At 39.7% G+C, this 144,179-nt stretch overlaps 3 protein-coding genes across 6 annotated transcripts in view; 2 read left to right on the forward strand and 1 right to left on the reverse strand.

Annotated features, from left to right (window-relative positions):
- The first annotated feature begins 21,441 nt into the window (after nucleotides 1-21,441).
- Nucleotides 21,442-109,803, forward strand: RC3H1 (ring finger and CCCH-type domains 1). 2 transcript variants are annotated; one of them, XM_059146982.1, is made up of 20 exons: nucleotides 21,442-21,774; nucleotides 62,408-62,795; nucleotides 66,587-66,707; nucleotides 67,830-68,069; nucleotides 68,487-68,662; nucleotides 73,380-73,580; nucleotides 76,849-76,981; nucleotides 82,116-82,234; nucleotides 83,769-83,881; nucleotides 86,884-87,165; nucleotides 87,493-87,707; nucleotides 90,195-90,559; nucleotides 91,378-91,548; nucleotides 94,244-94,396; nucleotides 96,116-96,329; nucleotides 97,132-97,222; nucleotides 97,701-97,833; nucleotides 99,653-99,823; nucleotides 100,726-100,841; nucleotides 102,174-109,803. In XM_059146982.1, exons 2-20 carry the CDS (start codon nucleotides 62,565-62,567, stop codon nucleotides 102,322-102,324), a joined length of 3,396 nt encoding a protein of 1,131 aa, XP_059002965.1. In that variant the 5' UTR covers nucleotides 21,442-21,774; nucleotides 62,408-62,564; the 3' UTR covers nucleotides 102,325-109,803. The 2 variants fall into 2 exon arrangements, with proteins under 2 accessions (XP_059002965.1, XP_059002966.1); XM_059146983.1 differs by having other exon boundaries at nucleotides 99,680-99,823.
- Nucleotides 109,804-126,573: 16,770 nt separating this feature from the next.
- SERPINC1 (serpin family C member 1) lies at nucleotides 126,574-134,580 on the forward strand. The gene is made up of 7 exons (XM_059144983.1): nucleotides 126,574-126,723; nucleotides 128,611-128,980; nucleotides 129,275-129,490; nucleotides 130,287-130,424; nucleotides 132,089-132,479; nucleotides 133,526-133,590; nucleotides 134,331-134,580. The coding sequence occupies exons 1-7, from the start codon at nucleotides 126,683-126,685 to the stop codon at nucleotides 134,505-134,507; spliced, it is 1,398 nt and encodes a 465-aa protein (XP_059000966.1). The 5' UTR covers nucleotides 126,574-126,682; the 3' UTR covers nucleotides 134,508-134,580.
- A 411-nt stretch (nucleotides 134,581-134,991) lies between these two features.
- ZBTB37 (zinc finger and BTB domain containing 37) overlaps nucleotides 134,992-144,179 on the reverse strand; it is a 26,545-nt gene continuing 17,357 nt past the window's right edge. For all 3 annotated transcript variants that reach the window (XM_059144986.1, XM_059144985.1, XM_059144984.1), the window contains exon 4: nucleotides 134,992-144,179. This exon is cut by the window's right edge and continues 7,070 nt beyond it. The gene's annotated coding sequence lies outside the window, so the exon portion shown is untranslated.

The raw sequence follows: 144,179 nt of genomic DNA on the forward strand, positions 1-144,179 counted from the left end.
AGCAGGCACATGGCTGGCCTCCTTGAACACTCACACTGTAGACCAAATTCATGACACCCAAACCCTGCCACTGCCTTTGAAGGCCGGAGATCATCACCTCTCACCCTGCTGCCCCTCCCACCCCCACCAACCTAGCCTGCAGTAATCCTCTATACAGTGGCATTGTTCTCCTTGGAAGTTACTCCTCCTTCATAATTTTTATACCACAGAGATGTCTATTCCTCCCCTCTACCAATCCACATTTAACCCATTCTTAAATTTTTTGATCAATTTCCCTGACTGTGGTAGCTCTTAGTCACCTGTTTCTTTTTTGGCCTTTTTGGCGTCGGGGCACCTAGAGTTAGTATCACAGATGTTACTGTTTGTTGCTCTTACCTATACAAGTGAGGGCAAGGACACATTTAGCATGACAGAGTGAAGCACTTACAAGGAGCACCGGAAGTGTTTGTCTCCATAAGTGTTTGGCTGATCTTGACTGTGGTCTACTGTCATCTCCCATTTAAACCAGATGATGGGTCCTCCGAAGAACTCTGGCTTTGGACTCAGACTGAATGAGAATTCCCCCTTTGCCACATACATCCCACCTCTGTTGTATGAATGTGGGTAAGATTTTTATTTTCTGACATCCCCAAAGCTACCGGGACAAATATGAGATATGTGCATCCCACCCCTGACCGGTGAGGAAGGCCTCAGTTCTGGGAACAAGAGCCGTCAGGTTGTATCCTCTGACATGGGAGAAAAAAAAATCTTTCATCAGCTTTGTCCTGAGCCTAAAGAAATATTATCTCCCCTCCCCCCGCCCCAATTTTTGACTTCTCTTGCTACAACTCTACTCTTACTAATAAACCTTCTGGTTTTTCAGTTTCCCTAATACCAAGAAAAGTAGTCCTAGAAAGAAGATAAGAGTTTCCAGCCACTGGAAAGGAATGTATCACTTGACATTATGGCTGTTATGTTATTGTCATATGAATTGGTCAGTGTGAATTGTCTTTAAGACACTCGTCATCTCTGGGTAATTGAGAAAATCCAATTTATAAAAGGAGCTGAGGCACAGTCATGGGGCAGTGTTGATCCTGCCAAGGATTCTGACGAAGAGGACCTATTAAAGCAGCCAGCTCCTAAGCCATATTTCCACTTAGTCCTCTGGACTGTTATATGCTTCTGCTTGTGAAACTATCTGTCCTGATTTTTGCTACACGAGAGGATCAAGAAAGTAGACTTTAGGGGGAAAAGAAAGAAAAAAAGAAAGTGACTTTAGAGCCAGCCAGCTTCCGTTTGAATCATGACGTCTTTTTTTTTTTTTTTTTTTTTGAGATTTCATTTATTTGCTTATTTGAGAGAGAGAGAGAGAGAGCACAGTGGGTGGGGGGAGGAGGAGCAGAGAGAGAGGGAGAAGCAGAGTCCCCGCTGAGCAGGGAGCCCAACACGGGGCTTGATCCCAGGACCCCGAGATCATGACCTGAGCCAACGACTTAACCAAATGAGCCACCCAGGCACCCCTTGTGAGGACTAACTTAAAGAACTTGTTGATATTTTGTGAGTATTTGCTACTTTTCCAGTTTGGGATTGATTTCTTTTGGCCACAATTTTGTTTCCCCATAGCAACTAACAGTAATTCCTAAAAACAAAAAGGACCTCTGGTCTTTCTTTCCTGAGGTCATCAAAGATAGTTAGAGAAAGCTGAAGAGGTAGTTTCTAAGATAGCTTCATGAGGAAGAACATACATACATGGGTGGTAGCAGCTGTGAAGAAAAAAGGAATACAGGAAGAATCCCATAAAGTTGAGGGAAGGAAAGTTCCTGGAGGTGTCACTGGATCTGCAGAAATCCTTCATGATCCCCTTATGGACCAGAGCGCCTAACGTAACTAAAGGTCTACTCCTTGCTTTCTCTCAGCTCTGCAAAGAGATAGTCTTCAATCCTTCAGTAGGTAATTTGTAATATAAGTATATAAAGTATACTTATAAGTATATATAAAGTATAAAGTATATAATTATTGGTAATATAAATAAATATATATATATATATATATATATATATATATATATAAGCTCTGATAACTCAGAGCTCATATAACTCAGACAACTCAGATAATTCATACCCAAGAATGTGCAAAACATGCTTTTTTGTGGACATTCTCCGAGGAGATTGAGATACATTATATTCAGTATATTCTTTGGATGACTTAAAACACTGATGGAATTTTTAGAAAATATACTCCAACCTTCAACATTTCTGAGTCTTCAACATCTTAGAAAAAAGCTCAAAACCAAAGCCATCTTTTGGCTTGATTCCAAAATCTCCACTAAGTGTATTTGAAAATGTGTTTTCTCGTTTCCAACTATACTGGACTGTTTTTCCCTCCTCTTCTTTGGCAGAGTCCAGATTCTGGAGCCAACTCTCAGGACTCAGTTCCCAGCTCTACCACTTTTTGATAAATGATCTCAGGGCAAGCAACTTAATCTTTCTCTTTCCTCCACTTCCTCATTTATAAAGTGATGATGATGATGATGATGGTATCACCTATTTATAGGTCTGTTGTAAGAATTAAATTGTCAGTACTTTTAGGACAATGCCCAACACATAGTAAGCCTCAATATTAGTTGCAAGTGTTACTTTTATTGTTGTCATTTATGTAAATATCTAAAGCTGAGTTTTAATATGGCTTACCCAAAAGGTAAAATGTGGTGTGCATCTGATTCCAAAAGACATGATAGCATAGATTTATCTGCATAGCCTGCTTTTTCTGGTTCAACATGGTCTTGGTAGAGTTAGTAATCAAAGTCCCCATTTTCCCAGTCACAAACGTAGGTACATGCCATGGGCTGGGCCAATCCCTTCCTCTCCTGCACTTCCTCGAATGTTATGCTGAAGATGGGGTTGAGAGGGAGCCTTTCTTTTTTTTTTTTTTTGCATTAAGTACTGTAAGAATGTAGCCCTGGGACTACCAGCCACATCTTCCTTCTCCTTTGTGCTACAGAAGAGAATGATTCCATCAGTCGATGAGCGGCAGAAAGTCCAAAGAGATGCAGAGAACAAATTTCTCCCTGCCTAAACAATCTAACATAGTTACAGGAGACAATACATTAACCCTTTTAGTAAAACTATTTTGAATGGGGCTTCTACCATTCATGCACACACACACACACACACACACGCAAATACACACACACGCAAATACACACAAGCACACACACACACACACACACACACACACAGGTCCTGAATTTTCTAGCATAATTCCAATTTCAAACATTCTGTTTTATTATTTCCACAATTACTCCTGCTAATAATAACAACTACTATGTATATCTCTTTGTAAGTGCCAGGCACTGTTCTAAGCATTTTATATGTTGTAACTCAGTTAAAGCTCCCAACTGTGCTACAGAGTAGGTATCGTTATCCTTACTTTACAGATGAAGAAAGAGAGAAACAAAGAGATTAATTAATTTGTGCAATACCATGTAAATACAAGGTGCAGATAGAATTCAGATCAAGATAGTCTGAATCCAGAGTCCACTTTTTCTGTGCCTAACCTTATGTGCCAGTGGTCACTGGTCATATACATGTCAGTAAGAATTGAACTGTCCATAGTGTTCACTAAGAAGGACATAGGAAGTGGTCCACAGGATACATGTGTAGTAATTTGAAAATGGGGAAGAGGGAAGAACTAATAGGCCAATTATATTCCAGTATCTACTAAGTAGAAAGCATACCAGAAAATTACAGTCATCAAAGATTCTCCAGTTTAGGTTAGTTCCTTAGATATTCTTATCCCAAATTCCATTCATTCCCCATGCCATTGTCTGTTCTCTAACCCTCTTTCAACTTTAGGGAAGTCTGACACAATTTTTGCTCATTTCTGGGATTCCTGAAATATTTCATATCTCTACTGTTTTACCTCCCTTTTACTCTGGATCCCGTTGAATTTCAGGTTAATTGCTATCCTCTCCCCCCTTAGAAACAGCCCTGGATCAGGTTGCCAAGAACTTTCTGCTTGCCAGGTCCATTGAGCCTGCATTAGTATATTACCGTATCTGTCTATTACTTAACAAATACTTCTGGGGTTTTCTACAGTGTCCATCTATCCTTCCTTTAAGCTATTGCCCTTAGTCTTTGGGCCACCATCTCTCCTCATTCCCTTTTTCTCTCTGACTATCCTTTTTTATCTCTTTGTAGCAGCACCTTCTCCCTTCACCATTAAATACTGATATTCAAGGGGGCACCTGGATGGCTCAGTTGCTACAGCATGCGACTCTTGGTCTCAGGGTCATGAGTTTGAACCCCACTTTGGGTTCTTTTAAAAAAAAAGAAAAAAAATTTTTAAAGATTTTTATTTATTTGACAGAGAGAGACACAGCAAGAGTGGGAACACAAGCAGAGGGAGTGGGAGAGGGAGAAGCAGGCTTCTTGACGAACAGGGATCTTGATGTGGGGCTCCAGCCCAGGACCCTGAGATCATGACCTGAGCCGAAGGCAGACACTTAACAACTAAGCCATCCAGGAACCCCCCAAAATTTTTTAAATTGATATTCTAGTTCAACTTTCTAAACTCCAGTCAATTGTTACTTTTTCCAGAAAGTCTTCCCAGAAAGTCTTTCTGGAAAAGTTACTTTCCAGAAAGTCTACCCCCATAGAATTCATCAAACCTTTATCTGGTCTGGATCTGTGCTTTGCCTGTGCTTGTTGCCCTTGTGCTGTAGCATTATTTATCTCTTTCCCTTTGGGCTGAAAATACCCACAGGGATTTTTTTCTTTTTTCTTTTTTTTCCCCCATCTCTGTATTTGCAGCACTTAGCAAGTTTTCGCCACAGAGTAGGTTCCCAGCAAATGTTTCTGAAAAAATAAATGGGTTTGTCTAGTTTTCATCTGCAGAATGTTTGCCTATTATAATTCAATTTGACCTTTCTTCTGTAGAATTGGAGAGGTATTATCAGAAAGATGCCTAGAGATGTAAATCAACCAAGTAAGTCAAAAGACTCTTCGAGATATCCAGTAATGAACTTCTGATATCCAGTATGTCCGAACATCTCTTTTCCTGCTAAATAAATCATTGACTGTGTGTGTGTGTATGCTTGTGTGCTCACAGGAAATTAGGGATGAATAGTCCAGAAATCAAAATAGACCCAGAAATCAAAATGCTTGTTTCCTAGTTCTGGTTCTATCACTTATCACTTAGCCCAGTGATTGTGGGTGAGTTATTTAGCTAATCTGAAGTTTGAATTTTTTTAAGAAAGGGAAGGGGGAGGGGTAGAGAGGAGAGGGAGAGAGAGAGTCCTAGGCAGATTCCGTGTCCAGCGTGGAGACTGACGTGGGGCTCCACAACCCCACAATCCACAACCCTAAGATCACGACCTGAGCCAAAATCACAAGTTGGGTGCTTAACCCACTGTGCCACCCAGGTGCCCAGCTATTATTTAAAAAAATAAAAATAAAAACCTCTGCTCTGCTTAGCTCATAGAGCTGCAATGTAGATAAGATTAAAGAGATTGGACAGGCTTTAAAAATCATTTTAGGTGGTTAAATTGGTTGTAAACAAACAAACAAACAAAGATGAACACACTTGGATTATGTCATGGAGTGAATGGTTTATTGGAAAGATACCTAGGGAAACTTTTTAAAAATAGAATAGAAGTAGAAATCTCAGCCCCAAGTTTCAGCCAGCCAGGAAATCAGGAAGTGACACAATAGGGGCACACAGGAAGCATGGGAACCTGAGTACACCTGAACTGGACAGAGACTGTAATGTGGCTTTTTTTCTTTTTTAAAGATTTTATTTATTTATTTCACAGACAGATCACAAGTAGGCAGAGAGGCAGTCAGAAAAGAGGAAGCAGGCTCCCCGCTGAGCAGAGAGCCCAATGTGGGGCTCGAACCCAGGATCCTGGGATTGTGACTAGAGCCAAAGGCAGAGGCTTTAACCCACTGAGCCACCCAGGCGCCCCTGTAATGTGGCTTTTAAACTGGAAGTTTCTTCAGAAGCCAGCACAGATAAATCATCCTCCTCTCGATGCCAGCTGCAAGTTTGCTAACTTTTCCTGAGTGCCCTGCAATCGACAGGACATCTTTTCTCTCTGCCTTTGTTTCTCTTAGAGTGCTTTTCTGCCTTTGCTCCTACTACCAGCTAATGGACCTCCTAAATCTAGAGATCAAATACCAGACAGATTGTTGCTAAGATCCTGATCTAGGAAGCCTGCCAGCCAGCTGTGGGCTGTTCTCGAGTTAGAGCCACTCCAGATCCAGTTAGTGGTGGCCATAGTGATAGAGCAAGAAGAACAAACACACCCACTTATTTCTATACCCAAGACTCTTGCTTTAGATGAACCACAGTAGGGTGCCACTAGGCTAAAGGGACAAAGGGAAGGAGGATTGCTAAAGAAGTCCAGGGATTAGGGCTACGTAGTAAAAGCTTGTGTAGCTGCAGCTGGAATAAGGCAGGAAATGGCTGATGCCTGGGAAGTTACCCCCAGCAGGAGGAAGGGGGTTTGATGAGGAGCAATCTGGCTTCTTTTTCCTGCTGCTCTCTGAACTCCTCCTATTAGCCACACACACCAAGAAGTTGGCTTCACAAGAAGGTCAGTCCTCCCTGTGACACAGAGATCAGGGAAGGCAAGAAATGCTTCTGAGGAAAACAGGCTCAGGATGAGCTCTGTGTGTAATTCATGGAGTCGAATCTGCAGTGTGCTTGGGGATAGCCGAGAGGGTTAGCACTGCTGTGACGCAGACTGAGTACACTGGGATGAGCAGAACTGGTTTTTTTTTGTTTGTTTGTTTTTTGTTTTTTTAAGATTTTATTTATTTGTCAGAGAGAGAAAGGGAGAGCGAGCAAGCACAGGCAGACAGAATGGCAGGCAGAGGCAGAGGGAGAAGCAGGCTCCCTGCCGAGCAAGGAGCCCGATGTGGGACTCGATTCCAGGACGCTGGGATCATGACCTGAGCCGAAGGCAGCTGCTTAACCAACTGAGCCACCCAGGCGTCCCAAGCAGAACTGGTTTTGAATCTTAGCTCTGCTATTTCCTCTGCTTTATTTGGGATGAATTGCTCAACCTTTACAAAACTCAGTGCCTTGTTTTGTAAGATGACTTCTAGAATGGTAAAGATTCAACATAATGAACAGAAAACTTTCAACACAATGTCTAGACATGGGGGATGCTTTATTGTTGACAGTGATGATGGTGGGAGTGATGGCGGTGGGGATGGTGATGATGGTGGTCGTCTACCCCTAGCCCCTGTCAGTCTCTGTTTCATTTTTGCATCTCCAACAGCCTGTCTTAGCAGGTTTTTCCAAGCTACTTAAAAATATAGACATCACTGGGCCTCCGAGTAACTTTATCAATATCAGTGTTACCTGAGGTTAAAAAGTCTGAATTGATAAAATGCCATGAATGTTTCTGCATCTCATCAAAAAAATTATGAGGTGCTTTGTGCATACAATATACCTCACTTTATTCTGTTGTGTGTGTGTGTTTGCTCTTTCTTTTTTTTTAGAGAGAGCACATATGAATGGGGGGGGGGTAAGATGGGGAGGAGCAGAGGGAGAGTTAGAGAGAGAATCTCACGCAGACTCCCCACTGAGCATGGAGCCCAAGGGAGGGCTTGATCTCATGACCTAGGACCATGACCTGAACTGAAAGCAAGAGTCAGATGCTTAACCCACTGAGACACTCGGGTGCCCCTACTGTGCTTTGTCTTATTGCACTTCACAGATCTGTGTTTTTGTTTTTGCTTTTTAACAAATTGAGGGTTTATGGCAACCCCTACATTGAGCAAATCCATTGGTGGCATTTTCTCAATAGCATTTGTTCACCTCATGTCTCTGTGTCATATTTTGGAGTTTTGTTTTGTTTTTTTTTAAGATTTTATTTATTTGACAGACAGTAGGAAGAGAGGCAGGCAGAGAGAGAGGAGGAAACAGGCTCCCTGCCGAGCAGAGCTCCCAATGCGGTGCTCAATTCCAGGACCCTGGGATCATCACCTGAGCCGAAGGCAGAGGCTTCAACCCACTGAGCCACCCAGGTGCCCCATGTTTTGGAAATTCTTGCAATATTTCAAACTTTTTCATTTTTATTATATTTACTATGGTGATCTGTGATCAGTGATCTTTGATGTTACTCTTTAGTTGTTTGGGGGTGCCATGAGCTGTACCCGTCTGAGACAGTCAACTTAATCAATAAACATTGTGTGCGTTCTGACTGCTCCACCAGCCAGCCATCTCCCCATCTCTCGCCACATCCTCAGGCCTCCCTATTCCCTGAGACATAACACTATTGAGATTAGTCCAATTAATAATCCTGTGATGGCAAGCGTTCAAGTGAAAAAAAAAGGGGGGGGGATTCTATGTCTCTCACTTCAAGTCAAAAGCTAGAAATGATTAAGTTTAGTGAGGAAGACATATTGAAAGCCAAGATAGGCTAAAAGGCAGGCCTCATGAGCCAGTTAGCCAAGTTGTGAATGCAAAGGAAAAGTTCTTGAAGGAAATGAAAAGTGTTACTCTAGTGAACACAAAAAAATGATAAGAAAGCAAAACAGCTTATTGCTGATATGGAGAGTGTTAGTGGTCTGGATGGAAGATCAAGCTAGCTACAACATTCCCTTAAACCAAAGCTGAACCCAGAGGAAAGCCCTAAATTTCTTCAGTTCTATGAAGGCTGAGGGAGGTGAGAACCCTGAAAAAGAAAAGTTTGAAGCTAGGAAATGTTCCTGAGTATTGAGGAAAGAAGCCACTTACTGCAGCAAGTAAAAAAGTAAGTGTTGGTGTAGAAGCTAAGCAAGTTCTCCAGAAGATCATTCCTGAATGTGGCTATACTCAACAAGAGAATGATCCCAAGAAAATATATTTATATCCTTATATTCTAAGAAAATGCTATGTGGGAGAAATCAATGCCTGGCTTCAAACTTCAAAGAGCAGGGGTACCTGTGTGGCTCAGTGGGTTAAGCCTCTGCCTTCAGCTCAGGTCATGATCCCAGGGTCCTGGGATCAAGCCCCCGCATTGGGCTCTCTGCTCAGCAGGGAGCCTGCTTCCCTTCCTCTCTCTCTGCCTGCCTCTTTGCCTACCTGTGACCTCTATCTGTCAAATAAATAAATAAACTCTTTAAAAAAAAAAAAAAAACTTCAAAGAGCAGGCTAACTCTTGTCAGGGGCTCATGCAGCTGATAACTTGAACTTGAACTTGAAGCCAATGTTCATTTACTGTTCTGAAAATCCTTGATCCCTTAAAAATTATGTGAAATCTGCTTGACCTGTGCTCTAGAAATGGGCCAATCAAGACTGGATGCCAGCACACCTGTTTACAACATGGTTTACTGAATATTTTAAGCCTACTGTTGAGACCTACTTGTGAATATCAAGTCACTGCAGGAGATCTATCTTGTCTCTCTGCTCACCAAGGAATCTGAGATCATTGACTCTTTCCTGGGTACATCTCTCAAGGCTGAGGTTTTGAAGATTATGCCTCTCCAAAAGCACACCTGTGCTGTCCCATAGACCAGGTTCAAGATGTTTGTTGCCATTGGAGATTACAGTGGACACAACCGGCTGGGTGTTAAGTGCTCCAAGGAGGCAGCCACTGCCATCCATGGGATCACCATCCTGGTCAAGAATTCCATCATCCCCATGTGACAAGGCTACTGGGGGAACAAGATCAGCCAGTTCTCTCATGAGTTCAAGATTCTAAAAATATTTTGACCATGGATGTGAGAGCGATCTGGCCGTGACATCTGTCACCCCATTGATCACCAAAGTTGATTTGGCTGATCTGGCTGGCTAGGCAGGTGTCCCCTTCCTCCCTTCCCACTCTATGTGCATCCCTCCCAAAGCTGTATACTCAGAGGAAGAGGACCACTACCCAACAGAGGAAGACCATTCTTGAATCAAGGGTATATGAATAGATTCACTCCCCCTCTACAACCTCCAAACCAGCTCCCTAGGTCCATTGATAGGAGAACTTATTCTCCTGGTCAAGCTTCCAAGACTCTAATGACAAAGAATTTTTTTGACCAGCTTTTCTGGTTGTTCTCAAAAGAGGATTGATTCTCCATTCCTTATCCATTGGTATCAGAAATAGATGTTTCATTCTTTTTAACTATCCACTTTTGATTCATGCTTTGAAGATTTATTTATTCTTAGAAACATTAAACTTACTTACTGATTTTGTGTTGAATAATTTCAACATCTGAAAATTCTGTGGGTCTGATCTGCCATGAGGGCTTGTGATGCTCATTATTTTGGATGATTATTGCTGATTGACACTGTGGTGTTGATGTTGATGACTTTACTATGAATTATGCTATTCTTTTGAACTTTCAGCAGAAATTACTTTTTAAAGATTTTATTTGTTTGTTTGTTTATTTATTTAAGAGAGATAGAGAAAGAGAGCATGAGTAGGAGTGGGGAGGGACAAAAGAAGAGGGAAAGAGTCTCAAGCAGGATTCCATCTCAGGATCCTGAGGATCATGACCTGAGCCAAAATTAAATGTCCGATGCTTAACCAGCTGAGTCACCCTGGAGCCCCTTGTGGGAATTCTTGAGGCCTGGGAAGCAGGAGGGTTCCTTCAGAAAAGATTTGCCTTTACTTCTATCACGTGATTGGGGCATCCTAGCCAAGAGCTCCTCAAAATAAAGTTACTGATTTGAGATATTTTGGGCCTAACCAAGAAGTGCGAATTCAAACTATAAACCTGTAAAAGGGTTTGTTGTGGTAATGAATTCTCAGGGAAAAATTTTCTTCTCTCCAGTCAGCACCAACTTTTAAAATAGATAGCTTTTTTGTAGGTCCAAGGAGGGGGGAGGTATTCATTTATCATGTGTCCTAATACTGAAAGTGCAGCCCTTTTGGTTTTGGCTTTATGAAGGGAAAGTCTCATGGTAGACCTTAAATCTTGAATTTTGCTTTGTTTTTTGTGCCCCATAGTCCTTCTGGGCTATGAAAATTGAGCTAACCAGAAAAGGCAAGTTCAGCCTACTTTGGTTTCCAATACCTAGCTCCTTACCTCTGCAGCCATGTTCTCACTAGGCCACTTCTAAATCTCTTGACTTTCTCCAGCCAGACTTGATTTCTGTTTGTTCCTGAAACAAACTACCATTCTTCCTGCCTTGGTGCATTTGTATATGCTGTTTTTTCTGCCTGAAACATTTTTCTCTCTCTTTGCCTAGCTCATTTCTACTCATCCTGTAGCTTTCAGCTTAAATGTCATTTTCTTGAGGAAGCCTCTGTTCATCTCAGACTCAGTCACTTCTCACTGTTAAATATCCCATGTACTTTTGGCCTTCACACTTGTGGTTGTTTAATTATTTATAAGTATCCTATCTTCCTTGCTTAACCATAAGCTCTGGAAGAATAGACTCTGTCATGTACACTGTTGTATAACCATAGCACCATGACTGGTACATGACCAGTAATCAGATATTTATTGTGATTGTTTGTGATAAAGTGGGTGCAAATCAATTTCATTCTGTGACTTCCATATCATTCTGTGATAAAGTGGGTGCAAATTAATTTCATTCTGTGACTTCCATATCCACTTCCATATTATTGAGACATCGGGGTCTCAATTAGATGTTGCAGAAACAAGGTTATAAGTCTTTCCAGAAAAGAACCACAAAGGAGCACTTCAATTGTGGTTGTGGAAATATTTTTGCAAAAATGGAAAAAAGAAGCCTTGTTCCATGTAATTTTAGCAAAGAGGGCTTTGATTGCCCCAAACGAAATACTTGATTGCGACAATTCTTGTGAGCAGAAGGAGTTCAAGAAAAAAATTAAAAGCACTTTGCATTCATAAAAATTTTTATTCAAGAGAGAATTATATGGAGTATTTTCCCTTGAGAAATGTGGGCAATATTATTTTTAATGTAAACACTCAATATTCTTGGCAGAGTGAGTTAAAATGTCACTTGAAAAAAATCTTGAAAGGAGTGTTTATTATTTGGGTATAATCAATTAGCTGAATAACTGAAGGGAACGTGTAATTTAGGACACCCTCACTTAAGTTTAACTGAAATACATCCAGATGTACTCTTAAATTCTGAAGCTTGAATGACTACAGTAATAAAAATCAGGGCCAAAACAAAATTTAAAAAATTAAAATTAAATTAAAAAATCAAAATTAAAAAAATCAGGGCCCCCAAAACAAAATTTAAAAAACCCATATATGGACAACTTCCATTAAACTGAGTAAAGGGAAATTATATGAGAAATGGGAAAATGGATTATTTCTGCAATCTTTTTATTTCTGTACCATTCCTTTATATGTTAAACCATCTCAGTGGCTAACATAAGTAGAAAAGGAATTTTCTGGAGGAACGTTGAGTAGTTCATGGTTTTGATGGTAAGGAAGGGGATTGAGTGAAGCTAGATAGCCAGAACCACATCTAGAGTCAGTTCTGAAATTGCCTGGTTAGGGCATCACTGCCATTGCAAATAAATGCTGGATACCACCCCAGAGATTGCTGCCATTGTGTCACCAGACTCTGGGTGTCATAGGCACGAGGGGGATGAATTCTGCTTAGTCTGTGTAACTCAGTCCTGATTCAAAGTCCCAAGTAAGAGCATCCAGTCTAGGGCGCCTGGGTGGCTCAGTGGGTTGGGCCGCTGCCTTCGGCTCAGGTCATGATCTCAGAGTCCTGGGATCGAGTCCCACATCGGGCTCCCTGCTCAGCAGAGAGCCTGCTTCCCTCTCTCTCTCTTTGCCTGCCTCTCCATCTACTTGTGATTTCTCTCTGTCAAATAAATAAATAAAGTCTTTAAAAAAAAAAAAAAAAAAGAGCATCCAGTCTACCAAGCTTGGGTCACGTTCCCTTCTTCTAGGATGAATACAGGGGTAGGGTAGGGTAGGGGAGACCATGTGGAAGGGCAGAAGGCAAGCAAGTATCTGGACTTTCTGGCCCCTGTAGTAGGAGAAGAGACCCTGCCACCCACAAAAATTCCCAAATGGAAAATTCCCAAGCAGTGTAAGGAAGGGAGGTAAGATATTGGAAAGCCATAAAATTCTAAGTAACTCATTATGTACGTCCATCTTTTGGAAACACAAGGAGATGTAGGAGAATGTTGCCCTAACCAACAACTATTATTCTACCATTTCTACAAATGTAGGCAGGAGGTCACTAAATTATCAATCACTTATTTTAAACACACCAACACACAAATTGATCCACGGATTTCTTTTTTTCTAATTTACTATTTCTATTGAGAAAGGGAAACATTTTTCTTTGTTCCAGGTTATATAAAGGAAGTAGTCATGTTTCATTAAACTGCAACCATAACACAGCCCCTACTTACCTCAGAGGATAAATCTGACAATAATGTGTGTGTGTGTGTGTGTGTGTGTGTGTGTGTGTGTGTTTAAGATCTGAGCGAGAGACCACAAGCAGGGGGAGTGAGCAGCAGAGGGAGAGGGAGAACCAGGCTCTTGGCTGAGCAAGGAGCCTGATGCAGCACTTGATCCCATGACCTCGGGATTATGAACTGAGCCAAAGGCAGATTGAGCCACCTAGGCGCCCTGATAATGTGTTTGATGAAGAAGTTACAATGGAGAGAGGGCAAATTTGTCCATACAGAGAGCCATGACGTCTTATTTAAAAGACCCTTCTTCTTTCTTTTTCTCCCAAGTAATCTCTCCACCCAACGTGGGGCTCAAACTCATGACCCCAAGAACAAGATCACACGCTCCACTGACTGAGCCAGCCAGGTACCCCACAGGACTCCTCTGAAAGTATGCTCTCTGATTGCCTCCTGCTCAAAGAGGGGAGCTAGTTTGGGGTATTGCTCTCCTCCTTACATTGGTTACTGAATGTTCCTTTTACTTAATCTGATATTCATAAATCGAGAAAATTTGCCCACCTCTGAACTCAGTTTCACGTTTAGTCTCATATTGCCATCTATTTATATGACAATTAGTCATATGTGATTCCTTATAAACAGTATATCTGTGCTATTGTTGTTTTAGAAAATAATTCCTTGAAAGGCAGGAGTTCTGTCTCTTTAGTTAATCGTGTGTAACACCAAACATTGGTCATTGCATGTAAGGCTTTTAATGATGCTGTTGAACATAAGAAAAATACTTTCCCTGATTTTGGCAAGTAAAACCACTCTTCATATAAGACAGGGTTGGAAACAACAGTCTGGGGTCCAAATCCAGCCCACCACCTCTTTTTGTCTGTTTTTGTACCTTAAGTTTTATTGGAAGACAGGCATGCTCATTTATTTACATTTTGTCTGGGGCTGCTTTCCTGCTACAATGACAGAGCTGAGTAATTGTGGCAGAGACTGTATGGCCTGCAAAACCAAAAATATTCACCATCTGGCTATTTACCAAAAAAGCTTGCTGACCCGACCCCTGATACATATCAGTGGTCCTCACCTCAGACAATAGGATAGGATCACCTGTCAAATTCAAAAAATGAAAGCTCCCTGGCCCCACAATAAGACCTCAAATCAAAATCTCTAGGGATAGAGCTGGAGATATAAAGTTTTTAAAAGTTCACGATGAAACTGAGAATCATGGGCCTAATGCAACACAGACTGAATATTCATCTTCAGTGAAGTATCCACCATAGGGACAGCTTCCAATCTGGTTCATGATCTGCCCCAAGTGGCAGAGCTCATATTTAGGTGTACAGGTATGTATGTGAATCAGTATGTATTTATTTTTAAAGATTTTATTTTCTTTTCAATATTTATTTTTTAAAGATTTTATTTATTTGTTTGAGAAAGAAAGAGAGAGAGCGAGCGTGCAAGCACAGGGGAGCAGGAGAGAATCCACCTACTGAGCCAGCCAGGTGTCCCAACCCAAGCTCATCTTTAATCCCTAATCTCTTGGAACATCATAAGGAACTCTAAAGACTTCCCCTGAGTCCAGATCCTAGAAAGTAAGGCAGGGAGCAAAAGAAAGTTCCTCCCCATCTTGCTTAAAGGAAGGATTTACACATGAATGTCCAACTTCTTTTAACTAGTCTTTTAACTAGTCTTGACATGCAGAGACATATTGAACATATATTTGTGCTAGAGGATATCATTTGGTTACAAAATGTATTTGACCTCAATATATTTATAGTTGCTTATTTAGACAGAATTCTAAATGAGGGTCAAATCATGAGCTCTATAAATCCTTTTGTATTATTCTTGAGTCTATTCAAGTTCTATCTGAATAGACTAGAATTTTAGTTCTGTTTTCCATTAACTCTTATTGTGGTATGGCTCAGATAATTTTGGTAATCAGCTTTTTAAAATTTCAGTATCCTATTTGTTGTTGCTAACTTATACTGAAAGAGCATTGATATTTTATTTAAAGAGTAATTAGAAAAGCTTCAGGCTCAGGGCACCTGAATGGCTCAGTTGGTGAAGCATCTGCTTTCGGCTTAGGCTGTGATCGCAGAGTTTTGGGATTGAGCCCTGCAATGTGCTTCCTGCTCAGCAGGGAGTCTGTTTCTCTCTCTCTCTGTGTCTCTCTCAAATAAATAAATAAAATATTAAAAAGAAAAAAAAAAAAGAATGGAGCACTTGGGTGGCTTAGTCATTAAGCATCTGCGTTTGGGTCAGTTCATGATCTCAGAGTCCTGGGATCCAACCCCACATCCAGCTCCCTGCTCAGCCAGGAGCCTGCTTCTCCCTCTCCCACTCCTCCTGCTTTTATTCCCTCTCTCACCGACTCCATATCAAATAAATAAATTTTTAAAATCTTAAAAAAAAAAAGAAAACCTTCAGGCTTACTGAATAAATCTGAAATTGTGCATTCATAAGGGTGACTTTTATTAATAATTATTATATTCTTAAAGTGGGCATTTATTATTGTTATGGGCTGATTTGTGTCCCTTACCCCTAAATTCATGTTACAGTTCTAATCCCTAGTACCTTAGAATGTGACTGTATTTGGAGACAGGGCCCATAAAGAGGTAATTAAAGTAAAATCAGATCGTATGGGTAAGCCTTAATCCAATATGCCTTGTATCCTTATAAGAAGAGATTGAGATACAGACAGACACAGAATGAACACAATATGGCCAGCTGTAAGCAAAAGAGAGAGTCCTTGGAAGAGACCAAATCCTCTAATACCTTGATCTTGGACATCCAGCCTCTAGGATTATGAGAAAATTTCTGTTGTTTAAGCCACGAGTCTGTGATATTTATTACAACAGTCCTAGGAAGCTAGTACCATAATGAAATTCAACAAAACTTCAATAAATTTCACTAAGTGAAAAGTGAAGCTGCTTTCTCTTGACCCTGTTTAAACTACCTCTTGCCTGAAAGTAGTCTGATGTTTCTTTCATAGAGGTGTTCTGTCTACTTTCACCCCAGAATAAATCACTAAAGGTGAGCTGAAGTTCAGAGATGCTCAGTGTTGGGGTGAAGTCTTTCATGAAGCCTTCATGAAGACCAATTTGTTTTCTAAAGATCTATCATAGCCACTAACTCGGGAAACAAACTGGTGAGCCCCGGCGCACTTCAGGTCCGAACTGCTCCATCCTGGAAAATCCCAAGGGGAGATAAATTGAAAGCACAGGTCCTGGCTGGGTTTGCCAACAATGTTGCCAAACAAACTCCGATAAACTTGTCTCAAGAGAAGCCAGTAAGTCAAGAGATTAGAGTCTTGAAAAGAGGAAGAGATAAATTTATATGGGTGTGGGCAGCCTGGGGATATGGCTTAAGTCTGGACAACTGACCTCCAGCAAGATGGACAACTGACCTCCAGCAAGATGGACATCTGGAGTTTGACAAAGAGAAGTTCAGAGGAGTGGGTGCGAGAAAGCAGGCAGAGAGCATGTGGTCACTGGTGGGGTTCAGTGTGTCTTCAGCCCATGGATCATGGGCAGGGAAGGGGGTATGAGGGCATATGTGGGGCATGGTCTTCTAGGCATTCCCATTGCCATCATGGCTTTTCTGGTTGGATGGGTGAGATGTTCTGGGTCCTTGTAAAATGCCTTCATCAATGCCTCCAGAAAGTGTGATAAGAAATAACCATAAGGGGTTTTAGTTAGAGCATGACTTAAGCTGTCTGGTCGGCTTCTGTTTTTTTTGTTTTTGTTTTTTTTTAAAGATTTTATTTATTTATTCGACAGATGGAGATCACAAGTAGGCAGGGAAGCAGGCAGAGAGAGAGGAGGAAGCAGGCTCCCAGCCGAGCAGAGAGCCCGATGTGGGGCTTGATTCCAGGACCCTGGGATCATGACCTGAGCCGAAGGCAGAGGCTTTAACCCACTGACCCACCCAGGCGCCCCTCGGCTTCTGGTTTTAACTGTTTGGATCTAAGGTTGAGCAAGAGGGCTTGCTGACAGGTTCAGAAGCCATTTCAGGAGGGACTCAGAAACATCAGTTTATTTAATTCTTTATGGATCAAACCTACAAAGACCGATCTCCACAAACCCCAGAACTGGCTTGGGCTACATCTGCCGTGATTACTTTGGATCATTACCCTACATCTAGGGCAACCCCTGGGGCCTAGTTTGCAGATGCTGACTTGGGCCTGCTTTGGGACTGATCTCTAAAGGTGAAGGGTAGGTCAGAAACTATTGGTTTCTTCATATTTCCTTAGTGTAATTGCCTGGAATGTCTTCCTCTTCATTTATTTTCTAAGAGATTTATCTTAATGAATAGTGGTGATAGGATTGTTGACTTGGGGAAAGGGTAGGTTATGGAGAATCTATGTATGAGGGAGGTGTGGGTGGGGAGAATGAGGACTCACTCGGACTCCCATCCTTACTTTACCTAAAGCACTCCGGAAAATCCAGGTGACTCAGCTCTAGTGTTATTTTGTGCATGTGTCGGTGTTTGAGGATGTCACCCCCTCTCCCTACATAAATCATTTACATTGGAGAGGTCTCGACTTCTAGCAGTACATTAACCAGGTTTTTTAGTTAATCTAAACTCCATTCACAGACATTTGTGTTTCCTATTCTTTATCCTTCATCCACATCCTGCCCTGAACTGATAGCTATTATATTTCTATGGCTCTGGGTACACATCTAATATCATACATAGTTATTTTTACCTGTCAAAAGGTAGTTTCTGTGACATTAGAGTGATGATTCCTACTAATTCTTTCTTTTAACTTTCATAGAACTTTATACTTTCTATGTAATTATGACCCAGTTTATTTTATACTCTTGTTGCTTATACGTGTATTTTATTGTATTGCTCTTACTAGATTTTCGAAATTCTTTAAAGTGGGGACACATGACTTATTCATCTTTGTAGGATGGAATAGCCCTTCTCGCTCTCTAACCCCCTCCTCAATACTATAATATTTATCTATAAAGAAGGCATTGGGTAGATATTTGATCTATCCAAACGTTCTTTGTCTCTCTTTCCTATAAGTTGGTTTGTATCTAAAAATCTTTTCTAGTTTTAAAATAAACAAAGCCTTAGGTTGACAATAACACATCCCAGAGTTTTATTTAAGCATGTGCTAGCTTAATCATACTGCATAATTTGTCTCAAAAAAAAAAAGACAAAAATCAAAGGAAGAACAATAGAGGACAGGCATATCGGAAAATACATTGAAAAAATTCATAAGGCATTATTTTAATTGATTTGTTATCTAAAAACTAGCATTGAGGTGCCTGAGTGGCTCAGTCAGTTGAGTACCTGCCTTTAGCTCAGGTCATGATCCCAGGGTCCTAGGATCAAGTTCCTCTTTGGGCTCCCTGCTCAGTAGGGAGTCTGTTTTTCCCTCTCCCTCCTGCTTGTGCATGCGCACTCTCTCTCTATCAAATAAATAAATAAAACCTTTAAAAAAATAAAAATTAGCATTAATTTTGTTTACAGTTCATGCTAAGAGCAAAATGTATTTGATGACTTGTTACCCTCATTTGACTGATGAAAAACTAAAGACTATAATGACATAAACATAAAAGGAATTTTTAAAAATCATTTGAGTACTTACTATGTGAACTGTTTGAAGTCCTTTACATGAAATGACTCATTTAATTTTCATAGTATACCAAGGATGGAGGCCAGGGCAGCATCTAAATTTCTAGGCATTCTAAAACAGAATTGTATAATAAAATACAAAATAAAATTAAATTGCTTAAGTTGTGTTAAAGCTACACAGTGGTGATTTCTAAGCACAAATGACTATAAAACATCTAAGTTGTTTGTCTTTAGTAATACACTCTTGATGTAGTGTCTTAGCTCAGGAAAGTATTTCACTGGATTAATACAAATAGCTGGATTAAAACAAATTATACAATTTTAAGTGTTTGAAACTTTAAAGACATATATGTGTGTGTGTGTGTATACATAAATTTCAACATAACTTTTTATTTTAAAAAATTATTTAAAGGTTTATTTATTTATTTGACAGAGATCACAAGTAGGCAGCGAGGCAGGCAGAGAGAGGGGGAAGGGAAGCAGGATCCCCGCTGAGCGGAGAGCCCAATGCTGGGCTCTATCCCAAGACCCTGAGATGATGACCTGAGCCGAAGGCAGAGGCTTCAACCCACTGAGCCACCCAGGCGCCCCTCAACATAACTTTTAAAATCTTATTTATATTACCTCTCAACACACTGAAAAGCAAAAATCTTAAACAGCAAAATTGGTGGTGGGGGGGGAGGTCTTAGCTCACTAGCTAAAATTCTTACCGTGTTATTAATTTGGGAATAAAATCCAGAATCTTTATTTTTTTTCTTGCCAAATAACCGTATTACCTTTCTTCTAAATAGGCACAGTCTCAAGGAACAAATTATTCTCTGTAATTTATACATTTACCCTAAGTGGAGAGTTCAAAGCATATAAACGTTTCTCATAGATTAGCTTTTATTGTAAACACCGAAGTAATTTTCAAAGCTGCTTTTCTCCTTTTTCTGCCAAATGTGTTTCTGTTTAATTATATTATTAAAGTGAATTCTGGGAAGCCCCTTGGCTTTAAACCTGTATTTAACTGAAATATTGATGAAATAAAAATAAATTTAACTTTAGCATCCTATTTTATAAGAGAACCTTGAGAGGGATTTACCACTGAGGTACAACTATTCTTAAAGAAATTATATTATCTAGGTTGCTTGTAATGGAAGTTGGGTTATTTGCTTCACCTAAACAGGGAAGTTGGCATGTTTGCCTAGCAACAGCCGCTAAAACCTTCTGTTGTGGAAGGTTCCCTAGGAGGGATAAGAAGGGAGGAGGAGGAAAAACCGGAGGAGCAGATTAATGTTTTTCCTAGCAGGGGAATGAGGTCTGCCTCATTGGGGAAGAAAAGGCTATCCTAGAAATAGATATCCTTTAGATTAGCGTACACTAACCTAATCCCTCTGTGATAGCCAGAAGTTAGTTGTAGGATTGCGGTTACTACTCAGAAGGTTGAGGGAAGGTTACAGATTCGGCCCACTTCAAAGGGAGTTAACTCCAATCAACACGAGGGCACCAATAGGTCTTCTAAAAAGAAGCTGAAATCTGAGTGGCAGGAGGGTGACAGCGACTAAAAAGACCGGCGCCCAGAGTTTAGGAAGGTGTGTGATCTGTATTTTACAAATAATATAAAAAACACTGTTATAACGATCGAATTTATGGACTTAAAGGCAGGAGCTTCTCTACATAAAGGACTGTTCTTGGTCTTGGTGAGGTCTGCCGTGGAGAAAGGACCAGAAAGCGTATCTGCTCTCTTGGCCAAGACCTGAAGCAAAAAAGAAAAGGGGGGGGGGGGGATAAATGCAGGAGTACTAACTGGGTGTTTATGTGAAGACTCCTCTACTCTAGACGGTTTATCTTGAAATTAGGACTGTGTGATACGAGAGGAATTTCGTTTCTCTCCCTTCAAAGCACGGGTTTGGTGAAGCGCGCTTGTCTGAAGGGGTCTCCCGCTTCCCCAAATCAAAATGGCTTCTTTTCCAGAAGGGAGAAGAAACTTTGTCATCGCAAGGTTAGCTTTGAGATCCAGGAACTCTTCCACGGGCCGAATCTTTCCGTCCCCCCCGGCCCAGACAGCTCTCAGCGTTCCCTTGGGCCTGAGGAGACATTTGGGGGCAGTGAGTGTCCAGGCCCTCGGGCGGTCTCGCCGCGCGGGGAAGCTGAACTCTCTTTGGGAGTCGGTGAGAGCGGTGTCCAGGGCCAACCTGGTGGGACCCAGAATGCGGACGACGCGAGATAAGAACAAATTCTTTCGGGGGAGGCTGGGGGAGGGGGGAATGTGAAAAGGAACCGGAGTAGAGGGACGGGAGCTGAGAAAGCCTAGGGACGAGCGAGTGCGGGGTTCGATGGAAACGTCAGAAATTTCCCAATCCTCCCTCGCCGTCTGTCTGGCCGCTCGCCGCTGGGCGCTGGTGGGGGAGGGCCGGCGGACCGCGGGACCAGCTCGGCGGCTCCGGGTGTGGGTGCGCCCCGGGGGTTGGCGGGGAGCGTCGCGGGCCTCCCTCCCGGGCGTTGGCTGCGGGTGACTCAGAGCTTTCCTCCCGCGCCCGCCCCTCCCATCCCCTCCTTCCCTCCCTCCGTCCCTCCCCTCCGCGCGCCCCGCCCCCCGAAGGAGGGGCCTCGCCCTCGTCCCCGCCCCAGTCTCCGGGGCGGCCCGGAGCCCGAGGAAGAGGAAGGGGACGAGGACAACGAGCGACGGGGCGGAGGAGGAGGAGGAGGAAGAGGAGGCCGACCAACAAGATGGCCCCTGCTGCAGGAGCAGCCTCAGCAGCAGCAGGTGGGAGGCTGGAGGCGGCGCTGGCGGTGGCGACGGCGGCCGTGGCCCGGCGGCCTGGGACAGAGTCAGAGTCGACGGTGGCGGCGGCGGCGGCGACGGCTGCCGCGGCAGTGGCGACGGCCGCGGGGACTCGGAGCTGAGAGGAGCTGCTGCTCGGACCAGCGCGGTGAGCGAGCGGCGGGCGGCGGCGGCGAGGGGAGCGCGGGGCAGCCGCCCGGCCTCCGTCGGGAACAATAGGCAGCCGCGGCGGGGGAGAGGCCGTCCTCGCCCGCCCTCCGCCCCTCGGCCGTAGCGGCCGCCGCCTCCCCACCCCACCCCCCGGCCTCGGCCCTGCCGGCAGCGGCGGGGCTTGTCAGCGCCCGGCGTCCTTAGGCCTCAGGCCTCCGAGCGCGGCCGCGAGGGCCTCGCCGGGTGGGTAGGCCGTGGGGAGGTGCGGACGCCGCCCCGGCCGAGGGGAGGGCGCGGGAGACTTCGGCCGGAGGGAGGGGGCCAAAAGGCGCCCAGCTCGGCGGTTACTCCGAGGGCCTCGGCGGGCGGAGAGTGCGCGCAGGAAATGCTTTTTGGACCCCCCCGTCTGTGGGGGTGGGGAGGTGAAGGCGTCTGTAAACTGGCACCGCCTCCGCCTCCCTGCACTCGGGGCTGCTCCCTTCGCTGACCCCTTGCGCGCTCCCCTCCCTCTACCCTGTGGGTTTCACGGTGTCAATCGTGTATGCGGGTGTCTTTTTTAAAAAATTTTACGTGCAACAGCAAGAAACATGCGAGGTAAAACGCGATTATCGATAAGGGCTGGGGAGGGATGGAGGGCCGAGGGATGTTCTTAAAACATCTCTTGGCATCAGTTCCCTCTAAACAGCAGTTACGACCACGTCCCGGGTGAGAGTGAAACAAGGGCTCTTGTGGAGCAGTAATAATATAACTCTTGACATCCCAGAATAGTCCATGAAACTGGAAACAAAGCTACTAACTGGCAACGCGAAGACAAATGGTAATGTTTGAATAGAACTTTTCTTCAAACGAACCGTTTTGAATTATTAATGTGCCGCATAAGAAACAACAACGTTAGCCCAGAATGGACCCAATGAAGCATTTCTTCAGGAGAGAATTGGTTCTTCTCCGGGCTAGAACTTCTTGTGTCTTGCCTCCTGTTCTAATTTTTGCCTTTCAGTAATTTGTTCTAAGACTTAACCTTTCCTTTGAGTTTGAGATGTGATTTCTAACGCAGATTTTAGTAAGATTTCAAAACTTTTTTGTAACTTTCAAAAACTACAAACAACTGTTCTCTTTTGAGGGTTTTTAGGCTTTCGGAGGAGCAGCTCTTTATTGCATTTGCCCTCCGGCAGTGGTGCCTGTAACTTCAACAGTTAACTGCGACTACTCCTAAATTTAATTTTTCGAGACATCTACCTCGTGCATTTCCAGGTGGGGGGGGGGGTTGGGGTGAGGTGATTCAAGTTATTTCTATTCCAGTTTCTACCCAGGTGTGCAGAAATTTATATTAAAAGTGTTTGGATGCATCCAGGAAGATGGCTTTCTACTATTTAATGTTCAGTTGCGAGGTCCACCTAGTTTGTGTTCTTAAAAGGAAGATTGAAGATGCCAGTTAATATCTTTCATCCATTTTTAGGGTAAATTTCTGCTTAGAATTGTCTGTGTTGTAATTCAAAGCATTTTTAGGTTATGTGAAATTTAATGAGTGGAGCTAGTCCTTAATTCTTTCAGAAGAATTGACAGTAAATACATTAGCACTTGAACAAAAATGGAGGTTGAAGTATCTTATTGTTGTTTAGGTTTGAAATAAAGTAGAAAAATACAAATAACTTTCATTTTATGCCTAGCACAAATAATGTAGATGTTTTGACTTTAAAGTGATGGGGAAAGAACGACTTTAACATGGCTTCAGCAAATGTGAATTTTCAGGGAGTAAGTTTCAGAAAGGACACTTCTTTTTTGAAGTGCTGAAACCCATAAAATTTTTTTTTTAAGATTATTTATTTATTTATTTATTTGACAGAGAGAGATCACAAGTAGGCAGAGAGGCAAGCAGAGAGAGAGAGAGAGAGGAGGAAGCAGGCTCCCTAGCAAGCAGAGTCCGATGTGGGACTCGATCCCAGAACCCTGAGATCATGACCTGAGCTGAAGGCAGAGGCTTAACCCACTGAGCCACCCAGGCACCCCAAGAAACCCATAATTTTTTTAACGCTTAATTTTCTTGGGTCAGCACAAAGTGCACGTAAAGTCTAGCTTGTAATGATGCTTATATTTATGTGTGACCCTAAACCCATTAGAATGTACAAGTTTGAGAATTTTAAGTGGTTAGTTTGCTTTGTTATGAAAAAAAAACTCTCTTCTTGTTGTATGAAGGACTAATTTGCCTCATACTTAATAACATTTCCCTGAAAACAAAAGAGATTTTTTTTTAAAAGATTTTATTTATTTATTTGACAAAGAGAGATCACAAGTAGGCAGAGAGGCAGGCAGAGAGAGAGAGAGAGAGGAGGAAGCAGGCTCCCCACCAAGGAGAGAGCCCGATGCCAGGACCCTGGGATCATGATCTGAGCTGAAGGCAGAGGCTTTAACCCTCTGAGCCACCCAGGCGCCCCAAGATTTTTTTTTCTTAAAACATTTTTATTTGTCAGAGAGTGAGAGAGAGAGATTGGGAGCGCACACGAGCCTTGTGGGGACAGGCCAGCAGAGAGAGATGCAGACTCCTGGCTGAGCAGGGAGTCTGATATGGGGAGGTGATCTTAGGACACTGGGATAGGGATGAGCCAAAGGCAGACAGGTAGTCAATTGGGCCACCCAGGGGTCCCCAAACAAAAGATTTTTAAATGTTAAGGTTTTGTATTTGAAATTGGGTGTTAACAATTTATGGTTTGGGTCTGGGTCCCTATTTCTGTTTAATGTTGAAAAACCTTTTAGAGACTTCTGGTTTTAATAGGTGTCAAAACTCTTTTAAGATATCCCTGTATCATCATATTTTATCAGTGTTTATTCTGATAATTTCAGTTTCTCAAGTAATATTTAAGAATTTCCTTGTGAGATTTTGGAATCATAGCTTAAGAACAAGATTTGCATTTTCTTGGTAATATTAAAAGTTAATATATATGATTAATTTGAAGAATTTGAGTTTTTTCTACCTAAAAATTTTATAATTTTTCAAAGCATCTTTGTTGAATGAGTAAAAACATTCACATTTAATTCTCCTATTTAGGCTATAATATTGGTGGTATTGTTCTCACTTTATATATGAAGAATCTGAGGCTAGGAGAAGCTATGTCACTAGCAAAAAGGCCACATAATTAATAGGTAAAAGAGCTTACTCAAACCCAGGTCTTGTGGACAAATTAGATGCTTTACTACTGCCACCATGTGTCTCAAGGTTTAACTTTGAAGCCTTTCCTATGTTGACGGATTTCCTTGTTTTGATCAGCAGCTGTGCTTTGTAATGCTGTACTTGCCTTTAGCCCTAATATCTTTCTATTAACATTATTTATACACTGCCAAATACTCACTTCTAAGTTTGAGAAAGTATTTATTCATGTGAATTACAAATGAAACACTTATTTTTGCTTTTAGTAAATTTAAATGTGGTTGATCTAGAAACTCATACCATTTACATAGGACAGATTTGTTATATTACTGTAATCGTTTCATGGCTGTAATTTGCTATGTAAACAGTTGCTAAATTGTGCCTGTGAAATACTTCATGGAAATTTAAAAATGCTTTTAGTAACATTCAGGAATGCTCAAGTTGGGTCAGCTAACATTTGAAATTCTCCATTTATAATTTTTTAAGGCCATAAACCATTTAGAGTTCTGCACCATTTTTTCGTCTCTAGATCTCGGGGTTGAAAATGGAATTCTCTGGGAGGCTAGGCAGTCTACTCTTGGATATATCTTGAGAGTGGTTGACACTCAACACAGTGAAGAATACACTGATAAATGATCCTTGTTTGGTGGATACCTCGGAGCAAGATGTTCTTTGGCAGGGTATACTGACCTGCTTTAGCTTTGGCCCTGTCAATGCTCAGGAGTTCAGATATTCTTTGGGGTTAGATTCAGATGTATTTAAATTCTCACATTGGCCTGCATCAAAACAGTCACAGTAGATTTCAAAATCAGCCTGTTTTTGTAGGACGTTTTTGGACGTTTTTGAAGACCTTGTTCTCTTGTTTAATCCTGGAGTCTAGGCTGGATTTGGACTAGCCATAGAGGTTGTTACACCCTAAGAATGATTTTGTCTGGCGTAATACAAAGGAATTTTTCTTATTCCAACGTTTCTTAGATTCTGTGTATTTTTAAGTGAGCAGTTTACTAATCCTAAATAATGTTGCCTTATATCCCCAGGACATACAACTTTAACATATTTATTTATAGCTGTTATTGGTCAAACTTGTGCCTGTTCACTTCTTACATAATATTCTTGTTTACCCTTTATGTAATTTAGGCACTTCTTATTAGTTCACAGTGTTTTCCTAATTGGTTGAGGTTTGGGAAAAGAATTTTTTTTTTTTTTTTTTAAGATTTTATTTGACAGAGATCGCAAGTAGGCAGAGAGAGGAGGAAGCAGGCTCCCTGCTTAGCAGGGAGCCTGATGCTGGGCTCCATCTCAGGACCCTGGGACCATGACCTGAGCTAAAGGCAAAGGCTTTGGCCCACTGAGCCACCCAGGAGCCCCTGGGAAAAGAATTTTAGTAAAAAATTTTAGTTGACCTTTCGTGCACAGTTGAGCTGACTGAAATTGTGACCTGCGGTAGAGGAGTGAATATTTTAAGGTTCATCTATGTTTTTCTTTGATATTTTTAACAAATCTATGTCTTATGTCAGCAATATTTTGATGTTAAGCATTTTAGCACTGACGTTAGTACTCATCACACTGATTATTACTGTGAGTATATGGTAATAATTTAACTTGTAATGCATCTAGAAATCTCCCAAGATCTAATAGCATTTGAACATGGTGGCAATGTTTTTGAAGAAGAACTCTAAAGAGGCCATTGTATACATATGTATTATATGTATATTATATATACATTATATATATATCTATCTTGACATAAACAACTTTTTAATTAAGGTTCAGGTCATTTAACATAAAACTAGTAATTTTAAAGTAAGCAGTTCAGTAGCAATATAGTCACAATGTTGTGCAGCCACCACTGTCTTAATTCCAAAACCCTTTGATCACCCCCAAAGGAAACTCTTTACCCATTAGGCAGTTATGCCCCCTTTCACCTCTCCCCCTCGTCCTTAGCAAGGACCATTCTACTTTCTGTCTCTGTGGAATTAACATAAATTTATATTGAGTCAAGATTAAGAAGCAGTATTATGTATAGTTGAAATTGTAGGAAAAAAACTTCAGGATATGATTGTTAGGAATCAAAAACCACCTCATTCTTTGCATGCTTTTCTTGAGTACAGTAGGCAGACTGCCAGGGACTCTTTATGGAAGAAAAGTTGAAAGTTTTCTTTGCAGTTTTAATTTTGATGATTCCAAAGGAGTTCTACTCAAATTCTCAGACTCATTTGTATTTCCTTATTGGGTTATGAGAATTAACTAAATTATGATGTTCTATACAGATAGGAGCAGCTAAGACGGACTTAGTTTGCGCTCTACAACTTGTTTGCCTTTTGGTTTCTCTCTCTCTTGTTTTTTCCTCCCCCCTCCCTTTTCTTTAGATTATATTGGAAAATGATCGTTAGGTTGAAATTCCTTGATCTTTATGAATCTGACTTTGTAATTATTTTACTCAGCTAATCTTTGAGAATATTCGGAGCTGTAATTTACCTGACACTCTGCTTTTAATCACATGTTGAATAAGTATTAAAAACCTAGGTTTTGGCTCTACCTGACTCCCTCCAAAAACATGAAACTGTTACAGAACCAATTGATCTGTAGCTTTTTTTGCTTGGTTTAGTTGATGGATTGAGGGGGAAAATTATTAAGCTTTCTTTTCTGGAATAATGTGTAATGCACTTTGACCTCTGAAATTTTATTTATTTTTAAAGTAATCTCTACACCCAACATGGGGCTCAAACTCAACAATCCCAGGATCAAGAGTCACACACTCTACCCACCAAGCAAGCCAGACAACCCTTTTTAAAAAAAAATTTTTTTTCAGGTCACCTGGGTGGCTCAGTGGATTAGGTGTCTGCTTTCAGTTCGGGTCATCATCCCGGGGTTCTGGGATTGAGTCCCGCATCCAGGTCCTTGCTCATCAGGGAGCCCTCTTCTCCCGCTGCCTGCCTCTCCTCTTGCTTGTTCTCTTTTTCTCTCTCTCTGTCTGTCAAATAAATAGAATATTAAAAAAAAAAAAAAAAGTTTTGTGTTTTTTTTTTTCTTTTTAGTAATCTTTACACCCAAGATCAAGAGTTGCCTGTTCTTCCTGACTGACCCAGCCCAGTGCCCCAGACTTCTGTAAATTTAGGATTGCTTAATTTGAAGTTTCAGTTTTGGGCTTTGGAAATACTCTTATCCTTTTGTTAAATTCAGAATGGTACTCCCTCCCCGCCCCAATTAAATTGAAATCTTTAAATTTATGGTGATAGGCGCAAAACAAGTTTCATGTTATTAGTAAAGATTTGTAATGAATTACAGGAGATCTAAGTGAGGCAGAAAATTTTAAATTTTGATATTAATCTCCCTCTCCCCCCCGCTTTTTTTTTTTTTTTTTTAAGATTTTATTATTTGAGAGAGAGAGAGAACACACAAGAAGGGGAGGGTGAGAGGGAGAAGCAGACCCCCGCCGAGCAGAGAGCCTGATGTGGGACTTGATCCCAGGACTCCAGGATCATGACCGGAGCCAAAGGCAGTTGCCCGACCAGGCACCCCTCCCTCTCCCCCTTTTTAAAATGTGGTTTTAAATATTCATATTTTCTTAGTTGTTTCCAAATGTCAAGAGTTCTCCATCAGACATGAAAACACTCTAAAACAAGCCCTCAGCAACCTCCAGATTACTCTTGATATCCTCTGGCCATAATCTTGGGACAAGAAGGGCATATAAAAAGTCACTTCAGTAATAGCCCCTTTTCAAGGGAAAACTTCGTTAAAAGGGCAACTTAAAAAGTGATGAGAAAGAATTACTTACAAATACTTATAATTAAGTACTTTTCTTTAATAGGGGGACTTTTTTCAGAAAAGTATTAACTCTTTATAAATATTTCTGTATTTTTGTATATACCTCATTTATTTTTTATAGTAACATAGGAAAGCTAGTATACTAAAGTAATACATTTAATCATTGGGGTGCCTGGGTGACTCAGTCAGTTAAGCGTCAGACTTGGTTTCGGCTCAGATCATGGCTCAGGTCACAGCTCAGGTCATGATCTCCCAGTCCTGGGATTGAGCCGTAGTGTGGTTCCATACACCATGTGGGTTTGCTTCACATTCTTTCTCCCTCTCCCTTCCACTTCATCCCTCCCCACCTATATTCGTCCTGTGTGTGCCAGCTGTCTCTCTCTTTCAAATAAATAAATTCTTAAAAAAAAACAAAACAGTACATTTATTGTTAACATCTTTAAGTGAAGTGATGTTTAGAGATCTATACTTAAAAATATGGCTTAGTGGAAGATTTGTGAGTGAAGTAGGATTATTGGATTCTTAGCTTTATTATAGAGCAGTAGTTCATCTCTCCAGGTCCCAGTTTAGAATAAGAAATATACAAAAAAACTTTTGTTACAAGATTAATGAACCAGATCATCTGCACTAAAGCACTGATTTAGGTGCTCTCTTGGTTTGTACATAATTCTAATAAATTTGATTATCTGTTCTCTAATTCCATAGCAGATTAAAAGGTGCAAATTAGCTGTGGGAGTAGAGGCACTATAGGTAAAAGGGACAGGAAGGGGAGGGGTTTACAGAAAAAAACCATGTTAGCTTGGGGCCATTTAATACAGGGACAACACCTCAGTAGACTGAGTGTGTCATTTAATTATTATGCTATATAACTTATTCCTTTTTTTTTAACCTATTCCTGGCGATAAATTCATTGTAGGAAAATTCAGTTATGTTCATAATTTTGGAAGTCATAAAAATATGTACAGAGTATATTAGAACACAGGCTTTGAAGTCTGATATCTATGTTCCCATCTTTTATCACTTAGGCTTTATGATTCTTCATCTCTAAAATCAGAAATGATAATACCTTCCTTTATTTTTTTTTAAGATTTTATTTATTTATTTGACAGAGAGTGAGATCACAAGTAGGCAGAGAGGCGGGGCTGGGGGGGGGGTAAAGTAGGTTCCCTGCTGAGCAGAGAGCCTGATGTGGGGCTCAATCCCAGGACCATGAGACCATGACCTGAGCCAAAGGCAGAGGCTTAACCCACTGAGCCACCCAGGCGCCCTAGATATACTTTCCTTTTAAAGATTTGTTTTGGGGGTGCCCGGGTGGCCAGTTAGTTAAGCAACTCAATCTTGATTTTAGCTCAGGTCATGAGACCTGAGTCCTTCCCCCCAGGCTCCTCCCTCTGCTCCTCCCTGATGCTAGCACACACATCTGCATGGACATGTGCGTGCATGCTCTCTCTCTCTCTCGAATGAATGAATGAATAAATGAAATCTTAAAGATTTATTTTGAAGTTTCAAATGAGATAACATACATCTTCAGTATAGTACCTGATACATAGTACTCAGTCAATAAATAATTTTCCTCCGTAAATTCTGTTTAACAAAAATCATTTTAGAAAGATATTCATCTAGACTATTTGAAATTGTTTTGCTACTGAAGCTGCGTATAAAGTTTGTGTAGTTTAGGATTAAATGTATGTATATTTTTTTTTCCTAAGGTTTTATTTTTAAGTAAACTCTACACCCAGTGTGGGGCTTGAGCTTACAACTCTGAGATTAAGAGTCATATGCTATATGCTATACAGTGAGCTAGCCAGATGTCCCTGTATGTGTACTTTTGAAAGTAGTGGTCAGAAATGAGATACCAGGGTTGCCTGGGTGGCTCAGTGAGTTAAAGCCTCTGCCTTCGGTTCAGGTCATGATCCCGGAGTCCTGGGATCGAGCCCTACACCGGGCTCTCTGCTCCCCTGCTCCCCTGCCCCCCCTCCCCTGCCTGCCTCTCTGCCTACTTGTGATCTCTGTCAAATAAATAATAAAATCTTTAAAAAAAAAAAAAAAAGCAAAGAAAGAAATGAGATACCATTCTCGTTTTCTTCCCATGTCAATCTTTCATTGATATGGATCTGTGCTATTCCTTACTAGCCATTAGCTACAAATGGCTACTTAAATATAAAATTTGTAATAGACTTAATTTTTTTAGAGCAGTTTTAGGTTTATAGAAAATGTCCTGAAGGTAAAGATTTTCCGTATACACCTTCCCCTTACGGTTACTTCTGTTAACATCTTGTACTAGTGTGCATTTGTTATAATTGATGATCCAATGTTGATAAATTGTTATTAACTAAGTTCCATAGTTTATATGAGGATTCACATTTTGTGCTGTGTAGTTTCCTGAGTGAGATTGTCTTCTTTCACTTAGCAATGTAACGTTTAAGGTTCTTCTATGTCTTTTTGTGGGGCTTGATAGCTCTTTTTTTTTTTTTTTTTTTTTAAGATTTTATTTATTTGTCTGAGAGAAAGAGCTTACACAAGCAGGGGTAGCAGCAGGCAGAGGGAGAAGCAGGCTCACTATGAGCAAGGAGCCTGATGCAGGACTTATGATCCCAGGACCTGACCTGAGTGGAAGACAGATCCTTAACTGACTGAGCCACCCAGGTGTCCCTAGCTCATTTCTTTTTACTACTAAGTAATATTTCATTTTGTGCATAAACTTAAGTTTTAATTAATTAAAATAAAATAAAATTTAAAATTTAGTTCCTCAGTTGCACCAGGCCACATTTCAGTGATTCAGTAATCACATGTGGCTAGTGGCTACCATACTGGAAACTGAAGACAAAGAACATCTCAGGAAGTTTCATTGAAAAGTGCTGATGTAAACTATCCTCCGAAGGTCCAGTTTCCTGTTTATGTTCACTCTCAGAGAAAACTTACTTCTTTCCATGATCTCAGTTTGTCCTCAAGCCTACATTTTCTGTGCTTTGTTGCTTGTGTCACCGGCAGCCCTGAACTTTACATAATAAACTTTACCCCCTGAATGAAACAGTCTTACCAAATAAATATTGTCCATTAATGGTTTCCATGATTTCTTATTAGAGTATCATCTTTTACTCCATTTTTTGGTGTTCCTAAAATCTAGAGTCACCTTTTCTTGTTTTTCTCTAAACCTTTCAAATTTATTTATCAAGGATATACAGGTCTCAGAGCTAATAAATGGCAGTATTGAGATTAGAATTTAGATCTCCTTAACCTAGTTCTCTCTTGGGCTCCGCACTAATTGGGATTGCCTTTACAGTTGTGTTTGAAGTTACAATCACTTTTGAAAGAGGTCATTGGGAACCATTTAATTATATACTATCTAATTTTAAATAGTATATTTATAGTCAACTATAGATTTAATAGTTAAATTATTCTTATTCTTTAAATAATTAGAATCTTAAAGAAGAAAATTATCCCATTTAGCTGATTTCTTCTTATAATTCAGTTATGATGGGAAAATATTTTTGAGTATGAGTCATTTTCAATAATGAAAATTAATTTCCACAACTAATTCTGAATTGGCTAGTAAGGGTGAATAGAATTTAACTGAACATTATTGGCATCCAGAATTCCGTGTTGGCACTTGGCTTTACACTTGGGTTCTATTCATACTACATTTTAATCTGTAAAATCCAAATTGGTTACCACATGAACTTGTATCTTCCTTAACTCACCTCTGTGAAGTTTCCAGAGCTTGAGAAATGGAGAACCTTATGTCATTCTCTTTTGCCCCCCCCCCTTTTTTTTTAAAGATTTTATTTATTTGACAAACAGAGATCACAAGGAGGCAGAGAGGCGGGTGGGGAGGTGGGGGTGGGAAGCAGACTCCATCCCAGGATCCTGAGATCATGATCTGAGCCAAAGGCAGAGGCTTTAACCCACTGAGCCCCCCAGACACCCCCTCCCTTTTTTTTAAATAAATAAGCTATAGCTCTGCTTTTGCTGAAAGTAGCTATATTGTGTTTGGTCTTGATTTGACCTTCCCTGTATCAGTATACAGTCATGCTTGCTCAAAAGGCCATTTTTGTGGAGATGTTCTGTTAAAGAGTCTTCCATATTTAAGTGCTGTACCTTAAAAAAAAAAAAAAAAAAACCTTGGGTTTTAGCCTTCCTTTTGAAATGCTTTCCCTATAATTACTCTTTTAAAAGCCATGTTTTATGTGTCAAATTTTACATTAATTACCCCATTGAAAGAAGTTTTTGAACTGTTTTGATTAAACAGTTTTTGCTTGAATTTAGCTTTTCTTTAACTTTATCAGAGGCTTAAAAAATAAATGTAAGGTTCTCTATATATTTAGAAAATTTGAGTTATAGATTCTGTGGATTTACTCATTATCTGAGTCAATTTTTTCAGAAATGTGATTTTATTATGATAGGGCTGTAGGTATGCAGTTGATGAAAACCTGTTCATAAGAGCCCAGAAGGCCGATTTATTTTCTTTCTACTGCTATAAAAAAAAAAAAAAAAAGATGGTTTTGTGAAATTAAAAAAAAAAAATCCTTAGGATAGATAGATCTCTAAATGCACTTAAGAGTAACTTAGAATATCACAAAGGCCAGAATAGATAATACTCTTATGAAAACATCATTGAATATTGAAGTAGTAGCACCTAGTTTCCTGATGATTGACATGCATTAGTTAATTCATTGTACTCTGTGTCAAGATAAAACTCAACAACTTCTTAGGTGCATTAATGGCAAAATGGTTGGGGGGGAGGGTGGAGGGAAAGGAAGTAGGGAGTAAAACCTGTCAATAGGTTCTCCATATTTGGGAAAGATTTCGGGTTCAGTTGATTTTTTTAAAATTCTTTTTTCTTTTTAAAAGACTTTTTTTTTTTTTTTTGGAAGATTTTATTTATTTATTTGACAGAGAGAGATCACAAGTAGGCAGAGAGGAAGAAGCAGGCTTCCTGCTGAGCAGAGAGCCTGATGCGGGGCTTGATCCCAGGACACTGGGATCATGACCTGAGCTGAAGGCAGAGGCTTAACCCACTAAGCCACCCAGGTGCCCCTTTTTGAAAGACTTTTTAGAGCAATTTTAGATTGACAGCAAAATTGAGAAGGTACTGCAATTTCTCATATACTCCCTGCTCCCACACATGCACAATCTCCTCCAAAAAAAAGAAAAAAAAGATTGATGCATCTACATTGACTTTTTTTTTTAAGATTTTATTTATTTATTTGGCAGACAGATCACAAGTAGTCAGAGAGGCAGGCAGAGAGAGAGGAGGAAGCAGGCTCCCCGCTGAGCAGAGAGCCCGATGCGGGGCTTGATCCCAGGACCCTGAGATCATGACCTGAGCTGAAGGCAGAGGCTTTAACCCCCTGAGCCACCCAGGCGCCCCTCTACATTGACATTTGAAGTCCATAGTTTACATAGGGTTCATTCTTGGTGTGGTATATTTAATGGGTTTGGACAAATGTATAATGACAAGTGTTCACAGTTACAGTATCATACAGAGTATTTGCATTACCCAGAAAAGCCTATTCATCTCCTCATTCCAACTCCTAGCAGCAAGTGATCTTTTTATTGTTTCCCTAGTTTTGCCTTTTCCATTGTGTCCTGTAGTTGGAATCATGCAGTAAGTAACCTTTTCAGGTGTCTTCTTTCTTTTAGCAATGCATTTAAGTTTTGTCCTTTTTTTTTTTTTCATAGCTTAATGCTGAATAATATTCCACTGTCTGGATATATCACAGTTTATCTATACTGAAAGACATCTTGGTTGCTTGCTTCCAAGTTTTGGAGGTTATGAATAAAGCTGCTCTAAACATCCGTTTACAGGTTTTTGTATAGTCCTAAGTGTTCAGCTCCTCTGGGTAAATAGCAAGGAAAGTGACTGCTTGATAGTATTGTGAGAGTATGTGTAGTTCTAAGAAACCATCAGACTGTTTTCAAAAGTAGATGTCCCATTTTGTATTCCTACCAACAGTGAATGAGAGGTCCTTTTGTTCCACATCTTTGCCACCATTGGATGTTATATATGTTCTGGATTTTGGCCATTCTGATGAGTGTATAGTAGTAGTATCATGTTGTTTTAATTTGCATTTTCCTGATGATTTATGATGTGGAGTATCTTTTTATGTGTTTATTTGGAATATAATTTTTAAAAATTTTAAGTAGCTCTCTGCCTTGCGTGGAGCCTAATGTAGGGCTTGAATTCACAACCCCGGGATCAAGACCTGACCTGAGATCAAGAATCAGACACTTAACCATTCAGCCCCCAGATGCTCTGGAATAAGATATTATATAATTGGAACCATACAATATGTAGTCTTTTCAGATTAGCTTTTTTTTTTCTTTTGAACATTTTATTTGTCAGAGAGAGAGAGTGCATGTACACAAGCAGAGGGAGAAGCAGGTTCCCCTGTAAGCAAGGAGACTGATGCCAGGCTCAATCCCAGAACCCTAGGGTCATGACCTGAACTGAAAGTAGAGGCTCAACCGACTGAGACACCCAGGCGCCTCTCACATTATTAGCCTCTTTATTCTTACATTTTTAATCTGCCACTTCACCTTTAGTTTTCCTGGGTTATAGATATTTTTAAGGATGTGCTTAATTTTGGAAACATACTTTCTTCTAAATATTAAGTACCAGTATTAAAAAGTTTGACTCTTTGTGTGGTGATACATCCTGCTGTCCTAAGTCCTAATGCCATTCGGCTTTATCTTTTATGTGAATTGTCCCAGCACTATCTTTAGGAATATGAAACTTGTTATAATCAGGCACAATAGTGATTTTTTTCAATCCTTCAACAATTACTGAGCAAATATTACACGCCATGCAGCTCACAACAGTATGGACTTTCTCATATAGAAAGAACATAGAATATATTGGAAACACAAGAGGAGTACCTAATACAGGCTGGGCTAAAAAAGGCTTCTTGAAAGAGCTTCCTGACCTAAGTGGGCCCTAAAGGATGAGTAGAGGTTTAAATTTCTAGATTTAGGGGAATACTTGAACCAAACAAAACCTAAAGTGAAAAAGAATATATTGTGTGCAAGGAAACCTTAATACTTTGGTAGAGAATAAAATATGAAGCAGCTAGTGATGAAAAGTAAGATTGGAGAGGTAAGTGGGGGCCACATCCTAAGATCTTTATGGCATGTTCAGGTACTTGGGATTGATCCTCTTCAGGCATCATTGAAGAAATTGTTGATGTTTTTTTAATTGAGGTATAATATGTATGCAGGAAAGAGTAATAAAATCTTGGGGTGCCTGTGTGGTTCAGACTGTTAAGTGTCTTCCTTCAGCTCAGGTCATGATCTCAGGGTCCTCGGGTCCAGCCTGGGTTTGGGCTCTCTGCTCAGCAGTGAGTCGGCTTCTCCCTCTCACTAGCTCTCTGTGAGCTCTCGCCCGCGAGCACGCTCTCTCTCTCAAGTAAATAAATAAAATCTTGGGGAAAAAAAAAAACAGTAAAAACATCTTAGGGGCCCATCTTGATGACTTTTTACATACATACACTTGTGATATACCAGAACACTACCTAAATTAAGATCCCTACCATTTCTAGCACCTAAGAATTCTTTCTTCTGTTTCCCAGGTAATACCCTCCCCACTGCCACCCACCTTTACCAACAGGTATTCTAACTTTTAGCACCATAGACATTTTGTTTCTTTTTAAATGAAGTCGTAAAAAGTATTCTTTTTCCTCTATAAATTAAATCCTTCAGTAGGTGCTATTTTTTTTTTTAAGATTTTATTCATTTATTTGAGAGAGAGCGTAAGCGAGAGAGCAGGAGACGGAGAAGCAGACTCCCCACTGAGCAGGGAACCTGACATGGGGCTCGATCCCAGGACCCTGAGATCATGACCTGAGCTGAAGGCAGCCGTTTAACCCACTGAGCCACCCAGGTGCCCCAGTAGGTGCTATTTTTTTATCTGGCTTTGTTCATTATGATTTCTGTGAAATTCAGCTATATTATATGTAACAGATCAATATTTCTTTTTTTTTTTTTTTAAAGATTTTATTTATTTATTTGACAGAGAGAGATCACAAGTAGGCAGAGAGGCAGGCAGAGAGAGAGAGAGGAGGAAGCAGGCTCCCTGCTGAGCAGAGAGCCAGATGTGGGACTCGATCCCAGGACCCTGAGATCATGACCTGAGCTGAAGGCAGCGGCTTAACCCACTGAGCGACCCAGGCGCCCAATATTTCTTTTATTATTGCTGTATTGTATTCCATTGTGTGACTTTGTCACAGTTTATCCATTCTACTGTAGCTGGAGATTTGGGTTGTTTCTAGTTTGTTTCGAGTTTTTTAGGAATAAAGCCACTATGAACTTTCTTGTATATATCTTTTGATGGACATAATTAGTCATCTCTCTCATATAAATACCCAGGAGTAGAATTTTTGGGGTCATTTGTAGACATTTGTTTGGCCTAAGTAGATACTGCCAATTTTCCAAAGTGAAATGTGCCAACTTACACTGCCATCAGCATTGTATGAGAATTTCACAGCTCATATCCTCTTTGGTATTGTTGTTTTAAAATTTTAGCCTGGGGCACCTCGGTGCCACAGTGGTTTGGGGGTCTAACTCTTGGTTTCAGCTCAGGCTGTGATCTCAGGATCATGAGATCAAGTCCCACGGCAGCTCGGTGCTCAGCATGGAGATGGTTTGAGAAGCACCTTACATTCATGCTCACTCTCTCTAAAAAAAAAATTTAGCCCTTCTAATATATATGGAGTTGTATCTCATTGTCATTTTAATTTAAATTCCCCACCTGTGTAATGCTATTCTTTTTTTCTTTTTTTTAAGTATTTGTTTTTTTGAGAGAGAGCACGTGAGCACCCACAAGCATGGGGAGGGGCAGGGGGAGAGGTAGAAGGGGGCTCCCCACTAAGCAGGGAGCCTAATGGGGGGCTCCTTCCCAGGATCCCGGATCATGACATGAGCCAAAGGCGGACACTTAACTGACTGAGCCACCCAGGTGCCGTGTGTCATGTTATTCTATAACTTCAGCTGGCATATGGTATGCCTGTTGGCCATTTGGATATCCTTTTTGTGAAATGTTTGTTGAAGTCTGTTGTCTATTTTTTTTATTGAGTTTTCATGGAAGAAAAACATAGGTGAATAACCAGCAGCTGTGAGGAGAGTAGAGGAAGGCAGGAGCAAAGCTGGAAGCAGAGATCAGTTAGAAGGTTACTGTGTCATCCGGGTTAGAAGGCTATATATGCTCTGTGAGAGCAGGGTTGTTCTTTCTTTCAGGGCTGTAAGTTCAGATCCTAGGCCACTGGCACATAGTAGGACTTCAGTATTTTTTTTTTTTTTTTATCTATCTTTTTATTTTTTTTTTTATTTTTTTTTTATTTTTTATAAACATATATTTTTTATATACATATATTTTTATCCCCAGGTCTGTGAATCACCAGGTTTACACACTTCACAGCACTCACCAAATCACATACCCTCCCCAATGTCCATAATCCCACCCCCTTCTCCCCAACCCCCTCCCCCCGGCAACCCTCAGTTTGTTTTGTGAGATTAAGAGTCACTTATGGTTTGTCTCCCTCCCAATCCCATCTTGTTTCATTTATTCTTCTACCCACTTAAGCCTCCATGTTGCATCACCACTTCCTCATATCAGGGAGATCATATGATAGTTGTCTTTCTCTGCTTGACTTATTTCGCTAAGCATGATACGCTCTAGTTCCATCCATGTTGTTGCAAATGGCAAGATTTCATTTCTTTTGATGGCTGCATAGTATTCCATTGTGTATATATACCACATCTTCTTGATCCATTCATCTGTTGATGGACATCTAGGTTCTTTCCATAGTTTGGCTATTGTGGACATTGCTGCTATAAACATTCGGGTGCATGTGTCCCTTTGGATCACTACATTTGTATCTTTAGGGTAAATACCCAATAGTGCAATTGCTGGGTCATAGGGCAGTTCTATTTTCAACATTTTGAGGAACCTCCATGCTGTTTTCCAGAGTGGCTGCACCAGCTTGCATTCCCACCAACAGTGTAGGAGGGTTCCCCTTTCTCCGCATCCTCGCCAGCATCTGTCATTTCCTGACTTGTTGATTTTAGCCATTCTGACTGGTGTGAGGTGATATCTCATTGTGGTTTTGATTTGTATTTCCCTTATGCCAAGTGATATGGAGCACTTTTTCATGTGTCTGTTGGCCATCTGGATGTCTTCTTTGCAGAAATGTCTGTTCATGTCTTCTGCCCATTTCTTGATTGGATTATTTGTTCTTTGGGTGTTGAGTTTGCTAAGTTCTTTATAGATTCTGGACACTAGTCCTTTATCTGATATGTCGTTTGCAAATATCTTCTCCCATTCTGTCAGTTGTCTTTTGATTTTGTTAACTGTTTCCTTTGCTGTGCAAAAGCTTTTGATCTTGATGAAATCCCAGTAGTTCATTTTTTCCCTTGCTTCCCTTGCCTTTTGCGTTGTTCCTAGGAAGATGTTGCTGCGGCAGAGGTCGAAGAGGTTGCTGCCCGTGTTCTCCTCAAGGATTTTGATGGATTCCTTTCGTACATTGAGGTCCTTCATCCATTTTGAGTCTATTTTTGTGTGTGGTGTAAGGAAATGGTCCAATTTCATTTTTCTGCATGTGGCTGTCCAATTTTCCCAGCACCATTTATTGAAAAGGCTGTCTTTTTTCCATTGGACATTCTTTCCTGCTTTGTCGAAGATTAGTTGACCATAGAGTTGAGGGTCTATTTCTGGGCTCTCTATTCTGTTCCATTGATCTATGTGTCTGTTTTTGTGCCAGTACCATGCTGTCTTGATGATGACAGCTTTGTAATAGAGCTTGAAGTCCGGAATTGTGATGCCACCAACGTTGGCTTTCTTTTTCAATATCCCTTTGGCTATTCGAGGTCTTTTCTGGTTCCATATAAATTTTAGCATTATTTGTTCCATTTCTTTGAAAAAGATGGATGGTACTTTGATAGGAATTGCATTAAATGTGTAGATTGCTTTAGGTAGCATAGACATTTTCACAATATTTATTCTTCCAATCCAGGAGCATGGAACATTTTTCCATTTCTTTGTGTCTTCCTCAATTTCTTTCATGAGTACTTTATAGTTTTCTGAGTATAGATTCTGTGTCTCTTTGGTTAGGTTTATTCCTAGGTATCTTATGGTTTTGGATGCAATTGTAAATGGGATTGACTCCTTAATATCTCTTTCTTCTGTCTTGCTGTTGGTGTAGAGAAATGCAACTGATTTCTGTGCATTGATTTTATATCCTGACACTTTACTGAATTCCTGTATAAGTTCTAGCAGTTTTGGAGTGGAGTCTTTTGGGTTTTCCACATATAGTATCATATCATCTGCGAAGAGTGATAATTTGACTTCTTCTTTGCCGATTTGGATGCCTTTAATTTCCTTTTGTTGTCTGATTGCTGAGGCTAGGACCTCTAGTACGATGTTGAATAGCAGTGGTGATAATGGACATCCCTGCCGTGTTCCTGACCTTAGCGGAAAAGCTTTCAGTTTTTCTCCATTGAGAATGATATTTGCGGTGGGTTTTTCATAGATGGCTTTGATGATATTGAGGTATGTGCCCTCTATCCCTACACTTTGAAGAGTTTTGATCAGGAAGGGATGTTGTACTTTGTCAAATGCTTTTTCAGCATCTATTGAGAGTATCATATGGTTCTTGTTCTTACTTTTATTGATGTGTTGTATCACATTGACTGATTTGCGGATGTTGAACCAACCTTGCAGCCCTGGAATAAATCCCACTTGGTCGTGGTGAATAATCTTTTTAATGTACTGTTGAATCCGATTGGCTAGTATTTTGTTGAGTATTTTCGCATCTGTGTTCATCAAGGATATCGGTCTATAGCTCTCTTTTTTGGTGGGATCCTTGTCTGGTTTTGGGATCAAGGTGATGCTGGCCTCATAAAATGAGTTTGGAAGTTTTCCTTCCATTTCTATTTTTTGGAACAGTTTCAGGAGAATAGGAATTAGTTCTTCTTTAAATGTTTGGTAGAATTCCCCCGGGAAGCCGTCTGGCCCTGGGCTTTTGTTTGTTTGGAGATTTTTAATGACTGTTTCAATCTCCTTACTGGTTATGGGTCTGTTCAGGCTTTCTATTTCTTCATGGTTCAGTTGTGGTAGTTTATATGTTTCTAGGAATGCATCCATTTCTTCCAGATTGTCAAATTTATTGCCGTAGAGTTGCTCATAGTATGTTCTTATAATAGTTTGTATTTCCTTGGTGTTAGTTGTGATCTCTCCTCTTTCATTCATGATTTTATTTATTTGGGTCCTTTCTCTTTTCTTTTTGATAAGTCGGGCCAGGGGTTTATCAATTTTATTAATTCTTTCAAAGAACCAGCTCCTAGTTTCGTTGATTTGTTCTATTGTTTTTTTGGTTTCTATTTCATTGATTTCTGCTCTGATCTTTATGATTTCTCTTCTCCTGCTGGGCTTAGGGTTTCTTTCTTGTTCCTTCTCCAGCTCCTTTAGGTGTAGGGTTAGGTTGTGTACCTGAGACCTTTCTTGTTTCTTGAGAAAGGCTTGTACCGCTATATATTTTCCTCTCAGGACTGCCTTTGTTGTGTCCCACAGATTTTGAACCGTTGTATTTTCATTATCATTTGTTTCCATGATTTTTTTCAATTCTTCTTTAATTTCCCGGTTGACCCATTCATTCTTTAGAAGGATACTGTTTAGTCTCCATGTATTTGGGTTCTTTCCAAACTTCCTTTTGTGGTTGAGTTCTAGCTTTAGAGCTTTGTGGTCTGTAAATATGCAGGGAATGATCCCAATCTTTTGATACCGGTTGAGTCCTGATTTAGGACCGAGGATGTGATCTATTCTGGAGAATGTACCATGTGCACTAGAGAAGAATGTGTATTCTGTTGCTTTGGGATGAAATATTCTGAATATATCTGTGATGTCCATCTGGTCCAGTGTGTCATTTAAGGCCTTTATTTCCTTGCTGATCTTTTGCTTGGATGACCTGTCCATTTCAGTGAGGGGAATATTAAAGTCCCCTACTATTATTGTATTGTTGTTTATGTGTTTCTTTGATTTTGTTATTAATTGGTTTATATAGTTGGCTGCTCCCACGTTGGGGGCATAGATATTTAAAATTGTTAAATCTTCTTGTTGGACAGATCCTTTGAGTATGATATAGTGTCCTTCCTCATCTCTTATTACAGTCTTTGGCTTAAAATCTAATTGATCTGATATAAGGATTGCCACTCCTGCTTTCTTCTGATGTCCATTAGCATGGTAAATTCTTTTCCACCCCCTCACTTTAAATCTGGAGGTGTCTTCGGGCTTAAAATGTGTTTCTTGGAGGCAACATATAGATGGGTTTTGTTTTTTTATCCATTCTGATACCCTGTGTCTTTTGACAGGGGCATTTAGCCCATTCACATTCAGGGTAACTATTGAGAGATATGAATTTAGTGCCATTGTATTGCCTGTAAGGTGACTGTTACTGTATATGGTCTCTGTTCCTTTCTGATCTACCACTTGTAGGCTCTCTCTTTGCTTAGAGGACCCCTTTCAATATTTCCTGTAGAGCTGGTTTGGTATTTGCAAATTCTTTCAGTTGTTGTTTGTCCTGGAAGCTTTTAATCTCTCCTTCTATTTTCAATGATAGCCTAGCTGGATATAGTATTCTTGGCTGCATGTTTTTCTCGTTTAGTGCTCTGAAAATATCATGCCAGCTCTTTCTGGCCTGCCAGGTCTCTGTGGATAAGTCAGCTGCCAATCTAATATTTTTACCATTGTATGTTACAGACTTCTTTTCCCGGGCTGCTTTCAGGATTTTCTCTTTGTCATTGAGACTTGTAAATTTTACTATTATGTGACGGGGTGTGGGCCTATTCTTATTTATTTTGAGGGGCATTCTCTGAACCTCCTGAATTTTGATGCTTGTTCCCTTTGCCATATTGGGGAAATTCTCCCCAATAATTCTCTCCAGTATACCTTCTGCTCCCCTCTCACTTTCTTCTTCTTCTGGAATCCCAATTATTCTAATGTTGTTTCGTCTTATGGTGTCACTTATTTCTCGAATTCTCCCCTCGTGGTCCAGTAGCTGTTTGTCCCTCTTTTGATCAGCTTCTTTATTCTCTGTCATTTGGTCTTCTATATCACTAATTCTTTCTTCTGCCTCATTTATCCTAGCAGTGAGAGCCTCCATTTTTGATTGCACCTCATTAATAGCTTTTTTGATTTCAACTTGGTTAGATTTTAGTTCTTTTATTTCTCCAGAAAGGGCTTTTATATCTCTCGAGAGGGTTTCTCTAATATCTTCCATGCCTTTTTCGAGCCCGGCTAGAACCTTGAGAATTGTCATTCTGAACTCTAGATCTGACATATTACCGATGTCTGTATTGATTAGGTCCCTAGCCTTCGGTACTGCCTCTTGTTCTTTTTTTTGTGGTGAATTTTTACGTCTTGTCATTTTGTCCAGATAAGAGTAAATGAAGGGGCAAGTAAAATACTAAAAGGGTGGCAACAACCCCAGGAAAATATGCTTTAGCCAAATTAGAAGAGATCCAAAATCGTGAGTGGGGAGAAAGGGGATAAAAAGAGGTTCAAAAAGGAAGAAAGAAAAAAGAAAAAAAAAAAAAAAAAAAAAAAAAAAAGAAAAGAATTTTTTTTTTAAAAAAGAAAACACCTAAGAAAAATGTAAAAAAATATATATATATATTAGATAAACTAGTAAAAAATCGTTAAAAAAGAAAAAGGTAACAGTTAAAAAAAAAAAAAATTTTACCCGAAGGCGAGAAAAAAAAAAAAAATGAAAAAGAAAGAATTAAATTAACTGCAAGACTAAAAAAAATCACAGGAAAAAAGCCATGAGTTCCGTGCTTGGCTTTCTCCTCCTCTGGAATTCTGCTGCTCTCCTTGGTATTGAAACCGCACTCCTTGGTAGGTGAGCTTGGTCTCGGCTGGATTTCTTGTTGATCTTCTGGGGGAGGGGCCTGTTGTAGTGATTTTCAAGTGTCTTTGCCCCAGGCGGAATTACACCGCCCTTACCCGGGGCCGGGGTGAGTAATCCGCTCGGGTTTGCTTTCAGGAGCTTTTGTTCCCTGAGCGCTTTCCGTAGAGTTCCAGAGGACGGGAATACAAATGGCGGCCTCCTGGTCTCCGGCCCGGAGGAGCCGAGAGCCCAGGGCCCCACTCCTCAGTGCGCCCTCAGAGAACAGCGCCCAGTTACTCCCGTCTGCCTGACCTCCGGCCGCGCTCCGAGCTCACCGAGCCTGCGACCGGTTCAAGGTAACACGGAGCTGCGAGCTTACTGTCGGCTCTGTCTCTGTAGCCGGCTTTCCCGTTCCAATACCCGCAAGCTCTGCGACACTCAGACACCCCCGATCCTTCTGTGACCCTGCGGGACCTGAGGCCACGCTGACCCCGCGTGGGCTTCGCTCCGGTTTAGCCTCTGGAGCGATGTCCCTCCGCGGAACAGACTTTTAAAAGTCCTGATTTTGTGCGCGGTTGCTCCGCCGCTTGCCGGGAGCCGGCCCCTCCCCCCGGGGTCTATCTTCCCGTCGCTTTGGATTCACTTCTCCGCCGGTCCTACCTTTCAGAAAGTGGTTGTTTTTCTGTTTCCAGAATTGCTGTTCTTCTTCTCTTCGATCTGCCGATGGATTTTCAGGTGTTTGCAATCTTTAGATAAGCTATCTAGCTGATCTCCGGCTAGCTGAAGCAGTCTCAGCTTGCTACTTCTCCGCCATCTTGACTCCTCCTCCGGACTTCAGTATTTTTTAAGTGAATGAATATGGGTCCTCAGGAAAGTAGAGAAGGAAAGGAATATATAGATGCAATGATAACATTTTTTTAATAAGAGTAGAAAACGATGGAATCTAGGATGATTGTCAGATTGCCAGATTTGTACATCAAGTGTCAAATTGGATAGTAGTGTCACCAAAGCAGCAAAGACTACAGAAAGAATTGCCATTTTAAAAATCAGGATACATTTAGTTACCATGTGACCTTGAGCATATTACCTAATCTAATACATTCTTCAGTTTCCTCAACTCTGAAATTAAGCTTTACATTGTGATTTCTAATAGACTACGTGAGATAATGCATGTAGAACACTTAGAGTAGTGCCTGGCACATAGAATGTACTCAGGGTTAGATAGAGGAACAAACAAAAATCTCTATCCTGTAGAGCTTACATTTTGGCAGTGGTGGGTATGCACTGTAAGAAAAAAGTAAAGGGGCATATCGGATAGTGAGAAGTATTACAAGAAAAATTAATCAGGAACAAGATGGGAAGCAGCAGTTTGTGTATGGTGGTAGTGGGATTGGGGTTGAGAGATCAGGTTTAAATAAGTTAATCAAGTAAGGCCCTTCATTAGGGAATTCATAGATTAATGCTTAAAGAGAAATGAGGGAAAGGTTAATGATTGGGGGAATAGTGGGCAAACTGATCATAATTCTTTAGGAAAGCAGAGCTCCCTCTTTTTACCAAAAAGTGTAATTTAGTAGTAGTGATTACTGTTTATTGTGCAGCCCACATCAGTGAGACTTTCAGAAACCTTTTATCCCTTGCTGTCTGCAGCACATATAAATGTACTACACAAACCTGAGCATGAATTTAATCCCCAGAAGGTCATCATTATGTGTTTTGAAAGAAGTGTTTTGTGTTTAATTCTGATATAGTAGCAACAAACCAGTAGATTCTCTGAAAGTAGCTACTACTTGGAGATCAGCAAAATATCTTCCTTTACACTTTACCTGTTCCAAATCACAATTTACCTGTTCCAAATCCCCTTATATATATATAAATATATTGTAGCTATAATCCCCTGTGTTTGGAGTCATGTAACAGTTTGTCCATTTTTTTTTTTAATTCCTCAAAATGAAATTTTTTGCCCAGGATAACAGTCTAGAAATAATCCACACCTCTTATTTTGTTGCATTATTTTTCAAGCATGTGCAACTGAAAATCACTCAACTTTTGTTTTCTGGAAATAGTTTAAATCCTTTCAGGCATAGTCCATAAAAATAAAGTAATGACAAGGCCCTTAAGCCTCAGCTCTTGGGTTATGTGGACAGTACATCTTATTAATACTACTATTACTGCTTTATTATTGTTCCAAATGTTCAATTAGGTCTCTAAAGCAAAGATTCCTTAGGTCAGAGTACGTACTCGAGCGTCATCCAGCTGTTGCATCCCAAGCGAGTTGCATATACAGCTTACCTGTTCTGAATACATCTTCCTGTTTTCTCATTGTTGTCCAGTTCTAGAATCAGTCACAGCCCTGTGGTAGCCACCAAGGAAGTCAAGGCACAGGTTCCCTGGGAAAAAAGAAAGAAGCAAGTGAAAGGAAAGAGGTGGGGGTTATGAGTGTGACAGATATGCTGCTTTGTTTTCTGGAGTAAAGAGGGGACTCTGTTCTCAAGTTTTGTTGCTGACACCTGTTTTTGTCCCTTCCAGTTCAATACCAGAAATCTGCTGATAGTCAAAATCCAAATGTCATCATTGCTTCAAAATGACTACATAAAGTCATTTTTGAAGCAATGATGACATTTGGATTTTGACTATCAGCAGATTGTTTTCTAACTGTGATCAGTTTAACTTGAGTGTTTTTAACAGTTTAAAAGTAAGAATGTTAAGGGGCGCCGGGCGGCTCAGTCCGTTAATTGTCTGCCTTCAGTTCAGGTCATGATCCCAGGGTCCTGGGATTGAGCCCCACTTTGGGCTCTCTGCTCAGCAGGGAGTCTTCTTTCTCTGTCAAATGAATAAATAAAATCTTAGGAAAAAAAATACGAAAGTAGAAAAAAAAATCTAACAAATAATAATCTTGAATGAAAGAAGCCCAAACACAAAAAAATACATGTTGATGATCCACTGTATAGAACTTTTATTTTTATTTTACTTTGTTTATTTATTTTTAAAGTTTTACCTATTTATTTGACAGAGGTAGAGAGTGAGAGATAGGGGCATTATCAGGGGCAGACCTTGTTCTGGGATGGTCATTTTTTGCAGCCTGGTGGCCTTGGCTTAGCAAGGGCAGCTGCTGGGTGACTTGCTGGCTGCAGCAGAGGCTTGGAGGCACAGTACAGCTACTCCTTCTGCCTTGCCATGTAGCACTGACCTGTGCCATTGGCACCTGTGACTACATGTAAGTGTAGTGAGCCTCCCAGGGACACTGGGCCTGGGTGCTACTGGGGAGAAGTGGCAGCCAGGTAGGGATGGGGCTGCCTGGAGGATTGAAGATTGAGGGCACTAGCTATGTTCCTCTTTCAGTTTAGTCCCTGATGTTTGACCCAACCACCCCACCTATACAACCCTTTCACCCTGGGGTGACTTGAAGACCTTTCCCACCCAGGGCACCCAGGGGCTGCTGACTGCCTCTCTAGGTCTCCCTGGGTTCTCAGCGCAGCAGGCACAACCTCTTTGCAGCCACCTTTGATTTGTTCTGTGGACACGAGAGCAGGCAGGTATAAGTAAACACCTTGTGGCTTTTGCTGTTAGCTTTTTTTTTTTTTTTTTTTTTAAGATTTTATTTATTTGACAGAGCAGGAGTGCATAAGCAGGGGGAGCGGCAGAGAGAGCGAGAGCGAGAGAGAGAGAGAGAGAGAGAGAGAGAAGGAGACTCCCCATTGAGCAGGGATGTGAGGCTAGATCCCAGGACCCTGAGATCATGACCTGAGCTGAAGGCAGTTGTTTAACCAACAGAGCCCCCCAGGCTCCCTGCTGTTAGCTCTGTAAAAAAATCTGCATATAAGTGGACCCAGGCAGTTCAAACTGGTGTTCGAGGGTCAGCTATACAGGTCAGCTGTACAGGTATGCTTACTTCGTAATAATTCATTGACTTGAACTTCTTGATCTATATGCTTTTCTGTATGTATGCCATACTTCAGTATGTCTTGAGTATCTTAAAATATATATAAAATACTGTTTTAGTCCTCTGATTATTTTTGTGAAATGTTTAGTAAAATGTTCCTTGTGATTCTCAATGGAAACGTAGTAGTTGCTCTAACCTAATTAAAAAAACAACAACAACAACAACCACAAAAAAAAAAAAAAAAACAGAGCTTAAAAAGTTCCAGGGTTCCTGTACTAAATATACTTAATTTAAAACTAATGCTCAGGTTAAACCTAAAACAGGCACCATTTAATTTAGATTTTTATTTTTGGCTAAGTAATAAAATAATCATTAATAAATGCAATAAAAATTACAGGTGCTAAAAGTTGGAAGACTAATTACAGTGGAAAAAGTACAGGCTTTGGAGTTGGGCAAACGTGGGTTCAAATTATGACTAGGCCACTAAATCAGCTGAGTAACTTTCAGTTTTCTTTCTTTCTTTCATCAGTAAAGTAGAGGTGATCGCTGTCTCAGAAGGTTGTTGGGGGATTACATGAGATATTCTATAAGTGCTTGGCACCCAGATCTCACAGTGGGGATGGGGAGGAAATAGATTTGGAGAGTATGTAAAGATGCTTTGGGTAGATATAAACAAGTATAACCTGCTTAAGATAACTAAGGTAATGTTGTTAGGGAAAGTAGTCTTTCAGTTATAACCACTGAAGACTAATAACATCTAACTTATAAGCATATGAATCTATCAGCATTAAGAGCTAATAATGCTTCTCTGGCACATCAGGATAAAGAACTGTTAGCACAGATGACAAATGTATTAAGTTGGAATGTAGTAAAAAGTTCTAGATGGATTTAAATTGAGCCTAAGTGGTACGTGTTTTGTCTAGAGGATTTGTTGTCCACGCTGTGCTTTGAAAATGTTACCGTTGGTATACTTAAATGCTTTTCTCCTTAGTTACTATAAATTTATGCTGTAGGATTAAGAAACTAAATTTAGGCATGTTGTGTTTAAGAAGGTACTTCAGTATATTAGTAAATTTTAGGGCCTTAAGAAAAGAGGATAGATAGAGTCACTCTTGTAAAGGGTTGTAATTCAGTTGAAAGAACCTTTCAAACTCCATTGTCGATACTGCATTCAGTATTATTGTATTCTCAAAAGGACTGTGGTGCATTTTAAGTGTTATGTTGGTTGTTATGTCTTAATTATATAAATAGTTATCAGATATCTTTTTTGAAAAAAATTTTAAAATTTTTTATTTTTTTATTGACATATAATGTGTTATTTGCCCCAGGGGTACAGGTCTGTGAATCGTCAGGCTTACACACTTCACAGCACTCACCATAGCACATACCCTCCCCAGTGTCCGTAACCCCACCCCGCTCTTCGTACCCCCACCCCTGACCTGACTAGCAATCCTCATCAGATACCTGTCCTGGAGTAACAAACCGTAGGGGCTCAAAACAGTAACTATTTGGTACACTTGGGCAAGGTTTAGCTGTGTGGTTCTGTTGCTAGTCTCCACTGAGGCCACTCATGCAGCTTCAGTCATCTGGAAGCTCAGATTGGGGCTGATTGCTCTAGGGGTCTGAGCTTGGACAGTTTTTCTCTCTTCTTTTGGTCTCTCCCTTGGGGGCTAGTGTAAGCGAACTCACATAGTGGCACCATGTTGCAAGAGTGAGAGTAGAAGCTGCAAGGTCAGCTGATGTCTAGGCTCTGAAACTCCTCCAACATCACTTCTGCTGCGTCCTACTATTCAAAGTAAGTCAAGGCTACCCAGATTCAAGAGGTGGGAAAATAGACCCCCCTCTCTTAATAGAAAGAGCAGCAAAGTCAAATTACAGAGGGAGGAATCTTTGCAGACTAACACAACAAATGATTTAAAAACCTAAGGAGACAGTCTTAACAGTAGTAAAGTTAGACACATCATGGTTTGATCTAAACTCCACAAGCCCTCATTGGCTGTGAACCTTGAGAATATGGTTTAACGGTGATTTTCTCAAGGGTCCGATAATATTTTGCAAGATTATTATGATAGTTAAAATTAATGTACTTTTTAAGTTTTTAGAATATTTAACCCATAGTAAATGCTGTTATTATTTTAAAACAGCATTCTGTTTAAGTTTTCATTTGCTTATATTAAACCAATGAAAATTTTCATCAAAGATAGGGAAGCCAGTATAGCTTGCTAATAAGTGGTATTCCAGAAGCCCTTTGAAAGATAAAGTTGAGGGTTTTTCTCTCTTCCAGCTTTGATATATTAAGGCTTATTTGCTCATGTTATAAGTTGTTTGCCTAAAATAATGAAACAAAAACCTGGATTTTATATTTGAGTTTATAAACCTTGAGGTATCTTTTCTCCTTCTTCCTAAATGGAAATGTGTGTGTGTGTGTTCATTGGGAAAAGGAACTACCAAGATATTTTTTAGATTGGGTTTATACCTCTTAAACTGGTTAATATTAAACAGTTCAGGGTATAAGAATACTTGAATTTTTAAACTTTTAAAAATTTATTTTTGTTTTTAAAATTTTAAGCTTATACTGTCTGGTGTATTAAGTTTCTGTTTTGTATGTTTATGGGAGTAATTGTCTAAAATTGGCATCACTTGCTACCGATGTAAATTCACATTTTGGCCTCAGAGAGTTTGTTATTATGCTGCCGATGTCAGAGATCTTTTTTTCCTGCAAGTGCCTTAAGGTGGAAAGTAAGATTATTGATTTTTCTTCTTTTTAATTTTCTAATTTTTATTTTCTCTGGTTTATTTTTTATTTATTTAATTTTTTGTCTTATTCCCTTTTTTTTTCTTTTTGCCTTATTTATTTGTTTTTTTAAAAGTTTAATTCCAGTATAACTAACACAGAGTGTTGTATTAATTTTGGGCATACAATATAGTGATTCAGCAGTTCTATACATAGTGCTCATCATGATAAACATACTTTTAATCACTTTCATTTATTTCACCACTTCCCCACCCACCTCCCTCTTCTTTTTATTTATTTATGTTTTTAAAAAATTTTATTTATTTGAGAGAGCACAAGTGGGGGTAGGGGCAGAAGGAGAGGGAGAAGCAGATTCCCTGTTGAGTGCGAAGCCAAACTAGGGACTCAGTCCCAGGATCCCAGGATCATGACTTTAGCTGAAGGCAGACACTTAACAGGTTGAGCCCCTCAGGCACCTTCCCTGTTCTTTTTTAAATACAGGCTTTAAGAAGTTAGCTTCCCTCTAAACCTTGCTTTAGGTGTATTTTACAAGCATTTGTGTGGTGTGTCTTCATTTTTATTCATCTTAAAATACTTTCTAATTTCCCTTTTAATTCCTTCTTTGACTTACTCGTTACTTAGGAGTATGTTATTTAGGGGTGCCTGGGTGGTTCATTTGCTTAAGTGTCTGCCTTCAGCTCCAGTCATGGTCATGATCCTGGGGTCCAGGGATTAAGCCTTACTTCTGGCTCCCTCCTCAGTGGGGAGTCTGCTTCTCCAGCTTCTTCTACCCCTACCCCTGCTCATGCTGTCTCTCACTCTCTTGCACTCTCTCTCTCAAATAAATAAATAAAAATCTTTTTAAAAAGGAGCATGTAACTTAATTTCCCTTTTCGTGAGTTCCCCAGAATTCTTTCTGTTAGTGGTTTGTGATTTCATTCCATTGTGTTCATAGACTATAACTTTTGTAATTTCAATCCTCTTAAATGTATTGACACTTACTTTATGGTCTAGCATGTGCTATATCTTAGAGAATGTTCCATATGTGTTTGAAAAGAATTCTGCTGCTGTTAGGTATTCTCTAGATATCTTTAAGGTCTGGTTGGTTCAAAGTGTTGTTATTTCAAGTTTTAAAATCCTTGGTGATCTGTGCATGCTACTCTGCATGGTAAGGCCCTAGGTTTCTTCCCTAGCAGCTAGCTTTCCATTAACTCAGTTGACTTAGTGTTGGGGAAAATAAATACTCCAGCTTGATAAGTTTGCTAATGTATATTGGCTGGCTTTTTCTATATTAAAACCATAGAGAAAATAGCAAGAGACAAAAAAAACCCAAGATGTTCTCTGATTTTAAGGAATTTAGAGTCTAGTTATATACCCTAGCTTTGCTCTGTTGAGGATACTGTTAACAGCAGTACCATAGTTTAAAAATCCAGTAATCTAGGTTAGAGATGTTGGTCATCTAAATTTAGGTATTGAGAATGGATGGGAATGTTTCAAACATTTAAAAAATAACATGATAGACATAGTGACTGATTAGTTGAGAGGGAAGGGCTTGAGGAAAAAGGGAAGAATCAGGGGTGATTCCCCATGCTTCTGTCAATGGATAAGAGATTTGATCATTGATATAGGGAACAGAAGGTTTTTGGTGAGATTGAGAATCTGAGACACTAGTTGGCCATTCATGGCCCACTAGTTGGACATGGGAAGTACTGGGTGGCTAGTAGCCAATTGGTTATATGGCCCTGGCTGACATTCAGAAGAGAAGTCTGAACTGGGATGTAGAGTTGGGAATCATCAGCGTGTAGTTGGTATTTGAAAGCTGAAGAATAGATGAAATCTCTCAGGGAAAATTTGTAGCGGAGAGAATTGAGGAAGGAATTCTGAAAAACCACATATATTCCAGAAATGGGCAGAGAAGGAGAAGCCCTCAACAGAGACACCCAAGGAGTGGCCTGCCGTTGGTAGAATACCTGAACAGTATGGCATTATAGAAACCAAAAAGGGAAGAATGGTCAACATCATTAAATGCTGTATAAAAAGAAGATAATGACTTGAGATATAACTGTTGAGGGTTTTTTTTGTTTTTTTTTTTTAAGATTTTGTTTATTTGACAGAGAGAGACACAGCGAGAGAGGGAACACAGGCAGGAGTGGGGGAGAGAGAAGCAGGCCTCCCTGAGCAAGGAGCCCAGTTTGGGGCTCTATCACAGGACATCGGGATCATGACCTGAGCTGAAGGCCGCAACTTAACGACCAAGCATCCCAGGCACCCGATAACTGTTGAATTTCAAAAGAAGGTTGTTGATGTGTTTGTTCAGAGTCATAGCGATTGGGATAGAATGGTAGTTTTAAAACCGAAAGGTGAAGGGGGCGCACCTGGATGGCTCCGTGGTTAAGCGCCTGCTTTCAGCTTAGTTGCCTGCTTTCAGCTCAGTCATGATCCCAGGGTCGTGGGATCGAGCCCCGCATCTGGCTCCCTGCTTAACGGGGAACCTGTTTCTCTCTCTGGTCCTCTCTCTCTGTCTCTCATGAATAAATAAATAAAAACCTTAAAAAAAAAAAAAAATCAAAACCCACAACCGAAAGGTGATGGAGTAAAGAATAGAGCCTAGGAAGAAAATAAGGACAGGGATTAAATGACTTTTTTTTTTTTTTTAAGTATACTCTATGCCCTGTGTGGGGCTTGAATGCATGACCCTGATGAAATCAGGAGTTGCAGGTTCCACCAACTGAGTCAATCAACTGCCCCCTTTTTTTTTAAATTAAAGGTTGGAGACAGGTTGGAGATAGAAATGTAGAAATGTGGGTGTTTTTAAGCTCTTCTGAACAAGGATTTAAGCATGCGGGTGGGAAAGAACTAGTAAAAAGGGGTAAGTTAAAGAAACAGATTATTAGTGCTGCCCCTCAAAATATCTCAATTTCATTGTAATAGTCTGAAATATGAAAGTCAGATTTTCTTTTCTTTGTGAGTATTTATCCCTACATCCAAGATTACTGAATACTTGCCAATCAGATTTGTCATTGTGTCTCAAAATAACTTGTGCACACCGGAGGAACAAACTTCCTGTTCTCAAAAGGAGCCTATTATTGCAGTAGGAGAAGAGATTTCTGAATGTGATCTGAAAAACTGTTTAAAGTTGGTTGAAATATTTGGCCTAGGCACCAAAAATTATTCTTGGATCTTCTTGTGTTGGGACAGAGAGAGTTATCTTTGTGGTTTAGAAAAGAGGCCAAATTAAGGAGACACCAGTTTTCACAAAGAAAGCAACTAATATCAGAAATCTGCATTTAATTTGAAAGCAATTAACAAGATAACAGATCAACTAAAATGGCCTAGTGTATTCCAAGATATTCCTGATTTTGATTAGTTCTTATTGTGTTGTCTGTTTTTGGAATACCACTAAATGGTGATGACAAACTTACTTGACAATGTAGTGTATGTAATATTCAGCAGAATATTGATGCAAAAGCTGGCTGTTTTGCTGTAATGGGTAAGCTTTCCCTGCTTACTACCTCACAGGTACTTTCAAGATGATGTTTTTCTGCTACCTCTTAATAACTGGTGATGTCCTCTTCCGAGCAGCACATTTACACACAGTGCATAACTTTATGTAGAATAGATATCTGGAGTTTTAAACTGTGTACACAAAGTTAGAAGTTGTCTTTCAGACAACTATCATATCTCCCTGATATGAGGAAGTGGTGATGCAACATGGGGGGTTAAGGGGGTAGGAGAAGAATCAATGAAACAAGATGGGATTGGGAGGGAGACAAACCATAAAAGTGACTCTAAATCGCACAAAACAAACTGAGGGTTGCTGGGGGGAGAGGGGCTGGGAGAAGGGGGTTGGGGTTATGGACATTGGGGAGGGTATGTGCTTTGGTGAGTGCTGTGAAGTGTGTAAACCTGGCGATTCACAGACCTGTACCCCAGGGGATAAAAATATATGTTTATTAAAAAATTAAAAATTAAAAAAAAGTAATAAAAAAAGTTATCTTTCACTTTATAGAGTACTGTTTCAGCTTCTTATCGGGTAGCTTCCTCATGAATGATTTTTATCTTTCCTTAGTGTTACTTCTCCTAAATTTGGCATTAAGTTGCAGATAGAAGTGTTTCTTTTTGTCCTTCCGAACACTGGGAAAGTAAGCCAGCTAAATGAACCCTTTGCTGCTTTCTCAACCATTATTTGTCAAGTTCTATCTTTTAGGCTTTCCCCCCTCTAAATGAGAAGCCATTCTTTTTTTACCTGTCTCAAGTATTTGTCTATTTGTACTAACATTAGTATATTACATTAATTATATCTAGAATGTTGTGTACAATATAGGGTTATAAATTTATATTTGTATTTTTGTATTTGTATATTTGTATATAAATTTGTTGTATGCAAATTTGTATATTTGTATTTTGGGGGGAAGAGAGATTTTTTTAAAGATTTTATTTATTTATTTGACAGAGAGAGAGAGAGATCACAAGTAGGCAGAGAGAGGCAGAGAGGGAGGAAGGGAAGCAGGCTCCCTGCTGAGCAGAGAACCCGCATCGATCCCAGGACCCTGGGATCAGGACCTGAGCTGAAGGCAGAGGCCCCAACCCACTGAGCCACCCAGGTGCCCCTGGAAGAGAGATTTTTTACAATCAAAATAGTATCTTTCTTCACAGGGGATTATTGCTGGAAAAACCTTGAGCTTCCTTAAAAATCTCAGACTAGGGACGCCTGGGTGGCTCAGTTGGTTAAGCAGCTGCCTTCGGCTCAGGTCATGATCCCAGCGTCCTGGGATCGAGTCCCACATCGGGCTCCTTGCTCAGCAGGGAGCCTGCTTCTCCCTCTGCCTCTGCCTGCCATTCTGTCTGCCTGTGTTCGCTCTCTCCCCCTCTCTCTCTCTGATAAATAAATAAAATCTTTAAAAAAAAAAAAAAATCTCAGACTAGTATTTTATCTGTAAATTAATTGAAACTCTGCTGAGAGAACGCTGAGAAGTGTTATAATAAGCTTTCATTGATTTTTCTTCTTTTTGTTCTGATTTCCTGCTTTTAGCTTCGTTTTTCAAATTGGTTAAAAATGTTCTCTGAAGTTGCCCTGCATATTGGTTGCTATGGAAATGTTCCAGAGAAATGGCAAATTAAATTAAGGCCAAGAATAAGGAGTTAAACTCATCTCATAGGACAGGGTGAGAGGAAATCCAAGATTTTCTTCTCATAGACAATAAAGATTTGTCTAATATATCTTTCTCAAGGTAACTTATAACTTCAGAGTCACTTAAAAGCTGAGTTGTGGTGTCAGCTTACAACTCATAGGCTTTAGGCAAGCTATTTAATGCTTTTGAAGCTTTAAGTGTTTTCTATAAAATGGGCATTAAAAAATGCCTCAGAGGAGTGAGTGGCCCAAACTAGATACTTGATGAATTTTATTTCTGTGTTTCTCCCTCTAAGTCAGAAGCAGAGAAAACAAACCTGTGTAGAGCAAATGGTAATACACTTTTAAGACTTTTTTGTATTAGTTTTTAATATATTTAAATAAGATCTTTAAAGCAGTATGTTAGCTTTTAATAGGGCTACTGCTGCATTCATAGAACAGATCTGAGAGATGTCTTTATATTTTTTATTTATTTATTTATTTATTTTTATTTATTTGACAGAACACAAGTAGGCAGAGAGGCAGGCAGAGAGAGAGGAGGAAGCAGGCTCCCTGCTGAGCAGAGAGCCCGATGCGGGACTCGATCCCAGGACCCTGAGATCATGACCTGAGCCGAAGGCAGCGGCCCAACCTACTGAGCCACCCAGGCGCCCATGTCTTTATATTTTTAAGTTGTATATTGCATTTAAAAATGTGAAAGCTGAGACTTTTAATTTAAAAGCCTTTCATGATTATTTTAATAGCTTTATTGAAGTATAATTCATACACTGTAACATTCACTTATTCTAAGTGTATAATTCAATGAATTTTAGTAAATTTGCAGAATTGTACAGTCATCACCACAGTCCAATTTTAGAACATTTCCATCACTCTTCAAAGTTCCCTGCCTTAATGACTATTAATGCTCATCTATAAGATGACACAGATCATAGTATTTAAAAGTACAGCTTGGGGATTAGGCTGGCCAAGTTTGAATCATAGTCCTGCATTTGCTAGTTTTGTGTCTTTGGGTACTTCTCTGTATTTTGGTTTCTCTAGTATTAAAATGAAGATAATAACTGCATTACCGTGTGGCTGTGAACATTTGCGTGGCTGTGAACATTGTTTTAATTTGATACCGTGTACAGAGCGCTGCGGTGTTGACACCTACTTGGTACTTCACAAATACTGGTGACTGATGGTACCTTACTTTATAGTTTAGGGTTATGGTGTACATTTAAAAGGAAAAGCATCTGAAAACAACTAGCATAATGCCTGATCCATGCTTTATTTTCAGAAAACCAAGCTCTTTTATGTATCGTGTCATGTCTATAGTAGCTATGAGCGCTATTCATGCTGTAAAAATGTGCTTATTATTGGGGGAAGTTATGTGATATTTTAAAATTTGGGCCTTCTTCAAGGTGGACTGATTGCTATTTAACTGTCTTGTGTGTTCTGTATTATCACCTAGTATCAGGGGTATTAGGGGAGTAGGCCTTGTTTTAACTGATAGGAAAGTTAATCATTGCTCTCATCATTGAGCAGCCCACCCCTCCTTTGGGTTTTGTTAGAACTGAAGAGGACCATCATTCATGCTTTTCTGGTTAGAAAGACTCCAGTAGAATTAGCCCTGTTGAGCAACATGTGGGCAGATCCCTAACATACCATGATTTATCTGGAGGCCTTGTGCACATGTGCTTTGTAATTAGAAGAATTATTTAGGATATTTTTTTCCTTTCTTGACAGAACCTCATTCTAAGAAAAACCGGTTTAATGAAGAAAGGGATAGAAGAGTTGTAAATAACTTCATTTAAATGCTTTTTTTCCCCCAATTAATAATATGTATTTGAGCTAGATGAATAAAGAAACTGAAAGAGAATAATAGCAGTGGTGAATCTGTGGAGGTGGCATGGAAATAAGGACTAGCAGGATGGGAAATAGGAGTGAGAGGGAGACATTTCAGTGTAACCGTGTAAAAAAAATGTTTGATGTACATGAATATCACTTTTAAAAAAATTTACAAGAGTTAGTCTGAGATTGTGGTGCAAATATAGAGGAGATATATTTTCATATAAATTATTATTTTTTTAATATTCTTATGTTTTCACCAGTTACTTTATTTCATTTCAATATGTCTGAGTCAGTGATACTTAACCTTCCCCCCATCTTCCTCCCCAAATAAAACCTTTGAGAATCTGATAAAACTCAGGGATCTTATTCCCAGAAGAATGAGATGTGTATATAAACAATTTTACCTATCATTTCCAAGATTAATGGATGCTTTGATCTAAGCCAAATACTGTCATTGTGGCTTTCATATGCAAGAATATTTTTAAAAATCAGCTGTTTGTTGATATAGGTTTATATGCAAGGCAGTCTGGTGGGGTGCAGGGGACACTAGAACTAGGAGTTGGGAAACTTGGTTTCTAATTCTAGCGCTGCCATTATCAAGCTTCATGACTTTGTAACTGTTTTACTTGTCATGCCTTTTGGTCTTCTCCATATCAGATTGGTGTGGTGGAAAGTGCATGTAGCCTTTAGTGTTAAGTACTGACCTGAGGTGGCTGTGTCGTCTTGACTTGGCCAGATACTACCTGTGTGACCTTGGACAGAGTTCTTTGAATTTTTTTTTTAATGTTATTTTTATTTCTCTGCCAAAAGAAGAAAAATGATCCCAAGTTCTTTGGGTTTTATTTATTTTTAAAGATTTTATTCATTTGTCAGAGAGAGAGAGAGAGAGCGCGCACAGTGGGTGTGCAGTGGAGAGCTACCCATAGAGGGAGAAGGAGGCTCCCTGCTGAGCAAGGAGCCCAATACAGGACTCCATCTCAGGACCCAGGGATCATGACCTGAGCCTGAGCCGAAGGCAGAGGCTTAACTGACAGACACACCCAGGCATCCTGTTCTTTGGGTTTTAAAGATTAAATGAAAAGAGGTGTTTGAAAAAGCTTAATAATATTTGCTTTTGATAGGGACAGAAGTAAATGTTAGTATATCGTCTTGAAAAACTAGGTTAGAACCAGATGATCTCTGAGGTCTCTTTTACCGATAAAATTTTGAATTCTTGTTATAACAGAATGATTTAGAAAATTTTTTATGGCAGCATAGATCTGAGTTCATATAGGAGAGCCATGAGTTTTCAAGTCTGTAAAACTGATGTTGACCATGTTTTTTTTACCTGTTTCCATATTGCAGTGTCTGACATATAATAAATCTCAAATATTTATTTATAAATTTTTAAGACTCATTAAGGAATAATGTAGATTAGAATTTCTTAATTTAGAGTTTCTAAATACCTTAGAGATTTCTGAGTAGATTTCCACAGGTCTGTGAACTCTCTGAAATTACACACAAAATTTTTAGTGTGCCTAAATTGCAGTAAGGAGCTATAGCTTTTATAGTGAACAAGACACATTAGGTCTTAGCTCTTGTCGAATCTGTATTCTTATAGAAGATGGGTATTAAGTAAGCAGATTAAAATATAAGAAAGAGGGGCACCTCTGCCTTCAGCTCAGATCATGATCCCGGGGTCCTGGGATCAAGCCCCACATTGGGCTCTCTGCTTGATGGGGAGCTTGCTTCCTCCTTTCTCTCTCTGCCTGCCTCTCTGCCTACTTGTGATCTCTGTCTGTCAAATAAATACATAAAATCTTTTAAAAAATTAAATATAAGAAAGAAAATGCTACTTACAGATGATAGAAATGTTTTATAGAGAATTTAAATACAGTGATGGGTTAAAAAGTGATTTAGAGTTTTAAGTGGTCAAGGAACACTTGACATTTTTGATAACATCAAAGTAAATGGTTTCCAATTCAAAGATTAGAGAGAATACCTCATATTATTATACTAAGGTGGGAACACGTTTCCCTTGAATAGCTGGACAGTACTAGGGAGGTGGAATGAGTGTTAGAAAATGAAGTTGAAGTAGAATTATGTCATATCAATTAGGGTTTTGTAAACCAGTATAAGAAATCCAGAGTTTATTGTAAATCTTACAGAAAGCTGTTTTAGGATTTTAGCTGAAGAATGATGAGAAAAGGAAACTCAAAGTAGAGATCTGATGATTCCAACATACAGGAGTTTAAGAGATCAAAAACACAGTCAGCAAGTTGGAGGGGACGAGAGGAATGTGTTTCATTGACACTTTATAAGAAGCAGGAAGTTAGTAGTCATCTGTTTCACATCTTATTGAGAAGACAAATAAGATTAGAACAGTGACCTGACCATTAGATTTGGCAGTAAGGTTAGCAGAATTGCTGTGAGGTCAGTAGCTATTAGCGCAGCTTTGTGACATTGGTTTTTGAATGAAGTCACATATAGTTCTTCCTTACTTCTATTTAACCTTTAATTTGTGAATGGTGATACGGCTAAGAGTTTGGGTTTTGTGCGAGAATATCTGGGTTTAGTATTTTAGCTCTTTCTTTTTATCTTACTCAGCCTCTCTAAACCTCCATTTCTCAAATCTGTAAAATGGAATAACAGTAATTACCTACCTTTTATAAGTGCTCTGTATGCAAGGCATTTAGCATAGAATGTGGCACATAGCTGTGTAATGGTAAAAATTGTACTGTATTGCCCTTTGGGGTTTGTATAGTTACAGTGTTTGAGAGAATAAAGTGCTGTGTTTTGTTATCTTTACTTAATGGTTAAAAAATTTTAAGTTGTTTCAAGACTATACTAATAAAAAGGAAGGAACCATTAAATTACTTTGCAGAGATTAACACAAGATCAGATTCTTCACAGGCATTAATATAAATTGCTATGCTAATCTATAGAAAAGTTCATGTAGGTGATACTTTATTGATTTAATCAGGTTCAGCAAGCAGTTTTTTGACTAATACCTACTTCTTTCTTCTGAGTATTATGTCTTCTAAAACTTTACTCCTTTTTTTATTTTGGAACATTTTTTAACCCCATACACAAATGTAGCATTTGAGTGCAGTTGAATAGAGTAATTAGATACTGTTCTCTTTTTTACCATTCCAGATGAGAGTTTCAGTTTATTAAATAGTAATGATTTTATATAAACATAACTGTAGCTACTCAATCTATTTAATTAAATCTATTTTATTGGAAGTATTTATCTTTAAAACATTATAGAAATCAAAATGTGAGCAGTTTCTTTCTTTACTCATTCTTGTTATTGCAGGGGCCATTTTAACACACATGCAGATAACTTTAATTTTATATCCTAAACATGAAATTAACCTGGTAAAATCCATTTATCTTATAGCACACTTTGCAAAAACCCAAACAAAACTAATATTACTTAGAAGGCGGATATTATGACCGTGCCGTTTCCCTGTTTCCCCAATAATTCAGTCTGGCACATAGGAGTGCTTAGTAAGTATTTGCTGAATGAATGAAACTGCTCTCTCACCAATAAGTGCCTTGCATTTAAGGTTGAGTTATTTCAATAAGACAAGAATTAAATATAATGCTTGAAGAATAAGGTATCTAGATGATTTACTTTCCTAGTTAATTACAGCTTAAATAATTTTTTCCATCTTTGTAAGCAGTCTCTCAAGCAAAATCCAATCTTGGAGAACCTTGTAATACTATTACTTTATTATTCTGAACGATGTTCATATTTTTAGAAATGACATTTAGAGTAAGTGTATACTTATATGCTGGAAGTTTTAGGTTGAATTTTATATAAAGAATTTCTGTTAGACACAGGTGATAGATTTTGTGATTTGGCTATTATCCTCTGCCAAAAACAGAGACTAGGCAATGGAATTTGAATTATAATTGTTCTGTCATTCATAAATTTGAGAATTTAAAGAATCTTTTGAAGTAAATAATTTTAACTGTGCAGTTGTTCAGTACAACACACAATAGCAGTAAATAAAGGCTATACCAGGGGCTTAAAGATAACTATCTGTAAATAAAATTCTTAACAATATTTAAGACCCTTAAAAACAAACTAAAAAAGCCCATAGACTTTTTATTTAAAGTCCTTTTTTTTTTTTCCTTAATATTTTATTTATTTGAAAGAGAGACAGAGATAGCTAGAGAAAGCAAGAGCAGGGAGGAGAGGGAGAAGTAGGCTCCTCGCCAAGCAGGGAGCCTGATTGGGACCTTAATCCCAATCTTAAGATCATGACCTAAGCTGAAGGCAGATGCCCAACCAACTGAGCTACCCAGGCGCCCTACCTATACCCAATTTGATGATAAAATATTTTAAGGTGGTTTTGCTTTATGCCAATTTTTAAAAACTTTTTTGAGGTGTAACATGTACAGAATTGTACATGTCATCAGTGTACAGCTTGATAAATTTTCACAGCTGAACAGATAGATGTAACTGGCATTCACATCAAGAAATAGTATTATTGGGAGGGAGACAAACCGTAAGTGACTCTTAATCTCACAAAACAAACTGAGGATTGCGGGGGGAGGGGGGTTGGGAGAAGGGGGGGTGGTTATGGACATTGGGGAGGGTATGTGCTTTGGTGAGTGCTGTGAAGTGTGTAAACCTGGCGATTCACAGACCTGTACCCCTGGGGATAAAAATATATGTTTATAAAAAATAAAAAATTTAAAAAAATAAAAATTAAAAAAGCAAAAAAGAAAGAAATAGTATTAGTAACCACCTTAAAAAGGCTAATTCTGGGATACCTGAGTGGTTCAGTTAAGCGGATGCTTTTCTCTCAGGTCCTGATCCCAGGGTCCTGTGATCGAGTCCCACTTCCGGCTCCCTCCTCAGCAGGGCGCCTGCTTCCCCCCTCTGCCTGCTGCTCTCTCTGTGCTCACACTCTCACTCACTCTCTCTCCGACAAATAAATAAAATCTTAAAAAAAGAAAAAAAAAGGCTAATTCTTCTATATAATCATAGACTTCAGTAAACTTCAGAGATGTAGATACTGGATCTAACTTTATTACTAACTTCATTTGTTACCTTGAGCAAGTAATTTTCTTTCTGGGGTCCATTCCCCATCTCTACAGTGAGGGGATAAAACTAGATGTTTTGTTATGGCTCTGATGCTATAGAAGTGCAAAACAATGTACTATAGTAATAACAGTGTGGTATAAAATGTTGTAGGTAGTAGAGTGAACGCACGGTTTAATTGAAAAGGAAGACACACTGATTTTTCTCTCTCTCTCTCTTTTTTGTTTTCCAGGTTATATTTCACACTATGTGCTGACTGTATCTACAGAAGATATTTTAAAAAAAAAAAAAAAAAAACTTTTTTCAAAGATTTTGATTCCAGTGGAATCTTTGCTTTAGATTATTTTCTCTGTGTGTGTGCGTGTCAGTGAATTGTAACTCCAGTAACAATGCCTGTACAAGCTCCACAGTGGACGGATTTCCTCTCCTGCCCAATTTGCACTCAGACTTTCGATGAAACAATTCGAAAGCCCATCAGTTTGGGTTGTGGCCATACTGTCTGCAAGATGTGCCTGAATAAACTTCACCGCAAGGCTTGCCCATTTGACCAGACCACTATCAATACAGACATTGAGCTCCTCCCCGTGAACTCAGCATTGCTACAGCTGGTGGGTGCTCAGGTGAGATGGGGCACTTACTGTTCAGTTTCTGAGTGTATGTGTTTTTCTCCTAAGGGAAACTTGAATTAAAATTGGACAACATTGCCTTTTACCTAAATAGACAGAAAATTCCACTGGTACTGTGCAAATCCTTTATTTCAGTGTGTTGGGAGATACATCGTGGGGGTGTAGTGTTCCTTGGTCATAGCACAAAACAGTCCCTTAATCTGGTGGTCAGCCTTTCTCAGCAATCTCAGCTGTTCAGATCACTAGAGAGACCTAAGAGGATAAGTCACAGAGACCTCTTAATATTGAGAAAAATACTGCTCATAAAACCATTGCTTTTTACTTAATAGGAAAAATGAAGCTACTTCAGACAGTTGTCCATAATAGACACTAACTGAAATGAAAGATGAAGACGGTGACAAGAACTCTAGAGCATATTGGGAACCATTTTTCTAGAGTAGAAGCAAATATTCCTAGGTATCTAAATGTTAAAATTAGTCTAGCAATTCTGATGGTAATACTCTAAAATTTAATGTCCTTATTCTCAAATTTAGGGATCAGTAGTATCTTCAGAAGATTTCACAAAGCCAAGGGAGGTGGGTTGTTGAAAGCTAGATATGATTTATTTAAGTAATCCTTTACTAAATGTTCAGAGTGTGAGTCTGAAATGCCATATATTTACCAAAAATCATTTTTTGAATAAATATACTAGAACTTTGGATCTGGCTGCATTGATGTTCTCTAGATCAGTCTTGGCAAAAGCTGCTAAAATGTACGAAAGGTTGATATTATGTATGTTGGAGATGAAGAGAGCAGTTGTAGAATAACTTATTCAAAAGGAAAACTTATTTATAAACCTCTCTTGTGATGTTACGAACAACACTACAAAATATTTGTCAAAAGGGGAAGTGCAATAATAGGTCCTTTTGCTTCTTGCACTTAATTTTTCATTTCATAATAATTTCTTTTTATTTTGAAAATCCCATATGATAGTTCAGAAACATTTAAAAAATAGACTTACTAAGAGTAATAATTTTAAAAATATACTATTTTAATAATAGCAAATAACCAAGGCTTGCTTTTTTTTTTTTTTTTTTCATGAAATTGTCTAAAGATGAACTAACTCTTTCTACAAAATGAGTAAGACCTTGTTATATCTTAACTGAAACAACTAATGTTTATATTTGAGGATTGGGCATTTTATTATTTTTTTTTAATTTTAGGTGGTTAACATACAATACAATATTGGTTTCTGGAGTAGAATTCAGTGATTCATCACTTGTTTACAACACTCGCTGCTCATAACAAGTACCCTGCTTAATGTCTATCACCCATCTAGCCCATCTCCAACCCACGTCCCTCTGTCTGCCCTCAGTTTGTTCTCTATCATTAAGAGTCTCTTATGGTTTGTTTCCCTCTTTCCTTTTTTCTTTTCCCCCTTTCTGTGTGCTCATTTGTTCATTTGTTTTCTTTCTTAAATTCTACATATGAGTGAGATTATATGGCATTTTTCTCTGCCTGATTGATTTCTCTTAGCATAATATGTTCTAGCTCCATCCATGTCATTGCAAACAAGATCTCATTCTTTTTGATGGCTGAGTAATATTCCATTGTAGATATACACCACGTCGTCTTTATCCGTTCATCAGGCGATGGACATTTGGGCTCTCCCCATAGTTTGGCTATTGTTGATAGTGCCGCTGTAAAACATGGGGGTGTATGTATCCCTTCGAATCTGTATTCTTATATCCTATGGGTAAATAACTAATAGTGCAATTGCTGGATCATAGGGTGGTTCTATTATTAACATTTTGAGGAACAAGGACAGGGAATTTCAATATATAGTAGTCACTATTTTAACTCTAAAGATTTCCATTAGAAAGCTGTTACGAGTTCATAAATGAATTAGGCAAAGTTGCAGGATACAAAGTCAACACATTAGTTGCATTTTTATACACTATCAATGAAAAATCCAAAAGGAAATTGAGAAAATGAATCCGTTTACACTAGCATCAGATAATCAAATACTTAGGACTAAATTTAGCAAAGGGGGAGAAAGACTTGTGCACTGAAAAGCTACAAAACGTTGCTGAAAGAAATTTAAAGAAGACATAAATAAATAGACATTGCTCATGGGCTGGCAGAATTAATATTGTTAAGATCATAGTACTACCCAAAACCATCTACAAATTCAATGCCAGCTGTATCAAACCCCCAATTGTGGTTTTCCTTTTTGCAGAAACAACAACAACAAAAAGCCAATCCTAAAACTCACATGGCATCAGAAGGGACCACAAATAGTTAAAACAATCTTAAAAAAGGACAAAGTTGGAGGATTTAGACTCCACATTTTGAAACTGCAAAGCTACAGTGATCAAGACAGTATGGTACTGGTATAAAGACATACATTTAGTTCAGTGGAATAGAACAGAGCCCAGAAATAAACCCACGCATGTGAAATGATTTTTGGCAATGTTTCCAAGACCATTCAGTGAGAAAAGGACAGTTTTTCCAGCAGTTGGTGCTGGAAAACTGGATATCCAAATGCAAAAGAATGAATTTGGACCCCTGCCTCACACCAAATACAAAAACTAATTCAGAATGAACCAAAGGCTAAATGTAAAAGCTAAAACCATAGAACTCATAAATCTTAATGATCTTGGAGTAGGCAGTGGGTAGGTTTGGTTTTGTTTTTTCTTTTTAAGATAGGACATGAAAAACACAAGGAATAAAAGGGTAAATTGAATTAAATCAAGTGCTTCAAAGGACCATCAGGGAGTGAAAGACCCAACTCTCAGAATGGGAGAAAATAATTGTAACTCACATATCTGAAAGTCATGTCTAGGATATATAAAAGACTCTTAAAGTTATGGACTAAGTCCTTTATAAACCATTTGTTTCTAATGAACTGATGCAGTTTGGAATAAAAACCTAATAGCAACTAAAGTTTTTCTCCCTTCTGCTCCCTACTTGCAGCTTAGCCTTGTAAGTCTATAACCTTTTTTTTTTCAGATTTAGATGTGCTGATAAATTCCCCTGCAACTTCATATGTAATAAATAAATAAATAAAAGATTCCTATAATTCAGTAATAAAAAGGACATAATGTTAAAATGGGGAAAGATCTGAATAAATACCTCATCAAAGAGGATATACAGATGGTAAATGAACAATGGAAAGTTGCTCAATATCATTTGTCATTAAGAAATTGCAAATTAAGACAATAAGATTATGCTACATACCAATTAGAATAGCTAAAATCCAGAACACAATACAAAGTGCTGGTGAGGCTATGCAGCAACAGAACTCATTGATTGCTGATGAGAATAAAAGATAGTGTAGCCACTTTGGAAGTAACTATATATGGTTCTTTGATTTCTGTTAATGTGAAATGTCCAAAGTAGGCAACTCCATAGAGACAGATAATAGATCATTGTTTTCCTAAGGTTGGTGGGGAGTTGGGAGGAAATATGAGAGGGGAGACAAAAGAGTATGATACTGTCTTCTTTGGAGGGATGATGAAAATGTTCTAAAATTGTGGTTATGGTTTTACTGTTATAAATATACTAAAAACCATTGAACTGTATATCTTAAATGGGTAGCTTATATGGTGTACAAATTATATTTCAGTAAAGCTATTACAAAACCAAAACCAGTGCATTAAATTTTGTGTATTAGTATAGAAAAGGCCTTTGGAAGAATTCAGTAAATTTCATAAGCGCTTTGATGTTACCACAGAGTAGCAGTGCATAAAATATACTCAATAAAACAATGAGTACTCATACAGACCATTTCTTCTGACCTGAAGGTCCCTGAGCAGCAACCCATTACTTTGTGTAGTGGGGTTGAAGATACAAAGCATTATGAGGAAGCCAAGAAATGTGTAGAAGAATTAGCATTGTACCTGAAGCCACTCAGCAGTGCTAGAGGTAAATCGGATGCAGCTACCCATGCTAAACATGTTTAAACATCATTAAGGATGTTTTTATTATCATAAAAATTGTACGGGTGCCTGGAGGGTGCAGTCAGTTAAGTGTCTGCCTCTCCGTTTCAGCTCAGGTCACGATCTCAAGGGCATGAGATTGAGCCCGGTGCCAAACTCTGCTCAGCTCAGCGTTTTCTTGAGTTTCTCTCTCCCTCTGTCCCTCAACCTCCTCTCTAAAATAAATCTTTTATTTTACTTATTTGTTTATTTATTTATGTATTTTAAAGATTTCATTTATTTATTTATTTGAGAGAGAATGACAGAAATAGCAGAAGATAGTACAAGCAGAGAGGAGAGGGAGAAGCCAGCTCCCCGATGGGCAAGGAGCCCGACACGGTGCTGGATCCCATTACCCTGGGATCTGAAGGCAGATACTTAACTGACTGAGCCACCCAGACTCCCCATAAATAAATCTTTAAAAAAAAATTGTGGGCTGTAAGTGAATGCTAATGAAATTTACTTATTTATTATAAATCAAACCCACAACCACTAAATAATATCATTACAAATCACATTAAATAGGTGACTTCAGAGTTTATGTGATGTTGGAAACATTTGAATGAGTTGCAAATATAAGTGAATGTGGTTTCAGAAGAGCTCTCCATCATTTGACAACTCTGGATTGTCTGCCTTCTATTCAGTTTTATATGGTGTGCCGTAGGGAATGAAATAAAATTGGAAGTTGCTCTTTCTGCCTTGCCATTATGACTTGTTATTTCATTAGGAAGGTAAAATTAACCATTAGGAAGTAAAATGCCAGAACTGTTAGGACCTCAAGATTTGAGTCTTAATATCTGGCCTTTTCCCCTTTTCCCTCCGTGGTTATGATGAATAATGATATATTTAAAGTTGTAATGAGTGTTATATTTACATGAGATAATAGCTTTTGTATACTTTTAAAATGCAGGCTAGGCTTTATATGGTTTTATCTATTATTTATTTTAAACATTACAGTAGAACTGGGAACTATTCATGTATGTATAAATCAGTAAGCCCATCAGAGAAGTTTTTCTGGACTCTAAAATTGCATTGTAAACCTAGAAATAACTTTTTACTCTCTTTAAAGGAGTGGGTCTGAATAGCACTACTCAGAGTGTTCTGAGTCGCCCAATGCAGAGGAAGCTGGTGACTCTGGTCCACTGCCAACTAGTGGAAGAAGAAGGCAGGATTCGTGCTATGAGAGCAGCCCGATCTTTAGGTGAACGAACAGTTACAGAGCTCATTCTTCAGCACCAGAATCCTCAGCAACTCTCCTCTAATCTTTGGGCAGCAGTCAGGGCTAGGGGCTGCCAGTTCCTTGGACCAGGTATGTGATCAAAGTTTGATATTTACTCTACTAATAATTCTAAAAGTATGATGTTAAGAACTATAAGTGTGATATACAAAGGCTAGTTTTTCTGTTATTACCAAGAAATATTCCACTTGACACTCACGGCTTGGGTAATTCCATGTCAGTATTTTAGAGCATGTAAAACATTTCTCAGTGTCAAAAGTTTTCAATTTGATAGAAATTTTTTTTTATCTGCTTTCTTAAGTAAAATATGCAGAGTATAATATAAAATTGCCCCAAAATGGTTAGAAAGTGTAACTGTGACTATGTATTACAGTGTTGTGTTGCCCATGGAGTGGTACCTGCAGAAATTGTTAAATATTGCCCTTCTAATAAATAAATTTATCTTACCTTTATACATGATAAATTTTGGTTTTGCCTAACTTTCCCTAGCAATGCAGGAGGAAGCTCTAAAGCTGGTTCTCCTGGCCTTGGAAGATGGTTCTGCTCTGTCAAGGAAAGTCTTGGTTCTCTTTGTGGTGCAAAGATTGGAGCCACGGTTTCCTCAGGCCTCTAAAACTAGCATTGGGCATGTTGTTCAGCTCCTTTATAGAGCTTCCTGCTTCAAGGTATGAACTAAGGTTATATTTCAGCTTAAAAGGAAACATTATCTTTTTCCCAAACTTAAGTAATAAAACTTTTTTTTTTATATTTTATTTATTTGACAGAGATCACAAGTAGGCAGAGAGACAGGCAGAGAGAGAGAGGAAGGGAAGCAGGCTCCCTGCTGAGCAGAGACCCTGATGCAGGGCTTGATCCCAGGACCCTGAGATCATGACCTGAGCTGAAGGCAGAGGCTTTAACCCACTACAGGTGCCCTAGTAGTAAAACTTTTGAGTTTAATAAAGTTGCCCCTAAGAAAATTAAAAGAGTTTTTGTTTTGAAAAATGTAAAAAAAAAAAATAAATGAAAGGAATTTAGATGGTGTCCTATTAAAGTTAAATCTTATTTTATTAATTTTTTTTTTAATTTTATTTATTTATTTGACAGAGATCACAAGTAGGCAGAGAGGCAGGCAGAGAGAGAGAGGAGGAAGCAGGCTCCCTGCTGAGCAGAGAGCCCAATGTGGGGCCCGATCCCAGGACCCTGAGATCATGACCTGAGCCGAAGGCAGAGGCTTTAACCCACTGAACCACCCAGGCACCCCTATTATATTAAATTTTGTATATTAGATACTGAACAACAACAATTTGATCCACATATGGATCAAACTGAGGTTTATAGATTTTGATATTTGAAGAGGCTAATAAGCTGTGTGTCATTGTTCCACTAAGGCTATATGCAGAATTGGTCTGAAAACAGAGTAATTGAAGCAAGAAGTTTCATTTTGCTCTTTGCTCCTGCTGTAATTCCACATGTACAGTACTGGAGTTAATTTGTCATTTCATTTTCAGTATATATAATAAGGCTGGACATACTCTTTTTTTTTTCTTTTTTAAGATTTTATTTATTTATTTAACAGATCACAAGCAGGCAGAGAGAGAGGAGGAAGCAGGCTCCCTGCTGAGCAGAGAGCCCAATGTGGGACTTGATCCCAGGACCCTGGGATCATGACCTGAGCTGAAGGCAGAGGCTTAACCCACTGAACCACCCAGGCGCCCCTGTACATATTCTTTTGTATCCCAAATTGAATCAGCACTGCTTTAGACAATCAGTGCTTCCTATGTAGCATTTATCATTCATCCTGTTTTCCTGACTTCTTAATGTGAAGGCTTCTTGCTTCTGTCACACACATACCTAGTACTTCATGGACCAGAGAGGCAAGCCACTAAAAATTTTTTAATTCATACAGACTGTAAGGATATCCTTTCCTGGGTCACCATGTCCCCTCATCTGACACTCAAACTAAAAAATCCTACGGTCTGTTGTAGTTTATTTTCTCATTTCCTGAGAAAGCATGGTTTATAAAATCAACAGGAAAACATTTATTTTTATAAAAACTATATTTTATATACAAACATAAAATAATTTATATATTTATTTATATATTATATATAAATTATATGAATTACATAATTGTAATGATAGAAATAATATTGTTGAGTTACATAATTGTAATTATAGAAATATTGTTATATATTATATTATAAATATATAAATAACAATATATTTCATAAATATGTTTTGTAAGTTAATAAGACATTCGTAAATAATAAAATTATTTATATATTTTTTAAGATTTTATTTATTTATTTGACACAGAAAGAGAGCACAAGCAGAAGGAGTGGCAGGCAGAGAGAGAGAGGGAGAAGCAGGCTCCCCCCTGAGCAGAGAGCCCCACCTGGAGCTCCATCCCAAAACCCTGGGATCATGACATGAGCCGAAGGCAGACACTTAACTAGGTGCCCGGAAAGCATGCCAGTTTAATTTAAAAAAAATTTTTAAAGCTCTGACTAAATGCCCACATTATTTTTCTTTCTTGAGTCAGATTATATATATACTGAAAATGATGTGTGCACTCCAGGTCTGTACCCAACCCTGTTCTTAGCCATAGGTGCCTCTGGGACTATTAGAAACTTTAGCCAGAATAACTCCCAAGTAGTTCAGATTGTCCCCAAATAACTCACATTGGTTGTAATGATTATAACATGATTGTACAGTGTTATGTGCAGTACACTTCAGAATGTCTGTCTGCTTCCAAAGTTCTTTGTTCTTTAATAACAGCACAGACACAATATTACAAGCTTAAAAAGTAAAAAGAAAGAAAAGGAAATCTATCCTTCCCCTGTGAAGAATAATAAGGGGTCCAAAAGCCCCAGAACACCCACAGTGAACCTCTCAATCCTAATTAAAAGCATTAATAGTAATTGAAAAGAGATTGGAAATTTATAAAAATCCAATTATTTTTCATTTGGGTCCTGATTCTTTCCCTTTATTTCATTGTCTACCTGCTATCTTCTCTTGCTGGTAATACGTGCCACAGTCTCCCATCATGAGACTTATCTTCTCTCATTGCGATAGGTCCATACCCTAAATTTTATTCACTATGTTAGAGTTTCTGTTAAGTATCTACCAATACCTGTTTAATTTGTGGAACTCACATCGATGGAGCTCACATCTTCCATTATTCCTTGTAGCTGTGTCTGTCCATATAGCTGTGTTCTAACTGCATCCTTTTAGCATCTCTTTTATTCCGTTTACTTTTTCAGGGGTGCCTGGTGGCTCAGTCCTTAAGCATCTTCCTTCGGCTGAGGTCATAATAAATAAATAAATAAGATCTTTAAAGAAAAACCTTTTCAGGCAGGGATAATAAGTACAGTACAGTTCCGGGACTTACTGTAGACATACATCTCTTGGAAATCTTTGACTGTTTTTAGTTAAAACACAGTTTTGAGAATCTAGTATATCATATGGAAGACATTCTACATTTTAATAAGGTTTAGCTTGTATTGAGAGGATGTTTTTATACATCCACACATGCATTTGGTCTTTTGACTTGCCTTTAAATGGTGACAAAATATATTTGTTTTTGTGACTCTAGTTCTTTTTTTTAAATCTATTTGGTCTTTTATAGATTTGCCTAACAAAATTTAAATTAGGACTTCTTGTAATAAGAATGGAATACATTTAAAAATATAATCAGGATGACCTAGAAGTCTTGCTGTAGTTTTCTTTGGAAGGAAAAAAATGGGAATTTTCTGCTAGAGGAATTTGAGTCCTTGTGGGAATAAAAGGTTAACAAGGTAAAAATACGTTCTGAAATATGTTAGGATACAGGTGATCCAGGAGTAGAATTAATTATTTTGCTTTGGGGGTTCCTGGGTGGCTTAGTTGGTTAATTTGAGTTGGCTCAAATCGTGATCCCGGGTTTCCGGGATTGATCCCTGTGTGGGGCTCCCTGCTCAGTGGAGAGCCTTCCTTTATCTCCCTCGCCCTCTCCCTCTGCCCCCCCACCCGCTCATGTGCTTTCTCTCTCTCTACCCCGTGCACACTCTCTCTTAACTCTATCTCACATAAATAAAATCTTTTAAAAAATATTATTTGACTTTGATTTCCTGAGCCTTTGGCCCAAATCCAGCTTGATTCAAAGTGTAGCGATACAGCAAAGACAACAATAGTACCTACCTCAACAAGTTTAGAGAAGTAAATGAGTTAATATGTCAGTATGATGGTTAATAAGTTAACACACTGACTAGAGCATACTAAAGGCTCAATAAGGGTTAATCATTTTAATTACTAAAAGATATTATCATTATTATTATTTTATACTTTCTGATGGTGGCCAAGCCTGCAAAACTCTGTGGAATATTAAGCTAAGTACAGATTAATCGTCTTTAGAATCATACCAGCATCTGAATGACACTCTTTCAGTTAGGTTGTCAGCCAGCTCAATGCCAGGCAAGCCCAAGTTTGATAATCCACAGTTATGAAGAAGAAACATACATTGTTGTTGTTATTGTCTTTTTCAGAATAATTGCATATTTTCCCTCTTTTAAAGTCCTTGCTGTGTGTGTGTGTGTATATACACATACCTATGAATGTATATAAAAAGAAATAGACTCCATATCCAATGTGGGGCTTGAATTCATGCCTTGAGACCAAGAGGCACATGCTATACTGGCTGAGCCAGACAGGTGCCCTGAGTATTTTTCTTCTTTGAAAAAATGCGTATCTGCACATCTCTATATGTATTAAAGTCTATCCAGTTTAGTTTGCTGCAGCACATATTCATTCTTTCTGTAAGACCTGTTTGCAAGATTTTTTTTTTTTTTAAGATTTTATTTATTTATTTGACAGAGAGAGATCACAAGTAGGCAGAGAAAGAAAGGAGGAAGCAGGCTTTCCGCCGAGCAGAGAGGCCGATGCAGGGCTCAATACCAGGACCCCAGGATCATGACCTGAGCTGAAGGCAGAGGCTTTAACCCACTGAGCCACCCAGGCGCCCCTGTTTGCAAGATTTTGATGTCTTTGAAGGGGGAAGTGTAAAGCAAAACAGTGTGTTCCATTTTAATCTTATTATTGTTGTTAAAAGAAATTTGTTATAGGGACACCTGATGACTTAGTCAGTTAAATGGCTGCCTTTGGCTCCGGTCATGTTCCCAGGTCCTGGGATGGAGTCCCACCATTGGGCTCCTTCCTCAGCAGGGAGCCTGCTTCTCCCTCAGCCTCTGCCTGCCACTCTGCCTGCCTGTGCTCACACTCTCTCTCTCTCTCTGACAAATAAATAAAAGCTTAAAAAAAAAATTTGTTATATTAAAAATGATCTGTTCTCTATATGTGCTCATATAAAGTATAAACTCATTTTCTTTCTTACCGGACTCATAAGATTGTTGTGTATCTTACTAGGTCACCAAGCGTGATGAAGACTCTTCTTTGATGCAACTAAAGGAAGAATTTAGAACCTACGAAGCTCTACGGCGAGAACATGACTCCCAGATAGTGCAAATTGCTATGGAAGCAGGCTTACGAATTGCACCAGACCAATGGTCCTCTTTACTTTATGGAGACCAGACTCATAAGTCTCATATGCAGTCAATTATTGACAAGGTAGACCTTTTTTTGATCCTTACTTCTTGTACTAATATTGGAGTTTGGGTAATTCATGATTTAGTAATTTGTTTAATGAATGTATGTTAAAATGAATACTGTATGTCAGGCTCTTATAAATTACTTATCTGTAGCTGAGTATCATAGCTAGTCACATAGTAATTCCAGTTTGTTTATATAATTAGTGTATAATGACATCATTCATATAAGATTTGACTAGTGGTGGATGACCAGCACACTCTAGTATTCTTTAGAGAGTCTTCCATCTCTGTTATTGTTGCCTCTCTCCCTTGTTTTGTTCCCTGAGTTTTCATCATCGCGTTAACTAAACCCATCTTCTAAATGCCTTTATTGTTCTCCTGTAACAGCCATTCAGTCATCTGGAGAATGTATACATTAGGGTTTCTTATGATTCTTAGCAACAGTAATTTCACATAAGTTACCAATCATTCTAGGATTTATCAGATTTTCAGTAAACTTATTTTTACTTTATCTCTTTGTTATGATAAGAAGGTCACCAGAGTACACATGATCAGGCTCCATTGTTGCTGGCTCTAAGTGCTGTATTTAATTCTGTTAAAACTAGGGTAAATCCTGTAATTGTTTTTGTTGTAATTCAACATGAAATATACAAAAGTATAAAAAAAGTCTTAAAGCACCATGTAAATATATATGTTATAATAGCATTAACTTTTACTATTTTACCTTAAATACTTAAAACCAGCGAGATGATTATACTTTAGAGTCTACCCACATTTAATTTAAAGAAGTAAGATCAAGATGTTAGGGTAGATCAAATATAATATTATTTAACACTTATTGAGAGTTCACTGGCGCCTCGTTTTAAATAACCCATTTAATCCTTTCAATAACCCTGCGCTGTCCCAGGGAGGTAGATTAAGTACATTTCTCCAGGATGGCATAGGTAATCAGTGACAGGGCTGGATCTGAAGTTGGGTATACTGGTCTAGAATCCATGTTCTTAACCACCAGATCTTTCCAGACTATTCTGTCACTTCTTGTTATTCCCAGGATAGGATTATTTGAATGAATAGTGTATTGATGTCAAAGGACAATTGGGAAATGGTTTTCTATGCTTGTTACGTAATTTTCAGTATAATGTATATTACTTCTTTTGTCCTATAAATCTTTTCTAGATATCTTTGCTCAAACTTTACTTGCAACTCCTAGGTCTGAAATTATGCAACTGACTGATTATAATGTATTGAAACCTTAATAATGGTCTCTTAGAAGAGTAACTTTCTACCTCTAAAGAGAAACTTGGCTGGGTTTTATAAAGATTCTACAATGAGGTTGACCTTTTGGGTGAATTAGACTATGTAGTTTATTCTGTAACAGTATCCTCACATCATGAGCAATAATTTGAATTTACTATCCAGAGACTTTACAACAAAATGATATAAAGACTTCACAGTGTATGTGGCATCTTATTATCTAGAGTGGTATAACTTCCTGTGGTAACGAACACTGTCTAATGTGGTGATCACTAGCCACCCATGGCTGTTTAGCCCCCAGAATATGACTGTGCAACTGAGAGCTACATTTTTATTTTATTTTATTAATTTTAACTTAAATAGCCACATATTGCTAGTGGCTACTACACATATTGCCACTGTGTTGGACCTTACAGAGAATTTATTAAAAGTGATAATGAAAATCAGTAATCATAGTAAATTAATGGATAAGCATGAATTACCAGTTCACAAAGAAGAAACATACGTAATTGATAGAATAGAATTCACCTCCAGTAATAATTAAATACACATTTAAAACTGACATTACAGGGGCACCTGGGTGACTCAGTGGGTTAAGCCTCTGCCTTCAGCTCAGGTCATGATCTCAGGGTCCTGGGATCGAGCCTCAAAAGTATCAATTGCTACATTATTTATAAAGTAGAAAATAAGCAAATGGTTAAAGAAGTTACCTTTCTGGTCAGAACACGGTTATATGGCCATTAAAATTAGTTATTTCAAGACAGATACTCTCTTCAGCTGATAAATAACATTCAGTTTCTTTAAAAAAAAAAAAAGTGAAATATTTGTATTAAGTGTCAGTGAGGATACATGGGTGTTGTCATTTTATTAGACACTTTGAAGTATTTCCTAATAAAAGTGGTTAGCAATAGAAAAATGCTTTTGTTGGGAAGCCTGTGTGGCTCAGTGGGTTAAAGCCTCTGCCTTCTGCTCAGGTCATGATCCCAGGGTCCTGGGATCGAGCCCCGCATCGGGCTCTCGGCTCGGCAGGGAGCCTGCTTCCCTTCCTCTCTCTCTGCCTGCCTCTCTGCCTACCTGTGATCTCTGTCTGTCAAATAAATAAAATATTTTTTAAATGCTTTTGTTAAAATACTAATGGTAACCAAAACTGTAAGTTTATAAATTATAAATTTGTAAAAAGCATGCAAAGATGAAAAAATTGAATAAAGGCTTGTTAGCATTTGAATGGTTATTTTTCATGTATTTTTAAATGTATGCTTTTTTTTAAAAAAAATTACGTTTTAAAGAGTGACCTTTTAGGGAAGCAAAAGTCTCATCTTTGTTAGTAAAAGGCATAGAGAGCTAAATGTGTCCAAGTAAGTTACTATAGCCTAATCAATTTCCCCTACTCAAAGTCCTATATACAGGGCCTCTCAGGGGAGTTAATGTAAGAAAGTGTGTCATTAATTAAGCTTGAGGAAGGTACACAGCCAGATAACTTCCAAGAATCCCAGCCATTATAAGATTGTTTTCGAGTTGGAGTGGACTTTGGAAATTTTTTAGTCCATATCACAGATGGACTTCCAAGTGAGTCCGTAAAGGCTGTGTCCGGTGTGGTGACTTTTGGTCTCGAACAGAACTTGAACTCAAGCTCACTTTGACTGAGTTCAGTTTCATTGTTTTTGGTATTGTATAGCCTTCTCTCTAAACTCCAAATTTCAGTTCTCTGGAAGCACTCCAAGAGCCAAACTAATACAGTGCTCTAAGAATGTAAGATGGAAAGAGTATACTTCCAAATTGAGGAATTGAGAAAGGGTCAGACACATTTGAGGATTGTGCCATCAGAGGGAAGAGAGTTTATAGTCTGCCAAGCTGTGAAGGCAGGGGAGTATAGGGTTTGCTCAGGCACCAGTAATCCAGTCTGGCCAAAGCCTGAAATGTATGGGAGGATAAAATTAAATGTAGTAAGTTGCAAAAATGATTGCAATATTACACAGTTTTTACTTTAAAAGGATTAGCTGGGTTTTGGAAAGTTAATATTTATCTTTTTTAAGTTGCAGACCCCAGCCTCTTTTGCACAAAGTGTTCAGGAACTAACAATTGCTCTCCAGCGAACTGGAGATCCAGCAAATTTGAACCGACTAAGACCCCATTTGGAGCTATTGGCAAACATTGACCCTAGTCCAGGTAAATTAACCCCAAGGGAAATTAATGGACTGTCCTTTGTGTGCCTCAGTGCTGCTCAGTGATTCTTTTAATTACCTTTTGTTACATTCCTTTTAGACACTGTGTAAGTTTCTGGCCCCAACCTCTTGTATCTCTATCTTTATTGCTTCAAACCTTTTTACTTACTGCTCACTTCACCAGGGAAGTAGATTCACTCTGGGATCCTTCGTTTTCTCTTTCTCATATAACAGAATTGTACTCTATTTACTGTTCTCATCTATTTTGACAAAACCCAAGTTCACTAATTTTTTTCTATATTCTGTGTCCTTAGTTGCCGTTTTCTTGGTCCCATTTTTTGCCCTCTCTGTGATGATAATGTCTCTCATTCATTAAGCATCCTCTCTTGCGCATCTTTACTTTGTCAACCCTTTTCTTGCTCCTTCCCCTTGACCTGAAAATCACCCAACCTTCATTTTTCACATCAAAGGTATTTTAGCTTGTGTTCTGCTGCTGGCCCTGTGTTTTATTCCTGTTCCTGACCTTCACAAGTAATTTCCCAGTTTCAAATTCCAGAGACGGCTTCTCAGTCCTCAAATTACTTGATTTCTCTTTAGTATTTGATGATGTTGTCTACCAGTTCCTCAATATGGGGACTCTCTTGATACTGTATCTTTCTCTACTCTCATAATTTCCTTCTGACTTCTCTAGATTGTGCTTCTGTCTTATTTTGACCATTCTTCCCTCCTGCCCACTAAGGAGTAGGCCAGTTGTGTTCTTGGAATTTTGTTTCCTTTGCATTTTGTTGATGATGGTCGTTCATTCCCACCACTGGTATTACTCTCTGGAGAAAATAAGCTCCCAGATATCTCTATCATCGTTCTCTCTTCATCACTCCAGATTGACTTTCCCAAATGCTTTCCGAGGTTCTTCATGGTCTCTTCTGTTCTTCGAAGCGGATTCTTCTTCACTTGATACAGCTCTTCTTCCTGTGTTCTGTGTTAAATGACCTCATTGTCTGAGGTATTTACACTTAAAACCCAAGTCTTTTGTCTTAGCTCATATCTTTTCCTTTTACTCGTTCTACATATGATTTGGGACAACTGGATCTCTCTGTTCTTTCACAATATCCCTCTGTCCCATGCCAGTTAATACTGCATTGGTGAGGGCCTTATTCTTTTTCCTGAGACCGGATGCCTTCCATTTTCTGCTACTCTTAATTCTGTTTTTAAGTTCAGTCCACATACTGCTGCAAAATAAATCACATCTCTGATCTTATTTCTGTGCTCATAAACTTTCAGTGACACCCCATTGCTTATTGAATAAGGTTTGGAAATCTTGACAGTGGCATTTCGGGGCCCTCTATTTTTTTCTTTTTTTTTTTTTAATCTACCTTTATCGAATTTACTGTCACTTGGGTACCTGGGTGGCTCAGTCAGTTAAGTGTCTATCTTCAGTTCAGGTCATGATCTCAGGGTCCTGGGATTGAGTCCCCATCAGGCTCCCTGCTCAGTGAAGAGCCTTCTTCTTCCTCTCTCTCTGCTATTCCCCCTGCTTGTGTGCTTGCACACTCTCTCTTTCTCAAATAAATCAAATCTTTAAAAAAAAAATTTATTCTCAAAATTGCTTAAATCAGACCAGGTCGAATATAGCCCTAGAACCCAGTCATTTTTCTTTTTTCCCTATTATGCTTTGCTCTTTCTGAGCAATCAAAAGAGCACTTCCACCCCATCAAGCACCAGCCTTTTTGTCTATAGCTATGCCGGTATGGGCTGCTATCCCTGTGAAACAGTGGATAAACTGTACCTCTCCACTAAGGCCTCTCCCCCTTCTCATGTTCCTAATATCATCTTGTCAAGTATATCATTCCAGTATCCTCTGTTTCTTATATGGCCAAGTTGTCTTCTCTACTGGAGTATTTCTGTCAACATACAGACATCCTATTACTCTTGTCAACATAACCCCCTTGAACAATATTTGCCATCCACCTACTACTGTTTTTGTCCTTTTTTTTTTTTTTTTTTTTTTTTTTAAAAAAAACATGCTCTCGGGGCGCCTGGGTGGCTCAGTGGGTTAAGCCACTGCCTTCAGCTCAGGTCATGATCTCAGGTTCCTGGGATCGAGTCCCGCATCGGGCTCTCTGCTCAGCAGGGAGCCTGCTTCCTCCTCTCTCTCTCTCTGCCTTCCTCTCTGCCTACTTGTGATCTCTCTCTGTCGAATAAATAAATAAAATCTTTAAAAAAAAAAAAAAAAACATGCTCTGAACTTACTGCAGTCAGGCATTTATCTCTATTGTTCAACGAAAACTGTTTTGTCAAGGTCACAGGTGACTTCCATGAAGTTAATTCCAGACATAACTTCTTGGTTCTCACTTGTTTGACCTGTTAGCAGCATTTAATGTTGTTGTTCACTTTCTGATCCTCTTAACGCTTTTTTCACTTGACTTTCCTATTTTCCTTCTCATTTTATGGGACCCTCCTTTGAGCTTTGAGCCTCCTTTGCTAATTTCTCATCTCTATAGCCTCTCACTTTTGGATTGCTCCCAGAGTTTAATACATGTATCTCTTTTCTAATTATACCCATGTCCTAGATAACATTGTCTAGACTCATAAGTTTAAATATTATTTATATGACTCACAAATTTACTATATTTTGTCAGTTCTGAAGCCCACGTTTCTTTTGATCTTATCATTTCTGAAATTGGAATGCATCTGTGTAATGACATGTAATTTAATTAACACTCTTTTTATTTTGGTGACACATAAAATAATGGTGTATTTTGCAATTGATTTAGATTCTGTGAAACATGTAGTATATCCAGCCCATACTTTCTTCCTGAATTCTTTTGTATATCCACCTCCTTGTTCAGCATGCAGCAGGCCTACTTGAATATCTAGTAATTTCAAACTTAGGGGCACCTGAGTAGCTCAGATCGTTAAGCGTCTGCCTTTGGCTCAGGTCATGATCCCAGGATCCTGGGATGGAGCCCCACGTTGGGCTTCCTGCTCAGCAGGGAGTCTACTTCTCCCTTCCTTCTGCCTCTTCCCCTGCTTTTGCTCTCTCTGTCTCTCTGTCAAATAAATAAATTTAAAAATCTCAAAAAAGGGTGCACTTGGGTGGCTTAGTGGGTTGAGCCTCTGCCTTCGGCTCAGGTCATGGTCTCAGGGTCCTGGGGATCCAGCCCTGCACTGGGCTCTCTGCTCAGCAGGGAGCCTGCTTCCTCCTCTCCTTCTGCCTGCTGCTCTGCCTACTTGTGATCTCTCTCTTTGTCAAATAAATAAATAAAATCTTTATTAAAAAAAATAATTTCAAACATTCTGTCTAAAAGTGAGTTCCAGGTACCTTAACACACACCCCACCTTCCTTTCCTTTTAGTGGCAACTCCAACCTTCCATTTCATTTCCTCAGTCCAAACACCTTGGAGATCTCTTCAACTCTTCTTTCTCATGTGTGGTACCTCTGATCCAGCAGCATACCCTGGAGGTCCTTCCCTTTAAAATCCATGTAGAATCCATCTGCTCATCACCTTCACTGCTACCATCCTCACTCTCTTCAGGGATTACAGAATCGCCTCCTGTTCTCAGTCTGGTTTTAGCATAGGAGCTAGAGTGATCCTGTTAGCAGTCTGCTCAGAAATTCTCCAGAACTGATTGAGCCCTGTGTTGGGTTCCACACTCAGCATGGAGTCGTCTTCAGATTCTCCCCCTTGCCCTGCTCGCACACGTGTGTGCTCTCTCGCTCACTCTCTAAAAATAAATGAAATCTTAAAGAATTCTCCTATGCTTTCCATTGTTCAGTAAAAGTGAAAATCTTTCCTGTGACCTCACATGATCTGGGGTTCTTACCTCTTTCTAAGCTTATTTTCTATTCTTTTCCACCTAACTCACTCTTTTTCAGTTTCACCCCTGTGGAACATGCCAGGCATACTCCCATATCACCGTCTTTCCACTTACTCTTTTTCCCTAGAACATTTTTGTCCTAATGTATCCATAAGGCACACTCATCCCATTTTTTCAGGTCTTTAATCAAATGTAACCTTCTCAAGGAGACCTTCTCAGGCCACCCAGTCTAAAATTTTATACATACCTGTCCCACCCCCTTTCCGTGTTCTATTTATTCAAGTCATCATTATCTAAATTGTTTTATTTTGATTATCTTATTTACTGTCTGTCTCCTCTGCTTGGATATAATGGGTTTTTGTTTTGATCACTGTTGCTTCCCTAGCAACTAGAACAATACCTGGGACTTAGTAGATGTTCCCAACAATACTTTGTTGTATGACGGTTCTCTTCACCTTTTCTAGATATTCTTTTTTTTTTTCAAGTGAAACTCCCATGTGTTCTTCAAAGCCTTATTCACAGCCATCACCTAGAAGTCTTTCAGAGTGTCTCCAGTGGGAAGTCCTCTCTGTATTTGTGTTCTCAATTTTTATATTTTCTCCTAGAGAACATTTTGTATTTGTGGTTAACTTTTCCTTTATAAAAATCACAGCACTGTCACTAGACAAATATTAAATGAAGATGGTATAGCAGAGTTGCTTTATATAATGACTCTTCTATTCAGTTTCTTTAAACATTCTGTTTACCAGTACGTCATCTATGCAGAATTTCAAAATGGACATTAAAAATTGGCTAGTCCACAGTTAACTTTTGTTTGGTCCACACAGTGTTGGGCTGCACAATATTCTAAATTTTTTAGGTAAAAAACTTAAAACTGGGCAATTTCACATGAAAATCTCAAATTTTAGTTCCCTAGGGAACAGCAGTATATCGGGAGTGCCATCCTTGCATCGTCACATAACAGCAATCAGCTGAAGTTGAATCGTAACCATTACCTTAGATGGGGGCCACACTCTCCAGTTCAGCACAGTCCCTGCCTCTTATCTCTCTGTTGTCATTCCCAACCCTAAGTGTCTAATGGTGGTCGCCATTTATTGTCTGGCCTACTTAATTTATGTTACGTTCCCTGTCCCTGTAGTTACTTTAGTTTAAAGTCCATTCCTTAAAATGATTTTTAGGAGAATATGTTATTACCTGAAAAGCTGTATGAAGCCTAACTTAATTTCACTGAAGGGCTGACACTAACCCTTTCATTAGTTTAATATTGGACAAAATACTGAATAACATCATTTTAAAATGCTTTTTAATTTGTTGTGTAGATGCTCCTCCTCCTACTTGGGAGCAGCTAGAAAATGGGCTGGTTGCTGTGCGGACTGTGGTACATGGGCTAGTAGACTATATCCAGAACCATAGCAAAAAGGGAGCAGATCAACAGCAGGTAAGGGGGACGTTGGAAACTTAGAAGTAAGCCACTGTGGGTGTTACGACAGATACAAACAAAACCAACAAGATGACATGAGTATTTTGAGACTCTGACTATAGAAACTATAAATTAGTTTAATATGGCTTATAGCTAATTTAATGGATTAGTGTGGTAATTTTATCTGGCAACAATGGAATTAAATAATCCTGTTAGTTGTACTGGAGTCATTTTTCACTTTGGATGTGTAGTAGCATTTGATTCTGTGCTAAAGGTTCTATGTTAAATAAAATGATCCTCATTGGTTACTGTTACATTATAGTTTGATAATATATATCACTTTTTAATGCTGTATCTGTCCAGTACTGTTCATATATTTGTAAATGCTTCTTCTGTAGTAGTAGTTTAACATTTTCATTCATATAAGGTCTGTTGTGCAAGTGGGCCAGATTTTTCTTCAAATACTTTGAAGTATACGCAGTAAAATGTAACAGCTAGTGTTATGGCTACAGTTTTTTCATTTTATTCTGCTCTTGGGGATTTATGTTAGGTTTGCTAGATCTTTTATTTTGCTATAGTAAGCTTGTGAAATTAAAGCTTTGTTATTAATTTATCTGGTTCAGGTAAATATTAACAATAGGTTATTCAGTATTTCTTTTTTCTTTGAGAGGCATGAAACATTAAGTTCCATTCACTATCCTGCTGAGTAGCGGGGCACCTGGCTGACTTGGTAGAGCATGCGACTCTTGATCTCAGGGTTGTGAGTTCGAGCCCCCATATTGGGTGTAGAGATTACTTTAAAATAAAATCTTCTTTTAAAAAACTATCCTGCTGAGTAGAATAATATGGATACATTTTTCCTAAATAATCTAAGCATAGATCAGACTTTATTTTATGATAAGAAATACAATATTAAAAACTTTTTCATGTTTTATTAGACATCATGAAGAACGTAACAATAAGATTAATCTTTTAAGTTCTATCGATAGGTGATAAAATGAATAAAATTTCCTTTAGCCTAGTATTGTGTTTGATACTTTTGTTAACTCCCAAGTCCGTCCTCCTTTCTTATACTAGAAAATAATAATTTCATTTGTACTTGTAGAGATACTGTAAGTCCTTGATAAGTTCTTCTGCATATCAAGAATTGGTTACAGAGTATAGTGGTTATAGAGCCCACTGTAGACTTGTGTTGTGTCATAGGAAAACCTAATTGTAAATATAGCTAATACTACACATTGTCCAAAACAAATATTAGAACACATATTAAACATTGGAAAGCCCTAAACTCCAGTGGTTTGTTTTTCCATTATAAACCTGGAAAGAAAATGATAAAGCTGTCATAGATTTAATCTAGGAGTTACATGATGCTACATTTTGGAGAATTAATGCCAACATATCAAAAAATCAGGACCCCGTTCTTTATAATTAATTTATTTTTGGACTCTGAGACTGTAGACAGAATGGCTTTCTAACACTTTTGCTCTGGGCAGTCTAGATAATTGTGTGAGTTAGTTTGAATCTGTGTCTAATGTTTTAACTTTGGTCTCAGCCTCCACAGCATAGCAAATATAAAACATACATGTGTCGAGATATGAAGCAGAGAGGAGGATGCCCTCGTGGGGCCAGCTGTACATTTGCACACTCACAGGAGGAACTGGAGAAGTAAGTGTGAAAGTTGTGAAACTCAACCTTCTAATAACTTGTTAGGAAATAAGGTAGAGTTACTAAGTAGAATAATTTGCCACTGTTAGGAAACAGAAAAGGAGCAGCTACATTCTCTTTAATGAATGGGAAAAGTTCAGAAAGTAATACAGATATTTTAAAAAAGAAAACCAAGGCAGTTTCTTCAGCTTTAATTATATTGTGCCCACAGATAGAAAACTAAATATAGAAGTGAGTCATTTGCACTACCAAAAAAAAATTAAACTCTAAAAATTTTCATTAATTTTAACTGATTTTAACTAGTTGAATAATGTATTTCCAATTGAAAAATTTGCCCTTTGTTCTATTCACCAAATTATTTTATTACCAGGTGTAACTTCACAGACTGTTTTAAATTTCAAAGATCAGATAATTCCAATGATGGTACATTTTCCAGCACATAGTAGAAAGAAAAGAAAAGAAAACCTTTTAATTTTTTTATAAAGCCAGTGTAACATTGCCACTAAACTTGATAAAGATAGGACAATTGAAGAAAATACCAATCCGTCTTCACATGTTAATATTTTTAAAATCCCAAGTATTAGAATTCAATAATACATTAAAGTAGACACCATGAAATGCAAAGACAACACAGTATAGTTACTTTAGGGTTAGAATCAAATGTTCATAATAGATCAAAATTATTTAATAGAAGAAAGCTGTTATAGACACTTCCTCAGCATAATTGTATCTTAAAAGCTAGTATGATTACATGATGCTCAACTTGTAAACTATTAGATTCAGTCTCATTCAAGTTGAAAGTAAGACAAAATTTAGTAGTGGTAAGACTACTACTTCAGTGAAATCTCAGAATATTAACATGAGGATTGTTAGGACCTAACAAAATCACTCACTGAGAAAAGTAAATATGTACAAATAGCCAGAAAATTTCTGAAAAAATAAGTTTCAACAGATTAGACTAACAACTATTAAGGTGTATCATGAGCTGCAGTGCACAAAGACTGTGGTGTTAGCATAGGAACAGATAGAACCATGAAATACGATGGAAAATCTAGAAAGAATACCAGACACAATAGGAACTGAGCGTTTGTGCTGAAGGTGGCATTTCATCAGTAACAAAGAAGATGACATGGAAACAACTCCTATCCATTTGAAAAATAATTAGAACTCAATTCTTACCTTTATATCAAAATGAATTATAAAGGCTTTAGAGATTTAAATCTTTAAGAAGGCAACTGTACTTAGAGATCTTTTCTGTTGTTACTTAATCTTATAATAGGAAAGAATTTTTGGAAGACAACCCAGCATCCATGAAAGAGAAGATTGATGAATATGATTACATAAAAATAATCTAAGATGTGGCCCAAACACCACAATTAAAAATAAAAGATTGGTGGGGAAATGAGGACTGACATCCCCAATATAAAATGAGTTACTACACATTTGTAAGGAGAAGAACCAGTAAATACAGGGATCATGAACGATAGGCAGTTCATAGAAGAATACTAAAAAAAAAAGTGTAAAACAATGTCACCTTCACTGATTGTTTGAATACAAATGAAAACAAAATTTTCAGGGGCACCCATATGGCTCAGGCGATGAAGCAGTAGGATTCTTGGTTTCCGCTCAGTTCATGATTTCAGAGTCCTGAGATGGAAGGGCAAGGGTGTCAGGCTCCCCCGCTCTGCCAGAGTCTGCTAATCCCTCCCCCACACCCTCCATGCATGTGTATGCATGTATGTTGTGTGCTTCCTAAGTAAAGTCTTTTTTAAAATGACATTTTGAACTAGCAAATTAATAGAGACTGTGATACTACCTAGTGTTCGATGAAATAATAGAAAAGGCCATTTCTTTTATTACCATTAGAAGTTACAATAGTTTTAGAGCATTATAACAATTTCTAATGTACATACATTAGACTTATAATTCTCTTCTGGTTAGTCACACAAGGATGCAAGGACATTACATAAGTATCCATTACTGCATTGTTTTAATAGCAAAAAATTAGAAACAACCTAAAATGTACCAACATACAGGAATATCCAAGTTACAAAGTAGAAGGAGAAGTTACTCATATATGACCCTATTTCTGTTCATAATAGTCTTACATACATATTAATCTGAAGGCAGGGTATAGAGGGAAAAGTCTGTATGATTATGTACCAAACTGTTTACAGTGGTTACACCTAAGGAGTATTGTCTCCTCTCCACCCCTCTGAAATTTGTCAGATATGGGAAACATTCGGGAAAAAAACATTATTCTTAAGGGGGTTTGTTTTTGAGATACTTTTTCAGTGTCCTAACAGGTGTAAATAGATTTTCTTTCACTGTTGAGGAACAAGGGTACTGAATTCGGATGGCTTAATAGTTTTACTGTGGTTAGATTTAGAATCTACATGCTTTTTATACCCCAGTGTCTGTTTAAATTTGGGCATTATTCTGTATTGTTTATATTCATCCACTTTTAAAATAATTTCAATTTTGTGTAGGTGCACATTAACATGAGAATCTTGGAATCATATCAGATACAAAGTACTATTCTTAATTTAAAAATTTTAATGGAATAAATGGTAAATTTTTCTCTGCACACTGGCTTTTTGTTTTATTGTTAATTTATAATACAGGTTAACTGTATCCTAAGGCATATGAGGGAAAGCTAAAGTAAGATATTTCAGAAACTGTCCTCTAAAGATTTTTCTACCCCCTCCAATGTTTCAGAAATAGAAATTATAGTAAAAGTAAGTTATAATGCAGATATTACTTAATATGATCTATGATATTATAAATACTCATTATAAGGAATTTTATACTTCGTGTGTTGCCTGAGATTTTGTAGTATCTACACACACAAAGTTGATAGCTATGGCTGATGTTTCAAGAGAATTTCTAGAAAGTAATGTTCTTAGTATCTTTTCCTTTGATCTGTTTCTCAAATACATTTTAGTTCTTGGTTTTGTTTTTATAATTTTGGGTTTTGGTGTGTGACTTTGCTTTCTGTGTAGGTTTCGTAAAATGAATAAACGCCTAGTTCCCAGAAGACCCCTGAGTGCCTCTTTGGGTCAACTTAATGAGGTGGGCCTGCCTTCAGCAGCTGTCCTTCCAGATGAAGGCGCAGTGGATCTGCCTAGCAGAAAAACCCCTGCTCTGCCAAATGGAATTGTATCAGCAGGGAGTACAGTAACACAGCTGATTCCACGAGGGACAGATGCCACCTATGATTCTAGTCTGAAGCCAGGAAAGATAGATCATCTGAGCAGTAGCGCCCCTGGATCTCCTCCTGACCTGTACGTCATTTTTCCTAGCTGTTATTTAAAGTTTCTTCTTTACAAAGTAGAGGGAAGAAAGAATAACTAGAGTTTAATTAAAAAAACAAACAACCCACTTCATTTTTGGTTTTATTTTGTTCTTTATTTCCTGTTTTAGTGATTTTTTAAGAAACAATTAGCATAAATGAACTAAGATCAAAGTTTATGAAATTTGTAGAAGAACGGACTATTGGGGGGGAAAGTTTCCCAAATTAAGGCTTTTAAAAAAAAAACATTTTACAATTTGTATATATTAGAAGTATTTTTGAGACCTTTAACTTGACTTGTAGAATCTTACTCCTTTAGGCTAGAATCTGTCCCTAAGAGTATTTCTGCTTTACCTGTGAATCCACATCCTGTACCTCCAAGGGGGCCAACAGATTTGCCTCCAATGCCTGTCACCAAACCACTTCAGATGGTACCACGAGGTTCTCAGTTATACCCAGCACAGCAGGCAGATGTTTATTACCAGGATCCTCGAGGAGCTGCTCCACCATTTGAACCAGCACCGTATCAGCAGGGTAATGATCTTTTATGTTGCTCTCTTTCCTTAGGAGTTATGAGAATAATTCTAAGAAAGAGTGATCATATTTGCAGCAGGCTCAAGATAAATAAATGCGTTTATGTGATCCTTTGGAACAAGCAGAGATTTTATGACCAACTAAATAGTATAAAATAAGTGAATTAACAGAGGTATATCAAGCAAACTGCCTATCACGGGAAGCTAGTTGTATATTAAATATGTACATATAGTTATGTATAGTTACACAAGTCACCCAAGTAAACAATAGAAACTTAAGGCAGTATATATTTTCCTTACCAAAATTTTCTTCAAGCGTGCGAAAGAATTTTAATATTATAGTGAGTATAAATTAAACACACAGAGTATGTTTTTCTTGGTTTCATTTATCACCTAATTTTTTTGGGGGGGTCATGTTTTATATACTAAAAAAAAGTAGCACACATACTGTAGAGAGTTAATAGTGTAGAATCAATATTAGTAAAGAAATAGTATAAGTAAACATACCTTATATATGCTTGTATTTGTGCTAAAAATTAAGCATTCAGTTGTGGTTAATGTTAATGTGATAGAGATTAATGCAAGACTCAAGGGAGATCACTGAGAACTTGCAGAATCAAAAAGACTTTATGAAAGAATGCCCTAAAAGTATAGGAATAAAAAGATAAATTTATGAATGGATTGCAAAGATGACAGTCTAGAGTTGAGGAGGAGGAAGGGGACTTGGTAAACCAGGTGTGATTATTGAGGCCTGTATTAGTGTGGTGGGAAAGAAGAAGAAGGGATTTGAGAAAATAGTCAAATTTGGGAAATTAGCCAGCTTTAATGACAATACTAGTTATGGATAGTGAAGGAGTGGAGATGACGGAGGCTTCACATATACAACTCCTGTGCAAAATAGGAACACTGATTTTTAAAGTGTTGGGTCTCTGTCAGAGAGAGAGTGGTGCTATTATTTTTTTAAACTGAAGTAGATTAAAAGTGTCCTCCATTTCCTTTTCCCAAGGTTGTCTCAATTTTGAATTAGTAATGTCTTCTCTGCTTCCTAAAGAATAGCTTTAAATTGGTATGGCATTATTACTGCATGAAAAAATATGATGAAAGTTTTTTGTGCCAAAGTTCCTTTGGGCCATCCATCATAGGAAATACTCATCTACTTTTGTTAAGATGACCTTAAATACACTGTATCAGTCAAGGTCCATAGTCAGAGATCAGAAATCATGGTTGCTGTATTGAGCAGAAAGAGGTTGATTGCAGGGAGTTGAGGTGCCTATAGAATCCGTGGAAGTACTGCAAAAGCAGGCTGAAGGTAGGCCTGGAGGAGTGAGTCCCAGAAGCAGATACTGAAAAAGCCTGTTAATAGTGAGGAAGCAGGGCACCTGGGTGGCTCAGTTGGTTAAGCAACTGCCTTCGGCTCAGGTCAGATTCTGGAGTCCTGGGATCAAGTCCCGCATCGGGCTCCCAGCTCCACGTGGAGTCTGCTTCTTCCTCTGACCTTCTCCCTTCTCACGCTTTCTTTCATTCTCTCTCTCTCAGATGGATAAATAATAAAATCTTTAAAAAAAAAAAAAAGTGTGGAAACAGGGCACCTGGGTGGCTCATTTGTTAAGCGTCTGCCTTCAGCTCAGGTCATGACCCCAGGGTTCTGGGATGGAGCCTGCTTCTCTCTCCCTCTGCCTCTCCTCCAGTCTGTGCATGCACAGTCTCTCTCTTGCATGCATGCACACTCTCTCTCAAATAAATCTCTAATTTAAAAAAAAAAAAAAAAAAGGCACCTGGGTGGCTCAGTGGGTTAAGCCGCTGCCTTCGGCTCAGGTCATGATCTCAGGGTCCTGGGATCGAGGCCCTCATCGGGCTTTCTGCTCAGCAGGGAGCCTGCTTCCCCCCCCCTCTCTCTGCCTGCCTCTCTGTCTACTTGTGATCTCTCTCTGTCAAATAAATAAATAAAATCTTTTTTAAAAGGGGGGGGGGCAATAGGAAAAGGAAGCATGGGTCCTATCTGTGTGCCAGGATCATATCACTTGAAGCCAAAGTCTAAAAATTGGGAAGCCACTGCTACAACTCTTGTCTCCAGAGCTCTGCAGCAGCAGAATTGATCTGTGTGTGCCACATTCCTTTCCACTTAACTCCATTTCACATTCAGATTTCATGTGAGTGATTTGTGGAACCTGAATTTCAGGGAAATGTAATCTTTAACTTTCCAATATTTGCGTTGCATTAAGGCATAGCAGAAAAGATGGTCAAACAACTGAGAGAGCCAATCTGCTATTATAAATTATCAATAGATTAGTTTTTTCAATGACTTTTAAGGATTAAGGTTAATTTTTGTTTATTTTTTCATAAAACTAACCTGACTATGGCAGAGGGGAAAACATATAAAGAAATGAGTGGATTATTAATTCTTTAGTGTTGATGTATATTAAAAGGAAAAATATAGAAAAATAGATTGGCTTATTGTTGCTTTTGGTTCCTTTTTTGTATTGTACAGGTATGTACTATACTACACCACAGTGTGTGTCTCGCTTTGTCAGACCTCCACCATCTGCTCCTGAACCTGGTCCTCCCTACTTGGATCATTATCCGCCCTATCTCCAAGATCGTGTAGTCAACTCTCAGTATGGCACCCAGCCACAGCAGTACCCACCTATGTACCCACCACACTATGACGGCCGCCGAATGTACCCTGCTCAGTCTTACACAAGAGAGGAGATTTTCCGAGAAAGTCCTATACCCATTGAGGTTCCACCTGCTGCAGTACCGTCCTATGTACCAGAATCCAGAGAAAGATACCAACAGATGGAGGGTTACTATCCAGTGGCTCCTCATCCAACTCAGATCAGACCTTCGTACAGAGTATGCTGGTTTTTTTTTTTTCTTACTATGTAGATTTAATTTGATTATAGGTTGTAGTGATTTATCTTTTTGCCATGTTAGTAACCCTTTGTACGATCAATCCATTTTTACGAGAAAGCTTCCCCCTTCCTTTTTTTCCCATCTTTTCACAGTTTGGGCAGAGTTGTTTTTTTGTTTTGGGTTTTCTTTTTTTAACTTAATATTAAAGGGAAAAAAAAATCCTACCCCACTCCCTCTAACCCTACTTAGTTTCAGAACTTTAGTTTTATTAACATTTCTAGATCCACATTTGACCTTTGAGCAATGCAGGCATTAAAGTGCGCAGTGCCCCCCATGCAGTTGAAAAACACGTGTAACTTTTGACTCTCCAAAAACTTAATTACTAATAGCTTACTGTTGACCAGAAGCCTAACATAAACTGTCAGTTAACACATATTTTGTATGTTGTATGTATTATATGCTGTATTCTTAAAATATGGTAAGCTAGAGAAAAGAAAATGTTATTAAAGTCATTAGAGAAAATATATTTACAGAACTGTTTTTATTGAAAAAAAATCCATGTGTAAGTGGCCCTGTGCAGCTCAAGCATCAAATGTATTTGAAATTATGGTCTCTGGCCAAGGAAAAGAAATTTAAATTTGCTCTTTGGGAAAACCTCAAGAGTTTTGAAGGGCTTTGTTTTATTTTGCTTTGTTTTACTAAGCCTTAGTATGTTTAGATACTGATATGAACACATAAAACCTATTCAAAATATGTGCTAAATGAGCTAATGTGTTTTGAAATTCTTTTTCAGTTTTTACTAATCTTTGCATTTCCAGGACTCTCCTTATAGCCGGCTTCCTCCTCCTCCTCCTCAGCCCCATCCTAGTCTAGATGAGCTACATCGAAGACGAAAGGAAATAATGGCCCAGCTAGAGGAAAGGAAGGTCATCTCTCCACCTCCTTTTGCACCTTCGCCAACATTGCCTCCTACCTTTCATCAAGAGGAAGTAAGCACATCATTTTTATTTTATTATTATTATTTTTTAAAGCTTTTGTTTGTTTCTTTGACAGAGATCACAAGTAAGCAGAGGGGCAGACAGACAGAGAGAGAGAAAGAAGCATGCTCCCCGCCGAGCAGAGAGCCTGACCTGGGGCTCGATCCCAGGACCCTGGGACCATGACCCGAGGCCGCAATCCACTGAGCCACCCAGGCACCCCAAGCACATCATTTTTAGTCTCATTTATCATTTTTTCCTTCATCAGTTGTTTGTTGCAGGTCTTATTTAAGTATTAAGTATTAAGTATTAAGTAATCTTGGCTATTTCTAAAATTATGAAGATACTTTTTTTGTGTTTCTTCTAAAAGGTTTATTTTATTTTACATTTAGATCTACTGTCCATCTAGAATTGATTTGTGTTACTGTGTTAGGCGTAGAGATCCATTTTTTTCCCCAAAGGATATCTCATTGATCTAGTACCATTTAATGAAAAGACACTTTTCCCTAGTGTCCAGAAGTCACCATAATCATAATCCAGTAACCTTTGTCATAATCAGGTGACTATAAATGTTTCTGGACTCTTTTGTTTCATTGATTTATTTCTTTGCACCAATACCACATTGTTTTAGTATAGTTTTATAACAGATGGCTAATGAGTACTTCAAATAATACAGCTAAGCCAAATTCAGTTATACTGTAAGCATAAAATGTACACTGGATCTGAAGATTTAGTACACCCCAGGAATATATCATTTCATTAATTTCCTTTTTTCATTAATGAATTTCTTAATTACATATTAAAATGATAATACTTTAGCAGTGCCTTGGGTAGCTCAGTTGCTTAAGCATCCAATTCTTTTTTTTTTTTTATATAAGACTTATTTACTTAGCATCCAATTAGTGATCGCAGCTCAGGTCTTGATCTCAGGGTCATGAATTCAAGCCCCATGTTGGGCTCCACACAGGGCATGAAGCCTACTTAAAAAAAAAAAAGAGAATACTTTGGATGTATTAGATTAAACAGAATGTATTATTAAAATTAATTTTACCTGTTTATTTTTTTTATGTGACTCAGAAATTTAAAAAATTCTATATGTAGGTCTCATTGTATTTCCATTGGGATTGAGCCTGCTTCTTCCTCTTCCTCTGCTCCTCCCCTCCCCCTGGTACTCTCTCAAATAAATAAATAAATGTAAATACATACATTATAAGGATACAAAACATAGAGAAATTTCTCTAAAATCCCATTTTATGTATCATTGTAAGTTTATTATAAGTTTCAACTTTCTAAATATATTTTAACCCTTGTGTGCATAAACTAACCTATTACTTTTTAATAGAATCATTTAGTAATATATCCTGTGGGTTTGTTTATATTTACATTTTTTGTTTATTGTTTTTACTTGACCAATTATCCTGTATATTTTTCTTTGTCAGTATATAAATTTATCTAGTTCTTTTTAACAGCCACATAATATATTAGGGTGGGGCCGGGTAAGCACTCTTGTTAATAGGTCATATCTTTAAAAAGCTAGCTGTTCTACATGAAGTTATCATGTGAAGGAGAAATAAAGAGATAAAATTTTTAAGTCAAGTTAGGACAAAACAGTTTATAAACAATAGAAATGGGAATTGTGGGTGAAAATGATTAATATTTATGAACAGCAAAACCCTCTGTCACTATAGAAAACCAGTAATGATGACTCCGAAAAGAGTTTTTTTTTTTTTAAGATGGGGGAGGCAGGGGCGCCTGGGTGGCTCAGTGGGTTAAGCCGCTGCCTTCGGCTCGGGTCATGATCTCAGGGTCCTGGGATCGAGTCCCGCATCGGGCTCTCTGCTCAGCAGGGAGCCTGCTTCCTCCTCTCTCTCTCTGCCTGCCTCTCTGCCTACTTGTAATCTCTCTGTCAAATAAATAAATAAAATCTTAAAAAAAAAAAAAAAAAGATGGGGGAGGCATAGAACCACTTAGATTCTGTCAGTAGCTCCTATGTTACCAGTATATCAATGTATATATATTCCTGATAAAGTTCTAGTCCTAGTACTGGCCTATAATGGTGTAGCCTTAAATCAGCTGTGTTCTCATATGGATCTGAGGAACATATGAGGTAGTATACTTAAAAAATACTTTGAAAACTGTAAAACTTTACACAAATGTTAGTATTGTGATTTTAATAAAAATACATTAGACCTAGAATAGCTTTTCTTTTTTATATAGTTACTATATAATTTCAGGACTCATCAAGAAAATTCAGTATCTTACCCTTTTCACTTCACAGAATCAACCTAAGGACGAGAATTTATTTAAAATACGAATTAATGCTATTAAAGAGATTTCAGTAAAAAAGTTACTGCATCATGATGCACTATATAGAATATTTTAAGCTACATTTTAAGTAGTTTTTAATGCTCTTGTTTACCTGGAATGTTCTTAAACAATGAGGAGTGTCCAGCAAAACTAGGACGTGGTACATATTAGTTTAAGTGTTGACTTCCATTGATAAAGAAGAAGATGAGTAAACCTCCTCAAAAATCCCATCTTCACTTGTGTATTTTTCATAGTCTACAAAAATCTTCTGTTGTAACAGATCAGATAATCATGTTGCTTTAGCCTATGGTGTTCTACGACATTCCTGCTTTTTCTGTGTTGTTACTTGTAAGACCCATTTTCTATACATATATATATACTTTTGTCCCCCCATCTGTAGTTTCTGGATGAAGACTTGAAGGTAGCTGGGAAATACAAAGGAAATGATTATAGCCAGTATTCTCCCTGGTCATGTGACACCATCGGCTCCTACATTGGAACCAAAGATGCAAAACCCAAAGATGTGGTGGCTGCGGGGAGTGTGGAAATGATGGTATGTCTGATACTAAGTCCTAATGAATACAAATGAAGATGAACCAGATGAATCAGGCCCCGTTAACAGTGTAGACACAAATAATTGAGATTTCCTTAAGAATTTCAGACCATATTCTATATGATGTGAATTGAATGATGTTTAAACTATATGGATTTTTGTTTCTTTCAGGTAAAGCATAAATCTTCTAATGCATATCTAGATAGACAAAGAAGATCATTTACTGTATTTCTGAGCAGCCAACAGTTAACCAAACAGCTGTTTAGAACCCAAATTAAATTATTTTGTATGATTAATCGGGATCTTGGATTTCTTGTTCAAGTAAATTAAAACTTTTACAGCTCTGAGGTTTAAAACAATGAAGTTGAATCTAATGAGCAGCAGTAGTATTTGAGTCAGAATTGTAGCTAGTAAGCTTCAAGAGAACTTGAAATACATAGAAATGTATTGTAATTGCTCAATTTTATTTTTATGTGTCTAATACTAAGCTTTTTATATATATATATATATATATATATATAACTATCTTAATTGCTTCTTTATTTTTTAAAGAAATAAAACTTTATACAAGTAGTTAAATCTTCTTGTATATACCTCCCCAATCTCATTTTTCTTCCTTCCATCTTCCCTGGAGGTAACCTTTATCTTGAATTGAAACTTTATCATTTCATGGATACTTTTAGACTATTGCTAAACAATTTTGGTTTGTATGTTTATAGGCCTTATATATATTACATACTTCAACTTGCATTTTCATTCAACTTTGTTTTTGAGATGTATTCAAAGTTATAGGTCAGGTTCTTTAATTTTAACTGCTTTTATCAAATACCATTGTGTGATAACTGGTGTTGTATAGTAAATATATATACAAATTATTTCTTTTCCTGACTACAGGGAGTTTGCTCCTCCCTCTCCCTCTGCCCCGTTCCCTGTTCATGCTCTCTCTCTCTCTCTGAGAAATAAAATCTTCTTAAAATGGGTGGAGGATTATTATATTAAAACCAAAATTAACAAAATAAGACTCATTTCCTTAAATCTCTCAAAAATACAAATATTTGTCAACCTAACCTAGATAGAATTGAAAATCTCCCAAATGGTTGAAAGACCATTAGTGTGCATATAAATTATGTCAGAGTCTAAGTAGAACATGTTAAAATGCAGTTCCTAATTCGGTAAGACCAGGGTGGGACCTGAGATTCTGCATTTCCAATGAGTTCCCACATGCTGCTGCTGCTGCTGCTATTGGCCCTCAAACTATATTTTGAGCAACAAGGGCCTACCAGTTAGATTTCTTTTTCCATCTATCTTGGAACTTATTTCTAATTGGAATCTCTCTGAAACATTTGCATTGGCACTTCATATTTTTAGGCAGTGGTTTTCTAACTATTGAGTTTTGAAATTGATGGGTCTTTTTTATCTTAAGAATAATGTAGAATAACAATATAAATATAGGAGCACATACAGTAATAGGTAAATATCTATCATGAAATTATATCTCTATATTAGAATGTATATACATGTACTGGGTCATGATGTAAGATGTATTTCTTATTGTGATCGGAGGTTTAAAAAGCAATGTTTACAATGACAAGCAAATTATTTTAGTCCTACCTATAAAGACATTATACTCTTTTTTTTTTTAAACCTTACCACAGAGCTGGAGGAAATGATGTTAGAGATCTAAGTGTAGGGTGGATTTCTCATTTTACTTTTTCCCAGAATGTGGAGAGTAAAGGAATGAGAGATCAGCGAATGGATCTTCAGAGAAGAGCAGCAGAAACCAGTGATGATGACCTTATCCCATTTGGAGACCGACCAACTGTATCTCGGTTTGGTGCCATCTCTCGAACCTCCAAAACAATATATCAGGGTGCTGGTCCAATGCAGGCCATGGCACCTCAAGGAGCTCCCACAAAACCTATTAATATTTCAGGTAAGAATCGAAGGTAATAAATGAATAAAATCTTAAAAACAAAAACAAATTGTCAAGAATCGAAGGTAAGCTAATCTAGTGGGTTCTTATTCATGACTTTCAGCCACCATTCCTACTACCTATTTACTGTGAGTACTTTTCATAATCTTCCAAAGCAGTAATCTTTTTTAAACTCTTACATAGTATTATCCCTGTAGATAGGTAATTAATAACCCAGAGAATTCTAAGGGTGCAAACTAAAATGTCTCTTTGTGAAGATTGCCTATGTTGGTTGTGTATTATGTTGCTTTTATTAAAATAATACATTCTCATTTTAAAAAATTGAAATGGATGCCTGGGTGGCTAAGTTGGTTAAGTGTTGGACTCTTGATCGCAGTTCAGGTCTTGATCTCAGGGTTGTAAGTTCGAGTTCTACCAAAATAAAGGAAAAGAAAGAAAGAGTTACAAAGACTGGTATCTTTTAGTAAGGAAAAAACAGACATCAGTACCCTCTTACATTAGTGGACATCTTTCCAGATAGCTGTGTATAAAATATGCCTGTGCTTTTTAGATTATGGCCATCTTATTTTTTTTTAATTTTATTTATTTATTTGAGAGAGAGAATGATGGAGGAGAGGGAGAAGCAGGCTCCCTGCCAAGCAGGGAGCCCAATGCGGGGCTCAGTCCTAGGACCCTGGGATCATGACCTGAGCTAAAGGCAGACGCTTAACATCTGAGCCACCCAGGCACCCCAGATTATGGCTACCTTAAAAGAATGAAATCTCTGAATTGCATCATCCCACAGTAAATTATTCTCTTACAGATTATAGTCCATATGGAACCCACAGTGGCTGGGGAGGTTCTCCATATTCAACTCATCAAAACATTCCTTCTCAGGGACACTTCAGTGAGAGGTATGAGTCATTCTTTTTACTTTTATAAGCCTTTAAAATTATTCAGCTTTTCTCATTTTATTTTTCTTGTCAATGATTTTTATTATTTTCTTTTCTTTTCTTTTCTTTTCTTTTTTTTTTAAGATTTTATTTATTTATTTGACAGAGAGAAATCACAAGTAGATGGAGAGGCAGGCAGAGAGAGAGAGAGGGAAGCAGGCTCCCTGCTGAGCAGAGAGCCCGATGCGGGACTCGATCCCAGGACCCTGAGATCATGACCTGAGCTGAAGGCAGCGGCTTAACCCACTGAGCCACCCAGGCACCCGATTTTTATTATTTTCATGATGAAGTAACAGATTTTTATGTCAGCACAGTAGTAGATCAAACCTGGGGCGGGGGTTGTTTGTTTTCTTTCAATTTTTTTTTTTCAATTGAAGTACAGTTGACACAAAATGTTACATTAGGTCAATAATATTTTATCCATTCTTTCCCACCACAGGGAGAGAATGTCCATGTCAGAAGTGGCCAGTCATGGAAAACCCCTTCCATCTGCTGAGAGGGAACAGCTACGACTAGAATTGCAACAACTAAACCATCAAATTAGCCAACAGACTCAACTACGTGGGCTAGAGGTACCAGTTTACAGATATTTTTTTCATCCCAATTTTTGAAGGGCTCTCAAAGATGTTTTAAAAGGAAGAACTTTTAAGGTACTATGAACATAAAAACTTAAGGGCTGTTTCTTAAAGAGTTAGTATAGCTGTCCATTCTTTAAAGAATTTAAGTACTTAAGAATTCAGTGTGGGATAATAGGAAATAATTCTGTTCCATTAAAATAGAAAACAGATTATCTAAAAATTTCCCAGCAGAAACTTCGATTCCCTGATGGCACATTTAAGGTATACAGTTTTTATCAACAAATGCTTTTAGCTTAACATTTTTCATTTTTCATACTGCCTTTTTTTTTTTCTTTAAGATTTTATTTATTTATTTGACAGACACAGAGATTACAAGTAGGCAGAGAGAGAGGGGGAGAAGCAGGCTTCCGGCTGAGCAGAGAGCCCGACTCGGGACTCGATCCCAGGACATTGGGATCATGACCTGAGCCTAAGGCAGCGGCTTAACCGACTGAGCCACCCAGGTGCCCCCATACTGTCTTTCTTAATTAAAAAAAAAATTTCCCTTAATCCTCCACATTTATTTATATATCTTTAAAAGATAGAATTTTTGAACTTGGACTTTAAAAAGAGCCTCTGTATAGCGATTGCACCTTTCATTAATCTAGTTCTTTGAGTTTATAAGTTACCAATCACAGGTCCTGACTGACCCTTACAATGATCCGGTCATGTAGGTTCGGCAAGTGGTATAGTCCCCCTCTTCTGCTTGAAGGATAGGAGTTTCACAGAGGTTGAAATATAAACCCAACTCTTCCTACTCCAAATTCAATGTTCTTTCCACCATGTTGCCTGACAAAGAGAAAAAGTATCTGAAAACAAGGAATTTTTTAAATTCTTTAAAGTGCCACATAAAGAAGATGGTTTTGTTTGCTTTACTTACATGGGAGCATATTTTTTGAATTTAGAAAACTGAAGACATTCTACTGATAAATATATTGCTCCCTTCTGGAGGAGAAGTAGCTATTAGAACATTAGTTGTTACCTTTCTACCAAAACTTTGATAAGGAAGGCACCCCTTTGGGAATAAATTTTTAACTAATTCTTAGATTCCCTCATTACGAAGACAAATAGGAGACTGTGTTTTTTGGAACACATGTCTGACTTATGCTCTTATGTAAGCAATTAGGCTTAGAATTTCTTTTAACTATGTAACTCATATTTCATCTTTTTGTGCCATTATTTTATTTACACTGGTCTAGAACTTCTTCCTAATTCCTATTGTTAAAAATAAGTAGAATGCTGTGTTTATGTTCTTCTTTAGTTGATTAGCTTTTTAAAGATTCAGACCATTAACTGCAAGTATTATTTCTTATCCTGCTAGCTCATGGCTTTTTGTCTTATTTGAAATTTGTAGACCCATTTTCTGTTCCAAAAGAATAAACAGCATCATTTGGAACTTTGCCACATATTTAACTCAGTATGGTTAAATGTCCTTGCCATTACTGAGGTTTCATTGAAATAAATTGCGGGATTTACTTCAGAAAATTCCATTTAAAAGAGGGAAAGAAATATGCATTTATACTTGACTTCTCTTTCAAATCAAGTAAGAGCAACTTATCCCTAAGATTAAATTACTGTTTAGTAAGTATAAATCCCCTGGTTTTTCTTTTTAGTTCAAATGGCACTCAAAAGAGATAGAACCTTATAGTGTCATTTTTATTGCAAATATCTTCATGATAAACTACTTGAGGCAGTGGTCTGAAATTGGGCCTGGTCATTCTGTGCATGGTGTGAAATGTGTTGAGTTGTGTATGTGCTTGGCTTTATGTACTAGGCTGTTAGTAACAGGCTGGTGTTGCAGAGGGAGGTGAACACCCTGGCAGGCCAGTCACAGCCCCCACCACCACCTCCAAAGTGGCCTGGAATGATTTCAAGTGAGCAGTTGAGCTTGGAACTGCACCAGGTGGAAAGGGAAATCGGGAAGAGAACCCGGGAACTGAGTATGGTGAGTGTTCTGGTGGGAAAGCGTGGGAGCCGGGATAGGTGAAAAGGAAAGCTTCTGTGTAGTGATGTCGGAGAATTCATGGCTCTAGAGCTCTAGAATCATCACCCCAAGGCACTCCAGTGAATGATTAATACTTAGAATAGTTTCATGAGGATGAGCTAGCTCCCTCTTTTATTCATTCCTCCTCTCATTCCCTTCTTGTTTCAGTGTGTTCTTGGTCTTAGTAATTCTGTATTACGAAAAACTTTTAAAGGAAAACAAGGCAGTTAATTGTACAATATTAAATTACTGTTAAATATCCTGGTTAGGGAAGATGAGGGGATGGTGTTTATGATTTTGTAATGTGTGTTCACAAATAGCATTCTAGTTTTTATAGCCTTTAGTTATTGAAGACCTGTTTTTTGTTATGAGTAAAATGCTATCTACACCTTCCTTATTGAGGAATTGTATCCATGGATATACTTAGGGTTTGCTTCATAGTGCATGAATACTAGTTTTAGTAAATTTTGGAGTTTGGGCGATTGAACCATTCCCCCCAGTTGCATGGTAATTGACTCTTTGGTTGCATAATTTTCACGTTCTTTCCAAGCAAATAAATGGGGTATTTCATTTTTCTGGCTTCAGTAAGCACATTATAGGTGGTTATTACATTTTGGCTTACCTTTTCTAAGTCATCAGTTTTTCTAACTTGAGGCATTCGCCCCCTTGTTTTCTGGCTTGGATACTGAGCAAGTGTACTCTATTATCATCATGTATGTCTCTCTTTTAGGCTGCCCATTTCTTTGGTCATTTTATAAAAGTGTATATGATTTGTGAATTATCAATTTGTATTATCTGTATTTGGTCTCTCATTAGCACCATTAAATAGAAGATAACTGAATTTACTTCCTTCTCTTTCAAAGGAGAACCAGTGTTCTCTGGACATGAAAAGCAAATTGAATACAAGTAAGCAAGCTGAAAATGGACAACCAGAACCACAAAATAAGGTTCCAGCTGAGGACCTTACATTGACATTCAGGTAAAGGAAGGGACATTGTTATAGTCTTACATTATGCAGTCTTGACAGAAGTATCCTCATAAATATGATTTGTTTTTAAAATTATCATTCTGTATACATTCATTAAGAATATTTTCACATAACTTTAGATATAAAACTTGGAAGTTTAGAACAGGTTCAAAACTGAATTATCTGTCAATACCTAAAAATTAATTTTTCTGGCTCCATTTCTTCTTTCCTGTTTTTTAGTTTATTTAAAGCCAGTGTTAATATTTTGCTATAGACCTTCCCAGCCCTTCTGAAGTGTGTTCATATCCACCTTCCACCTCGTCCGCTTGGTTTTTAATTTGGTCTATCCCATATCATCTAGAGGTGGAGGGATACATGTTAGCTCTCTGTGAACAACCCTGCAATAAACAGGTTTGTAGTAGTTCTTTATGTGCACAGCTGTCATTATTTCCTCAGGGTAGTTTGAAGTCATTTGCGGCATAGTCCTGAGTTACTCTCTTGATGATGGCATAGCAATAATTTCTAATGCCCTTTTGTTTTTAGCTAATTAAATCAATGCATTGTCCTGAGTTCTAAATAATTTCTTGTACTTGTAAGCCTGCTAAAGCAGGGGTCAGAGCTTTTAGTCCAGATAGTAAGAATTTAAAATTAGGGGTCTTACAGTCTCTGTGGAGAAACTCTCAGTTCTGCCCTTGTAGTGTGAAAGCAGCCATAGACAATCCATGAACAGATGGGCAAGCTATGTTTCAGTAAAATTATACTTACAAAAACAGGCACTGCTTAGCCTTAGTTTGCCAAACCCCATGCATAAACCATGGACATCGAACTGTAAATTAAAGTCCAAAAAGCTACTTGCATATTTTTCCATACTAGTAAAAGAAAGGCCCTAAAAAAAATTTTTTTTTTAATATTTTATTTATTTATTTGACAGACAGAGATCACAAGCAGGTAGAGAGGCAGGCAGGCAGAGAGAGAGAGAGAAGAGGAAGCAGGCTCCCCGCTGAGCAGAGAGCCCGATGTGGGACTCGATCCCAGGACCCTGAGATCATGACCTGAGCCGAAGGCAGAGGCTTAACCCTCTGAGCCACCCAGGCGCCCCAAAAAAACATTTTTTTTTTAAAGATTTTCTTTATTTAATACAGAGAGAGAGATCACAAATAGGCAGAGAACCCGATGTGGGGCTCAGTCTCAAGACCCTGAGATCATGACCTGAGCTGAAGGCAGAGTTAACCCACTGAGCCACCCAGGTGCCGCAAGAAAGACCCTATTGATTTTATTCTGCTAATACTCATTTTTATCTCTCTCCTTATTTAAAATTCCAACTTTTTTTTTATATGTCAACAGCGATGTACCAAATGGCTCAGCTTTGACACAAGAGAATATCAGCCTCCTGTCAAACAAGACCAGCTCTCTGAACCTGTCAGAGGACCCCGAGGGAGGAGGTGACAACAATGACTCCCAGAGAGCAGGAGTCACACCCACTTCTGCTCCCTAAATTATGAAGAGTCCATCGTTTATCTTTTGCTCCTGATTAATTTGCGGGGCATAGGGGTAGGAGAACAGATAACTTCTAAACTTTTTCTCTGAGAGTGGTCAGAGAAATCAAGGAACAGTAGCGGAGGCAATGTGCACAAACACCACTACTAAAAACAAACCCTGCACATAGTTCACATTAATGCATTTTTTAATTTAAAAAAAAAGAAAAAGAAAAAGAAAATTAGCAGTATCTGCAAGCAATTCAGATTAAATTTGTTTTTGTTCTGTGAATGAACTTTATTTTAATAACTTTGGACGCCTTGGATCCAGGGCTTTAAAAAAAAAGAAGATATTATATATACACTCTGTTTGATTAATTGTATGATCTTAATGAAGTAGGTTTTTCTTGTATTTTGGTATTATTACATACCCAGTGTATAATTCCTTACCCCCAGTCCTATCCAACGTTTGTAAACCCCATAATTAAAACAGACAGAAAGCACCAGACTGAGAATTTGGTGGTGCTTGAGAAACAAAGAGACAGTAGTAGACTAGTTATTAGAAAATGTGCAGCAAACCAACTTTTCCAAGAGCTATTACTTGAAAGTCATAATTTTCTTTCTCTTTCTTGTTACTGGCCTCATATATATGTTTTTCATATAGCACTAAAACTTCTGGTTTTTGCTTTTTCAGAGAGATAATTACCAATTAATTTTTTGAAGTTCTCACTTCCATATTAAGGATCCATGTCATTCTCTTAATGTAATCAGAAAGTCAGGCCAATATTGTAGGCTCTTTGATTAGTTTAAATGGAGATGATTTTAAGAATGAACTGTAACTTACTAGTACTGAAAATACATGGTCAATGTATTACCTGTACTGAGCTGATGGTTGGAAATTTGGAGCTGTGCTTTTTCAAATTAAACTTCTGCTAAAATCATAAAATGTATTTTTAAAAAAATCAACCATGTTTTAAAACTGCAGCACTTGACTTGAACTGAAAATGAACAGTCATGTTATTTTGTGGATGTTTTTATTTTGTTTTACTCAAAACCGAAAGTATAAAATCACATGAAAGCCACTGGCTTTCAAGTAGATTTGGCAAATACAGACTGCCCAGATCTTAAGGATAGTTATGAATTGACTAGTTGTTGTTCAGAATCATTGGCACCATTTGGTTGTAAATATCTAAAAGTCAGTTTTCTTAGACTTGACTTTACAGTAGTGAAGAGATTCCTTGTAAAAGTGTTGAAAAGAATAAGGAAGAATTTTTTTTTTAATTAGTTCTGCTGCACATATTCTGATGCCATGTGTCTATACTGAACTAAGACCCTATAGAACATGTTTAGTGGGGATTATTTGATGTAGTCACCCTCCCCATCCCTCCGTTTGCCTGATTTTTTAAAACTTTCCCTTTCTGGACTATACTACTAAAACAGAAAGCACTGGTTATGTAATAAGTTACTGCATTGCTTTGGTTGGGTAAAAGCAAGAGTTTGTATTTTTCTTGTTTCTTATTTTCTTAACCCTTAACTCCTGCTGAGGTCATAACAACCTCAGTGTAAGCTCTGTGTCCATCATACTGTTAACTGAAACAAATGGGGGGAGGGGGGAGGGAAATACAGTCCTGTCATTGCCTACCAGTAGGAGAGTCCAAACAGAACACTCTTTTGAGTAGCGATTATTTAATTTGCCCAGTCAAGGCGTACCATGTTTATATACTATTTCACATTGAATTTGATTATGCCCTACAGACCTGGCTGGTCAAGGATTTGATATACACATATTGGCTTGGGATTCGAGCTTTCTTTTTTATTTAAATAAAAATTTATATATATTATATATATATACATATATACATAGCTATATCTGTATATATATTGGGTATGTTTTAAGGATTTTTTCGCATGAGCGCAGCTGTTGCGATAAAATGACTGATTGGGAGGTAGAAGCACTGAATGAAGATGAGGCATTTTTTCAGTTGATAATCATATTTTCCTTTTTTAAAAAAATACACACTTGCTTTTTTTGCTTTTTTGTTTGTTTTCTTTTTTGCTTGAAACCCTCTTATATGTAAGTGCTTATTGTTTTTTGGGAGAAGGAGAGAAACTTTGTATGTCTGACAGAGTCCCAAGATTTTTTATTTCTTTGTATAACTGTAAAAGGCAACATTCTTGGCCTCCAACCTTCTGTAGGCAGATTTGGGCAGATCTTATTTCTCACTTGGACATGTTAGATAATTCCTAAATTTTAGAAGCAGTTGGTTCAGTTTGGAACTCAGAATGATTCTGGTATTAGGGAATTTTTGAGTATTGATTTTGTTGAAGTTCAGAATAAATGTAAAATTCTATTTTGGATATCCATTGAAACATCTAATAAGTCAACTTCTGTTATTCTTATTTTTATATCCTCCAAATACACTCCTTGCTTCCACCATTTTTATTTCATAAGCTAGGCAGGAATAGGTAGTATTTCTATTAAGAATAAAACCAGAAAAGCCACTATTTTGAATTGACTTAAAATCGTCCCTTTCACTTTTTAAGGTAGTTTCATTGGTGATGGGGATGGGGGACAGATCACTTAAATTGTAGCCTTAATTCTAGCTGTACCTCAGTAAGGCCCCACACACTCTAGAGGAAATCTGGTTGGGTAGAAAGGCAGAAGAATGATAGCCTATCCCACTGTGCCTTTAACTTACCTATTTTAAATTGGTCATTCTGCCTTATCTCAGTGGAAATTCTTAAAACTTTCCTAGTACCCCCAAGCAGTTTTAGAAATTAAATAAAACCTCCAAAGTTTGGATTTTTTTTTTCCTTTTCCCTTTCTCTGTGGTACAGTTTGTGAAATGATGAGCCTGTAAGGGTAAGCAGCCTTTTTGGGCAAAACTGCTTGACTCTTCTTTTAACTGCTTGACTCTTCAGCTGCGCCCCCCCCCCCCCAAACATGTGAAAGGGATTGTTTTGGGGGGATTTGGTTTTGGTTTTTTTGGGTTTTTTTGTTTTTTTCATTTCTTTGCTGTTAAAATGTATATCTTTAGAAGCAGTTAAATTAAATTGGTCAAATAGGAAATACAGTTTTTATGCTTTCTACTTAGTAAATATTAATTTCTTCTGGAGATGACTTTTTTTGCTTTTCATTGAATTCAGAAGCAAGACTGACATCACAGATGAACATGAGCAATTCTGAGAGGGTGAAGGTAGGAGTATAATAATCATTGTGTTCACTCTTGTTTAGATAACAAAACCAGAATCTTATAGCTAGGAATATAAAAGTATTTTTTCCCCCCAAGGTATCTCTGGAAAAGAGTAGAAGAACTAAGAATAAGATATAGTTACATAGTTTCCTAACTTATATATAGTTCTTTTACCTTATAGATACTGTCACAAGATAAGTCCAGTAGCTGCCCTGTCTTGGGTAATTTACAGAAGCTAAAGTGACCAAAGATCCATTCCTTGTAACTTTTGTAATCAAAAGAACAGTTAGTTATAGCATAAGTTTCTAGTAATAGTATTCACATGATAAGACACTATTTCTAATACCAGTTATAAATATCCAAATACTCAGAATGTATAAAAAAAATTATTTGGTATGGCATTAATGTGGCTGATTCCCTTCTCTCGTCGTATTTCCCTTCCCTTCTGGACTTCCCATGCATTTATTCTTTTGCCTAAAAGACATAAAATTGGTATGATTCTCATTTGCTACCATGAATGTGTAACTCCATCAGACTTTTCCATAGGTCTTCAGGGTTGGAGCTCAAAGTTTGTTTTTTGTTTTTTTTTCCTGACCCTTTTCTGTCTTGCAGATTCCCCTTGACTTACCCACTGCCCTCCCCAATCTGCAACAGTGACAGTTTGCTGCCTCAAAACAGAGCATTCAAATGAATTCGCTTAGCCAATAACTTCTGTGAAGTTGCCTTTTCTAATGGTGTTATTACTCAGTGATGCACAAATGTGGTATTTGCCCTACTGGTAGGCAAACAAAGGTCTGGTTAAGAATGGTAACCTGCTGTTTTCTTTAAAGGAGAGCCAAAGACTTGTGCTTTACTCTGTTTTGGTTTTGGGGGAAATAGCCATTTTGATTGTGAAACCTTTTAGTATTTGTCAGTTGATTGTACTGTGTAATAGATTTATCTAAAGATAACTGTTAAAGGTAGCTGGCCTTATAAAATGTAAAAGTAATGAAAATTCACCAGTTTCTCTAAACCAGTGAATGCATCTTTTACAATATTGTGTGTAAGCAGATCCCCTGTTTTTTGAGATTATTTTGTCATGACAGCATCTTGTGTGTTTTGGTTTTGTACTAGTGTCTGGAAGGACAATCTATATCACCATGGTCAAGCTATGAGACTGGGTAAAAGAATTCATGAGCATGTGACTGGTGAGAAATAAACTATAGTCACTGCATGTCTATGATTATATTTGGATTTGGAGAAAAACATTATCTTCACTAAAAAGTATTTGAGTGCTTTTAAATACAAATGGTGATGGATGGAGGTCTTACCCTCTTTTTTCCACTTCATTTTTGCTCATTTTAAAGAATTGAGAAAAGGTTTCATAATTTTAAATTTACCTGTTAAAAGCACCTATACGGATACATATTTTGTAAAAGGAAAGATCCAGTTACTTTTTTGGAGAAATTAATGATCTGCCTAGAAATTAACTTCAGTGTTTACCTAGATTTGTCCCCTAAAAGAGCCTGATTGTGTTTATTTTTTAGTTGGTGATACCTGGTGATAGTGTTACAAGATGATCTCTTCCCTGAAAAATCAGCCTGTCCTTTTAGAAAAAAAATTAGAGCAACTAAACTAAAGCAGATTTTACTTTCAACATTAGGGACTGAACAAATAAGTGGTCTACTGCTGTCATCATTTTACCCATTTTGCTGGTCCTCTTTCATACCTTTCTACCTTGGACAGCTATGACTTTTATATTTATTTGTGCTTCAGCTCAGCTTTATGAAATTTTCCTGCTGAAAGGATTTACTGGGAGTTGTAGGTGGATTGCAGTTAATATTTTATTAAATTCTTTATTCAACTTTTCTGAGCCATTTGAAAAAGAAAGCTGTTTTTGTCAAAAGGTACTGTTAATTGTAGTAAATACCAACTTAAGATTTGGTTTTTAAGATTTTATTGCTTTGACTGCTAAAGATATTTTCACATATAAAATATTCTAATTGATAAGTAATACTAGCTATGATGTTAATAAATAATAGGACACTGCCACCACCAGGAAGAAGTAACACCTTTTAATAATAAATGTGTTCCCAGTAGGTGGGTTTTCAATACTGCACTGAAGAAAGTGGGTAGAGCCCTTTGAAATCGTGTTGTGATAAAGGGACTTAACCTCATCACTGGAATCCTTCTTTTCAGAGCCTCTGAATTTTCACCAAACACTGAATTTACTTTGAATTTTATTCCTAAGCAAAACATCCCTAGAGTAATAACCTTTGTTTTCACAAGAAAATAAGGCACAATAACCCGAGAGAGAGAAGTTAAACCTCAAGGTAATATTGTGTCCAAAAATGTGTATTTAGAAAAGTTAAATCCTGTGGAGTTAGTATATGTATATATATATACATATATATGTATGTATATATACACACTAGACAAGATGACTTATTTTCTTGTACTGAGGTCTGCTTCTGGTTGTTTTTGTTTTGTTTTGTTGTTTTTAACTCTGTGTAGACAGAGCTCACAAGTCTTTGGCTTCCATTTTAGGTTGTACACTCAGAGTCATCTTATAACTGGAAACTATCAGACAGCCCCTGCTCCCCACCCCAGCCAGTGCATAAAAGGGTCATGAAAAGGATGGAAAGAAACTATTGGATAATTGGTTGCCTGGATGTTGTTGGGTTTTGGTTTGGGGGTTGGGGGTTGCCTATTGTTATTTTTTTAAATCACCATTTATAGTGTAATCACTGATTGACTGCCATTCTTACAATAGTATCTAAACAACCCTGTAATATATTCCTCTGATATAAAGGTATTTGAAGCTTTTGTTTATCATTTTTACATCCTCTTTTCAACGAAGGCACTGTCCTGAGAGCTACTTTTTCCAGGTGTGTTATTGCCCACATTTTCATTGCCATACCCCACATCCCAACCCCACCCCAATCGCCCTTCATCCTCTTCCTACCTTCTGGAAATGAAAGGAACTTGCAGGGGAATTTTCTTTTTTCCATTTTATTCACTGATCAGAGGCCTTGTTGTCTTACTTTATGATGATACTCTAACTTTTTGGAACAAGAGCAGTGGAAAAAGTTAATTAAGATGAACAAAATCTTTTACCCACTGAAGCATTTTCCAGTTGTGAGATTCCTCTTTGTGTGTGGTTTCCCCTTGTTCCTCCTGCTACCCTTTTTCCATGACTATGGTCAATTTGGTCTTTAGGCTCATACCAGTCTCCCCGAGACATTCTGCAGTCATTATCACCTTTTTGGGTGGATTTTATTTTGTTTTATTTTGGTTTTTTGTTTTTTGTTTTTTTTAAAAAAACTTTTTAACATTGATGCATATTTGCTTGGGATAGAGCTTGTGTAATTTACCAATCGTATTGATTGTATGTGATTGTGCCCTGCAGAGGTATATTTAACAAGACAAAAATAATTTAGGTTCATAAAGGAGCCCATGAGATTTGAGTCAGGTTATAGATGACTTCATGAAATCACTTAGTTCTGGATAGTGAGAATTTATATCTCCTATTCATATAAATCAGTGCTAGACAAAGTACCATTTTTTAAAAGTTCTCTTGAATTCCTATTTTTTTCCTTGCCTCAGCTCCCTGTTTATTCTTGCCTGTCTCCACCCACCTGTTCAGGAATAAAAATATTGTCTTAAAGTGACAGCTGATTTTTAAGTTGCTAAAGTTTGTGAAATTTTACTTTTTCCAGGAGTTTTCAACTTTTTTAAAAAAGAAATGAAAATAAATGGGTTGGAATTTCACAAACTGTGAATGGTTCTTTAGATTCTGGCAAACTGTGAAATCTTATTTGAAGACTATCTCTTGAAAGTTGGGGTTTTGGAATAGGAAGAAAAAAACCCTGTTCGAAATGGACCATTTTCTTCTCTTTTTAATGTGTTTATATTTCCAATTTTTAAACAGCCTTCAAAACAAGTGAGGTGGAAATAAAGAGTAATAGGAAGATGTTTAGGGCAGCAGAATTCTGGGTCTGAATAAGTGCATGTTATACTTGTCAGGTTTTTAAGAGGATTAAGGCCATCTTTATCAATTTTGTATTATTTGTGTGCATGTTGTTTATATCAAAGATGCCACATTTTGTTAAAATGCTATTTCCTTTATTACCGTGGAAACTGACTCAGCCTCATGTTGCTCCTAACTAGTGTTTAAAGCTCCCATGAGTTGCAGATAAAAGGGTTATTTTAACAAGTAGAAGGAGGTGATTCACCTTTTGGTTTGTAAATATATGAAAGTGTCTACAAGGTCTTTATCTGCTTTCTGTCAGCATTTATATTAAATGATAAATTAATGAGGAGAAATGTGTAGTCTTTTTTTATAAACGAGTCTGTGCCATTTTATTCTAACGTTGGGATTGTTACATCTTTTTTTATGTGAAAAATTGAGAATTAGATTAAAACATACTTGCAGTAGCCAATTTTGTAGAAATATCATAGGAATTACTCCAACCTTAAATACACTATCATCCATATTCCTTCCTATGTTCTAAAGCTATTGCATGGTAAAGGTGGTGCGTCTGAGATCCTAGCATCAGTAGTCAGTGAGACTCCGGGGCTAATATCCAGAACTCTGGTTTTTGTTTTTTGTTTTTTAAGATTTTACTTATTACTTACCTTTTTAAGCCACTTCCTAATCAGGACCTTCTTTTATGTTTAAGCAGCATGGACTTCCTGTGGGTACCTTCCTGATGCAAATACTTTTTGTCTTTCCATCCTAACTGACTTCTCATTGTCCTGAAATCCCCACCCATTAGTCATTCCTTGCAGTTGGAGGATGTATAGATTGATTTTCTCCTACTAGAGACTGGTGTAAAATATGCCTTAGTCAGCAATTCAGTGACATGAAGAAGGATAAAGGGGAGGGGAAGGGGCTGCTAGATTCAAAAGAAGGTTAAGACAAAAAGGAAAATGCAACATGTGGAGTTCATTTGCATCCTGAATCAAAGGTGGGGGGAATTTTTTTTTTTTTTTAATTTTACTTATTTGACAGACAGCGAGAGAGGGAACACAAACAGGGGCAGTGGGTGAGGGAGAAGCAGGCTCCCCACCGAGCAGGGAGTCTATTGCGGGGCTTGATCCTAGGACCCTGGGATCATGACCTGGGCCAAAGGCAGATGCTTAACAACTGAGCAACCCAGGCGCCTGGTTACTAAGTAAGACCAAGGAATGACCTTTTTGTTCAGTGTATAATAGCAACATATTTATGTAAGTAAATGCCCATATTTTTTAAAGATGTATAATTGACAATTCCTGGCATTTCATTTATTTTTGCAGGAAAGTAATATACCTAAACAGTGAAGGTTATTTTCACCTCCTACCAACAATTAGCAAATAGGTATCTTTGTTTGGTACCACACCTGACCCCAAGGGAATCGACCATAATAAAAGAAAGGTTAAGGGCGTCTGGGTGGCTCAGTAGGTTAAAGCTTCTGCCTTCAGCTCAGGTCAGGATCCCAGGATCCTGGGATCAAGCCCGACATCTGCTCAGCGGAGAGCCTGCTTCCCTTCCTCTCTCTGCCTACCTGTGATCTCTGTCTGTCAAATAAATAAAATCTTTTTAAAAAGAAAAAGTTTAGAGGGTATGCAAACATGGTACTGCAACCATCCTTGAATGTTACAAAATGTAGAGTGGGAATTCCAAAACCAGCCATGCCATCTTTACCACTATGCTAGGCCTACCCTGCCCACCAGCAGTAGGATATTTTTTGACCCTTTACACTGAGACTCACATAGATTAATATGAGTTTGTTTTTTTGTGTATATTAGCATTTCATTCCCAGTAACCAGCTAATCTGCAATGATCAACTAATAAATGCCCTCCACTTTCCAACATGGTGGCCCATTTAATACTGGCTGCCACCCTTACTTGGAAGACTTTACAACTCAAAATTGGCCTTTCAGCTACTCACTGAACACCCACTTTGGTGTTTACTGAAGTGAATTACTGAGTACTTAATCAAATGTACCACACTGTAGAAGATAGACTCCTGTCTTCATCTTCAAGAAGCTTAATCTCCAGTTATGGAAACTGACATGAACAGTTTTAAAATAGGTAACAGGGACACCTGGGTGGCTCAGTCAGTTGGCTGGCTGCCCTCAGCTCAGGTCATGGTCCGGGGTTCTGGGATCAAGTCCTCATTGGGCTCTTTGCACAGCAGGGAGCCCGCTCCCTTTCCACTGTGTTTATGCTCTCTTGCTATCTCTTGTCTCTCAAATAAATAAAACCTTTTTTTAAAAATGATTGTTTAGGGGCGCCTGGGTGGCTCAGTGGGTTAAGCCGCTGCCTTCGGCTCAGGTCGTGATCTCAGGGTCCTGGGATCGAGTCCCGCATCGGGCTCTCTGCTCAGCAGGGAGCCTGCTTCCCTCTCTCTCTCTCTCTCTGCCTGCCTCTCCATCTACTTGTGATTTCTCTCTGTCAAATAAATAAATAAATAAAATCTTTAAAAAAAAAAAAAAAAATGATTGTTTAAAAAAGGGGGGGGGCAAGTTGGCAGAGGAGTAGGGGACCTAAATATCAGGTCCCAGGAGTTCAGCTAGATATCAAACCATTCTGAACACCTACTAACGAGATCAAAGAAAAGAAGAGCAGCAATTCTCGGAACAGAAAATGGACCACTTTCTGGAAAGTGGGATGTACGGAGAAGTGAATCCAAGGCAACATTCGGGAAGAGAGACCACGGGGAGAGGGCTGGCCCCTGGCAAGTGGTAGAGCAGCGAGCACAAAATCGGAACTTTTAGAAGTCTGCTCCACTGAGGGACATTGTTCCAGAGGCTAAGCAGGGGGTGGTGCCCTTGCGGGGACAGTGTGGTCTCAGGATGCACAGGGATGCAGAAGGGCCACGGGTGACTGAGTGTGGCAGAGCTCCCAGATAACAAGGCAGGGAGACTGGTTGCAGGGATAGAGCCAAGGAGGGGTCTTTCAGCTCAGGGTTACCTCAAGCTGTAATCCAAGGCACAGTTGGACCACTGCTCTTTGAGCAGGGACCCCACAAGTGGCAGATCCAGGGAGACCTCCTCCTCCAAGAGGAGCAGCGCAGGAGCATGCTGCAGAAATATGCTGGGTTTGGAAACTCCAAACAGGGCCCTGTGCCAGAGAGAAATGCTTGCTCACAGGCCAGGTGAGCTGAAATTGCAGCTGGAGACCAGGGAGACAGGAGGGATTGACTGCTTTTCTCTGAGGGCATACTGAGGAGTGGGACCCTGAGCTCTCAACTTCTATGGGGCCAGAGATTGGGAGGCCGACATCTTCATTCCTGTTGTCCAAAGCTACATGTAAAGCGTTCAGGGAACAAAAGCTACCAAGAACAAACCCCCCCCAGCAGATTACTTAGCCTGGCCCCCTGCAAGGGCCGTACAATTCTGCCTCAGGCAAAGACATTTGAGAATCACTACAACAGGCCCCTCCCACAGAAGATCAGCAAGAACATCCAGCCAAGACCAAGTTCACTGAACAATGAGAACTGCGAACTCTAGAGCTAGGGAAAACAACACATAGAATTCATGGCTTTTTTTTTGCCCTCAATTTAAAAAAATTGTTCCTCTTCCTATTTTAATGTTTTCTATTTTATCAATACCTTTTAAAAAATCTTTTTTAGGGGCACCTGGGTGGCTCAGTGGGTTAAAGCCTCCGCCTTCAGCTCAAGTCATGATCCCAGGGTCCTGGGATCGAGCCCCACATCCGGCTCTCTGCTAGGCAGGGATCCTGCTTCCCTGCCTCTCTGCCTACTTGTGATCTCTCTCTGTCAAATAAATAAATAAAATCTTTTTTAAAAATCTTTTTTTAATTTTCATTTTTTATAGTCCTATATATCTCTTCATTGTACTTAACCTTATTTTTTTTTTTATAGATACAGGTTTTTTCTTCAAAATTTTGGGATACAGTGTCTTCTAACAGATCAAAATATACCCTAAATCTAGCGCATGGCTTTGTTCTAATCTCCAGCCTGATTACATTCTTTCTTTTTTCTTTTTTCAATCAACTTCTTATCAATTCCTTTTTTAGAACCTTTTTAAATTTTCATCTTTAAAATTTTTATTTTTCGGGGCACCTGAGTGGCTCAGTGGGTTAAAACCTCTGCCTTCATCTCAGGTCATGATCCCAGGGTCCTGGGATCGAGCCCCACATCGGGCTCTCTGCTCTGCAGGGAGCCTGCTTCCTCCTCCTCTCTCTCTCTCTCTCTGCCTGCCTCTCTGCCTACTTGTGATCTCTGTCTGTCAAATAAATAAATAAAATCTTTCTAAAAAATTTTATTTTTCATCTTTAAAATTTAAAGTTGAAAATTTTAAATTTCATCTTTAAAATTTATCTTTTAAATTTTCATCTTTACAGTCACGTGTGTGTGTGTGTGTGTGTGTGTGTATCCAGAATCAAGTGTGTGACTCTGTTCTATTCACCAGTCTAATATATATATATATTATATATATATTATATATATAATATATATATATATATTTGTTTTGTTTTGTTTTGTTTTGTTTTGTTTTTCCCCCCTTTCATTCTACCCCTGATTTTTGGTCTCTTCTGATTTGGTTAGTGTATATTTTTCTGGGGTCATTGTTACCCTATTAGTATTGTTCTCTCATTCATCTGTTCTTATCTGGATAAAAAGACAAGGCAGAAAAGCTCACCACAACAAAAAAACCAAGAGGCAGTACTGATGGCTAGGGACCTAATCAATATGGACATTAATAATATGTCAGAACTAGAGTTCAGAATGATGATTATCAAGGTGCTACCTGGGCTTGAAAAAAAGCATGGAAGATACTAGGGAATCCCTTTCTGGAGAAATAACTAAAATCTAACCAAGTTGAAATTTAAAAAGCTATTAATGAGGTGCAATAAAAAAATGGAGGCTCTCACTGCTAGGATAAATGAGGCAGAAGAAAGAATTAGTGATAGAGAAGACCAAATGATGTAGAATAAAGAAGCTGAGCAAAAGAAAAATAACTACTGGACCACAAGGGGAGAATTCGAGAGATAAGTGATACCGTATGATGAAATAGTATTAGAATAATTGAGATTCCAGAAGAAGAAGAGAGGGACAGAATGTACATTGGAGCAAATTGTAGCAGAGAATTTCCCTAATTTGACAAAGGGAACAAGCATCAAAATCCAGGAGGCACAGAGAACCCCTGCAATCAATAAAAACAAGTTCACGCCCTGTCATCTAATAGTAAAACTTACAAGTTTCAGTGACAAAGAGAAAATCCTGAAAGCAGTTCAGGGCAAGAAATCTGTAACATACAACAGTAGAAATATTAGATTGGCAGCAGACCTACCCATAGATACCTAACAGGCCAGAAAGGACTGGCATGATACATTCAGAGCACCAAGCAAGAAAAATATGCAGCCAAGAATACTATATCCAACAAGTCTGTCATTGAAAATAGAAAGATAAAAAGCTTCCAGGACAAACAAAAACTAAATGAATTTACAAACACCAAGCCAGCCCTACAAGAAATATTGAAACGGGTCCTCTAAGCAAAGAGAGAGCAAAAACACCAAGACCCATCAATATGCTGTCAGCAAGAAACTCATTTTTTAGACACCTCCAGATTTAAAGTGAGGGGGTGGAAAACAATTTGCCATGCTAAAGGACATCAAAAGAAAGCTGGGATGGCAATCCTATTATCAGATAAGTTAGATTTTAAGCCAAACACTATAATAAGAGATGAGGAAGGACATTATACTATACTTAAAAGGTCTGTCCAACAAGATGGGCTAACAATTTTAAATATCTATGCCCCTAACATGGGAGCAGCCAATTATACAAACCAATCAATAACAAAATCAAAGAAACACAATTAACAAAAATACAATAAAAGTAACACCCCTCTCACTGAAATGGACAGATCATCCAGGCAAAAGATCATCAAGGAAATAAAGGCTTTAAATGACACACTGGACCAGATGGACATCACAGATTTATTTAGAACATTCCATCCCCAAACAACAGAATACACATTCTTCACTAGTGCACAGGGAACTAGGTAACAAATCAGGTCTCAACTGGTACCAAAGATTGGGATCATTCCCTGCATATTTTCAGACCACAATGCTTTGAAATTAGAACTCAGTCACAAAAGATAAGTTGGTAAGATCTCAAGTACATGGAGGCTAGCAAGCATCCTACTCAAGAATGAATGGGTCAACCAGGAAATTAAAGAAGAATTTTAAAAATTCATGGAAAGAAATGAAAACACAACTGTTCAAAATCTTTAGGTCACATCAAAGGCAGTCCTGAGAGGAAAGTATAAGCTCTCAAGTACACAACCTAACCCTACACATAAAGGAGCTGGAGAAAGAACAGCAAAGAAAACCCAAACCCAGCAGGAGAAGAGAAATAATAAAGATCAGAGCAGAAATCAATGAAATTGAAACCAAAAGAACAGTAGAACAAATCAATGAAACTAGGAGCTGATTCTTTGAAAGAATTAATAAGATTGATAAACCCCTGGCCAGAGTTATTCAAAAGAAAAGAGAAAGGACCCAAGTTAAAAAATCAGGAATGAAAGAGGAGAGATAAAAACCAACGCCAAAAAAAAAAAAAAAAAAAAAAAAAAAAGTACAAACAATTATAAGAACATATTATGAGCAACTATAACCAGGAAATTTGACAATCTGGAAGAAATGGATGCATTCCTAGAGATAAAAACTACCAAAACTAAACCAGGAAGAAATAGAAAACCCGAACAGACCCATAACATAACCCTGTAAGGAGATTGAAGCAGTCATCAAAAATCTCCCAAGAAACAAGAGCCCAGGGCCAGACGGCTTCCCAGGGGAATTCTACCAAACATTTAAAGAATGAATACCTATTCTCCTAAAACTGTTCCAAAAAGTAGAAATGGAAGGAAAACTTCCAAACTCATTTTATGAGGCCAACATGACCTTGATCCCAAAACCAGACAAAGACCCCATCAAAAAGGAGAATTACAGACCAATATCCTTGAACATGGATGCAAAAATTCCCACCAAAATACTAACCAATTCATTAAAAGGATTATTCACTACGACCAAGTGGGATTTATTCTTGGGCTGCAAGTTTGGTTCAACATCTGCAAATCAATCAGTTTGATATACTACATTAATAAAAGCAAGAAGAAGAACCCTATGATACTCTCAATAGATGCTGAAAAAGCATTTGACAATGTACAGGATCCTTTCTTGATCAAAACTCTTCACAGCGTAGGCATAGAGGGTACATACTTCAATATCATCAAAGCCACCTATGAAAAACCCACAGCAAATATTCTCAATGGAGAAAAACTGAGAGCTTTTTTCCTAAGGTCAGAAACTTGGCAGGGGTGTCTACTATCACTACAGCTACTCAACATAGTACTAGCAGTCCTAGCCTCAGCAATCAGACAACAAAAAGAAATAAAGGGCATTGGCATCATCAAAGAAGAGGTTAAACTCTCACTCTTTATACATGATATGATATTTTATGTGGAAAACCAAAAGACTCCACTCCACATCTGCTAGAACTCATACAGGAATTCAGTATAGTGTCAGGATAAAAAATCAGTCTACAGAAATCAGTTGCATTTCTACACACCAACAACAAGACAGAAGAAAGAAATTAAGGAGTCAATCCCATAAAATTGCACCCAAAACCATCAGATACCTAGGAATAAACCTAACCAAAGAGGCAAAGAATCTGTACTCAGAAAATCATAAAGTACTCATGAAAGAAATTGAGGAAAACACAGGGAAATGGAAAAACATTCCATGTTCACGGATTAGAAGAGCAAATATTGTGAAAATGTCTATGCTACCTAAAGCAATCTACCCATTTAATGAAATCCCTATCAAAATCCCATCCATTTTTTTCAAAGAAATGGAACAAATAATCCTAAAATTTATATGGAACCAGAAAAGACCCCAAAGAGCCAGAGGAATGTGGAAAAAGAAAACCAAATTTGGTGGCATCACAATTTCAGACTTCAAGCTCTATTACAAAGCTGTCATCATCAAGACAGTATGATACTAGCACAAAAACAGACACACAGCTCAATGGAACAGAATAGAGAGCCCAGAAATGGACTGTCAACTCTATGGTCAACTAATTTTTGACAAAGCAGGAAAGAATGTCCAGTGGAAAAAAGACCATCTCTTCAACAAATGGTGTTGGGAAAAATGGACAGCCATAGGCAGAAGAATGAAACTGGACCAATTCCTTAAACCACACACAATAATAGACTTAAAATGGATGAAAGACCTCAATGTGGGACAGGAATCCATCAAAATTCTTGAGAACACAGACAGCAACCTCTTCAACCTCAGCCGCAGCAACTTCTTCCTAGAAACATCACTAAAGGCAAGTAAAGCAAGGGCAAACTATTGGGACTTTATCAAGATCAAAAGCTTTTGCATAGCAAAGGAAACAGTCAACAAAACCAAAAGACAACTGCCGGAATGGGAGAAGATATTCACAAATGACAGATAAAGGACTAGTATCCAAAATCTATAAAGAACTTATCAAACTTGGGCACCTGGGTGGCTCAGTGGGTTGGGCCTCTGCCTTCAGCTCAGGTCGTGATATCAGGGTCCTGGGATCCAGCCCTCATCGGGCTCTCCACTTGGCAGGGAGTCTGCTTCTCCCTCTCTTTCTCTGCCTACTTGTGATCTCTCTCTGTCAAATAAATAAATAAAATCTTTAAAAAAAAGAACTTATCAAACTCAACATCCAAAGAACAAATAATCCAATCAAGAAATCCTTAGAAGACATGAACAGACATTTCTCCAAAGACATCCAAATGGCCAACAGACATGTGAAAAAGTGCTCAACATCACTCGGCATCAGGGAAATACAAATCAAAACCACAGTGAGATACCGCCTCACACCAGTCAGAATGGCTAAAATGAACAAGTCAGGAAATGACAGATGTTGGCAAGGATGCAGAGAAAGGGGAACCCTCTTACACTGTTGGTGGGAATGCAAGCTGGTGCAGCCACTCTGGAAAACAGCATGGAGGTTCCTCAGAAAGTGGAAAATAGAGCTACCCTACGACCCAGCAATCACACTTGGGTATTTACCCTAAAGATACATATGTAGAGATCCGAAGGAGCACACGCACCCACGTGTTTATAGCAACAATGCCCACAACAGCCAAACTATGGAAAGAACCTAGATGTGCCATCAACAGATGAACAGATAAAGAAGATGTGGTATATATATACAATGGAATAGTATGCAGCCATCAAAACCCCCCAAATCTTGCCATTTGCAATGACCTGGATGGAACTAGAGGCTATTATGCTAAGCGAAATAAGTCCATCAGAGAGAGACAATTATCATATGATCTCTCTGACATGAGGAATTTGAGAGGCATGGCAGGGGGTCGTGGGGGTAGAATGGGACAAAATGAAACAAGATGGGCCCAGGGAGGAAGACAAACCATAAGAGATGCTTAATCTCAGGAAACAAACTGAGGGTTGTTGGAGGCGAGGGGGGTGGTAGAGATAGGGTGGCTGGGTGATGGACATTGGGGAGGGTATGTGCTATGGTGAGTGCTATGGACATTGGGGAGGGTATGTGCTAAGACTGATGATTCACAGACCCATACCCCTGAAACAAATAATACATTATATGTTAGGTAATAATCATCAGCAAAACACTAGAATTACCAAAAAAAAATTATTCAGCTACAATTGTCTTCAAAGGAGAAGAGCCAGGAGCTGTGAGAATGTACACAAAGTACACTTCATCTTGCTTGGCTGAGCAGCAAAGGCTTTCCTGAGGCAGTTGTATTGAAGGTAAGACTTAGAGAACAGACAGAAGAGCAGGTAATGTTGGAGACGAGAGACTGCTAGTCAGAGAAAACAGAATATGTTTCTATGGAATATGATTTTTTGGAAAGAAGAATCTGTGTTACTCACTGTTTGAGGCAAGGGTAGAGGGAGTGAGACCATGGCATGAGAAGAGGCAGAGCTGGACCACTGAGGCCTGCAGATGATGCTAAAGTATTTTGATTTTATTCTGAAAGTAAAGGGATTCCAAGGAAAGGTTACTAGCCAGCAATGAAGGGATCTGATTTGTGCCTCTTTATTCACATTTATTGGAGAGTTTCTTTGTCAGTACGTCTCAGACGAAATGTGCATACGTCTCACCTGGCACTCTTGTTGAAGTGTCCTTACTGTTGCAGCAGCTCTGGAGTGGGGCCTGGGACTACCTAATGCGCTCCCAGCGGCTGGCAGTCCTGCTTGTCCGTAGACCACACCTGTGAGCAGCAAAGCAATTTGAGAAGCAGGAAGATCCAGTTTCTGCCATCATCAGACTTCCTGAAGCAGTGAGATGTAAGACACAATTAGCATCAAGGAGACTACTTCAAGGAAAATGCATTGAGCTGGGGAAGCAAGGTGATTCAGGGAGGCTTTTACTTCTGAAGAGGTGATTCTTAAAGGTATGAAAGGGTTTATAAGATGAACAAGGTGGAGAGTCAGCGCTGCAAGCCTGGAGCACGATCTCAGACGCCCTTCCCTCCTCTGCATTCCCGCTGTCCTGGTGCTGACCAGCCCTCATTATTTCCTGAACGTCTACTGCGGCAGATTCGGCAGATTCGTGACTGGGTTTTCTGCCCCAGTCCTATTCCATTTCAAATCCTGATAATCCCTTCTCACTCTGGCTTAAAACCCTTACTGATCTGAAGCACCAAAGGATAAAACTCAAACAACTCAGAACTATACACAAAGCTTTCTGAGGCTTGGCCTCCACCTGACTTTTCAAGCTGCCCCCAACTCCCTCAAGTTCAGTACGAGGCCACATTCTTGCAGGACCCTGTACGTGCTCCTGGAGCTGCAACTTGACCACAAATGGTATAAGCATGACTGGCATCACTAAACACCCAAACACGTGCACCCAAGTCCGCTGGCTCCCATGGTTCCCTTCACCAAGCACTAGGTCGTTTCCTACAGCATTAGGTTAAAAGGGAAGAATTGCCTTTGCAATATCAAAGCTCTCCTAAATACTCAGTTTCCAGGAAGACCTACAGCCACCTCAGCTTATCTTCTTATCCTCTCAAGTCTAAAGAGTTTAGGCTATTATGATCTAGATTACAGGACCCTCTGGTTTCCCTCAGTCCCTAAGCTCGTCCTCCTCCCCTGAGCGGGCCCTTTGTTACCCCGACAAGCTAGGGAAACTGACCTGTCCCAGAAAACTGACCCGTCCTAGGCATCCTGGATGGCCCGTGAGAACCCCGGCCACACCTCCGGAGTGGGCCGGCCCCTTTCTCTCACTAAGCAGCTTGAGGGTTTGCCTTTGACACCATTCCCTGCTTAGCGGGACTTCGGTAAGCGCACAAGACAGGATTCCTAAAACTCGTTTCTGTTCAAAGTTGAACAACCTATTCCCAAGCGGCATCTGGTTGGTTTTCGGCACTGGCCACCTGGAGGGGGCCCGAAACCAACCTCGTTTCCTGATGGGATAAAAGCTACCAAGCCACATTCATTCCTAGATCCTCATTTCCACCTCCCTGCTTGTAGGAGTTTGGACAGATTTGCTAAGCAGCCCTCCCATGGCAGCGGTGGGTGAGAGACACCAGTCACACTGGTTGACCCATACTCACCAAACACAACCCCTTGGCCTTGGCTTCCCTAGGAGTTCTTCCCAGCAGTTTCTAGGTCTGTCCAAGCCATCCCCTCTGTCTCCACACAACCTTCCCCTCCCTCTACCTCTGCTGTCTTCCCCCCTTCTTCATGTCTCTTTCACCACCCACATCTTCCTGGACTAAAACAGGACAGAGAGTTTGACCTCATGCACCGCTCTCCTGCTCAGTCTCCCGAGAATGCCCTCACCCACTACCTCTGGTCATACAAGGCGTCAGTCCCTCTGGAGAAGTAAGCATTTTTAATAACCTCAACTTTCTATTTAGGAGGGATTTAAAGTATTTTTCTGCGAATAGTCAGCAAAACTACTCCAAAGCAGGTTCCTTCAAACACAAATATTTATCAAGCACCTGGTACGTGGAAAGTCCAGTGGCCTGTGCACTGGGCATGTTCGATAAATATTTGTGACTTTGATTTGCTGTCCCTGAAACTAAAGCTGGACTTTCTAACCTGTGTGAGAATTTTAACAAATTCCAGTGAGATGCTTTGAGAGTCACCGAAAAGCTGCCAAGTAATAACGCAGGATTATTTTGACAAACTTTATTTCCCCTCAGTTAAAATAACATAACCACCTCATAACCTAGAAGCCCAGGAGAGCTGGAGATGGCTCTGGTTTGTGTGTTGGATATTTTGCCAAATTTCCATGAAAAGTTAAGCTTTGAGTTACTCAGTAACCAGCAGCAGGAGCTCAGCTCTCCTGTTTATACTCCACCAAGGTCTTCTTGATGCCAGAGAAAAGAACAGAACAGCCCAGAACATGAGAGAATCAACAGCAAGCATCAGGAGCTGCTGCTGAGACTAGAGGCCAAGTAGGGAAAGAGGGATTTTTTTTTAACTTTACTACTCACTTGAAAGAAATATTTTTTTTTAAAGAGAGGGTGGGGCACCTGGTTGGCTCAGTTGGTTAAGCCGCTGACTTGGTATCAGCTCAGGTCATGATCTTGAGTTCCTGGGATCCAGCCCCGCATCAGACTCCCAACTCCACCACCCAGCCCACAGGGAGCCTGCCTCTCTCCATCTCCCTCCGGCCCTCCCCTCACTCTCATGTGTGGTCAAGCTCTTTCTTTCAAGTAAATAAATCTTTAAACCACTTAATAATTAAAAAAAAAAAAAAAAGAGGGTGACTGAATGCTATATTCTTTCCTCTCTGTGGCCCCTCAAACCTACCCCTAACACAGCAGAGCACAGAGAACCCCCAGCTCCTTCCGACCTTATTTCCACTCAGAGAAAAATAGAGTCTGCCCCCAATTTCAGAAATGATTAGAAGCTACCATGAAAAATTTGATTTAAGCACACTTTTAGGTCTTTAAATCTAGACCATTGTTAAAACCCTATAGAATAATTGAGTCTGGGGCCGAGTGGGTTGGTAGTGTGGGGCAGGGAGAGACCCACATTAGCGAGCCCATCATAGACACTCTTTCTCTCTTTCCTCATCGAAGCAGTCTGAGATGAACTAAGAAGAAAGGGATTTGGGATCATGAAAAACTACACAGTGGGTTGATCCTCTGCCTTGGCTTGGGTCATGATGTCAGGGTCCTGGGATCAAGGCCCACATCGGGCTCCCTGTTCGGCGGGGAGCCTGCTTCCCCCTCTCTCTCTGCCTGCCTCTCTGCCTGCTTGGTGATCTCTGTCGGTCAAATAAATAAATAAAATCTTTGAAAAAACAAAACAAAACAAAAAACTAGACAGTGCAAAGGCAAGGGTGGCAGAGACGGGGGCGGGGAGGGCTGTACGAGACCCAGAGACTAGGCTGGGGTTAAAGACTCCCAAAGACCAGCTGCAAATCTCGTTTGGAATGCGCATCAGAGACAAATGCCTTCTGATAAAAATGTGTAACCAAAGAAAGTGGCAATCCTTGGGTTCATTTCTGGGCCCCGGGGCCCTGGCTTTGGAGGGATTCTTGGACAAACTTGATAGAGACTATCCAGAGGAGAAGAACCAGCTGATGACATACAGACCCTGCTCCCAGAAAAAGAACTGGAGTTTTAACCTGGAGAGACGACATTTCCTTCATAGCTATGTTACAGGAGCACCAAACCTGTGAGACAGGTACAGCGGGTCTGAACCACAGCTTTGCTAGCTTTCTAATCTGGGACACATTCTGAAGCCTTGTGAAGGGCAGTTTTCTCATCTATAAACTGGGCATAGTAATATCTCACTGGTTTAGCTGATAGAAGAATTAGTCCTCACCCCTATCATCTCTACTCTGTGATATAAAAGGTAGCACACCAAACACTGATGGGCAGCTTACTTTTCCCCCTATTTAGTTATCCTGGAGATTTTCCGTGTCAGTTCAGAGAAAGGCTCCTCATTCTTTTGGACAGTGGCATAGTCTTCCAGTGGGAATGTACCTCAGCTTATTTATTTAACTACTCCCTTCTAGATGGAAGCTGTTTGTAATCTTTTGCTATTACTACCAATCAGGTTATAATCAATAATCTCATTGACACCCATACAGATAGAGCTGTAGGAGACATTTCTTGAAGTGGGATTTCCAGCTCAAAGGCTAAATTCATTTGTAATTTTTGGTGTTGTCAAATTTCCCTTCAAATGGTTATAGGATTCTGCCCTCCTATTATCAATGGTTAAAAGGGCCTATCTCCTCACAGCCCAGCAAGACAGTATGCTAGCTTAGTTAATCTCTCTTAATTCTACTATTTTTAGTGATAACCTTTTTTAGGGACTCAGATGAGAAATAACTGAGAAAGTACAGTGCTTAAAAAGTCTTGCAAAGGAATCATTGAGGGATGGTAAAATTAGCAGGTGAAGTTTGATGAAAAACCGTACTTACATATTCTCGAGGTATCTGCCCACAAGATACACACTTAATTTAAAAAAGAGAAAATTGCACATTTTACAGCAGAGAAAAAAACTTGGCAGACACCATCCTAACCAAGTGACCAAAGTTACTAACATCACACCATTAATAGAACAAATGGATATCATGTCTCCCCTGATAGGATCCACAGATACAATATTACTTTTGCAGTGCTTGCCCTTAAAAAAGTATAACTTGAATCTAATCCTGAGGAAACCTCAGATACACTCAAATTGAGAGACATTCTTCAAAAATGACTGGCTTGAGAGCACCTGGCCAGCTTAGTCAATGGAGCATACAACTCTTGGTCTCAGGGTCATGAGTTCAAGCCTGACATGGAGCATGGAGCCTACCTAGAGGGGAAAAAAAAAAAAAAAAAAAAAAAAAAGGAAAAAACAAACAAAACATAACAAAAACTGCCTCCTACTCTTAAAGCATGACAAAAGAGAGCAACTTTTCAAACCAGAATACGCTAGAGACATGACACCCTTTCAGCTGAATCTACCATTTTCCAGTAATTGCCAAAGGACCAACACAAAGGGAAAGAGGAGAGTCACCTGCTGTAGGTCTTTTGGGAAACATGGGGTTGTTCCTTTGGCCACATACATGCAAATCCACAAGAAAGATGATATTGTAGACATCAAGGGGACGGGCACTGTGCTAAAAGGAATGCCCTGTATTAATATGACAAAACTGGAAATATCAACGATGTTACCCAGGATGCTGTTGGCATTACTGTAGTCAAGGACAGGATTCTTGCCAAGAGAATTGACGTGTGTGTTGAACATATTAAGCATTCTAGAGCCGAGATGGCTTCATGAGGCGTGCGAAGGAAAATCGTCAGAAAAAGAAGCCAGAGAGAAAGATGCTAGGGTTCAAACAAAGCAGCAGCCTGTCCCACCCAAAGAAGCACACGAGAACCAACTGAGAGGAGCCAGAGCCAACGGAACCCATTCCGCATGAACTCATGGCATGGCAGCTGTAGAAAATATAAAAGACCTCTGGACTGCAAACAAACAAAGGCAGTGGGGACATGACAACTAAATGCAACGTGTGATCCTAGAAAAGGAAAAAAAGCAGGACGGGGGCACTCAATCAGTGTTTCCCAAAGTGTGGTCCAGGAGCCCCAAGAAGTCCCTGGGACTCCTTCATGTCTGCATGAAGTCGAACTTTTATATACAAGTTTTAATAATACTTAGATATTATTTAGCAAGATTACAAAGAGATCCTGAAGGCAAAAAGTCTGAGAACCACTGCTATAACGAACATCAGTGGGACAACTGGCAAACTTAGAATAGTTTACAGATTTGAATACAGTCCTGTATTATTGTCAGTTTTTCTGACTTTGATCATTGTACCATAGACATGTAAGGGCATGTCCTGGTTTTGAGGAACTTCCCACACTTTAGGGATAAGGGGACATTTTATCTGCAACTTCCTCCTAAGTAGGACAGAAAATAACATCTATTACATGAATAAAAATAATATACGAATTATACCTATTAGTGCAGCACTTTCGAAGAATCTTCAATCCCACAGAAGGAGGCGTACTTACCCTGTGAATACTGTCACAGCAAACCTTAGGATATTGGGTTTGGCTATTTAGGAAGAGGAGAATATAAACAAACCTACCCTGTATCTCCATTAGTTTGAATTTGTTTAATCTCCCCCAGAGATACACCCAGAAACAGGATTTGCTTTCTTTGCTTTTAAAGAAGTAGCTCTAGGGTCACCTGGGTGGTTCAGTGGGTTAAAGAAGTAGCTCTAGGGTGCCTGGCTGGCTCAGTTAGTAGAGCGTGAGTCTTGATCTCAGGGTCGCTGAGTTTGGGGTTAGATGGAGAGATTACTTCAAAATAAAATCTTTAAAAAAATAAATATCTCAAAAAGAGCATGTATGTTTTTATCCACCCCATACTTTGTCTCCCGATCCCCCAGTGGAATCAATTCCTCCCTTGTGTGTCCTGGTCTGGGTCATGGACACATTGGTCCTTAAAAGCCTGAATGAAGGTAGTAACTTGTTTCAGAATACTCTCCCCTCTGACCAGATTTTATGGACTCTCTCGCTCTCTCTCCCCTGAAAGAGCTGTGACAGAGAGCATACAGCAGGCACCTGGGTGGTTCAGTTGGTTAAGAGTCTGCCTTCAGCTTAGGTCATGATCCCAGGATCCTGGGATCCAGCTCCATATCGGGCTCTCTGCTCAGTGGGGAGTCAGCTTCTCCGCCTACTTGTGCTCTCTGTCAAATAAATAAATCTTCCAAAAGAGAAGGGGGGGGTCATATTGCACTGAGCAGGGAGAAAGTTAGAAATTTCTGGACATTGAACTTGACTAGTTATATTCACCTATTTTCTACCTCCTGGTTTGGTTAACCAAGAAAAAAAAAAAATCCTGTAGACAAAGTTCTCTGTCAGGCATTTTCTGACCAGGTTTAAATTTGAGAACATGTCCTCCTTTTCCTCTGCTCTAAAATTAATGAAGAGAGTGAGGGAATATGCCTAAGAGAGGTGGGACTTGCCTTTCCTCGCCCTGACTGAACTTTAAAACTTCTCTAATTAAGCAATGCTGGGCTCTATACTTTGCTTAACCCTGGGAGCTGGTCATCAGCCTTTGACCTCAGTTTTCCCCTCATCACCAGCTCCCTCCCCCACCCTAGCTTCTGGAACCTCAGTCAGATTCAGAGGAAAGAACCAGTTTTCAGAGCGATTGCCTCAGAACACACTATCTCCACTCACCCGGCCCTGTGGAAGATTAGCAACCATGTTTTCCAGTGGGATAGGAACTGTAGCTACTGGAAAAAGGTAAGAGAGGCAAGTTTTCTCTTTTGCATGCCCTCACTGGAGTTTTTCACTTTTGAAGTTCTGCTGAAGATGGCCTCCATCCCTTCCAGAAAACCAGGCCCTCTCCTTCGTAGTAACAATAAAAGACGTGTTTGGAAGACGTCCTTCCAAGCACCCTCCCTTCCACCCCCTCTTGGGGGAAGCCACACCTTGGGTTCTTAGCCCAAGAAACAAAGGGGATGTCTTCTCTGCCTAGAGCTGCTGTGCCAGTGCCAGCCCTCAGAGTAGCCCTGGGGACACTCCAACGCAAATTCTCAGGCCAGCCATAAGCTGAAAAGAGGGAGAATTTAACCTGTGAGGATCTCCTAACTCCCTTTTCGCTTCTCTTTCCACTCAATTGCCCCCGCTCCAAGATCTCAATGACCTTTGACTGAAGGACAGAGGCCCCGTTCACTAGCCTCACAGGGAGGTCCCCTCCTCCCTCGATACCGCACACATTCCCTTCTTGACCTGGGCTGTTTGTGGAGGCTCCAATGGAGGCTGTGGCACCACCATCTTGGTTTTTCTTCTCTGGAAGAACAACACTCCCAGATCCCCCTCAGCCTCCACTTGTGTTTCCAGATGTAGCTGAGGACCAAAAAGGGAAACCAAAGGCAAGCAAGATGGGGAAATGAACAGCAAGGTTCTCTTTCTCCTTCTTCGCCCTGCCTTCTCTATCACCCCAACTGCCTCTGCTTCTCTCCCACTCTGTGCCTCTGTTCTTAAAGGGCTGCAGAGCTAACCTCACCCCACATAGGGAGCCAAGGACCCCTCAGGTGCCCCCAGCCTCCAGCCAGCCCAGCACCTCAGCGAGCCTTTTTCTGCCAGGGGAGACTGAGAAGCCTCAGTACCCACACAGACTCCCAAGTCAGCCAGAAGAAGCTCCCGACCAACCATGTCTTTGTACAAAAGTAGGACAAGAGTTAATCTCCCGGTGTGCCTCAGTGTCCCAATTCTCCTAATATGCCAGTAGCACGATCTCATTTTTTAAAAAGTAAGGTTAATTTCACTGGCTTTTACTGAACCGCTGTTGGAAACATTCAAAAATCCAGGCAGAGGAATGATGAGGGCCTGCACCAAGGCGGCGAGAGCAGGACGCAGAGTTCTTTGAGTCCAGGGTCTGACTAATGAGGGTGAAAGTGAGGAACGGGGAAGGAGTAACCCCCCCACCCCCCCGCCGGGTTTCTGGCTTGAGGCTCCCGTTTGCTGAACTGGAGGATGGAGGAGGAGGAGAGGTGGCTGGGGGACACTTACCAGGACAATCGGGTGGCATTTCGCTAAGGAATCTTCAGGTCGTGCGGGTGGCATTATCTGGCACACAGTGGGTCTGGCGCTCCGTGGGGGAGGTAGGGCTGGAGCTACAGGCCTGGGGAGGCCTGGGCACTTAGGTGGGGCTTCGCCCTGTTCATCCCTTCTTACCCCTGTTTTATTACCGAAATCTCTGCTGCATTAGCCCAGATCCCCAGCTCTTAACATCCAGGAGGCCCTTCCTAAGCAGCTTCTGGAAACGGCCCCTCCTACCGCGCTAAGTCTGCGCGGGGCGCTCAGGGCCCTGCCTGTTAGCCCGGGCGTGGGTCCGGCTCGCCCAGCGCCCAGCGGCAGCTGCGCGCCTCTTAGTTTCCCTCCCGCCTTGGGCCCGCGGTGCTTTAGGACCCTCAGCTGCTTCAATCGTTGATTTTAATTTCAACCTGACCGTGTGGGGCAGTTGGATCCACTTGCCCCCGGTCCACCGACCGGTCCTGGTCAGGCCCGCCGCCTGGCCGCACTCCCGGGGCTGGAGTCCTGCGCGTTCCGGGGCACGGCGGGGCCGGGCAGCGGGGATCGGGGTTCTCCCAGCCAAGCTTAACTCCGCTTTCTGTCCCCCTATAGGAGAGCATGTCTTCTGGCCTTGCTGCTCACTGGGCTCTGGGGCTGTGTGACCTGTGACTGGAACCCCGTGGAGGACATCTGCACCGCCAAGCCTCGGGACATCCCCGTGAACCCCCTGTGCATTTACCGCGCCACGGAGAAGAAGGCGGTGGAGGAGGAGGGCGCGGAGCAGAAGGTCCCCGAGGCCACCAACCGGCGCGTCTGGGAGCTGTCCAGAGCCAATTCGCGCTTTGCCACCGCCTTCTATAAGCACTTGGCCGACTCCAAGAATGACAAGGACAACATTTTCCTGTCGCCTCTGAGTATCTCCACAGCTTTTGCTATGACCAAGCTGGGGGCCTGTGACAACACCCTCAAGCAGCTGATGGAGGTACAGTGGGAAGCCTTTCTGCCTAGCCTCCCTGCTGGACGCCAAGGAAACCTGTGCTGCCCAGAGCTGGGGAGAGACGTTAGGTGGTGGCCCAGTCTCTTCGTGCTTCCCCCCTTTCTCCTTCCTCCCCCTTTGTTCTCCTTTTATCCTGCATTCACTTAGCAGATGTGAGCTGAGGACTTTGGCCGCGGGGTGCTGCTCTTGAACAAGGTCTCAGCTTGGGTGGCCGTTGGTCAGGGGCTGACCCCACCGCCTTAGCCAGGCTTCTCTACCATGTTCTTTTGGCTTCCACAGGTTTTTAAGTTTGATACCATCTCTGAGAAGACGTCTGACCAGGTGCACTTTTTCTTTGCCAAACTGAACTGCCGACTCTATCGGAAAGCCAACAAATCCTCAGAGTTAGTGGCGGCCAACCGCCTTTTCGGAGACAAATCGCTTGTCTTCAATGAGACCTACCAGGACATCAGTGAGGTGGTCTACGGAGCCAAGCTCCAGCCCCTGAACTTTAAGGTGAGTCGCAGATGTCGTCCCCGACCTCAGAGTTCTTGGTCTCCACTCAGAGGTTGAGAAGATAGAGAAGCAGAATCCAGGATCCAAATGAACATGGCGAAGCTAGTTGAAGGCAGTTTGGGGGTGGGGAGTGCCTAGAAGTCAGCACCCCTGGAACATATCTGCTTGCTGGAAACCTGAGAAATCAATGGTATCTCTGGCTTAGATTGTGGTGCCCGCTCTTAAAACACTGTATAAATAATAAATTCTTCATGTTATCACCCAAGACCAAAAAGGACTCTGGAGATGCCAGTCTTACTTCATTTTTAAAAAATTACCAGGTTCAAATAAAGTTGGTGTATGCTGCATGCTGTAACCTCCTTTTGGAGATTCATGAAGCGGCTGAGTCCTGCAACAAAGAAGTCTGTGGCTTTATTCAGGCAGCATTTCTCCAATTTTTTTTTTTTTTTTTGGTCCACATAAGGGCATCCTTCCTGCCCCTCACCCCTGCATAACTCACTAACTTCTGCACATGTCAGAAAAATAGTATTTTGTTTTCTTTTTCCCCAGACTATTTTCTTTTTTTCTGTTCCTTTATTTCTGCTTCTCTTTATTTCTCTCTCTTCTGTGAATATTTACTAACCATCTGGAAGATTCATGGCATTATACTAGATAGGTGATTTCTCCCCAATCTGGGTTAGAGTGGGAAACGGTGGGAAAGGGCAAAGGGCTGACGAATAAAATGAAATGCTGTGTGGGGAAGTGGAGAAGCCCACTGAAAGCACAGGTGGGTAGGTTTGTTTCCTAATCTCCTCAGGAAAATGCAGAGCAGTCCAGAATGATCATCAACAAATGGGTAGCCAATAAGACCGAAGGACGTATCACTGATGTTGTGCCCGAGGACGCCATCAACGAACTCACCGTCCTGGTGCTGGTCAACACCATTTACTTCAAGGTACTTGAGATGGCCCCAGAAAGACCCAGAGGACGTTCTCTTGTCCTCCAGCTCATCTGCTTTCACACCATTAGGCATTAGATAGATCCTCTCTGAGAAACAGTCTATGCCTGGCCTGAGGAGAAATACGAATTTACTGAGAGTCTAGAACTATGTCTAGGGCCATGGCTGCTGGCCTGAAGTCCAGGGGGCCTGGTTGTGTCTCTGGGCACAAGGAAGAGTGTACACACCCACAAACTCAGCATGCCCAGCTGCAAAGTATGCATGGTGTTGAACTCTTATACACGGGTGACAATTTTTCTATCCAGTTAACTCCACTTTGGAATCTGGAACAACACAGTAGGCTCTACTGACAGTTCTTGGTGATGAGGTTTCCTCCATTGTCCGGAGCAGCTTCAATAGTGACTCAAAGTTCCCCTTGCCTGGAGCTTCTGCACTGAGGCTCAGCCCAAATTCTGCAGAGTCCTGTGACTGGATAGTGCACATGGCTTTGTCTTTATCAGAGCTGAGATTTCTAAAGGCTACTCCAAATGGAGACATGCAGGAAGGGGAATGGGGGACAGGGTACTGGGAATAAACAGGCCCCTGGTACTCAGGAGGGCCACAGGTTTAAGTTGGGGGTAACTGGGGCACATCTGCCCATCCTGGGTTGTGCTCTATGTGTACTCCCCTCCCCCCCCACAGAGCCCAGGAGTTCAGCCAGGCCTGTTGCCACCCACTGTCCCTTGGGGTTTCCTTCCCCCCCCCACCCCCCCAGCGTGGAGAAGTTTGTAGTTACGCAATGTGTATTGCCATTTATGGTTTACAGAACGCTTTGCTGTTTATTAGCCCTCTTTATTCTCATAATACCATCAATGAGACCTCGGGCCTCTCAGGTAGATTACTTAAATCCTGACCCTTCCACTTCTGCTGTGTGAACTCAGGTGAGTTACCAGAGGCCTTTCTGCGCCTCGAATACTGCATCTGTAAAATGAGAATAAGGACACACTTCCCTCATGGGCTTCCTGAGGGGCCTGAGTAAGTGAACACAGGTGAAATGCTTAGAGCGGTGCAAGTATTAGCCAACTCCAGCTCCTAGTTTTATAGGGGAGGACCCAAATCAACATGCTAGAAAGGACAAGGAATGGTAATTACAACTCAGAATATTTCACAGGGCTATCTTGTATCCCAGGGTCCCTCCATCTTTGAGCAGGAAGTTAGCCGGGACTCACTCTCTGCCGGGGCAGGGCTCCGAGACAACCCCCTGGGTTATTACCTATGTCTGGCCTTTATTTATCGGGGTCAGAGCCCAGCCTGTTGGATTGAGAAAGAGACAGGTGGGAGGCAGAAAGCAAAAGGCACTTTGAACTCAAAAAGATGCTTGTGAAGAGGCCAGTAGGTTATTCTCAGTTTTCATTTTTATTTTTCTAGTTGTAAAGCAAATAAATAGCCACTGCTGAAAGTCTGGGAAATACAGAAAAGTTCACAGAAAAAAAAAACACTGGTAATTCCATCACTGCCATAGTCATTGTAAACCTTTCCATCCACAGCCCTCTAACCTCTTCTACTAAGTCTACCTACATATTAGGGTGATAAAATAATGTGACTATTTCCCACATCAGGATTCTCCTACAGCGGGTTGTGGTCTTCTCACTGTGATTCTTCCACCTGCTGTCTCCTCCCAGGGCCTGTGGAAGTCCAAGTTCAGTCCCGAGAACACAAGGGAGGAACCATTCCACAAGGCTAATGGGGAGTCGTGCTTGGCGTCCATGATGTACCAGGAAGGCAAGTTCCGCTATCGTCAAGTGGCCGAAGGCACCCAGGTGCTTGAACTGCCCTTCAAGGGCGATGACATCACCATGGTGCTCATCCTGCCCAAGATGCAGAAGACCCTGGCCAAGGTGGAGAAGGAGCTCACCCCGGAGATGCTGCAGGAGTGGCTGGATGAGATGACAGAGATCATGTTGGTGGCCCACGTGCCCCGCTTCCGCATTGAGGACAGCTTCAGTGTGAAGGAGCTGCTGCAGGACATGGGCCTCGTGGACCTGTTCAGCCCTGAGAAGTCCAGGCTCCCAGGTTAGCCCAGGAAGGGCTTTTCTCTTTGCTCTGTCCACCTCCCCCCACCAAGGTGGGCTGAGCAAAGGTGAAAGAATTGGGGAAAGGGTAGAAAAGAGCAGGTTAGGAGTAGAGCAAGGGTTCTTTCTGCTGCTAACTCAGGGAGAGCCCTTCCTTCCCAAGGTCTGGTTCCTCTTCCATATCCTGGGGAGTCTGCGCCAAGATGTCCAGGGACTTAGCGGGCAGTGGGATGCTTTGAGACTGTAGCTGATATACGCGATGGGACCAGGTAGAGAAGAACTTGAAAAGACATCAGAATTCAAAGCAAAGATATGATCCAGAGCGGGAGACATCTTCGTCCCGCAAGATAGGCAGTGCTGACATTGAACAGCCTGATATTCCAAAGGGCTCCTGAGTTTGCCCTAACATCACTTGGACAACAGATGTGGCCAACCTTCACCCGCTGTGAGACTTCAGCAACAGTGTTCTGTGGTCTTGGTTCCTACCATCCTTTAAAAATATGCAGTAAAATATCTTTTTTCAAAAGAAGTTTACAATGTCAGGTAATTGAATTTACCTTTAATAGGCTGCCTATGAACAGGGTTTAACCAGGGGCCCCTGGCTCAGAAGGAAGGGCATGTGACTTCTGATTTCAGGGTCATGAATTTGAGCCCCACGCTGGGTGTAGAGATGACTTCAATAAATAAAAGTTGAAAAAAAATTAAACTAGGTCTAACCAACTTCTATCTTGAAAATGTTGCCAGACTGGAAAAGAAAGACATTCCTACTAAGTGGAGTGAGTTTTTCTTTAAGAACAGAGTCCCCTGCCCCCTTCCAAGAGCTGAAGCATGAGAGTACATTCTCAGGAGCCAGGCTGAAAAAGCCTAAAGGACTTTATTCTTTTTAACATGCATTTATTTACTTAGGGAGTATCATTAGATGAGCATTCAGGATTTTTATTTTTCAAAAAAAGCCCCACAGGACCTCTTAATTCAAACTGCATTCCTTTCTGTGGGTTGAAGCCAACTTTCTCCCACTTCACAGAACCTTCTCTGGTTTTCCTTCAGGTATTATCGCAGGAGGCCGGAGCGACCTCTACATCTCAGATGCATTCCATAAGGCCTTTCTTGAGGTGGGTACATCTTCCTTTGCTCTCTTCTAATGCTCTCGCTTCTTTTCTCAGTATATTGGTGTCTCACGTGATTCATAACTATGGGGTTCTTGCTCCTTGGGTCTATGGTTTTACAGTAGGTGTGTGAAGAGCAGGACACAACTGTGAAAAAGGCATGTTTCCAGTGTCCCTCAAACCTCAGATCTGTAGCCCCCTCCTCCATGAGGCCTCTACAAGACAGCACTCCCTGAAGCCTTCATGGTCCCATTGTTCTAACCCCCACCCACGACTTCTCCTGAAGCAGGTCAAACATTTAATAAAAACTTAAAAACTTAAAAACATATATTGCTTAACCCAGTGTTTCCCCAACTCAGGTGCCCATGGAACCATTTACTAGAGTAATAGCTATGTAAAGCCTATAGAAGTTCTCGTCCTCAGGGCACCAGGGTGGCTCAGTGGGCCAGCCAGAAATGCAACAGCCTTGTGTATATCCATGTTACTGGCTCAGGGGTCACCCGAATGGAACCCTTGCTCTTACCCAGCACAAAGCTTGGAGGAACACAAGTGCTTACATCAATATTCCTTGGATGAAACAATGAGTAAAAGTCAGGTTCTGGTGGGAGCGCAACCTGACCCAAGCATACTCTTCCCTGGAGAACAAATAGCATTTTGAGCAACTGCTATGTCTGTGACTGACTTATGGCCTCCAGTGAACTGCAGAGGAGCTAATGTTTCTGTTGTGTTTCCTGTCTGGTCTGCAGGTCAACGAGGAAGGCAGTGAAGCAGCAGCAAGTACTGTCGTCGGGATTGCTGGCCGTTCGCTGAACCCCAACAAGGTGACCTTCAAGGCCAACAGGCCCTTCCTCGTTCTTATAAGGGAAGTTGCTCTCAACACTATTCTCTTCATGGGCAGAGTAGCCAACCCCTGTGATAACTGAAGTGTTATTTTTTGCACCTCTTCCTGTTTTGGTTTGTGATCGAAGTAAAAATAAACACAGCTACTCCCAATTATGAATGGATTTTGCCACATGAAGTGAAGACAGGGAGAGGAGAAATGGATAGAGATGCTAGCGGGCATTTGGTCAAGTGAGTGCTTTCGATTGTTCTCTATCAGTGAGCACACCTGGGTCAAGAAAAGTGGAGGAAGGGGGTGCCTGAGGGGGGCTCAGTTGGTTAAGCCTCTCCCACTCTTGATTTTGGCTCAGGTCATGATCTCAGGGTCATGAGGTCGAGCCCTGAGGCCCATGTAGGGCTCTGCACCCAGCAGAGTCTCCCCCTCCCTTCGTTCCCCACCCCCATGCTCGCTTGTACACGTGCTCTCTCTCTCTTAAAATGTCAGTATTCCCATCATACTAAAAAAAAAAAAAATCCAAAAATTGTAAAAGAATTAATCTCTATATACAGAAAAACCAGACAGTCAAATCTGAGTATTAAACCATTTAATTCTCAAACCACTCACATGCATAATGTTCTTTTACACAGTGTTAAAATAAAGAGGAAAATGTATTTTTATACAGAATTTCAAGTATACATTAATAGACTTTTCAAATTTCTAACCAAGTTGCTAAGATTTCATTCACATTGTTCTTAAAGCTGTTCAACGAGAAAGCTTTTGCTAAACTGCTTTAAATATGTTTATATAAACCCATATCTTCACTCTTTCTGAATCTCCCTCCCCCAACCCCAGTCTCAGCCCGCCCTCCTGCCCTCCCCCCTCCCCCGACATGACAGGGCTTCAGGGGCTCTAGGAGACATGCAACCCCACCAAGGACTATTGGCTTGTCATCAGGGGAAGGACAGAATCTACAGGAGGAGAGACTGAGAACACCTGTCAAGGGAGAGAACAAATCTAATATAAATCAGAATCGTATCTTATAGCCTTTGTTTTCACTTGAGTTTTTACTTAAAGAAATCTCAGCCTCCCACAAAACAACCTAGAAGTTTCTGACAATTTGGTAGCTGAGAAAATAACTTAATACTGGGTATTTCCCCCTGGGGAAACTTCTACAATCAGGGTAGCCATTTTAAAACGTCCTCATTTTCCTTGTTTCTTTTCTTCCCTTTGGCAGGGGGTGGGGACACTTAAAAGTGGGTAGGATTTGTGTGTTGACATTAAAGAATTTGGTTCATTTCACAGGGTCTGGCAGGAGTTCTCCCTCCTCAACTCTCCTCCTGAAGTAATCTGGCTTCAGGGCCAGGAACAGCCACTCTCCTTAGGAATTAAAGTGCATTTGTTCAGTAAAAGGGGGGTGAGGGGAGGTGCGGTTTACACGTAAGTGATAATGATTAAAAGAGGGTGGGGTGAGAGAAAATCCTATTCCTATATATAGGTATTTATAATTAAGGTCATAATAGAAACAAATATTCTCTAAGGAAATAAGATGCACGAACCAGGGCCAGCACCCGCAGAGGGGGAAGGGCGCTCACCCGGCTCACTGACTTTTCTGAGGCATCTTTAGTAATGGTGTAATACCTTCAGATGAAAGACACAAACCTCAAATGTTTGTTTTTTCTAAGGGAAAAAACAGACCGGTAGGTGGTTCTAGTTTAAAACTCTACCTCATTCCCTTTCAGGGATAACAACATTTTAGAAACTGATTGTCTGTTTTAATACGAATCTTTGATTAGCAAGTTGTGAAAAAATGTTACCTAAGTTTGTTGCTTAAAAAATACTATGGTAGCCTTTAAAAATGCAGGAAGAGGGGGCACGTTGATCCTTGCTATCTATCGGTATCAGGTGAGGGGAAGAGAAATTTTCCTATAGTCTCTTTATTTGATAGCTACCACCACAATCTTATTTTCTGACTATTTTCCTTGAAGTGCTTTACCGTGTCTTGAGGGACAAACCCAAGAGTTTTCCCAAGAGACGTAAATGCTACATTATCAGCTGTATGAAGAAGTGATGGGCTCAAGATGAGAAGGGGGAAATGGTCCTGGGTTCTGGCCTCTGAGTCCAGTGTGATCTGCTATTCACAGTGACCAGTAGGAAGGCACAGTGCCAGGGACAGGTAGATGGGGGACAGCTATCACCCACCATATATAAGCACCATAGAGAACAGGTGGACAGATTTCTTTCAGACCATGTCCATCTGAAGGAAACCACATTTCAGCTACCTTGATTTTTCTATCTTTGAACCCTCAGCCTTCTCTTTTCTCAGGGCCAGAGCGTGAGTGGGTCCCAACCCTGAATGACGAGGAGCCAGGAAATCTAAGTGCTCTTCCAAATGATGCTAACATGCCAAAGATGGAGAGTTCTGGTTTTCAGATTTCTTAAAGGAGAGGCCATTGGTTCCTTACTGAATTGGCAGATCCCTTCCAGTTCTGCCATTAGGTCACAAAACAACGCAACGGGCTAAAACTGTGAACACAGACCAGAGCAGATAAAAAGGTAGTGGACTGAGAAAGAACACATTTCTATCGTTCGGGAATGTTTTTCTTCTGTTGAGCAGACGGAGGGGGAGGGTGGTGAAACTGTAACCAGACTAGCATCTTGTAGCTGTTTCAGAAAGGACTCCCTCCAAGTTGGAGAGGAGCCGGCAAGCCCGTCCACTAGGGCAGAGAACTTGACTGGGCTTCACAGTTCCGACAGAGAATTCCCGATAGGGGATTTGTTTCATTCCTTGTTTAAAATCTAGAACAAGTTTATATATTTTGTACCATTACTGTCCCATCCTCCTCATCATTTCCCCCCTCCCCCAGGAATCAAAAATCCAGTGCAGTTTGATTTGCATCAAGTTCAACAATGTTTCACAGTACTCCACAATCCTCCTCGGTATGAAACTCTAAGGCCTACTCTCTGATGCATGCAAGTCCCAAAGGCTACTGTTTTTCTCTTCCACCCCGTCTCAAGAGGCCTCAATTTTCTAAGGCGTAGGAGGCATTTTCTCTAGAAGATGTTGCAGCATTTACATGCGATGTAAAGGCCTCCATGCTTTAATGAAACTTCGTAGCCTGATGCTGATTCAGTCCTCTGCACTGACCAATCTTCCCTTCTAACCAATTTTTCTTCTTGAACATACCACCTATCTGAAATGTAAAGTAGCAATTACTGTAGGCAAGATATGAATGAAAATTTCTACAGTGCCCAGAATTCTCTCAGAAAAGACTGCTATACCTGAACTTGCTCTTAAACAAAAATTTCTATCATCAATGAGAAATCACTTGGTAGCTAGTCAGTTTGAATGGGGAGAGGGTGTCGCACTTGTAAGGTAATCAAACAGTTCTCCCCTTCCCATTACCATGTGCGAAGCTGCCATGGGCAGGCATTTTTACTAGCTGGTGTGGGAAGAAAGAAAGATACGGAACCTCATTTAGAAATTACCAGGTTAGGTCTCTGACACCCAGAATAGAGATACTAAAATGACTCATTTCACATTTCATGTAAAATTCAGAAATATTTAAGCCTTAGCTAGTGCATATCATTCACAAAAAACAAACAAACAAAAACAAACAAAAAAACCCCCAACCCAACAAACAAAAAAACCCAAAGTGAAAGCCACTTTACATTGAAATCCCACTTAGAAGACCGGCTAAGAGACAAATAATCAAATGTATCACCATGACCCCCAGGAAGGATCCTTCTCTTTTTCCATTAACTTTAATAATGCTTCCTGTTTATTTTACAAATAGAAATCATCCTAGGTGGGCTGGGCTTGGCCCTTTTAATAAGTTCAAGTGCTCTATGTTAGCTAGCACAGTTGAGAAATCTCCACTCAAATCACATATGCAAAGGAAAGAGGATTCTAGAGACCTGACTTTGAAAATCTGTTTTGCTTACCTACGCACACCTGGTATTTGGTATGGAGACCAAACTGGATGGAAGGCAACATCTCTCTCCAGAACTACTTTGAGGACAAATGGATGATCCATTTTACCACCTGAGCCTTGGCCAACTTTAAACTCAGAGTCATGCTGGGATACCAATATGACAAAAACAAAACAAAACAAAACAAAACAGGATTGAGGTTATCCTGCTGAAGACCACTCAAGATTACCGGGCCAGTGATTCTCAACTTTGGCTGCCCACTAGAATCATCTGGGGAGCTTTAAAGTCCAAGCTGCACAGCAGACCAATTCAACATGAGGGCCAGCGGGGCGGGGTGGGGGGACATTGTGTACACGCCCCAGGTGATGCTAATGTGCAGCCAGGATGGAAAACTACTGGCTTAGGCCAACTGGCTCAGTAAGAAGAAGCATGCAGGCCAGTGTTCCCTCAAGTCAGAGGGAAGAAAGGTAAGACTCCATGCTTCCTCTCAGATTCATAGATTTAATACGTGCCCCAAAGACATGACCTAGGCATCTCTCACTTTTTGTTTTGTTTTTAAATAAATCACTTTGGCTGTAACAGGTCACACTGCCAACAGTACATTTCATATTTAGGTAAGTTTGCACTTAAAGTATATGTTACAGCAAAACAGCTGGGCACGCGCCTAGAACAGACTTGGCCCAAAAAGATAAGCCAGAGGGAGGAGGATTCCTAAGCAGGCGTTAATTCCTGAGTCTAGGATATGAGCATGGCTTACAGGCTGACAATTATTCTACAGTTAGAATCTCAATAGCTGGACAGCTCTTTCTGCCCACCGGTCCTGTCCCTGTGCTTTCTTTAATACACACACACACACACACACACACACACACACACACAGGCACACATGCAGAAAAGAAAGGAAGAGAAACAATAGTTGTGGTGAGTAGACTCACATGGTTTCCTGCCTCATCTCCCTCCAGAACTCATGCTGTGTTCAGGCAGACCACTAGATCGTTGGTCACCGAGGACTAATGACCATCTCATTATTTGGAATTTCACACTGTATCATTGCTTGCCTTTCCCAGTCACCAGGAAAGCAAATACTTATCAGCCAGTACCTAAACACAGAGGCCAGCCTCTGCACGTCTGAAAACAGATCACCCTCTCGTTCTCGCTCCTAACCCGAGAACGCCCGTTACCATCAGCCACCAGTGCCTTCGAATGAAAAGGTGGAAAGCGCCACAGATCCATGAAAGGGCCAAGAGTCCTTCCAAAGCTAGAACATGTGTTCCAAATGCAGGTAACCCAACATGGCTCAGTGTACTAGTGCCCCACGCGGTAAGACAGGTGAGCATCACAGCCGGATTTCAAGGTCAGGTGGTGTGACTAGTGACAATTACTGAAACCCAGTTTCCTGACACCCGCAGCATCCAGGTGAGGCCATCTTGACTACTGTTAACAGCAGAGGCATTAAAAACAGGACTCTTTGCAGTGGCTAAAAGTCAAACAAGTGATCCAAAACCCCATGTCACGCACCCCTCTGTGTCAAGATATTGGCAAAAGGCTCATCATTGGGCAAGTATGGTTAACCATCGGGTCCCTCAGGAATGGACCATCAATGGCAATGAACGAAAAACACAGCTCAGGATTCAAACAAAATGTTCATATCATTAAAAGGAGTTTGGTGCATCTTTACAAAAAAACAAAAATAAAAACAAAAAACCAAACCAAAACAAAAAACCAGAAAGATTCCACATGCACTGCCACTCTGGCCAATCAGAAGCCAGCAGATAAAAGCACTAAACCAAAGGATTCTGACAGCGTTGGATCCGGACACTGGAGCTAAGTACCAGTATCGGCACATGACCATGAGAACTGTGCTACTGCAGCCTCTAGACTGTGTGTCCGGCTTTTCCTTCGCTTTGCTACAAAAAGCACACTCTTTCTTCAGCCAAGTGCTCAGAGGTAGAGGAGCTGAAGCGAGTATAACAGGGGACGAGGTGGACAGTGGCTGAGGAACGCAGCTTCCTGCCCAAAGGGCTATAGGGCAATCTTGCAATATGCTCAGTCTTTAATGGGAGGTAGACTATTCTACACTGACTTATATGCCTTCATCAGACACCTGTTTCTCTCTCTCTCTCTCTCTCTCTCACACACACACACACACACAATCACATACACATCACGGCAACTCGCAAGAAAATTGCAACTTGCAGCAAAAGTATGCCCACCCCAACTGCTCCTTTTACTCTAAATTTGATATCCAACCCCAGCTCTTCTCAGGGAGATGCAAGCCAAGTTTGTTATTTTGAGGTCCCTCTTTAGGCCAGGCTTTTTAAACATACACTTCACTTTAACACCTACATTTTTTTTTTTTTTTTGTCTCTAAACAACAGCTACATTAAGTGGGTGCAATGTGTTATAACATCTTTATAAATAGAAAGTGCAAGAAATAATTTTCTTAGCCAAAACACAAAGCAACAAAAAGCTCTCATAGTCTACTATGCCAAAAATCAGATTTTTCAGAATCAATGATACAGCTAACAAATGCTTCTAACGCTACCAAGGTCATAGTGGATGAGTAAATATATTTATAAACATACATTTATGAAAAAAGATACTACGAAAATAGCCAAACTTCCCACAAAAGTTATTTGCATGAACTATCTTTAGTATACCACTCTGTGTTCAATGCACATGCATATACGATTGAGTTCTATTAGTGTTATTTTTATTGGGCCAGTTTTCCAAAAAGAAAACAGGCTCATTTTTTAAAACTTCAAGTTACATGATTTAAAATCATTTTTTAAAAAATATTAGAAATACCATATAAATCCTAAATATCTCTGCTATCTCACTGATAGCTGTTCTAGATGGAGAATTCAGCCACACTCTCAGTGACCCCTGCTTGAGCGTCTCGGCTTCCAGAGGAAACACCCTTTAAGCTTTGTTCCCTGTGTTGTAATTCTGTTTCTGCACTGGTTTGTAGACAACCACTACAGTGAGGACTCCATTGCTTTAGAGGAAACTCAGTAGATCATCTTTAAATATGTCATGAACATCTGCTTTAAGACATAGCTAAGAGCAGAAATCTAAACCCTAAGGAATTTCTATTCCCGCAGAATGCTGAGACCAGCCTGAGATGCTGAAAGACTCAGTATGATCTCGGTCTACAGGTGTCCTTTCCTCTGACTCTGTTCACTTCTGCAAAGCAAGACCACAGTACTTCATTCTCATGCCACCAGCAGAGGATTTCAAACTTAAGCATCACAGAGAATCTGGAGGAAGACACAAAGAGCTGTCCCCCATGGAATGAGAGACTTCTCCATAGACCACTGTAAGATTTTTTTCATTCCCTGGGAAAGTATTTTTAAAAGGCTTCTCTGTCACAGAAAGCATACTTTGAGGTACATCAGAGTGGAAATGTGGGTCAAAATGAAAATGTTAAGGCTCGTTTGTTTTTAATCCATTGGAATTTACCCCAATCCTTATATGACAAAATCTAATCCTGATGCTTAATTACCTCAAACATTTCATCCCTGGCAATCCAACTACAAATGCCGAAGTCTTTTTCCTTTCCCAGCATTTTGTAGAGCCCTATATTAAGCCATCGGCCCTGAGTACCTTTTCCTGTATTTGCAATTCCTGAGGCCTGGGCTCAGGAACAGAGACCTCTTTACTCTCTGATACCTGGGGATGACCAGCAAGAAGCCCTCACCACTAATTCTCCAGAAACCCACTGCCCACGGAATGGATAGATAATCCCAAATCTTTCTTCTCTTACAAAGCATACTGATTTGGGGGAGGGGTGATCCTTTTTAGAGCAGAATTTTTTATCTACCCATATTTCTTCTGTCACAGCAATAGTCTGAACTAGCACAAGGCAGCAGGAGTTTAAATAAAGTACCCTAAATGACAAAAATCCTCACAGTTCAGTGATCTGTTCCTTTAGATGACAGGTTGACAGCAACTGCTAATTTTAAAGGACTAACAACAGATTAAATTGAGCAATGAATTTTCCCACATGAAAGGTGATGGGAAACGGGATGAGCTTATTCATCTCCCAGCACAGACCCGCGCCCGAGGCGGCGCGGCGGCAGTTAAGGTGGGTTGAGGACGTGTGGGTGAAGCTTTCAATGATCTCAAGAACATGATCCATGCAGCCACTCAACAGAAAGAGATTTAGTAGCCATATGACTTTTCCATACCACAGGCATTTGGGCCTATTTGTAAACTTAAATACAGCTGACATCTCTAACAGCAAGCTTTTTACTCCCTCTGGAGTGTTTCTGGCTCAGTTATGTACAGTTACTGTAGCTTCACAGAAAAACAACAACAACCAGCAAATGGTCACAACTTAGAACTTGGAACAAAATAAGAACAAAATGGAAATTCTGCTGTTAGATAAATGAAACTCAGTGGGTGTGTAGCTAATGAAGCCTGTTCTGAGTACTTGTCTCATTCTCCTTCTAGCTCCTTGACTGACCCAAGATAGACATCCTAAGTGGTTTCTACGGCACAAACAACTAACCCAACAGAGAAGTCCAGAGAAATCAATAACCTAATGGTACCTACGACAGATTAAAGTGGTCCCAAATCCTTGACACACATGCCATCAAATGGTAAGGTATTTCCTCCCCCCTTGATCTGAGCTGACCAGTGACTCCTCTGACCAACAGTGTATGGCAGTGACCCTATGGGAGCCACCTCTGAGCCTGGACTCAGGAGGCCTGGCACCTTCTGCCCAGCCTCTTGGGAGGCCTGAGCTGCCATTTAGTAAGTCTTGGACTGCCCTGATGGAGAGACCACATGGAAAGGTCCCTGAGACTCCAGGCAGGGAGAAGAGGCCTGCTGAGCCCCATCTTCTAGCCATCCCATAAGGCATCAGGCCTGTGAGATCGGTGTGGACACTGGAGACCAGCCCAGCCACCTACTAAATACCCAGGTGACCCCAGTCATCACCACAGGGAACCAGAGAATTGTCTAGATGAGCCCTTCCTGAATTCTGATTCATAACATAAGACATATAAAGTTGTTATTTTAAGTCACTGTAGTTTAGGGCAGTTTGTTACAAAGCCAGGTATACAGGAATGCTATCTTTCAGTTTTTGCCTTGGTGGCAACTTGAACTGATTCACAACTGTCCCTACCAAATGGGTGACTCCTGAGTCAATGAGCAATACCCCCAGAAAATATCCCCCATCCAACATCTGCTCAGAGACTTTATCTTCTGAAGAAATCTTCCAAGCATGCTTTCTTGAGTTAAAAATTCACTGAAAGCAGTAGTTACTCGCTATTGTTTCTTCCAGTTCACCCCAACTTGTTGTAAGTAAACAGAGTCAATAGGATGTAGTGGAGGGAGTCTGGGCTTTGGAATCAGATGAGAAACTATTGGGTCTGCGGTTTATTCATTGTGTAACCCCGGGCTCCTCAAGTTTCTTCATCTATAAAACGTCGTAGAATTACACCGTTTAAAGCCAACATAGTCTAGTACAGTGTCAACTCTAGTGTCAGACTGCCTGGGTCAAACTTCTCTGTGCCTCAGTTTCTCCCTCCCTAAAGCAAGGAGAGTAACAGTGTCGCTCTGACGAGACTGCCGTAAGGACTGGGTGAGTTAGCTGATGTGAGACACACGGATCCGTGCCTGGCACGTAGTAAGCATTCAGAAAAACTCAACTATTTTTAGTTCTACTGTTATCACCTCACAGGCTTATTCTGAGGATTAACTGTGATTATGCCACTAAAGCACTTAGGACAGTAGAGTCTGTCCCCTTCTCTTTGATCTCTGTGGTGAATAAAAGAGATATATCCAGACTCTAGCCAAGAGGATTCAGGACTCTCAATATAGGAAGCCACAGCTAAAC

Source organism: Mustela lutreola, chromosome 14 (genome assembly GCF_030435805.1).
Source record: "Mustela lutreola isolate mMusLut2 chromosome 14, mMusLut2.pri, whole genome shotgun sequence".
Classification (NCBI taxonomy): Eukaryota; Metazoa; Chordata; class Mammalia; order Carnivora; family Mustelidae; genus Mustela; species Mustela lutreola.

What these genes read in the sequence shown, in the direction of transcription:
- RC3H1 (XM_059146982.1), top strand. Translation starts at nt 62,565, where the DNA reads ATGCCTGTACAAGCTCCACAGTGGACGGATTTCCTCTCCTGCCCAATT. An exon ending in TACAGCTGGTGGGTGCTCAG is followed by an intron (nt 62,796 to 66,586) that starts GTGAGATGGGGC and finishes TCTGACCTGAAG; the next exon opens with GTCCCTGAGCAGCAACCCAT. An exon ending in GACCTTACATTGACATTCAG is followed by an intron (nt 100,842 to 102,173) that starts GTAAAGGAAGGG and finishes ATATGTCAACAG; the next exon opens with CGATGTACCAAATGGCTCAG.
- SERPINC1 (XM_059144983.1), top strand. Translation starts at nt 126,683, where the DNA reads ATGTTTTCCAGTGGGATAGGAACTGTAGCTACTGGAAAAAG. An exon ending in ACTGTAGCTACTGGAAAAAG is followed by an intron (nt 126,724 to 128,610) that starts GTAAGAGAGGCA and finishes GTCCCCCTATAG; the next exon opens with GAGAGCATGTCTTCTGGCCT. An exon ending in TCCAGCCCCTGAACTTTAAG is followed by an intron (nt 129,491 to 130,286) that starts GTGAGTCGCAGA and finishes TAATCTCCTCAG; the next exon opens with GAAAATGCAGAGCAGTCCAG.